Source organism: Mercenaria mercenaria, chromosome 14 (genome assembly GCF_021730395.1).
Source record: "Mercenaria mercenaria strain notata chromosome 14, MADL_Memer_1, whole genome shotgun sequence".
NCBI lineage: Eukaryota > Metazoa > Mollusca > Bivalvia > Venerida > Veneridae > Mercenaria > Mercenaria mercenaria.
Window position 1 is genome coordinate 47,361,202 of NC_069374.1, and position 144,179 is coordinate 47,505,380.

The window sequence follows — 144,179 nt, forward strand, 5'->3', positions numbered from 1 at the left end:
TTTCATATATATATATATCTTAACTTATATATGTTAAAATGCAATTTCTTTGTAAACTTTCAAGAAGAATTCATGCATCGTTTGAACTGAAAAGGAAAGAACTAAACTTATATGAATGTGAATGTAAAAAAATAATGTGAAAATTGCAGGTTATGTCTTATAGAACAGTATCATATTGGTTCAAAAGCAGTATCTAGGGTAAACGTTTTTGAAGATATTACATGTATACTTATATGTTACGTTTTTGTTTCTGGTATGTAGAGAAGTTAATATTCTTATAAAAACTAAAGAAGTTTTTCAGATATTACCAGAGAATAGGGAGATACAGAGACTTTTATAAGAGCATGATCAAATTGTTAGTCAAATCATACATGTAGTAGACTGGTACTTCATCTTGCAAACTTAGAGAAACATTATTATAAATACATGTACATGATTATATAGATTACCCCAATGGGGTGTTATTTTATTAAATTTACCAAATAATAACATTTTGTTGTGAAATATCAGATCTACTACTTCAATCTTGGTTATAAGTGGTATATTTCCACTATAATCGTGTTGCCAACTTGAGGATATACATCTGACTGACATCCATGGAAAAATGTCAAACAAAAAGTGTCAACAGAAGCTGGGTTTCTGACCATAAAAAGATGGTATTTTTATGCCCCCGAAGGGAGGCATATAGTTTTTTAACCGTCTGTCAGTCTGTCGGTCTGTCCGCAATTTTTGTGTCCGGTCCGTATCTTTGTCACTGATGGATTTTCAAATAACTTGGCATGAATGTGTACCACAGTAAGACGTGTCACGCGCAAGACCCAGGTCCGTAGCTCAAAGGTAAGGTCACACTTGGACTTTAAAGGATAGTGCATTGATGGGTGTGTCCGGTCCATATCTTTGTCATTGATGAATGGATTTTCAAATAACTTGGCATGAATGTGTACCACAGTAAGACGATGTGTCGCACGCAAGAAACAGGTCCGTATCTCAAAGGTCAAGGTCACACTTAGACGTTAAAGGATAGTGCATTGATGGGCGTGTCTGATCTACATCGGTCATCCATGGATGGATTTTCAAATAACTTGGCATGAATGTGTACCACAGTAAGACGACGTGTCGTGCGCAAGACCAAGGTTCATAGCTCAAAGGTCAAGGTCACACTTAGACTTTAAAGGATAGTGCATTGATGGGCGTGTCCGGTCCATATCTTTGTCATCCATGGATGGATTTTCAAATAACTTGGCATGAATGTGTACCACGGTAAGACGACGTGTCGCGCGCAAGACACAGGTCCATAGCTCAAAGGTCAAGGTCACACTTAAGACGTTAAAGGTCATTTTTCATGATAGTGCATTGATGGACGTGTCCGCTCCATATCTTTGTCATTCATGCATGGATTTTAAAATAACTAGGCATGAATGTGTGGCACAGTAACACGACGTGTTGTGCACAAGACCCAGCTCCATAGGTCAAAGGTCCTAAACTTTAACATCGGCCATAACTATTCATTCAAAGTGCCATCGGGGGCATGTGTCATCCTATGGAGACAGCTCTTGTTAGAAAGTGGAAGAAGCACTCCATTGTCAGTGCATCATTGATATTTCGACAACCCCATATGGCTATGCTCTGTCTAGGCAGTTTAGAGGAATAACTGAAGTTCAGCAAACAACAGCTGTCTTTTGACATGTTGAATAAACAGCTGTGACTAGTTTTGCATTCAGAGTATATATAAGAAATCCACAAGTGGTCCATCAGTCATCCACAAGATGGAACGTATTCAGAGCACCTCTATTGCCTGTTCTGATGGCACAGGTAGGGCACCTCTGCAGCAATGGTAAAGGTTACAAATTTAAATTACTCCAGTCTTGTTATTATCATCAAGCTGGTTTGCCAAAGGTCAGTGGTTCTGTCGAGGTGCCAGCCTGTGTTTGAATTAATGCCTTGAAGAGTACCTGTGGTCCTCTACAAAAACCTGGAAAGTCACCATAAGCGTGACCTGCAATGTAGCATTGCATCCTAAAAACACAAGAAAAGCCTTAAATAACATGACTTGGAACAGAATACCTCTATTATATTACCTTTCTGTGGCATCAGTGTTACAGAGATTCAGACTGGTACTTATTTCTTTGCAAGTAACTGAAAAATTCTTGAACTGAGCACAAGATGGGTGTAGTATTCTGTCAAATAGTAGATTAAATCAAAATTTCAGGTTTGATCAATGAAGCAGAATTTGATTATATACCAATCTTTTGTAATTTGTTTCAATAAGATTATATTCAGTGGTCATCTTCCTGTGCTTGTCATATGATTGAAAATTACTTGTTAAAACTTAAAAAGATCTCTGCAATATACTAAATTTAGAAAATATTTTAGGGGGCCTCCATGACCGAGTGGTTAAGGTCGCTGACTTCAAATCACTTGCCCCTCATCGATGTAGGTTCAAGCCTCACTCGGAGCGTTCAATTCTTCATGTGAGGAAGCCATCCAGCTGGCTTACGGAAGGTCGGTGGTTCTACCCAGGTGCCCGCTCGTGATGAAATAATGCACGGAGGGGCACCTGGGGTCTTCCTCCACCATCAAAGCTGGGAAGTCACCATATGACCTAAAATGTGTTGGTGCGACGTTAAACCCAACCAAAAAAAATATATATATATATATACCCAACCAAAAAAAAATAAAAAATTTTCTATCGGAAAATGTCATTAAGCTGATAAAAATAGCAAGTCGGCTGTAAACTGGCTTTTTAGAATATTGCTAACAGTAAAAATAAGTGTTAATATTAAAGTAAACAAGAGTGTCAAACTGTCATAAAATACCCTCTTTACAGCAAATTACATTCGACTATATCCCAATCATGGTACAGACTAGTTGTCAATTTTCTGAATTTCGAATTATTTTTGTTTCAATATGCCAATAAATGTTCTCACTAGGTTTCTGCAATTTTCAGTAATTCAGGGGCCATAACTGACTTGGACTATCCAGTTGGTTACTGAACTTGTTTGAGATATTATACTATTTAACATTTTGGCCAAGTTTGTTGAAAACTGAAGCGGACACTGTCAATATCAGCAATTTTGAGAAATTCAAGGGCCTTAACTCTAGAGATATTTATTCAAATGATCGACCCAGGTTTTATAGAGATGCAAACTCTTTATATACAAGATGTAACACCTCCACGAGTAAAAAACTACAATTCTCTCACTATCACAGGCCTACCATTATTCCTTGGTTAAACCTCTGGCAGTGTCATTTCGAAGATATTTTTAGTTTATTTATATCTGATTCACCAGTTTAAGGTGACAGCCAGTCATCAACATTTCATGACAGATCTTCATGAAACCAATCAAAAATCATCCATAAAAAGCATCATTGCTTCCCTTTCAATGTCAATGCCAAATTATGACATGTACAAGTTTAAACTTTATTTCTACAGTGAATATGTTAATATTTAATGGAAGTAGTACAACTTTTAATATTAAAGGCAATCATTTTGAATTGTCTTTGTTAATTGTCAGCAAGTGTTTTGCTTAGATGTTACTTTAATTTTAATTTCAGCGGGCCGAATATATAGGAATCCATTGATTGGCTGAAACCTCTCAATGTAGCGATAATTATGAGTGTGAACATTCACCAAATATACCAACTAAATAAATAAAGAGGTTTGTCTCCGGAGTATGTCAAACTTCAGATAGATGGGAATGAAAGCAAGAAAGCTCTGCAGATTCTTCTCTACATATATTTATTATAAAGTCCATACTGCAATATTTACATACAATATAACATTGTCATGCTATATATCTAATCACCTATTTACACTTTGCATAGTAAAAATACATTCTAGCATGTTACAACGAACAATAAATAGGCTATGGTATACAGCAATATAAAATTTAAGTATCATAAAATCAAGAAAAACATATTTTCCACTTAAGACTGAGATTTTAGAACAGAACAATGTTATAACAGAAATATTTAACAACCATAAGGCATTTAACCATAACTTTGCAGTCAAATTAAATTATACTGACTCGCTCACTTACTGACAAAGAAGTTAACTTTTATAACAAATTATATATGTAAACTAAGAAAAAAAATACTATTCACTTTATTTTAAGTTAAATGCACAAAATTATTTTCAAGATTTCAATAATACTTAAACTTTAAACTGCAGCACTGATATGTTTTAAATCACTAACAATTAAATGGACGGAAAATGATTTCATGATAAAATAAATCTTTGCATTTTCGTAATTTTTCGGGGGTTTTAGGGAAAATAAAAACCAAAAAAGGGAAAAAAAATTATGACACAAAAAATGGAAAAAAAAATTTTAAAAATTTAACATCTCTTTAACATCAAAATATTAGGTATGCAAAAAAAACTACAATTGGATACACCCCAAAAACCCAAGTGTTAACCCCTATTTTTCCCTCTTACATTTCTTTTCCTTTCAAGAAAGAAGAATGAAAGGTTTTTAAAAAGGTGACATAGTATAAAACCCAAAACCCTTTTAACCAATTTCAGCCCAAAAAATTTGTGGGGTTCTACTTTCATACACTCCCCAAAAGGGAATGGGAAACAGGCAAGAAAAGTTAGAAACTCTTGTATTAAGTAGGGGAATCTTTTTTTACAAAAATTTGTAATAAAAATTTACAGTCCCAAATAAAAGGCTTAAAGTCTTCCATGGTCCCAAAGTTTCCCCTTTTTTAAACAAACGTTGGGGGAACAATTTTTTAAAACTTTATTTGGGCAATCCGTTTTAACTATTTTCCTAAAAAAGTTTTTCGAGAGAAGGATAAAACGTGAAAACCCTTCCCGTCAATCCAGGCAGTGAAATAAAAACCCCAAATATATACCAGTACCAGTCACACGGCCATATCTAAAACAGGTAAAAGGGCGAGGGGGCCCAAAAGGAAACCAGGTGTCCCAGGGGTTTAGGAGTCTTGTCAAGGATTTTTTTTCAGTACTTGATATTTATTTTTGGTGTAGATTTATATCAGGGGCCCAAAGCTCATCGAAAGCAACTTTTTTGATTCTGTAACTTCCCTTTAAAAGAAAATTTTCCTGTAATCAATTAAAAAGTAAAATTTTTTGATATCCTGTCTGAAAATTTTGTTTTTTTTCCCAAGATTTTTTTTACATTACAACAGTAGGATAGTCATATTCCTTATAGATCTGTTACAAAAATTTCATTGTGAAATATTTTTTGTTAATAGATAAAACCCCCGAAAAAATTTTCATTGCCCTACAAATATGAAACCCCTTTTGGCAGTATTTTAAAGCAGACATATATCCCCTTTTTTTTTGGGAAATTATAAAAATTCCCTTTAATACAGGGGTTTTGGCCCCAAATTTAAAACGTTATTAATCAATGCTATAATGTAGTATGCCCCAAAACCCAAACCCACTAGGGCCCAAGTGAAAATTTTGGTAAATCCCGGGGCTGCGTTACAGAAGCCAAAAATATACCAGAAACGTTCACATGGCCACTCTCTCCAGAGATAGTATGACAGCGCCACTGACGCTCCACAGTGGGCAGAAATAGCTAAAATATTCGTCAAGGATCATCAATATCTCAAAGGGTTTAAAATTTTTCAAAAACCCAACAGGAATTTAACGAACTAGACCAAAAAAAAAAATTTGGGTAAAGGCTAAGGGAATTTAAAAATTTAAAGTTTACAAAAATATCTGTCAAAGCAAAACCCATATTGTATATTCATTAAAAATTCAAGGGTGATTCGGGAGTTTTTTCTCACTGTAATAGAATCCCGACAAAAAAATAAAATCCACTTCACTTAACCTTCAAAATGTGGACTCTAAAAATGCTTTATCCCCAAAAAACTATTTAACCCCCCCCAAAACCCCAAAAAAATTTTATGGCCCCCAAAATTATTGATTTCACAGAGGGTTTATTTGGATTAACAAAATTTAAATGTTGTGTTGTTTTATTTGTTTAAAAAAACAACAAAAACACAAAATAACAAAAAGAAAAACAACATTATTCCCACCAACAGCATTAAATTTTCTATAATTAATTTAAGATTAGATTTTTATACTTTTCTGCACTTTACATTCTAACTATTGTAACTGGTCAATCTCAATGCTTTTACCAGCAGGTCTTGTTATTCAATTTAGTATACTGAAAAAAAAGCACCAAAAATTACAGTTTCAATTTTTATTTTCTACCAGAAGAAGCTAAAATTATTGTGACTTAAGACAAAAGAATTCCTTGGCAGAAGTATGAAAACTAAAATTTGTTATTTTTTATAAAACAGTCCTACAGTTACTCTGTTATTTCAGCAACCTCAAGTCATCGTGGCCGAGTCGTCAAGATTTTTGACATAAAATTTTCCCACCCCTCATTTGCCCGGGGTTACAAAAACAATCTTTACTGCAGAAAGCTTACATGTGATTAGCAAAAAAATCTCAACTCTACCCTGTAAGCTTACTCAGACCTGATAGAACGCCCTGAGGGACACCTTGGTCTTCGTAAAAAATTAAAGCTGAAAAAAGTGGCCCGGAATCCAAAAATGGCAGTAAAACTTTAAAAAAAACCCCAAAAAACTAAAAATGAATTTTTTTTCATTTTCCGGACGGATTATCCCCTTTTTTTCTGCGGTGTGGAAAAAAAATTGCCCTTTCACCCCCCTTTTAGATGGGGTAAGATAAATAATGTTTCTGTTTAATTTAAAATTAATGCGTAAATTTTCCCACCCCTACGTAACAAAAAAGAGCTTAAAAGAAAAGCAAATTTTTTTAATTTATTTATTTTTTTCGGGTTTAAGGGGGAAAAGCATTTTAAAAAGAATCTATTTTCTAGTTTAAGGTGTGCAAGAAATATTGGCCCCTCAGGTAAATGGTTTTTTTGGTAACCCCGAGAGCCCTTTTTACGCCCGAAAAATTACCAAATTGGGGCAACATGGCTCCCTTAAAACCCCTTTAACCAAATGAAAAAATCTTAAAGTCTACGATAAAAGGGGTACACAGAAGGCACTGGAATGAGTAAACTGGTGAGCCCCTTCCAAAAAAGCCTATTAATTCTATGGCCCAAAAAAATCCCAGGGGCAACTGCGTCCCAAAGATCATCCCAAAAATATAAAAAAAATATTTTGAATTTTAAAACATTTTAGTTGAAAACTACTAGAAATTTATTTTTTAAATGCACATTTTTCCCCTCAAAAAATTTGGAAAAAAGTATAAAAAAAAAAAAAAAAAGAGCTGTCCGTAAGTCAGCCCCCGCCCCAACTATTCGAAAAAAATTGTCCCAAAAAAGAGGAAAAATTACCCCAAATGTAAAAATCCAAAAAAAAATTTTAAAATTCAAAAGGGGACATAATTTGACCAAAAATGCATATCAGAGTTATGGGCTTGCTGCTACCCACTAGTTTTAAAACCCCCGAGACAATGTGAATTTTCAATTCAATATCTGCTTTAGTTTTGGAGAAGTAAACTCGCATGTAAAACTTTAACCAGAATTTTTCTAAGTCCAAAAGGGGGCATAATTTGCCCAAAATGAAGGTCGAGTTATGTTGCTTGCTGCTATCAACTAGTTTTATAACCCCGAAGACACATGTGAAGTTTCAATTCAATACCTGTTTTGTTTGGGGATAGTAACTTGCATGTAAAACCTTAACCAGAATTTTCTAAGTCCAAAAGGGGCATAATTTACCCAAAATACATGTCAGAGTTATGGGACTTGCCCCAGTGGGGTTGGTTACGACCTAGAAAAGAAAAATAAGTTCCAAATCTATATGCCTTTTAGTAATAGCTGTATGTACTTGCACCAAAACTTCAACCAGGATTTTCTAAGTCAAAGGGGCATAATTTACCCAAAATACATGTTAGAGTTATGGGACTTGACCCAGTGAGGTTGGTTATTGACCTAGAAAAAGAAAAAAAAGTTACAAATCTATATGCCATTTAGTAATACTGTATGTACTTGCACGCAAAACTTTAACCAAATTTTTCTAAGTCCAAAGGGGGCATATTTGGCCAAAATGAAGGTCAGAGTTATGGTACTTGCTGCTATCAACTAGTTTTATAACCCCGAAGACACATGTGAATTTAAATTTCCCATCCCTGTTTTAGTTTTGGAGATAGTAACTTGCATGTAAAACCTTAACCAGAATTTTATAAGTCCAAAGGGGGCAAAATTAACCCAAAATACATGTCAGAGTTTTTGGGACTGACCCAGTGAGGTTGGTTTTGACCAAGAAAAAGAAAAAAATTACAAAGCTATATGCTTTTTAGTAATAGCTGTATGTACTTGCATGCAAAATTTTAAAACCAAATTTTCTAAGCCCAAAAGGGGGCATAATTTGGCCAAAATGAAGGTCAGAGTTATGGTACTTGCTGCTATCAACTGTTTTATAACCCCGAGACCATGTGAAGTTTCAATCAAATATCTGCATTAGTTTTGGAGATAGTAATTGCATGAAAAAACTTTAACCAAAATTTTCTAAGTGCAAAAGGGGGCAAAAATTTGCTCAAAATACATGTCAGAGTTATGGAACTTGACCCAGTGAGGTTGGAATTGACCTAGAAAAGAATAAATAAGTTTCAAAGCTATATGCCTTTAAAGGATAGCTGTATGTACTTGCATGCAAAAACTTAACCAAGGTGTGACGCCGACGCCGACGCCAGGGTGAGTAGAATAGCTAGACTATTCTTCGAATAGTCGAGCTAAAAAATAAATTGTTTATTTTCTAAGTTCAGTTTAACAGATTCTGGTCAAAGTTTTTATTTGAAGAAGATGGCACTTTTGCGCATAAAAATTTAGATCTCATTTAGACTTCGACTAAAAGATTTTCAAGAAAGCTGATAAAACACAAGAAAAAAAGACTATCAGTATATTGTGTGTTTCACAAATTCAATACTTTTGATTAAAAATCACACAAAATAGGCAAAAATTTGATGTCAGAATAACTTCCAAAATGTACATAATTATCCTTGCTGTTGCGTTCAAATTGTAATAATACGTCTCTGACTGTGATATTCTCTTGAAGAAAAGGATTGTCTGTCAGATGTATACACATTATAATATCACTTGGGCTGGGCCCTTGCGGTATTATTCCTTGGCATCTAAACACAAAACCATGTCTTTACTTAACAACAAATCATTTTCAGATTCATGAAAAAATACTCACTGCAGGTCTTTTTTATCATAGTCTGCCTGTGTATAAGTGCTGGGTAAACACGACTCAATATTGGGTCTCTGAAAGAGAAAAAGAGAGTTTAAACCCTTAGCCTGCTGGCGGCAAGTGATTCTGCCTTTGCGACCAGTGCAGACCAAGATCAGCCTGCACATCCGTGCAGTCTGATCATGGTCTGCACTGTTCGCTATTCAGTCAGTAAATGTTTAGTAAACACCCCTTCAAATGATAAATGGTACTGCCCAAATTGGAAGATGGACCAGTCCATAATAGAAATTTAGCATGGTAAGGGTTAAGGAACCTTTTGTTTACAGAAGCCTATAGCTTCAACCTAAACACTGAAACAAGTCATGAATTTCAGTAAAAAGATATGCACATGTCAAATCAGGAATGTCTGCTTGACACCACCCTCACACAGGAAAACTGACAGTCAAACTCAAGAGAGATTACAGTTAATATCTCACTCTCAAATGGACTTCGGCCCCATGAGACAGCTCTGCTGGTCTAATCCCTTCTTGAAACTATCGTATAATTAAAAGTCACCAGTCCTGTGAAAAACAACATTTTCCGCCAGCTACATTTGTGTCACACATGTATATTACACAACAATCAGTTACACTGATTTACCATGTAAACATGTTTGGCAGTCCTCAGTATTATAATTACTGAACCAATCATAATTTATAATAGTGCCGCAAGGAAAAAAGTCAAATTTTTTTTTTGAAAAGCAGTGAAATTATGGTTTTGGTTGGGAGATAGGAGGCAAGGTGAACTAGAATGTGTCTCTAGGACACAGGGTGTGCCCCCCACTGGTACATTTGTCACAAATAAGGGGAAATAATTCAAATGTTTGCAGTCTTAATGGGCTATAGCCTCAACAAACATTTTATGAAAAAGATTCATTATTCTAGGCCATATACAGTTATAAGAGCTATAAGCATCACAAACAAATAAGAGCTATAAGCATCACAAACAAAAAAATCCACTATTTTGGCTATTCAAGGGCCATAACTTTGTAATAAATGCCAAGATTCTAAGGAAGAATGCAAGGACACATCATGATAAAGACCCAAGCAAGGTTTCATAAATTTACATCAAATACTTTTTGAGCTAGGCACATAATTAGGTGAAAATGTGCACTTTTTTTACTATTTCAGGGGCCATAACTTAAGCAAGAGGGCCATGATTTGCCCATGAAGGCCCTGTATTGCTCACCTGACCTACTGACCTCATCATCAAGATCAACATGCTGACCAAGTTTCATTAAGATATGGTCATAAATGTGGCCTCAAGTGTTGAATAGCTTTTCTTTTGATTGACCCGGTGACCTAGTTTTTAACCCGACATGACCCATATTCGAACTTGACCTAAAGATCATCAAGATTAACATTCTGACTAAGTTTCATGAAGATACAGCCATAAATGTGGCCTCTAGAGTGTTAACAAGCTTTTCCTTGATTTGACCTATTGTCCTAGTTTTTGACCCCACCTGAACCGGATTTGAACTTGACCTGTGTAGATCATTAAGATTAACATTCTGACTAAGTTTCATTCAGATATGGTCATAAATGTGGCCTCTACAGTGTAAACTAGCTTTTCCTTTGATTTGACCTGGTGGTCTAGTTTTTAATCCTACAAGACCCAGATTCAAACTGGACCTTGAGGACAACAGATTAACATTCTGACAGTTTCATGAAGATACAGTCAAAAATGTGGCCTCTACAGTGTTAACAAGCTTTTTCTTTGATTTGACCTCGTGACCTAGTTTTTGACCACAAAAGACCCCATATATGAGTAACATTCTGACCAAGTTTTATTAAGATTGGGCCCAAATTGTGACCCCAGATAACCCAATATCAAACTCGTCCAAGATTTTGTTGAGGGTAACATTCTGCCCAAGTTTCATTAAGACTGGGCCAAAAATGTGACCTCTAGAGTGTTAACAAGCTTTTTCTTTGATCTGACCTGGTGACCTAGTTTTTGATCCCAGATGACCCAATACAATGTATCAAACTCGTCCAAGATTTTATTAAGGGTAACATTCTGACCAAGTTCCATTAAGATAGGGCCAAAAATGTGACCTCTAGAGTGTTAACAAGCTTTTCCTTTGATCTGACCTGGTGACCTAGTTTTTGACCCCAGATGACCCGATATCAAGCTTGTCCAAGATTTTATTGAGGGTAAAATTCTGACCAAGTTTCATTAAGATTGGGCCAAAATTGTAACCTCTAGAGTGTTAACAGTCAAATTGTTGATGACAGACGACTGACAGACGGCGACAGACACAGGGCAATCACAAAAGCTCACCTTGGAGCACTTTGTGCTCAGGTGAGCTAAAAATAGAGGTGTGCAAGTTTATATCATGATAAAGACTTATGAAAGTTTTCAATCATTTATATTAAATACTTTTTGAACTAGGGGTATCACAACTTCAAGGTGAAAATGTGAATTTTTGACTATTTCAGGGGCCATAACTCTGAAAATAGGGGGCAGACCAAAATGAACAAGAGGGTCAAGATGACCCTGGATCGCTCACCTGAGTAATATGAGCTACATGTTTCAAAATTAATGTCAAACTGATAATAAAATATTAAGAAAGTCCGTTGGTCACATATATAGTCAATGAAATTCAGTTTTACGACTGGTGTGCAAAACTGTGTAAGTCATCAAAATTTCAAGGCTGTATCTTAAACAAGAGGGCCAAGAGGGCCAAGATGGCCCTAGGTTGCTCACCTGAGAAACACACCATAACACAACATATTAAACAGAGTAAACATGTTTGACCTAGTGATTTCAGGGAAAAAAAAAATTTCGGGACCAATTATCATTAAAACTGGAGCAAAAATCATGAGTATAAGTAAGTATTTCTTTGTTTTGACCTAGTGACCTAGTTTTTGACCCCAGATGACCCATATTCGAACTTGACTAGATTTCTCAAGGCTATCATTCTGATCAAATTTCATGAAGATCAATTGAAAAATACGCCTCTATCGCATACACAAGGTTTTCTTTGATTTGCCCTAGTGACCTAGTTTTTGACCCCAGACTACCCATTTTCGAACTTGACCTAGATTTCATCAAGGAACCATTCGACCAGATTTTATGAAAATCCAGTGTAAAATGCGCCCCTATTGCATACACAAGGTTTTTCCTTGATTTGACCTAGTGCCCTATTTTTTTAAACCCAGATGACCCTATTCAAACTTGACCTAGATTTCATAAGGCTATCATTCTACCAAAATTTCATGAATCAATTGAAAATACAGCCTCTATTGCATAAAGAAGAGTTTTTTTTCTCTTGATTTAAACCTAGTGACCTAGTTTTTGACCCAAGATGACCCATAATCAAACTAACGTAGATTTCACAAGGCAATCATTCTGACTTTAATTTCAGGAAGATCAATTGAAAAATATAACCTCTATCGATACACAAGGTTTTTTCTTGATTTGACTTAGAGACCTCATTTTTGATCCCAGATGACCCATATTCAAATCTGACTTAGATTTCATCAATGCAATCATTCTGACCAAATTTCATGAAGATCAATTGAAAAATACAGCCTCTATCGCATACAAAAGGTTTTTCTTTGATTTGACCTAGTGACCTACTTTTTGACCCAAGATAACCTATTTTCAAATTCGGCCTAGATTTCATTAAGGTTGTCATTATGACTTAATTACAGGAAGATCAATTGAAAAATACAGCCTCTATCACATATAAAAGCTTTTCCTTGGATTTTTGACCTAGTGACCTAGTTTTTGATCCCAGATGACCCATATTCAAACTTGACCTAGATTTCATCAAGGCAATCAATCTGACCAAAATTCATGAAGATTAATTAACAAGAGGACCATGATGGTCCTGAATCGCTCACCTCTTCCCACATGATCCAGTTTTGAGTATGACGTCGTTTTTCTATTATTTGACATAGTGACCTAGTTTTTGAGCTCATGTGACCCAGTTTTGAACTTGACCTAGATATTATCAAGATAAAAATTCTGACCAATTTTCATGAAGATCCATTGAAAAAATGGTCTGAGAGGTCACAAGTTTTTCTATTATTTGACCTATTGCCCCTAGTTTTTTAAGGGCACGTGACCCAGTTCAAACTTGACCTAGATATCATCAAGGTGAAAAATTCTGCCCAAATTTTCATGAAGATCCATTCAAGGGTATGGCCTCTAAGAAGTCACAAGGTTTTTCTATTTCAAGACTACTGACCTAGTTTTTGACGCAGTTGACCCAGTTTCAAACTTGACCTAGATATCATCAAGATAAACTTCAGACCAACTTTCATACAGATCCCATGAAAAATATGGCCTCTAGAGAGGTCAACAACGTTTTTTCATTATTTGACCTACTGACCTACTTTTGATGGCACGTGACCACTTTCAAACTTGACCTAAATATCATCAAGATGAACATTCTGACCAATTTTTATGGGATCCATTCACAGTATGGCCTCTAGAGAGGTCACAAGGTTTTTCTATTTTTCGACCTCCCTGACCTAGGTTTTTGACCGCACATGACCCTGTTTCGAACTCGCCTAGATATCATCAAGATGAACATTCAGACCAATCTCATAAAGATCCTTGAAAAATATGGCCTTTAGAGAGGTCACAAGGTTTTTCTATTATTTGGACCTACTGACCTAGTTTTTGTTTGGCACGTGCCCCCACTTTCGAACTTGACCTAGACATCATCAAGATGAACATTCAGACCAACTTTATACAGATCCCTGGAAAATATGGCCTTAGAGAGGTACAAGTTTTTTCTATTTTTGACCTACTGACCTAGTTTTGATGGCACGTGACCACTTTCGAACTTGATTTAGATATCATCAAGGTGAACATTCTGACCAATTTTCATGAAGATTTCATGAAAATATGGCCTCTAAGAGGTCACAAGGTTTTTCTATTTTAGACCTACTGACCTAGTTTTTGACCGAACGTGACCCAGTTTCGAACTTGACCTAGATATCATCAAGATGAACATTCAGACCAACTTTCATACAAAATCCATGAAAAATATGGCCTTTAGAGAGGTCAAAAGGGTTTTTTCTATTATTTGACCACTGACCTAGTTTTTGACGGCACGTGACCCGTTTCGAAACTTGACCTAGATATCATCAAGGTGAACGTTCTGATTAATTTTCATGAAGATTTTGTGAAATATATGGCCTCTAGAAAGGTCACAAGGTTTTCTATTTTTAGACCTCTGACCATTTTTGAAGGCACGTGACCCACTTTCGAACCTGACCTAGATATCATAAAGGTGAACATTCTGACCAATTTTCATGAAGATCTCATGAAATATATGGCCTCTAGAGAGGTCACAAGGTTTTTCTATTTTTAGACCTACTGACCTAGTTTTTGATCGCACGTGACCCAGTTTCGAACTTGACCTAGATATCATCAAGATGAACATTCAGACCACTTTCATAAAAAAATCCCATGAAAAATATGGCCTCTAGAGAGGTCACAAGGTTTTTCTATTATTTGCCCTACTTACTAGTTTTTGAAGGCACGTGACCCAGTTTCGAACTTGACCTAGATATCATCAAGGTGAACATTTGCCCAAAACTTCCATAAAGATCCCATGAAAAATGTGACCTCTGATTTGGTCACAAGCAAAAAGTTTACGGACGCACGGACGGAAACGACGGAGGGCCGCGTGATCACAAAGCTCACTTGTCATTTTTGTGACAGGTGAGCTAAAAAATACAGCCTCTATCCCCATATACAAAGGTTTTTTTCTTTGATTTCACCTAGTGACCTATTTTTTTGACCCCAGATGACCCATTTTCAAACTGGGCCCTAGATTTCATAAAGGTAATCATTCTGACCAAAATTCTGAAGATTAATTGAAAAATACGCCTCTATCGCATACACAAGGTTTTTCTTTGATTGACCTAGTGACCTAGTTTTTGACCTCAGATGACCATTTTCGAACTTGGCCTAGATTTTATCAAGGTAATCATTCTGACCAAATTTCATGAAGATCCTTGAAAAATAAAAGCCTCTATCGCATACACAAGCTAAATGTTGACAGACGACAGACAGACGCCGGACATCGAGCGATCACAAAAACTCACCTGAGCTTCAGGTGAGCTAAAAACAAGAAAGTAGGTCAGCAGGTCAAGGTCACAGTCAAGTGACATCATATTACTTTGGGTCATCAGATAATTTATAATAAATAGTCTTGAAAATAGGACCAGATGAATGATTGTTTAAGTATTTTTCCTATATAACTCACATAATAACTAAGTGACCCCAGGGCGGGGCCTCTTTTAACCCAAGGGGCATAATTTGAACAATTTTGGTAGAGGACTACTAGACAATGCATCATACTAAATATCAAAAGCCTAGGTCGTATGGTTTCAGACAAGAAGATTTTTAAAGCTTTTTTCCTATATAAGTCTATAATTATGAAACTTGTGACCCCCAGGGCAGGGTCTCTTTTCATCCAAGGAGTACAATTTGAACAATTTTGGTTGAGGACCATAAGACAATGCTACAAACCAAATATCAAAGGTCTAAGTGTTGTGGTTTCAAACAGATTTTTAAACCTTTTTTCCTATATAAGTCTATATTAACCATGTGACCCCAGGGGCAGAGCCATATTTGACCCTAGGGAAATAATTTGAACAATCTTAGTAGAGGACCACTAGGTGATGCTACATACCAAATATCAAAGCCCTAGGCCATGTGGTTTTGTACAAGAAGATTTTCAAAGTTTTCCCTATATAAGTTTATATAAACCATGTGACACCCGGGGCAGGGCCATATTTGACCCTAGGGGGATAATTTGAACAATTTTGGTAGAGGACCGCTACATGATGCTACAAACCAGATATCAAAGCCTTAGGCCCTGTGGTTTTGGACAAGAAGATTTTTAAAGTTTTTCCTTTTGGTTGCCATGACAACCAGAGTTCTGCATGTTGTTGGATTTAACGTCGCACTGACACATGATAGGTCATATGGTGACTTTCCAGCTTTAATGGTGGAGGAAGACCCCAGGTGCCCCTCCGTGTATTATTTCATCACGAACGGGCACCTGGGTAGAACCACCGGCCTTCCGTAAGCCAGCTGGATGGCTTCTTCACATGAAGAATTCAACGCCCCGAGTGAGGCTCAAACCCACATCGATGAGAGGCAAGTGATAGAGTTCTGCATGGAATTCAATTCTTTGAACAATTTTGAAAGGGGGCCACCCAAGGATCATTCCTGTGGAATTTGGTGTAATTCTGCCCAGTGGTTTTCAAGAAGAAGATTTTTTAAAGAAATTGTTGACGGACGACGGACGACGCACGACGGACTACGCACAACGGACGATGGACATCAAGCGGTCACAATAGCTCACTTTGTCACTTCGTGACAGGACTGGTGAGCTAAAAATAAGAGGTGCACAAGTTCACATCATGATTAAGGCTCATGCAAGGTTTCATGAATCTATACCAAACACTTTTTGAGCTAGGCGTGTCACAAGATGAAAATGTGCATTTTTTACTATTTCAGGGGCCATAACTCTGAAAATGGGGGGCGGAGCCAGACGAAAAATAAGAGGTGCTCAAGTTCGATCATGATAAAGACTCAAGCAAGGTTTCACTAATTTATATTATTAATTTATATCAAATACTTTTTGAGCTAGGCGCATCACAAGGAGAAATATGCATTTTTGACTTTTTCAGGGGCCCTAACTCAGAAAATAGGGGACGGAGCCAGACGAAAAATAGGAGGTGTGCAAGTTCACATCATAAAGACTCATGAAGGTTTCATCAATTTATATCAAATACTTTTTGAGCTAGGCACGTCACAAGGTGAAAATGTGCATTTTTGACTATTTCAGAGGCCATAACTCAGAAAATAGGGGACGGAGCCAGACGAAAAATAGGAGGTGTGCAAGTTCACATCATGATAAAGACTCATGAAGGTTTCATCAATTTATATCAAATACTTTTTGAGCCAGGTGCGTCACAAGGTGAAAATGTGCATTTTTTACTATTTCAGGGACCGTAACTCTGAAAATAGAGGGCGGAGCCAGATGAAATATAGTAGGTGCGCAAGTTCACATCATGATTTAGACTCATGCAAGGTTTCATGAATCTATATGAAATACTTTTTGAGCTAGGTGTGTCACAAGGTGAAAATAGGTTCAGGTTTTATCAATTTATATCAAATACATTTTGAGCTAGGTGCATCACAAACTTCGGACGGATGGACAAGACCAAATCTATATGCCCCCCCTTTACTCATGTGGGGCATAAAAAACTCCTGTCCAGGAGATCACCTACAGCTGTAAGAAATCAGTGAGTGAATTACTTGCATACTGTCATTAATGTATATTGAAACTAATTAAAATTCCAAATCAGCCCTGTCCTTAGTATTTCCAGTATTAGGTTTTGACACATCTACAGTTCAGAAAATGTGAAAAACTCAGTTTCCATAAAAATGACATTTGGGACCATTTTGTCATGGCTTGTCACATTTATCACATTTACCAAATTTTGGAGTATTTTCCAGGCCATTGTGGTAATTACCAATGGGAATACATTTGTACCCTTCGGGCTTCGCCTGGGCAATACTGGGCCTGTGTTTATAACTGTTTAAATTCTGAAACTTAAACTTTAGAATTTGCTCTGTCATTATTACATAGAGTTTTATAATTATTTATTTAGTAAATTTTACTGCAGACAGCTCTTCAAAAATTCATATGACATAGATATACATTAAAGTTTTGGCTCCATGAAAATTTGCCATTTTTAAGTATAACGTTCAGATCGGTTTATATAATGATGAATACTAGTAGTCCTAGCCAACCATGATTTTATGGACAGCATTTATGGCAATAGTGTCTAAAGGTCAGTGATGAGTACCATTACATCAAAATCCCTCCATGCATGAAAAAGAAATGCTCCAGACAAAGTCATTCTTAAATTTAACCTTTGACCTCTGAGTATGTCCTTGACCTTAGACTTAGGGACCTGGTTCTTGCGCATGACAATCCGTCTCAGGGTGGTGAACATTTGTGCAAAGTCTTTTATCAGAATGCTTGCTTGTCGTTTAGAAAACTATAGGAACATGCAAAAGGACACCTGATCCCTTGATTTCACCAGTTTAAATTTCTCTTGGACAAGAAACGAAAAAATTCTTACAAATGGACACAGTTGTGCAGAGGTGCACATTTTGGGCCATATATCCTTCGATCATCTGTTTTGACGCTCACGAGTTTTGACGCCCTTATTTATTTTGCTGTCAAATAGGTATAAGTGACCTTTTATGATACCAAATTACACATGTTTGCAAAGCAGGCATTATTTTACCTTGCTCAAATAAAACATTAATGCATTCAACAGATTTACAGTAAGATTATATTATTTCTTCATACTTTGGTGTATTTTTATGTCTTTTTAATAATGCAAAAATCTCCAATCCTTTAAAAGCCTAATTCTTACAGGCACAACTGGTCAGGAATTCAGATCTTGGTTTTCTCTTTCCCTCAGCTATTTTTCAAAGTCACAAGACAGTTCTTTGACTGAAATTTTGAATAAATTTTAGATTTTTCACTCTTTTATAGGCTATACACCTTGTATCATTTGAAAGCATTAAATTAATTTAATTGAATATGGTTTTGCTGCTCTTTGTCAAATCTTGTTGTAAATAAAGAAGGTCATGTTTCTAATAGGTTTTCACAGAAAGTACCAAAGTTTAGAGCTGTTAGAAAGGGTTATATATTTTGGGGTCCTCACTGTTTTTATAATGAATGACTGCTATTAACAATACATAAAGTGAATAAAAAAGATCACATTTTACAAAGAAATAGCAAAAAGGTCTCTTAAAAAGATTAATATTAATTTGTTTATTGTCATTTTAAGTTTCAGGTCTCAACTGCATTCAAATAGAATTATACCAGCCAATTATGATTTTGGCCATATAGGCTCCAGAAAAGTGAAGTTTTGGTTAAGAGTGCCAGCCAATCAAAAGGCGTCATTTCTCATGAACCTTAAAAATATGGATGCCTTGATGGTCGGTCAGCAATAATACAAATATTGACACCTTTTTGCCCACAAAATTCACAAAACAGGAATAAAGGGAGACAAGCCATAGTTTATAACGACACTATTTATTTGTATAATTTATCTATATTACTAATGAAATATATGTCAGAGTGCTTAAGGGCGTCAAAACTAATGACTCTAGAATCCCGGCACAACCAGTTTTCAACCGCTTAACAAGTTTTCTGTGCAGTTTTGTACAAATGCAAGTCCAAATCTTTGGTTTATTATCTAACACTTTCTATCAGCATAAGTGCTATAAAAGTATACCATTTAAGTTTCAAGTTTCTAACTGATCGAATCCCTGGCAGGATGATTTTGAAAGTCATCAGTAGGAAGTCATGCTGAAAATTTACAACCTAAATTCAACTACAGGTGGTATTTTCCTTCCAGCAAAGAAACAGCACTAAACTTTTACTGTAGTTTATTACAACATGGCAAACAATAATACACCCAAAAATTTAAGTTGGCAACAAACACTAAAACCAACATGGCAGATCAATATACTGTAGGTACACTTGCCTAAATGGCACCTAAATTACAGGGGTAGGGGAAAAATAAATGGCAGCCCAAAAAATTATGCATTATTAAAGAAATATATCATGTGCTAATTACTCAAGAGAACCAGGGTGTCACATCTGCTAGATTGACAGCTGTCACATATGACAATGTATTATATAACTGCTAAGCTTTTGACACTCAAGTATTTCAAATTGCTTAGAAAATGAAAAAAAAATGTTGCAAGGACAGGCATCATGATTGAATTGTCAAAATAATTTAATAATAATATGGCGCTTCACAATTCTGGCAGTAAGCATGTTAGTGTTATTTCTAGAGTGACGCAGCGGACGCCCCGCCCTGCCCTTTTTTACTGCCGCCACGCTGCCCTTAAAATGTGCCCTCTTGCCTTTGATCTTCTGCTAAATCCCGCCAATTTCCCTTTTGACATACCTCGACGATTTTTTGATCAGCAAATTACGTCATGGCGAGTGCACACAGGTAATGAGAATCAGTGAAGTGTTAAAACTAATTGATAAAGAGCATGGATCCTGTGTAATGTCAAAAAAGCGTTCGTAAGCGGCAAGGTGATTACCGAGCACGTGAAAAGTGCCCTAGATTTTTTGTGCAAAATTTAAATTAGACCGTTGTTTAGTATAATAACAAGTATAATATCAATGCACATTGATTCTACTGTAATTTCAACTAGAAAATGCACAAATTTTAATGAATATCGAAAGTAAAAGAAAGTTTAGAATGTCCGTTCACGAATCTTATTACTCCCGATGTCGTATGCAATTTTTCCATATTTCCTTCAAAAAAGCTGACTGTCGGTGTATTTTTTATGATGAGAAACATCAAAATTTGAGGAACTGTCTTTGGTTTACCCTAGTGGGTCATGTAAACTGAGTAAAAGCTACTTTCAGACAACATTCCGAAAGTGTACTAGTATCCGGATAGTATATTTTGGATATGCGTTTTCGTAAACTTTAACCTGACTGTAATAGCACTTTTCTGTTAATGAAATATTGATGAAAGACCTGATCAATACAACATGACTTTTGATAATTATTAGTTTACAATGTGACCTGAAACAGACCTTTTACTATGTTGTTTACAACATGATCTTGGTTTCAAGATTAAGCTTATATTAAGGCCCTCCACTATTTCATATGAACAAGTTGACATTCTTGGTGCCATTTTTAAGAGAAAGGCTAGAATGGTTTAACCTAAACTATAAAGTAAATAAAATGTCTTTGTAAACTATGTTACTGTTTTGGGGAAGATTTACCACTTTATTCTGTGACATTTCTTTTAAATGTGCAATAAACATAAATGGAATACATATTAACTACAGACATCTAGAAATTCAACTGCTGCTATGGTAACTTCATGTCTAAAAGAGCATCCTGACCCTTTCGGACAGCACCCTGCCCCTTTTAGGCAGCACCCTGCCCTTTTTGAACTCTACAAATAACACAATGTGTTAAGCAATAAACATTTAGTGCAAAAGATATATAAATACTGATATTGGCTCAAGCAAGAATAGGTAGTAGAGAAGGAAATATGCAGGTTTTTTAGTAATAAGAAAAACCTCATGAAAACATAGTATCCTGGATGTACCAATTACCGGTGTATTAATGATTGATATTCCACAATACATGACATTTGATTCATATGCTTACTAAAATTAAACTCACTTTCAAGAAAAAGGTATTTTCTTTTCATTAAAAGTTAATTTTATTCACCTGGGAACAGAATTATCGTCAATAATAGGTCATGTTTTGACCTACAATGGTCGCCATCTTGGATGTTTACAGTTACCTATTACCGGTGGAATTGTGGGAAATAATGCTACTGCATTAAACTTCCATCCAGAAACACAAAAATAACAAATAAACTCAGCTTAAAGTTCTGGCTACTGGATTATTTAATCTGCTGTGGAGAAGAACAGTATATTATAACATATAACATGAATAAAATAAATGAATAATATCACAAACAGCACTTTGTCCCTTTTTTGTCAAAATCACAGATAAACCAGAATTATCACATTCAGTGGTGATTTAAAGAACTCATCATGACTCCTTAAAAACTTCACAGCACAGCAGTATTTCAGGTGTGTCCAATCAGGGTTTTTTCTAGCTAATTTGGGAACATAGCCTATACCCCCAAAATTGGGAATTTTGACGCGTAAATGTTCCAAATTGGGAAATATTTAGTCCCATATGATATAATAAGGATGTGTTTAAGCACTTTCTCATACACTTGTTTCACATTGTACAATCTCTTTAACATACTGCCATTACAAAATTGTCCATAATTTGGTCAATATTTGTGCAATTTTGATGAATTTTTTTTCAGAATGTAGATTGGGAATTTTTGCACTCATTTTGGGAAAAATACATACTTTTTGGCACTGGGAATATAGCCGAATAACGGCTATAAAAACGGCCGAAAAAAAACCCTGCCAATGACCACACTTATCACACTTTAGCTTGTAACTGTAATGAAATAAACAAAAAAACTTACCACATGCATAACATGCACACAATATTGAATGAAATTTGATTTCTCAGTTCTTAACAATGAAAAGTCGGAAGTTTAGTCCAGTAGTATCGTTCATCAAAAAGGGCGCCAAAAAGCGCATGTGTGAGGCAGTGCTTGATGACGTCATTTACAAGAGGAAACTCCTTCTGTCACTTATTTTCTGGGGAATTATTCATAATTCATCGAGTGTTATTGAAGTTTATCAGTAAAGTACACTGGAAAAACATATTTTCTATCAAATCATATAGAATAACAGGGCCTCCTCTGGGTTTTTCATACTTGTCGCCAACCTTTTCGCCAATTTGAAAAAGTTGGAGCCACTTTAGAGCCATTTTTGAGCCAAAGTTCTGAGCCACTTTTATTTCTCTTAGTTGGCTGTCATAGTGTGCATAGAGAAATAAAATATTGTAAATAATTTCATTAGGAATAATAACAAGTTTTGAAGGTGCATTAGTTTATTGTAGAAGTAATTTTTATTTTTATAGCTCTTTGGTCAGAATTACCAATTTTTCAGGACTCATTTATTTTCGGAAAGGAAAATTCAGATTTTTTTCTATTCTAAAAGGTCGAGTTGAATACTTGTCGAATGATTTTTAAGAAGCCATGGTAGCAAGTGATATCTTCCAGCTTCTGAACATTTCAAAGAAATTAACCAGGTCCAGGATACAAATTGAGGTCGATGTGTTTTTGTTTTCGGATCCATCGTTAAAATCTTTTATGAAAACTGAGGAATTACTAAATTATCTTGCAAAAACTAACAAATTAAATGTGTCTTTCGTACTTATTTAAAATTCGTCAGTCATACAACTGCATGCCACAAACATGTCAATCTTTTTTTTTTTGTAAAAAATCACAACACATAAAGTACACCGTAATCGGCGTTAATTTTGGTGAATTCTCGGCAGAGGTCAAACATACAAGCTGGCAGATGTTTTGATTACTGGTTAATCATCAATTCACACATTATTACGCAATTATCTTCTCAAAGTGTCAACCAACTTCAATAGTCGAATTGTCAACACTGCCTAGACTGGTTATCGATTTTATTCACTACCGGCGTCTAGGTAAACATGTGTATCGGGAACCAATTATTGGGCCGCTTATATCACTACGGAAAAAACAAATGCCGAGGAAAAAAAAACTATGCGCCACTTATTTTCGCCAGTTCGCAAAATTTAGCGCCAAATTCTTAAAATTATCGCAAATGGCGACATTGGTGATCGACAGCGGAGGCCCTGAATAAATAAATAACTTACCCTTAGGAAGGACATATTTCATGGAAGATACACTTGATGAATAGTCGTGTAATTTTGTAAACAAAGGATTCCGGAAGTGCTCTTCAGGAAGTAAATATTCGAGATTTTCGGATTGCACCGGTAATAGGTAACCACCGGTAATAAGTGATGTGGGGATACTGCTACATAAATGGAATTTATATAATTTTCTAAGTACCCAAACTGAATGTGAATAGGTTCCTAACATGTTGTTTCCGCTGTAAATAGTGAGACAATCACAACTGATAAATTTGGCTTGTAAAGAGTTTTATCATACAAAGTCCTGGGCGGTGGAAAATAGTTTGTGTTTGAAAATAGGTTGTGTGGGGTAATATGAAATTATGCATTCGACAATCAGTCAGGGGTGTAACTGTTTCAAGTTATCACTTTTTATAACCCATTTGAGTTATTGCGTTTACTTTCATAACTTGTTTCAGTTATCGTCAAATATTACAAAGCCCTCTTGTGTCAATTCCTTATTGTGAATGTGACTAATGCAATCATTTCCTGAATCCTTCGTCTTTTATCTTTCCAGCTATGCAGTTTTTTCTTTTACGCAAGGCTGATAAAGTCTTACGCAAATGGTTTTAAAGCTATAAAACTCTTAACATCCCATTATGCTCATCAGGCCATGATCAGACTAAAAGAGAATTTGATTAACCACAGTTTGCTACTAATTACACTTTAAAGGTCACTTTGTGAGAACAGCAAAAAGGCTTTTTTTTAATAACTTACCTGGGTTATCTATATTTTATAACTAATACAGGTTATAAAATACTTGAAAAAGTAACTGAAATAGGTTACATAACTTAAAACAGTTACACCCCTGACTGACAATTGGAAATTTTCTTGGCAGTATTTGTAACGTGATTAAGTATCAACTTTTACCTACCCGTGACCAAAAAATTACTAAAACAAGCACAAGGTGTGAGACAATGGTCAGGAACCGGGCTGGCACTATTCCTGTAACCTTCATTTTGACGAATATGACAAAGCTTCCTTGCCGACCACCACTTTTCTTCACTGCTGTTACTTTTATCCTTAAAATGGAAAAGACAATATGCTTATTCACTAGAAGAGATATAAACTGAAAATTTCCGTAAGACTTTTTTCAAATGGAAGCGCAAATCAGCCACATTATTAGCCAGAAGCAGTTCAAAGTTGTGCCCGATCTTGTTTGGCGGCCATTGCATTTCTACTCTCGTGCCTGGCGAGATTTCCGGTATATTCAACCAATTTACCCAAATCCTAAACATATGTAAAAATGAAACCTTAAACATAGACTCTTCCGAGCGTTTATACTGACTGTTATAACTCAAGAATACGTCCGTGTCCAGGATTTTTTTTTGCTGGGGGGTGATAATTATTTCGTTATTATGAGATAAAAAAAATCACTTATTTTTCGTATTTATATAAAGGCATGTTTAAGAAAGTAAAAATATAGAAATATAAAAATAGGCAGTGGCTAGGATTACGATATGGCTTATTTTCGTAAAAAGAAATATCTTATTTTTGCACTTTAGGCCTACCGATAATTATGTTAACTGACATAACTTATTTAAATGCTTTTGACGGTCAAATAAAGGATGTATTGCGGTAAAAATAATTACTTAAAAGCAATTTAATGCACATGCATTTATAGTGATTGAAGCATTATGCAGACAATCAGTAAACGTTCTGTGTACTTTAAGACCAATCAAACTGCGAACATAATTATACTGAATTGCAATCAATCAGCAAAAATAATTGTCCCTCATCATTATTCATTCTAATTCAACTATGATCTTACAAAATAGCTTCTTTAATTTGTCATGACGGTATATTACGGTATATATAATATTTTTAGGACGTCCTGGACTGGGCCGTCTTGGTCTAAGCCGTTTTGGATTCGGGCCGTCCTGACCCGCATTCGGGCCAACTTGGGGTGGGTTCGGGGGTATCGGGAGAGGTAGAGGAGAATCCCTCCCGATGTCGAAATTTTTTTTTTTCAATATGGCACATGAAAAGATGCATTTTCCTGCTACCTGAAACATCTTTAGTTTAACCATATTTTATTGCTCATATATACATGCAAACTGATACATAGAATTACAAAAATACAAAAGCAAATGGGTTGGGCAACAAGTTCTAACAACATTACATTAAGCCCTTCCCAGTGAAACATCTTTAAGGATGCTTGAATGTTTTTATATATAATGAAAAGTCTATTTTTTAATCATTTCATCAAGCCTTTTCAATGTATGTATGATTGTACAGTCACAGTGTATGGACTTCATTTTTCTGTATGATACCCAGGTCTCACAGTATTGGCTCTGATACTACCAGTCCAATGTATAACCAGCTACCAGTAATAAAGAAGCTAGTGGTTTGAAAATCAACTTTATTTATCATAATGAAACAATAAACTATATGATTGTCTTTATAGTTCTCACTCAGTTTTATTAACTTGATTGTCAGCAATAATTATACTACATTTTAATCAAATGAATAAAATTTCATTCATTCTACCCTTTACTTTCAATCATAATATAAAAAACTTCCCCACCTCAGAAAGGGGAGATTGTCTGAATTGTGACTTTCGACGAAAACCTGCTGAGTGCGACCCTGAAGGAAGGACTTGACCCAAGAAGTGAAATGTGGGTTGACACATAGTCTTTGTAACTTGTGGACTAGTTTGTGATGATCTACCTTATTAAAAGCTTTGCTGAAGTCCATGACTATGATACCTGGGATGTAATGTATCTCAGATATCATAGTCATGGACTTCAGCAAAGTTAGATGCTAGTAATTTTACCCACTGGATATGGAAAATCATTAACTTATGACGTTTTGCAGAAGAATTCAATTAGTTATTCTTAATTACAATGCTATTTTCAATACTAGATACCTCCGTAGAAAGAGAATGATTTATAGAGAGTTACTAGTAGATAATAGATTTCTATACGTATTCTACAACATGTATAATATAGCTTATAGTTGTGTATAATAATATAAATAATTGTTAAAACATTCATAGCTGTAGGTTTAACATGTTATGTTAGTTAATTGAACGGACCTTTCAGGATTAATAAGACAATTTTCTTTTATGCATTAAATACCAATGTTTAAATCGAGCTACATTTCTCTTTGGGAAAGCCTGGCTATTTTCAGATGAGCATTTGTGCTGTGGATTATGGTATTCGTACAGAAATCTTTACGTTTGTAATTGGTTTGTTACTGACTCTGTATTCTTTAAAACAAATCAGTGTAATAGACTAACCTTAAACATTCCCCTTAACATTGTCTGATCTGTCAACATTTTGTCTGATCTGGTTAGCGGCAATTACCTATAACTGGTCGTAAGTTTCACCGTATTTTTGCAACCTTTCCGATAAGATAAGATTTTACACACTAGCTTTTTTTCAGACAAAAACAAAGTAATGACAAGAATAAAACGGACTCGTGTATGGTTAAATATAAATTTGAGAAATGATGTCTTCTTCCAAGAGATAAACAAATTAATCTAAAGATAGCCAATATGCATGTATATTTCACTTTAAAAAGGTGATTCTTTCTACCCGGCTACCATGATTCTCTGGAATTCTTTGCCGGCTGACATTGCTCAGGCACCTTCCTTGGACCAGTTTAGGCAAGGGGTAACCAAACTGGGCCAGGACTTCTGAGTGATCAGGCTGCTTTTAATCCTCTTACTGTACATTTCGCCTTTTTATTAGCACTATCAGCTTTGTCTCAAATTCTCACAAATTCTTTATGTATTACTTTATTTCTCCTGTACATTCCTGCTTTTAAACTCTTATGCACTGACGCGCACCTGCATAAAATACTCGCAAGGGTGTCATGCAGTATTTATAGATAGATAGAAGTACTCTGTTACGGGTCTAATACCATAACAAAGCTGTATATAATTATCACTTCTCTGTTAAAATTGATTGTTGCGAGTATCCCCTGAGATGTAGATTAGTTATGCTTTTGTAATGCGCATTAGTTGAAGTATCTTACTGAGCATGGCAGTTGTGGATGTGCAAAAAATTACATACATTTCCTTTGTCATGCAGTGGTAATTCAATAAAATACAGACTCATATTAATCAAATAGATTGAAATGTGCACCAATAAACTTGGGAATTTGAATAAATGTTATCCAAAGCACTGGAGAATTGATAATATAAATGTCACTTCTTTCAGACCGTTTTAACATTCTAATAAATCAATGGTTTCAGGTATAATTTGACAAAAACTATATACATACCATAGAAAATGCAGATAATAAAATCAACTTAATAAACAAAGTAACTAAATAAACAAAGTATCTTGTTTGTTTGTTTTGGGTTTTACGCCGTTTTTCAACATTATTTCAGTCATGTAACGGCGGGCAGTTAACCTAACCAGTGTTCCTGGATTGTGTACCAGTACAAACCTGTTCTCCGCAAGTAACTGCCAACTTGCCCCACATGAATCAGAGGTTGAGGACTAATGATATCAGACACAATATTGTTTATCAAATAGTCACGGAGAACATACGCCCGCCCGAGGATCGAACTCACGATCCCGCGATCCATAGACCAACGCTCTTAACTACTGAGCTAAGCAGGCGGGTACTCACAAAGTATCTTGACCTGTTTTATTTGGAAAAATATAATAGCCCCAACCGCTAGCTTAATTGCTTTGAGTTGCTTTGATATTCTTTCACCTCCTCGATATTTGCATTATCGAATGCAACATACTAACCTGATCTATCAAAAGATGATGGATTTCCTGGCATCTGGCGAAACTGCATAGAAAGTTTACAGACACTATAATATATATATAATGTGGTGAGATGATTGCAAAGAATTTTTGGCACGACCCTAAATGTTTTTATGCTCTTAGAGAAAAGTTTTTTCAACTTTTTAACAAAAAGTTGCAAAACTGCACTTTTTATGCTTTTAACATGGTCAGTGATTTTAGAAATCAACTTACTGATGCTCTAAAGGCATAACCCCCTTATTTGTATTCATTTTTTTAATACAAAAATAATTTCCGAAAAGTCTCCCTTAATAAAAAAAATCCAAAAAAGTATTCTAACCCCAATTTTTTTAGTATGTTACCGGAAACAAAGATTTTTTTTAAGCTTAAACAATATAATCAATGCATGAATCGCTAGTTGTCATTAACAGCGCGAATGTCATCTGGCATGGGAGTGTCAGCATTGGTAAAATCACCGGAAACATCAGTCCGGTGTGCAAGAGAAAATGGGTCCTGCTGCAGCCATTGGAAATATGTCAATTTTATATAGACTAAGAAGAGCAGCTATTTATTGTAACATACACTCCGAAGGAGATTTGTTATAGTCTATATTGTCGGTATATATTGTGAATTTGGGTGAATAACAATCCCGCTTCCTGTTGCACATGCGCACTTGTGCGGCCACGTATTTTGGTCCAGCACGAAAAAATATCGTTAATATATCAAAAAGAACATGGTAAGTACTTGTCTTAGGAATTGATTTTCAATGTATCTCTTTACAAATTATTCATTTGAATTTAAATATCAATATGTCATTTTCCACAGACTTACGCTGAACCGTAGAAGAATGTGTTGGGCCAAGGCTTTATTTTGCATCTAGTCTTGAAATGACATGTAAATTTGTATACATGCTATTTCATTTGTTTCTCCACCAGCAGTAAAACTGGCTATCACGCGAGGTAGACAAAGATGTGTTGCATTTTGGTGAGAATCTTGTCCACGACGCCAATGTTTAATTTTGGGGAGAAAATCATCAACCCAGTGCAGGACTCGAACCTATGACCCCCTGCTTGCAAGTCAGGCGCTCTACCAACGTGGGTTTCTGTTATACCAGAGATTTCAAGTTACTATAGATGTATGGAAGTGAAAAAAATCCCAACTGGTCTAACTGGGCTTTGGGCAAAATAATTGGACAGTCAGAAATTTTACAGGAAGTGGCTATTCTTACGGTCCAGTAGGAATAGCCTCGCAGGCTATTCTTACGGCTCTCCCGTACAGCTCTCCCGTAAGAATAGACATAAGCACTCCGGTGTCTATTCCTACGGCTCTTCCATACAAATTATAAAAAGTCTGCAGGTGGTAGTTATTCCTATGGCAGTACTGAATTCATTTGACTGATACATTTTCACCCAACTTCTTTACTTTTCTTGTTAACAATTTTAATACATCTTATTTATCGCAAGTGTAAAATACTTATTTAAATGAAATTTTGTCTTCTGAATAAATCGGACGGGAAGATTTACTGTAAATCTTACACTAACAGCAATATTTCATAATTCAAAGTGAGGCTCAAACCCATAGCTGCAAGGTGCGAGTGATTTGAAATAAGCAATCTTAACAACTCTGCAGCTGAGGCCCCTCATTTAATAGCAACAAAACTATGTATATTCATCGTTTGAAAACACCAATATTTCACTATCTTGCTTTAATAACAGTTTGATGTTCGTTCAAAGCAAGCTGATGTTCAGTATCTAACTCTAAGATATAAAAATATTCCAATTTCTATCTGTTACTAGCTGTGTTTTTGAATTTCAGCCTTTGAGGTTAGATATCAAGCGGAAGTTGTCTGCACGATCTGATCGTGTGAAGACAGTTGATCTTCATCCAACAGAGCCATGGATGCTTGCTAGTTTATATAATGGAAATGTCCATATTTGGAATTTTGAGTCACAGGTACACTTGCACTATGATTTGACAGAGAGTTTAACTCTCAGTCTGTGGGCTGTCATGATTGCTTGCTGTGGAAGTCCAAACAAATGCTGTTGACTTGATTTAGAACTTAGGTGACCAATTTGAGAAGTTTTATAAACAAGACTAATATGGTATTATATTTTAACTACTTGCATTATTTTGTTTGGTAATGTTTTAGTTGGTTAGTATAAAATTTGAAGGTGAATAGCAATTTGTTGCAAGTCAACAGTTTTGTTTGCATTTTCGATGACATAATCATGCAAAACACTTGTCTGTCATATATGACAAATTATCCCAGTATCTCTAACATCTAAGCTTTGTTTATTTCCAGCCACTTAAATTAAACACGACCCGCCTGCTCACTACTCGGTCTGACCGCGTAAAAAGCAATGACATGCATCCAGAATACCCTTGGATGCTTGTCAGCATTTTTAGCGGCCAGGTCCAAATTTGGGACTACACTAGACAGGTTTGATTTTCTATCCTCTTTTACAGGCTTTCAACTTACCCAACCTTGTGTAGATCAACAGAAATCCTCTCCCAATTCCTGTAGTGCTGTGTTTTCATCTCTTCTGTAATTGTAATGTTGCAGTGCCTTCTGTATCAGAAATTAAATACCTCTGGACAGTATTTTTCATATATACTCCTGTATATCTAAATTGATGCTCGAGAAACTTTAGCATTGTTTGCCTATCTCCTCTCTAGTTTACAAAAAGTTTTGTTTCAACTCGGTAAGGACAGACTGATCATAAGTGTTTGTACCAAATGTAATGCTGGAATAAGGTATACTGTGAAATCATTTATATTTGCTGGCATGAAATTTCGCACAAACGTGAAAAAGGACTGTTTCGCGTTGGCTTTATTTCGTGCATAAATTAATTAATTTTCAATTATAGAAATGAAGAAATAAAATCAAAAAATAATAATAGCGCGGTTTTTAATTCGCGCATCTGTCCTACTGCGAAATACACAAAAATTCATCCTACACGAATAAAATGATTTCACAGTAATTACCGTTCTAACTTCTTGTCTGAAATATTAAATAAGTAAATATGACTTTACACTCTTTGTAAATGAAATAGTTTCTTTAACATTCTATACTTTCAAATTTGTAATAAATACTGACTTGTAGAGTAAGTTGAAAGCCTGCTTTAAGGTGCTGTAAATATATTTTATCTGTTGGCTTCTCAGTTGAAACGTCTTATATTTGTGGGTTTTTAGTATTCCATGAAACATGAAAAAAAATCCTTATTGATGCAACAAACATACTGATGAGTACAGTTTCGCTTTTCATGCAGAGTGGTTGGTAAAACACAGACCTGTGCCCGGCATGTACTGTATTACTCCTAATACCCTCAGGGATAGTATTTTGCAAATTGGGGGAGTAAATTGCCCTGTCTAAATTTCAACGATTTCAACCTTTTGCAAATAAATTTCATTTATTGTTACCAAAATAATGCTAAAAATCACTTATTTTGGTGGAGGATAGTCGTTTATTTGGGGGAATACAGTAATAATGATTTAAGTTTAACTCTGTATCATTTTGTAAAGCCAGCAGATTAAATGATTTGACAGTCCATGAAAAGTATAATTTCCTTTCCAGTTTTAAAAAACACCGGGACAGGGTCATAATTTTAAGTTATCCTAAACTGCATGTCCTGTATGTATTCGTTTTTTGAAAAGCTGTGTACTGCATGATTTTTGTGTACATTTTAATAGTATGCTAATAATTATGCATGCAAAGTGAGTAAATGTTTTAAATAATGTTGGAGATGGGATTAATTATATATGTGTATTTGCATCAGTATTAAAGGTGATAGCCAGGTCAGATTGTAAATTGTAGTCATCCAGGTTTTACCTTGGTGTATGCATTCTGTCACTTTTCCCCTTTCCAACACCGTAACTTACTTGTCTTGCTAGAGTACATGTAATGTTCACTAGAGCTTGAGGAAAATTTTCAGTGTAATAATTCTTAAATTTGATGTTTAAGAATGAGGTCATTCAGCATTTTATATATTTGGTGCTTCTTCAATTAAAATAAGAGAAAATAGGACATTTTCTGAATCAGATATACAAGATTTTACATAAGAAAATCAGTTATTAAAAGCAAAGCTTGCTTTATTCGTCTAAAACTCAACAAAGTTGGTAAAGGTTGCAGAATAAATTCCAGATGGCAAGCTGAAAAGAGTTAATCTGTCTGGTGTATACCACATTATATTTCACTGTTAACATTTCAGAAGTAAGTAAAGGAGAATAAAATATGTTTGCACTGAATAAAATATGTTTGCACTATCTCTTGTTCACTGCATGTAGGTCAACATGACTTCAACATTAGCATACTTGATCCATTATTTAAAAAGAATGCATTTAAGCACTGTTTTGGAACCTCAGTACAGTTATTGTAAGTTTTGTAGGTCTCCTTTAACTTTAAGAAATTAAAGAAAACTGAACTTTCAGGTGAAGGGTTATGATTTAATTGCTTATGGAAAGGTCAGAGGCAATTGAAATGCACAGCTAAATTTAACACTTACATGTATATTACATGACCTGATTATCACAATTTTTTTAAATTTACACTTTAACCAGATGTTACTTTTAAACAATGATTTTTATCTCGTTAATTTTTTAAATACAATTGTAGTTTCACTGAGTCAAGGTATTCTTTAATGTATTAAATGGCATATTGATCTTCAGCTATATAATATACATTTTATTATTAACATAGCACATGCCTTTTTATATGAATATATATAGACTGAGAGAGATAAATGTCTTTACAGATCACGAAAGTGCTTTACTTTCCTGTTATACTTAACTTAAATTCCTGACAAAGATTATTTTCAAATTCAAAGAAAAATTGCGTAAGATCTGAAGGTTACAGTGATATTAAATATCTTCATAGTACAGTTTTTTTTTGTTGGAAAATACATTCAAATGTGACATTCAAATTATAATTGGTAAAGTATACTTCACTGCAGTATTTTCCCTCTTTTGACATGTTTGAGTAATTTATTTTTAGCAATTGATAAAGTCGTTTGAAGTATGTGACTTACCAGTGAGGACAGCACGGTTTGTGCCGAGGAAGAATTGGGTCATTACTGGTTCGGTAAGTTAACCATTCTATTTTCTTTCTTAGGTTTCTGAGATTTTCATGAAACTGTAGACTTCCACACCCTTTTAAATTAACACCCAAATGGTTAAAGGCGTTCGCTGCATTTGCAATTGAATAAATGCTTAGTGAAATGCAACAACATACTATCTTTTAAATTTTTTTATATAGCTGTTAGATTGTATGGTAAAGCTTTGTAAGTAATTTTATTTATAAGAGAAATAATTCCTAGTGGACATACATACTCTTTTGCCCAGGCCCAATCCATCTGTTATTGGTGGAGTAGCCTTCACACTGATTTCATTTGAAAAAAAACGTTAATTATATGACAAGACCATTGACCAGTTTGAATGTTTATTTATTCCCATGTAACAGGATGACATGCATGTTCGAGTTTACAACTACAACACTCTGGAACGAGTGCACCAGTTTGAGGCTCACAGCGATTATATTAGATCTATAGCAGTACATCCTACACAGCCATTCTTCCTCACCAGTAGTGGTAAGTTACCGCAGACACAAACAGATTGATAACTAAATAATTATTGTGGGATTTTAAAACAGATTGAAAAGGGAAATGTATCAAAGTCTCTTTAATTAGATTTACCTGTATCTGTTCAAACTAAACACTTTGGAAATTAATATCACTTAAAGTAATGTTTATGATAGAAAAAAATGCTTTACATTTACCCATGTATCCATGATGGAGAAACCTCTGGTCACATTTCCTGTATCATGGCATTGGTTCAAAATGTTTATTTCTTGAGTAAAGATATGAATAAATGTAAATTCATCTATATAAATCTGTTCCCAGTATGTTTAGCAAAAATTTTAAGGCCTTATGTTAGAGTTAGACATTGTTACTGTGTATAACATGTCTTGATTTTCATTATGTTCATCATAGAATCTCTATTTATAATAGAGGAGGTGACTTGAATCACATCACTTCTCTCTTTGTGGTCCATGTGTTATGGAACAAAGTCTGTTTTGTGGCCCATATGTTTTGGGACAATGTCTGTTTTGTGGCCCATGTGTTTTGGGACAACATCTGTTTTGTGGCCCATTTGTTTTGGGACAACATCTGTTTTGTGGCCCATGTGTTTTGGGACAACTTCTGTTTTGTGGCCCATGTGTTTTGGTTTTGTGGCCCTTGTGTTTTGGGACAACTTCTGTTTTGTGGCCCATGTGTTTTGGGACAACATCTGTTTTGTGGCCCATTTGTTTTGGGACAACATCTGTTTTGTGGTCCATGTGTTTTGGGACAACTTCTGTATGAATAGAACTGAAATCCTTGTGTTACCCTTGCATGATTGTAAGAGGCAATTGATCGAGTCAGAACACTTGCTTTTATTGTGTCTGTGTTTCTGGCAGATTATATGTATAAAAGTCTTTATGATACTCTTGTCACTGTGACTCTGAACCCATTTAAACCAAAATACAGTGTATTTGATTAGCTAGCAGACTGACAGCTTGAGGCAAGTGTCTGCTGTTTAGTTGACTGCTTAGACAGATTCAGCTGCGTAAAGTTCTATATCATACATTTGTATAACCCGTTTCAGACGACATGTTGATCAAGTTGTGGGACTGGGATAAGAAATGGACGTGCACACAGGTGTTTGAGGGACATACACATTACGTGATGCAGATTGTCATCAACCCTAAAGACAACAACACATTTGCCAGTGCCTCCCTCGACAGAACTGTCAAGGTCAGTAACATTGTTTATATACCCTACTCTAGGAGGCATATAGAAAATTAGTTAACAATATTACTGTAAAGATTTTGATTAATGGAAAATGCTGATCAGACAGTTCAAAATTTTAATGACGGTGTCCTTTTGATTCTAGACAAAGCTGAAATAAATGTGATTAAGAACCCTAACATTTTGCAAGATATTTGGATTCTCTGAAAATTATAATAATGCTGAAAAATGACTCAGATCACTATAGAATACTTTTAATTGAATATAAGTTAAAAATGTTTATCTTCTTCATTTAGGTATGGCAGCTTGGGTCACCAAATCCAAACTTCACTCTAGAAGGTCATGAGAAGGGAGTTAACTGTGTAGATTACTACACAGGGGGAGATAAACCATACTTGATATCTGGTGCCGATGACAGACTTGTCAAGATTTGGGATTATCAGGTAAATTCTATTGAACGAAAAAAAAAATTGATCTTAGGCTTACAAGAATTGTATTTCTTCTGTGTATATTACTCGGAATTATTTGCTGTTCACCTATCTTTATCTGTAGATGGTTCAGAAAACTTCTGAAAGGATATTGCGAGCTTATTTTGTACAAAAGGAGCAATCAGAATATTAGTAAAATAAATCTACTTTAAAAGGTGATCTGAATATTGACATTTGCTTTTTACCATGACTACCAGAATTTTACTGTATTTCATTACATATGTCCATAAGAACTGAATAGTGTTGTTTGTTACAACAAGTAAACAAAGATCAAGAACGAATAAATCAGCTTGCTTGGTTACTGTATGGCCATTCGGGTAATGTAACGCACATTCCAACAACAAAACTCCGCTAAACTAAAAACTTCTCCAAACAAAACTTTTACCCTGTTCCAGAATTTTCCTAGTTTAGAGGGGTTTTGCAGTATTGCTAAATGCTCACTATTAAGTGTTATGATAAAAAGAGTGAAATGAAGTTCAGAAGTTCAGTATGCAGAACAGGATGTTTGAATGCCACTGTAACATTTGTGTCTGGAGCGATTTTAAGTGCAGCTGTTATGTCACATGCATTTTAGCACAGTTGTTTCAAATAAATATAAAAAACTGTGAAAGCTGGGGTATAGAATTAATTCAGTTTCTGTTAGTAGTTCAAGCATAAGCTTAGGTAAAATTTCAAAAAGTAAATTTGAAAAAAGAAAGTGTTGTTATAAATGTATATTTTTTCTCCAGAACAAAACCTGTGTTCAGACATTGGAGGGACATGCACAGAATATCTCAGCTGTAGCTTTCCATCCCGAGTTACCTATCATACTGACTGGATCAGAAGATAGTAAGTTCCCTAGAAGTGATATCCGTTTAAATGTTCATGTTAGCTAAGAGATTGTTGGCAGTTTGTACTCCAGTTGTTAAATCTTTTGCCAGCTGGTGGCAAGTGAGTTTGCCTTTGCGAACAGTGCAGACCAAGATCAGTGCAGGCTTATCTTGGTCAGCACTGTTTGGTGTTCAGTCAGTGAATTTTCAGTGAACAGCCCTTCAAATTATAAATGGTACTACCAAGATTGAATGATAGACCAGTCCATTTTAGAAATTTAGCAGGCTAAAGATTAATGATAACATGCAGAATTACAGTATCGGCTTTCCTCATTGTCCTTAAAAAGTTTGCAATCTGAGGCAAATAGTGCCCTTAAAAAGTTTGCAATCTGAGGCAAAGAGTGCCCTTAAAAAGTTTGCAGTCTGAGGCAAATTACTCTTGGCTTTTACAATTCTTAAAGCAATGCAATTAAATGCGGCTTTTCAAGTAATTGTTTTTCCTTACAGAATTTTAGATATAAGACTGTAACTAGGTTTTATGGTATCTACATGGAGGATGATCTTTCATGTCTCTTTGCGATCTGGGTTAGAAATCCCTTGAGAAAAGTTGAATTCTTCCATGTTTGGAAGTCATCCAGTTGGCTTACAGAAGCCGGAGTCATAATAAATTCATTATCATTGCCGAGGTTTTGTTTGGGCCAAAAAAAAAATGCTTTAAATAAGCAGAAATTATACGTGGTATGGTGAAAAAAATGAAATTTAAAACAGGTATTTTAGCAAGAATTTTTAATGTTTACTTTCGTTTTCCGTATTTGTCACTCGTTTTCGCGACCGCCATTTTCAGACATTTTTATCATTTCTTAAGATTTTTCTAGTACAATCTAAATAAAAAGACAATAAAAAGTCTGCATTTAAGAAAAATATGATCACTCTTAGTTCTAATTTAGAAGAATTTGCCAAGAATAAAGTAAAACACCAAACCCACGCATTTCTAGGCAATGTGCAAAATAAGACAACAAAAATATGAATTTGCTGAAGAAAATCTGTAATGACTAATGTACTTGTTTTAGATAATGTCTATGAGAGTTGCATTAATAAAAGTATAGCTTGACCCCTGAAAAGCTGATCTTGAATCTTGACTCTTGAAAATCTGACTTTGACTCTTGAAAATCTGATTTTGACTCTTGAAAATTTAGGCTGAAGAGTCAATGACTCTTGAGTTTCAGAACCTACCGAAAGCCCTGCCGTGTGACATAAATTGAGTGAGTCACTCGGTGAGATTTAAAATGTTATATAACAGTAGGCTTCCTGGAAAGTGAATAAAAGAACGGCTGATGTTTTGGTTAGGTTGCTAGATGGTTGAAGTTGATACATACTTGCTGTGTAATTTAGATAGAAACATCAGTAAAAAGATTTTGTTATTTTATTTAACAGGTACAGTGAGAATATGGCATGCTAACACATACAGACTGGAGTCTACACTGAACTATGGTCTAGAAAGAGTGTGGACCATAGCTTGTCAGAGAGGTTCAAATAATGTTGCCCTGGGTTACGATGAAGGCAGCATTATAATCAAGGTATGTTAGGATGAATAATACAATTAGACCTCCATGTTACTTGAGTTTGAAAAAGTATGAAACCCTGAATGTGGATCATTGATTGAAAGATCTGTGATTTTAAAAGTGATATTAAAAGTGATGAATAAACATGTACATGTAACAATGCATGTTCATTAATCAGAAGGCATTGTGGTGCATATTCGTCAACATTGAAAGTCCAGAACTTAGGCTTTTGAAATGCCTGAATTTGTTTTTGCTTGATTATTGTTCTGTTTGCTTACATTATAATGAAACTTTACATGAATGTAAATTGGGCAGTTACTGACATCTCAATGAAATTTTTTATCAATATAGGCATGATTATCCTTTAGCCAGCTGGCGGCAAGTTATTCTACCTTTGTGACCAGTGCAGACCATAATCAGTCTGCACATTCTTTCAGGCTGATCATGGTCTGCACTGTCAGTAAACTTTCAGTTTTCAGTGAAAACCCCTTCGAATAATAAAAAGTATTGCTCAAATTGAATGATGGACCAATCCATTTTAGAGATTTAGCAGGCTAAGAGTTAATACATAGTAATGGCAGATTTGATATTTTCGATTCTTAAGTCAAAGTCTGAGGTTTCCCACTTTGATGAGTATGGGCCCAAATGTTTATAGTTGTTGTAACGGGTACTTTCAGCTTGGAAGAGAGGAACCAGCAATGTCAATGGACTCTAGTGGTAAAATTATCTGGGCAAAGCACTCTGAGGTACAGCAAGCCAACATTAAGGCAATGGGCGACCAGGAGATCAAGGATGGAGAGAGGCTGTCACTTGCTGTCAAGGATATGGGAGCATGTGAAATATATCCACAAAGTATACAACATAATCCTAATGGAAGGTATGTTTAAGCTGAATGGGTACAGTCTATAAAGAATATCCAAAAATGCTTGCAGTCTCTCTGTTCGGTTTACAGATCAAATTCCGAAGTGTCACAAAGTATATATAATGGCATTGTGAAAATCTTTTAGTGAAAGGGAGGTAATTTTTGTAGCCTGTGTCTCCCATTAAGCCATAGCTGCTAATTTTGTCTAAACAGTTTTAGTTAGAAATTCAGTTTTATTTCATATTTTCTGATGTGTTTTGCCAGGTTTGTATGTGTGTGTGGAGATGGGGAGTACATCATCTATACAGCTATGGCCCTGAGAAACAAAAGTTTTGGATCAGCACAAGAATTTGTCTGGAGTAATGACTCATCTGTGTATGCCATCAGGGAGGGAAGTAGCATGGTGAAAATCTTCAAAAATTTCAAAGAACAAAAATCTTTTAAGCCAGATTTTGGCTGTGAAGGTAAGAAAGTTAGGCTATTGTAGTTTGAATATTTGATTTATAATTGCACTTTGCCCTATTCTATGACAGTTTACTGTTGTATCTTTATAATTAAAAATAAGCATTGATTTTATAGATATATTTGGGGGCGTCCGTGGCCAAGTGGTTAAGGTCGCTGACTTCAAATCACTTGCCTCTCATCGATGTGGGTTTGAGCCTCACTCGGGGCGTTTAATTCTTCATGTGAGGATGCCATCCAGCTGGCTTACGGAAGATCGGTGGTTCTACCCAGGTGCCTGCTCGTGATGAAATAATGCACGGAGGGGCGCCTGGGGTCTTCCTCCACCATTAAAGCTGGAAAGTTGCCATATGACCTATCATGTGTCAGTGCGACGTTAAATCCAACAAATAAATAATAAATTTATAGATATGTTTAACACAAATTCATATTTAAAATTATGAACAATTTGCATTACTTCAAAGTATCTCTGTATACATAGAATTAACATAACTACATATATAATTATGTAACAAGTGCTTGATACGAAAATGGTAATTGAATGAAAAAGGAAATAATATGTGATAAAAAAGTATTCGATATATGTTTTGACAGGTATCTATGGTGGGAACATGTTAGGTGTTAGATCTGTCAGCGGGCTGGCGTTCTATGACTGGGACACCACAGATCTGGTTAGAAGGATTGAAATTACACCCAAAAATGTAAGTTTCATTCAGTTGATCTAAATCTTAACATACTTTCAGCTTTTTTGATAGAAAAGTTTAAAACAGCTTCCTTTTGCTGGTTAAAAACTTTCCTGTATGGAAGTCTTAAGGATTGAGCCGGGTCCCAATGTAGGTAAAATAAGTAGAGATAGAGCAGTTGGTATTTCAGTGCTTTTCAGTTTTGCTTGGCATGTAAGGACTTAAAAAGGGGAAAATTGTGTTCTGATGACAAAATTTTACTGCTTTAATATGTAAAGCACCTAGGCAAAAAAAAAAAAACAACCAACAAAAAAGCGCATTGACATGTGTTTTAAATGGTATATATAATGTACATACTTTTGAGTTTTTACTGGAATGTGTTAAAAAGAACATTTCTTGCAAGAAATTTTTGTAAAATAAAAAGTATAAAAAGGTGAATTTGGCCAATTTTCCTCCAAAAAGGCCTTAAAACATCGTCTTTAAATGTCTCACTTGCCTTTCTGTGCTGAGGGTGGAAACCCTGTTCGGGCTTGTATAATTCTTGCATATGAGGAAGGCATCCAACTGGCTTCCAGGAGGTCAGTGTTTCCACTTGGTATACATCCATGCCTGCAATAATGTTGAATGGGAGGAGGGGAACTTCGACCATGAAAAGCGAAAAAATTGCTACATATGATCTGTAATTGTGTAGGTGTGGCACTTAACCTAACAGAAAAAAATGTTTGAAAATATTAAGAACTTTTTTCTCTGATTTATATGTACATGTTTTATTAATTTTATCATTTCTTATATCAATATTTGAATGATTTTTAGCTCACCAGAGCACAAAGTGCTCAGGGTGAGCTATTGTGATCGCTCACCGTCCGGCGTCCGTCCGTCCGTCCGTCCGTCCACACTTTCCTTTAAACAACATCTCCTCCTAAACCAACAGGCCAATTTTGATGAAACTTCACAGGGATGTTCCTTGGATGGTCTTCTCTAAAAATTGTTCAAAGAATTGAATTCCATGCAGAGCTCTGGTTGCCATGGCAACCGAAAGGAAAAACTTTAAAAATCTTCTTCTCAAAAACCAGAAGCCCTAGAGCTTAGATATTTGGTGTGAAGCATTGCCTAGTGGACCTCTACCAAGTTTGTTCAAATCATGACCCTGGGGTCAGAATTGACCCCGCCCCAGGGGTCACTTGATTTTACATAGAAAAATCTTAAAAAATCTTCTTCTCGAAAACCAGAAGCCCTAGACCTTAGATATTTGACATGTAGCATTGCCTAATGGACCTCTACTAAAGTTGTTCAAATCATGACCCCGGGATCAAAATTTACCCCGCCCCAGGGGTCACTTGATTTTACATATGAAAATCTTCAAAAAATTTCTAAAAATAAAGCAGAAGGCCTAGGTCTTAGATATATCACATGTATGCCTAGTGGACCTCTACAAAATTTGTTCAAATCAGACCCCCGGGGTCAAAATTGACCCCGCCCTAGGGGTCGCTTGATTTTACATATGAAAATCTTCAAAAATTTTCTTAAAATAAACCAGAAGGCCTAGAGCTTAGATATTTCATATGTAGCATTGCCTAGTGGACCTCTACAACATTTATTCAAATCATGACCCCAGGGTCAAAATTGACCCCGCCCCAGGGGTCACTTGATTTTACATAGGAAAATCTTCAAAAAATTTCTAAAAATAAACCAGAAGGCCTAGGTCTTAGATATTTGACGTGTAGCATTGCCTAGTAGACCTCTACAAAATTTCTTCAAATCATGACCCCCGGGGTCAAATTGGCCCCGCCACATGGGGTTACTTGATTGTACATAGAAAAATCTTCAATATTTTCTAAAAATAAACCAGAAAGCCTAGAGCTTAGATATTCAACATGTAGCATTGCCTAGTGGACCTCTACAAAATTTGTTCAATCTTGACCCCCCAGGGTCAAATTGACCCAGCCCCAGGGGTTACTTTATTGTACATAGGGAAATCTTCATAAATTTGCTTAAAATAAACCAGAAGGCCTAGATCTTAGATATTCGATATGTAACATTGCCTAGTCGACTTCTACAAACTTTGTTCAAATAATGACCCCCGGGTTAAAATTGGCCCCGCCCCAGGGGTTACTTGATTGTACATCGGAAAGTTTTCCAAAAAAATTCTAAAAATCATCAGTTTGACATTTGAAACATATTACTCTGGTGAGCGATCCAGGGTCATCATGACCCTCTTGTTTATCATAAGCTAGTTTTTTGAAGCCATTGTTATGTTCCATTGCACAGATATTTTGGAGTGAGAATGGGGAGTTGATGTGTATATCTACAGATGACTCATTCTTTATACTCAAATATAAACAAGAAGCTGTAGAGAGGGCAAGTGAAAATAGAGAACTCATCACTGAAGATGGTATTGAAGAGGCTTTTGATGTGAGTAGAGAGTTTTGTCCATATTTCTGACAACAGATTCATGAAAGTTACCGTTACTGAGTGGTTTTCATTGATTGAAATTGCTTGTAAAATGGGGTCAAGGAAAAATATTTTGTGGAGCCTCCGTGGCCGAGTGGTTAAGGTCGCAAACTTCAAATCACTTGCTGCTCATCGATGTGGGTTCGAGCCTCACTCGGGGCGTTGAATTCTTCATGTGAGGAAGCCATCCAGCTGGCTTATGGAAGGTTGGTGGTTCTACCCAGGTGCCCGCTCGTGATGAAATAATGCACGGAGGGGCACCTGGGGTCTTCCTCCACCATTAAAGCTGGAAAATGGCCATATGACCTAAAATTGTGTCGGTGCGACATTAAACCCAACAAAATAAATAAATATTTTGTAATAACACTGAGAAACATTCCTCTGTCATTTAACATGTTTTGAATTTTGCTTTCTGTCTGTTCAAGGCAGCATAACCGTTCTACTGCTGTATTGTGTACATGTTTGTAAATGTAAGTAGCCAGCCATTAATTGACATGCACTCTTTCAAACATGCTCCTCTCATTCTTATCCATAAAATGATTTAGACAGTTGGTTAAAAATTTGCAGACACTAAATAGGAAAAAAAGTGTAAAAAAATGGTAGTTGCATAATGGCAGATTTAATTAGTTCCTGGTTTTGTTTGTTTTGCTATGTAAAGCTTTTTTCCTTACTTTGGTTGTAATTTGTTAGCTGACATGATAGGTCTGTGCTTGACATTTAGGTTGCAGTTTCATAATGAAGTAGTAGCATTAATGAATTTTTCACGGAAACTTAGGTCATGCACCACCACTAAAACAATAATTGAGCCGTGCCATGGGAAAACCAACATAGTGGCTTTGCGACCAGCATGGATCCAGACCAGCCTGCGCATGCACGCAGTCTGGTCAGGATCCATGCTGTTCGCTAACGGTTTCTCTAATTGCTATAGGCTTTGAAAGCGAACAGCATGGATCCTGTGCAGATGTGCAGGCTGGTCTGGATCCATGCTTGTCGCAAAGCCACTATGTTGGTTTTCTCATGGCACGGCTCATATAGAGCTCTGTTGTTAAGCTGATTGTAGTACAGTTGTTTGACTGGAAATATTTTATTGCATCAAACATGACCATTCTCTTTTTACAAGATTTTTATTCAGCACTGGTAATTTTTGGTACAAAAATATAAGTTGCAGATGTTTGAAATGGATCCCTGTGTATTTTGTGGCCAATTTTATATAGATTATTTTGTGTTTTCATGCCTATTGCAAGGCAACCTTATGTTTTTTGCAAATACCACAAAATGTTGAGATTTAAGTACATTTATTTATGGTTATCAGATAAGAAAATTGTTGCCTTCTTTACTTAACTAATTGTTGGTTTCATTCAGGTTGTGGGAGAAATTGAGGAGGTTGTAAAGACGGGGACCTGGGTTGGAGACTGTTTTATATATACAAATTCTGTAAACAGACTTAATTACTACGTTGGTGGAGAAATTGTTACTATAGCTCATTTAGATAGGTAAGTAATATAATCGTGTAAGTTTGCATTAAGTGTTTTACAAATTACTGTTAACTGAAATTTTCTGCACCAGAGACTGCTTGAAAAAAAGTCAATATTTCTGCGCTATTAAAGCTAGAAAAGCCCTCTATTAACTTAATAATATTGGTTTTCCCTAAGAGTCATCAGTTGTAGATACATTTTTAAGGACATAAACTTGCCTCGTTCTTACCAGTAAAGGGTTTGATATATGGCATGCGGTTGTTAGCATCTTCATTTAATCAAAGGCACATGCATAATTTTACTTGTGTTTAAATCTTGCCCTCTGTAAGCTTTGCTCAATCTTGATACTGAGTTCTGTGAAAGTTAACAGAAATTTAATTGGAAAACCTGTTGCTAACAGAGGACTTTGTTTGATGTGTTCAGAACAAATACTGTAAAAATCATTTAATTTCGTGGTTTTGGTCAAAACAGCAATTTCCGGGGATATAAATTCATGGATTTCAACTTTTGAACATACATGTAAAATAAATGAAAATTTTATTTGTTTGTTGGGTTTAAATTTGGCTTATTGACTCGACCACGAAAGTTTGTCCCCCCACAGATATTAATGATTTCAAAGTAATCTGCTTTTTCTTTTCTCTGTGGATAATTGGCTTTTCTGTTTGAAATATGTAAAATTTTAACCATATAAAGTTTATATGTGATCTTCATTTCAGAGTAATGTATATATTAGGATATATACCCAAGGATAACAGACTATACCTGGGTGATAAGGAACTGAATGTGATAAGTTACTCACTACTCCTGTCTGTCCTCGAGTACCAGACAGCCGTGATGAGACAGGACTTCGAGACGGCGGACAAGGTGTTACCTACAGTACCTAGAGAACATAGGACCAGAGTGGCTCACTTCCTGGAGAAACAGGTAAAACTTATTTTATTTGAATTTTTAGGTTTTGAATTTTGAGCTGTAGATATGTAAATGATATAGTTGAATATGCAATACTGTGAAATCATTAATATTTGTGGGGGACTAATTTTCATGGTTGAGTCAATCCACGAAATTTAATCCCAACGAGCAAGTGAACTTCCCATTCATTTTATGTTCAAAGGTTGAAATCCACGAATTCATATCCCCACGAAATTGCCGTTTTGATCAAAACCACAAAATTTCATGCCCACGAAATTTAATGATTTTACAGTACTTTAAAATCATATAGTATTTTGAGGAGGTGAAAAGTTTACTAAATATTTAGAATTAGAGTATCATGTAGTAGGTGTTTCGTGATACATGGCCAATGTGTGAACATGTAAGGCTAAAAATAACAAAAATAGCACCTGTAATTTGAAGGCAGTGGAATTCTAGTAGTTCATCACATGTAACTGCAGAATCTTCCGTCAGGAAGGATTAATTTATTTTCATGAAGGCTTATCAGCGATACAGAAATATTCTCGTATATTGGATGCAAGTTTGTAAAGATGTTTATAAATGTTTTGTGTTTGTAAACAGTGAAGCTTTAGTTTGTGACTGAAAAGTCCAAAATATCAGGAACTCAAAAAACAATTTCTTAAATGGCTGTGGTGCTGGTTTGAGCCCAGCTTTGGTGGTTGGCATGAGAGGTCACTGAAAGCATCAGCTGGCATGTCGGAGGCCGATGGTTCTATCGAGGTGCTAAAGATAATTGCTGATGGATCTTCCTCCACCATTAATTTATGTTAAAAGCTGGAAAATCAGCATATGACCCAGACCTAAAGAAGAAAAAAATTTATATTAACCCTTAGCCTGCTGCAGGCGAATTTAACAGCCTTTGCAAACAGCTTGGAACCAGATCGGCATCTGATCAGGTTCCAAGCTGTTTGCTACTCTGACAATATTTCTTCCAATTTTGGAGCAAATTGAATGAACTTCACAATTTTAGCAGACGACATTTCCAGCAGACGACAATTTATCTAGCATGCTAAAGGTTAAATGGAAGTTTCTTGTATTTCAGGGTTTTAAATCTCAAGCTTTAGCTGTGACATGTGATCAGGAACACAAGTTCGAGCTTTCTGTGCAATTAGGGGACCTTAAAACAGCATACCAGATAGCCAAAGAAATTGAGGTTAGTAGTTTTATCCTATATGAAAAATTCTTTTCTGTGGAATGAATTAATTGTGTCTAGTCTTTCAACAGGGTAGAATTTGAATGGTCACTTCTTGTTAGTTGAGTATGGAGGGAAAAGGCTAACATTGAGTTGTAAATTTTCTTTAAAAATTTAACATGGCAACTTTCATGATGTAGCAATTTGCCCAAGGCATTGTCAGATAATTTTGTTCTTTCTCTTGAAACCAGGTAATATGCACAACCATACTGATTGTTTTCTTTTGAGAAATGGGAGTTTGGGCTGAGAGGGGGGGTGGGGGGAGGTTGCTGCTAAAATTTTTAACTTCTGCAAAAGAAAATAGAAAATCCTCCCTGATGTATGTTGTACAGACATTACGAAAGTTTGTAAATGTGATTCTGGTACTCTGTATCCAGGGTGAACAAAAATGGAAGCAGTTAGCTGAGCTAGCCATACAGAAGTGCGAGTTTGGATTGGCGTTAGAATGTCTGCACCAGGCTCAGGATTTCGGAGGTCTGTTGTTGTTGGCATCCTCAGCTGGAAACGCAGAAATGTTGGGAAAACTTGGAGAGTCGGCAGAGAAAGGGGGACAAAATAACGTTGCATTCCTGTCATACTTCGTGCTTGGACAGTAAGATTTTTAAGCTTACATAGTTAAATATTTGAAAATGCAGGATCATCTTTCATCGTTTTTATATGCCTGTTAAAAGAAATAAGACATACTGTTAATTGTTTATAATCTGTGTTTGATGCTGTTCTATCAATATGAATCAAACGACAAGTTTTAGTTGTTCAAGTTGTAAGTTCACTCAGATTTTGTTTAAGGCTTGTTTGTAATAATTTGGATGTAAGTTTATATATCGGTAGCCATAGTATTAGTAGCCCATACGGTAAAATCGCTTTCCATAGGATGTGACAACAAAGAAGTGTCAAATTATTGTAAATTCTTTAAAGTAAACCTGACTCTTATTTTATTTCAATGTGTAGGTTGGAGAAGGCTCTAGAGGTGTTAGTGAACACAGGTAGACTGCCAGAAGCAGCTTTCTTTGCCAGAACTTACTTACCTAGTCATGTATCAAGGTAGGAAATGGAGTTACAGACTGGTTACTTACTGAAAATTGTTACTTCTTATCAGGGACCTCTGTGACCAAGTGGTTAAGTCACTGACTTATTCATTTGTCTTTCAACTGTGGGTTTGAAAACATGTTTGAGATGCAAAATTGTTGATACGAGGAAGTCATCCATGTGGCTTACAGAAGGTTGATGGTACTACCGAGCTGCCTTGCCATGTCAGAAACAATGCTTAGAGAGGATTTTATTCTACCGTCAGAAGCTGGAAAGTTGCCATTTGACATAAATTGAGCCAGGCCATGGGAAAATCAACATAGTGGATTTGCGACCAGCACGGATCCAGACCAGCCTGCGCATCCACGCAGTCTGGTCAGAATGCATGCTGTTCGCTTTCAAAGCCTATTGCAGTTAGAGAAATTGTTAGCGAACAGCATGGATCCTGACCAGACTGCGCAGATGCCACTATGTTGGTTTTCCCATGGCACGGCTCATTTGTGTTGGTGTGACATTGAATGCAACCAAAAATAAGTTCAAAATTGTATTTGTTTAGGTTTTGTTATTGGCAGAAACTGTTCAAATTATTAGTCTAAGCTTGAAAATGTTGCCTTGATTATGTCAGTTAACAGTCATAAAAAACTTTCAAATAAGAAGAGGCAGTTGAATAATTTATTTAAACATTATATTTAAAAAAAAAGACTGCTTTATCAAAGTGCTTAAAATTCCAGGGTACAAGTTCAGTATTGATATCTATACTGGGGTTGGATTTAAGGCTAATCTGTATCCATTTGTAGTGTGTAAAAATAAAAAGCTTTTAAGATGTCATCATGCTTATTCCCATGTTAAATGCTGAAGTTGTTTTTGAGGAAAAAAAAAATTGAATTTCGTTTGCAGAATTGTTCAATTATGGAGAGAATCTTTACACAGTGTGAAAGCAGCCAATTCATTAGCAGACCCAGCTGAATATGAAAATCTGTTTCCTGGCATGGCTGATACTGTGAAGTGTGAACAATTCCTCAAACCTCAGAGAATGAGACGGTACCCAGCACGAACATACCCACAAGTTCCTGTAAGTATTGACTCGAGTAGATTCTTTAGGTATGGTGGCTAACAGCAACTTTGCATGGTTAAGTTCAATATTATAACATTGTTTATCCCTTATCATCACACAGTTGATTCCGCCTTTGTGACCAGTGAAGATCATGATCAGCCGGCACATCCATGCAGTTTGATCATGATCTGCACTGTTTGCCATTCTGTCAGTATCGTTATGGTAAGCACCCCTTTTAACAGTTAATGGTAATGTCCAAATTGAAAAAAGGACAAGTTCATTATAGAAATTCAGCAGTGTAAGAGTTAATCTCAAATATTTTCATACTGGATGCTTTGTGGTATATTTATACCTTTTAGTCTCTCATGTTCAGGTTGGAAGATAACATTCTTTTGTTTGTTATGAAATAAATAATATTGGGATACAGATGTGGGAGGGGAGGCTACTATCCATTGATTTTATGGTTGAGTCGTAGGGCAAAATTATAATGCTTGTGAACAGATGAAGTTGACATGTTGTTTATTTTCATATGTTGAAATCCACAATATAGAATATGAAATGATTAAACAGTATTTTTATGCCTGCTTATTCATCTTGGTTGCTGAGTCGTCCAAGTATTTTTACATTATTGTCCATACTAACTTAAGACAATAGTGAAAGTAGTTTTCTTGCTGTTTGTGAAAATCATTATTTTTACCAAACACTTCAGACAAATTCTGACCGAGTGCCGCTAGAAGAGATGGCAGCAGCTGAGGAAAGGGGAGCATTCAGTTACCAACCACCACGACCTGAGGGAGAGGAAGATGAGTTTGTTGAAGCACCACAATCACAGTCCAAATCACAGGTCAGTTGTCAAAGGATTCTTACAAACTGTAATGTAGATCAGGATGAAATTTCGAGTTTATCACACAGTCGTTAATATCATTATCTTAAAAAGGAGTTATGTTTCAAGTTCAGTATTAATGCCACTTTGGAACCTGCTCACAGGCAATGTTTTATATATTACTAAATTTGGGCCACAAATCTGCTAGAACTGAAAATAACCTACCTGGACTTGAAAATAAAAAGGGGTGTGATTCTTCCACTTTTCTGCTAATTTCCTCTTTTTGAACAGAACAGTTTGAAAACAGAAAAAGTTGTTTGATTTGGAAAGATAAGTGCAAAAAATGTAATATTGTCAAAATGTTATAGGTGGTATCCTCTTATTTCCCAGTTTTTGGCCAATAGGCAGTTGCATCCCTAATAAGCAACTACCGATCAATTTAATATTTTTTTAGCTCACCTGTCACAAAGTGACAAGGTGAGCTTTTGTGATCGCGCGGTGTCCGTCGTCCGTCCGTGCGTGCGTGCGTCCGTAAACTTTTGCTTGTGACCACTCTAGAGGTCACATTTTTCATGGGATCTTTATGAAAGTTGGTCAGAATGTTCATCTTGATGATATCTAGGTCAAGTTCGAAACTGGGCCAAGTGCCATCAAAAACTAGGTCAGTAGGTCTAAAAATAGAAAAACCTTGTGACCTCTCTAGAGGCCATATATTTCACAAGATCTTCATAAAAATTGGTCAGAATGTTCACCTTGATGATATCTAGATCAAGTTCGAAACTGGGTCACGTGCCATCAAAAACTAGGTCAGTAGGTCTAAAAATAGAAAAACCGTGTGACCTCTCTAGAGGCCATATATTTCAAAAGATCTTCATGAAAATTGGTCAGAACATTCACCTTGATGATATCTAGGTCAAGTTCGAAACTGGGTCACATGCCTTCAAAAACTAGGTCAGTAGGTCAAATAATAGAAAAACTTTGTGACCTCTCTAAAGGCCATATTTGTTATGGGATCTGTATGAAAATTGGTCTGAATGTTCATCTTGATGATATCTAGGTCAAGTTCGAAACTGGGTCGCGTGCAGTCAAAAACTAGGTCAGTAGGTCTAAAAATAGAAAAACCTTGTGACCTCTCTAGAGGCCATATATTTCATGAGATCTTCATGAAAATTGGTCAGAATGTTCATCTTGATGATATCTAGGTCAAGATCGAAAGTGTGTCACATGCTTTCAAAAACTAGGTCAGTAGGTCAAATAATAGAAAAACCTTGTGACCTCTCTAGAGGCTATATTTTTCATGGGATCTGTATGAAAGTTGGTCTGAATGTTCATCTTGATGATATCTAGGTCAAGTTCGAAAGTGGGTCACGTGCCATCAAAAACTAGGTCAGTAGGTCAAATAATAGAAAAACCTTGTGACCTCTCTAAAGGCCATATTTTTTATGGGATCTGTATGAAAATTGGTCTGAATGTTCATCTTGATGATATCTAGGTCAAATCCGAAACAGTATCATGTGCAGTCAAAAACTAGGTCAGTAGGTCTAAAAATAGAAAAACCTTGTGACCTCTCTAGAGGCCATACTTGTGAATGGATCTCCATAAAAATTGGTCAGAATGTTCCCCTTGATGATATCTAGGTAAAATTTGAAACTGGGTCACGTGCCGTAAAAAACTAGGTCAGTAGGTCAAACAATAAAAAAACCTTGTGACCTCTCTAGAGGCCACACTTTTCATGGGATCTGTATGAAATTTGGTCTGAATGTTCATCTTGATGATATCTAGGTCAATTTTGAAACTGGGTCAACTGCGGTCAAAAACTAGGTCAGTAGGTCTAAAATTAGAAAAATCTTTTGACCTCTCTAGAGGCCATATTTTTCAATGGATCTTCATGAAAATTGATCTGAATGTTCACCTTGATGATATCTAGGTCAGTTTCGAAACTGGGTCACGTACGATCAAAAACTAGGCCAGTAGGTATAAAAATAGAAAAACCTTATGACCTCTCTAGAGGCCATAATTTTCATGAGATCTTCATGAAAATTAGTTAGAATGTTAACCTTGATGATATCTAGGGAAAATTCAAAACAGGGTCACGTACCTTCGAAAACTAGGTCAATAGGTCAAATAATAGAAAAACCTTGTGACCTCTCTAGAGACCATATTTTTCAATGGATCTTCATGAAAATTGGTCAGAATTTTTATCTTGATAATATCTAGGTCAAGTTCAAAACTGGGTCACAAGAGCTCAAAAACTAGGTGACTATGTCAAATAATAGAAAAAACGACTTCATACTCAAAACTGGGTCATGTGGGAAGAGGTGAGCGATTCAGGACCATCATCGTCCTCTTGTTGCAATTTCTGCTCCAACTCATAATGCAACCCATGTGCCCATAATGAGCAAAGAAAACAACTGTAAATTGCCAAAAAGCACAAGAAAATACATGATTATGAGGAATTTGCTAGTTGTTTTTATAGGTCCTCTACCAGTCAGGGGTGTAACTATTTTAAGTTACGTAACGTATTTCAGTTTCTTTTTAGCTCACCTGTCACATAGTGACAAGGTGAGCTTTTGTGATCACCCTTCGTCTGTCGTCAGTCCGTCCGTGCGTGCGTCCGTCAACAATTTCTTGTCTGCACGATAGTGGTTTCATTTATGATTTTATTAGTCCCCTACGCGTTGAAAACCAGTTTCGGGGACTATAGGAATGCACTTTTCCGTCATTCCGTCCGTCCGTCCGCAATTTCATGTCCGGTCCATAACTCTGTCATCCATGAAGGGATTTTAATATTACTTGGCACAAATGTTCCCCATGATGAGACGACGTGTCGTGCGCAAAACCCGGACCCCTAGCCCAAAGGTCAAGGTCACAATTGAAAGTTAAAGGCCAACAGGGCTTTTTTCCTGTCCGGTCCACAACTCTCCCATCCTTGAAGGGATTTTAGTATTACTTGGCACAAATGTTCCCCATGATGAGATGATGTGTCATGCGCAAATCCCAGACCCCTTGCTCAAAGATCAAGGTCACAATTGGAGGTCAAAGGTCAACAGGGCTTTTTTCCTGTCCGGTCCATAACTCTCCCATCCATGAAGAGATTTTAATATTACTTGGCACAAATGTTCCCCATGAGGAGACGACGTGTCATGCGCAAAACCGGGACCCCTAGTTTAAAGGTCAAGGTCACAATTGGAGGTCAAAGGTCAACAAGGCTTTTTTCCTGTCCGGTCCATAACTCTCCCATCTATGAAGGGATTTTAATATGACTTGGCACAAATGTACCTCATAATAAGACGATGTGTCATGCACAACTTTCAGACCCCTAGCTCAAAGGTCAAGGTCACACTTAGCAGTCAAATGTTAACATAGCATGAACAGGGTCTGTTTCGTGTCCGGTCCATAACTCTGACATTCATTAAGGGATTTTAATATCACTTAGCACAAGTGTTCCCCATGATGAGACGACGTGTCATGCGCAAATCCCGGACCCCTAGCTCAAAGGTCAAGGTCACAATTGGGGGTCAAAAGTCAACAGAGTTTTTTTCCTGTCCCGTCCATAACCCTGCAATCCATGAAGGGATTTTAATATTACTTGGCACAAATGTTCCCCATGATGAGACAACATGTCGTGCGCAAAGCCCAAGCCCGTGTTCACAAAGCATTTTTCGATCTCAGCTGAGTTTGAGTTTGAAATTTTATTAACAGTTTTACTAAAACTTCAAGACTTAATTCCAATTGAAACCGACCATCAGTACTGAAAAGTCATCTGAAAATAGTTATTAACTTAAAATTAAGTTTTAAACATGCTATTTAGATATAAATGACAAATAAAGTTTCATTATCAAACTCAGCTGAGACTGAAAATGTTTTGTGAACACGGGGCCTGACCCTTAGCTAAAAGGTCAAGGTCACAATTGGAGGTCAAAGGTCAATAAGGTTTTTTCCCTGTCCGATCTAGAACTCTGTCATCCATCAAGGGATTACAATATTACTTGGCATAAATGTTTCCCATGATGAGACGACGTGTCATGCGCAACACCCAGTACCCTAGCTTAAAGGTCAAGGTCACACTTTGAGATCAAAGGTCAAGAGGATTTTTTTCCTGTCCGGTCTATAACTTTGTCATGCAAAGCAGGATTTAGATATCAGTTGGCACAAATATTCCCCTGGATGAGACAACATGTCATGCGCAAGAACCAGGTCCCTAGGTCTAAGGTCAAGGTCATATTTAGAGGTCAAAGGTCAAATTCAAGAATGACTTTGTACGGAACATTTCTTCTTCATGCATGGAGGGATTTTGATGTAACTTGGACCAAATGTTCACCACCATGAGGCACCCTTGTTTTTAGAATTACGTCCCTTTGTTTTTACTATAAATAGATTTTATTGTAACTTTTTTATTACTGGCGGTAGAGAAAAATTGAGACCACTTTTCTGTGGTACAGCATGCATGTTACATCCAATTTTTAGGTGTATTTTGACCTATCTCTACCTGGTAAAGAGTTTCTTGTGGACTTATATTATATAGATTTTTTTTTTTTTTTTTTTTTTTTTTTTTTTATTTGTTAAAGATTAATTTCCCTTTGTTGTTACTATAAATAACTTACATGATAACATTTTTATAATCAGCCAAAAAAATTCAATATGAAAACAACTGTGGGTTTTTATATATGCACATTTTAATCCAAGTGTGTTGTTATAACATATTGTATATGTAGTACAATATTGTTTATACATCATTGACAGATATCAGTTCATTATGTTATACTGCAGTAGAGAAAATTAGGTGCCTTCCAGTAGGGGACTTTGTATTGCATGGCAATACTTCATTCACTTGTTTTAACGAAACTTGCACATAACTTGTATCACCATAAGATCTCGGTTCCTTTCTTGAACTGGCCAGATCCCATTATGGGTTCCAGAGTTATGGCCCCTGAAAGGGCCAAAATTAGATAGCAGCTTTATTTATAATTTGATTTTTACCAAACTGGCACACAACTTGTATCACCATAAGATCTTGGTTCCTTTCTTGAACTGGCCAGATTCCAATATGGGTTCCAGAGTTATGGCCCCTGAAAGGGCCAGAATTAGCTATTTTGACCTTGTCTGCACAATAGCAGCTTCATTTATGATTTTATTTTAACCAAACTTGCACACAACTTGTGTCACCATAAGATCTTGGATCCTTTCTTCAACTGGCGAAATTCTTTTATAGGTTCCAGAGTTATGGCCCCTGAAAGGGCCAGAATTAGCTATTTTGACCTTGTCTGCACAATAGCAGCTTCATTTATGATTTGAATTTAATCAGACTTGCACAAAACTTGTGTCACCATAAGATCTCGGTGCCTTTTTTAAACCGGCAAGATCCCTTAATGGGTTCCAGAGTTATGGTCCCTGAAAGGGCCAAAATTAGCTATTTTGACCTTGTCTGCACAATAGCAGCTTCATTTATGATTTGATTTTAACCAAACTTGCACACAACTTGTATTACCACAAGATCTTGGTTCCTTTCTTGAACTGGCCAGATTCAATCATGGGTTCCAGAGTTATGGCCCCTTAAAGGTCCAGAATTGGCTATTTTGGCTTTTGCAGCCATACAGATACTTCATTTATGGTTTTATTTGATGCAAACTTCCAAAATATCTTCAACAACAATAAATCTTGGATTCCATGACAAATCAGATCCAATCGTAGGTTCCAGAGTTATTTTATATCTGATTACCTCCCCTGATAGTAATGAAAATGGATTTATATCAGTAAGTACTTATAGGACTTATTTGAAATTTCATTATTGTCATTAGTTGGACTGAGCCAATCAGGGTAGATAACTATGGACTGATTTTATGTCCAATTACCTCCCTTTATTTCAAATTAAAATGGGTATATCTCCGTAACTAATGAAGATACTGATCTGAAATTTCATTTATGTCAACAGATTTATTTGACAGATCCTTCTTTTGTTCACTTACAATAATTTTTTTTTAATTACTTCCCTTTTACGTTACTATAAATAGCTTATTTTTAGTAACTTTTTTATTATTGGCTGTAGGGAAAAACCGAGACCACTTTTCTGTGGTACAACATGGATGGTACCTCCAATTTTTAGGTGTATTTTGACATATCTGTACCTTGTAAGAATTTTTTTTTCTTTTTGGTTAAATTTCTTCCCTTTGCTGTTCCTGTCCTTTGGACTTAGATATTTTTTCTGAGGACCTTCTTGTCCTCAAGTGCAATGATAACAGGTGAGCGATATAGGGCCATCATGGCCCTCTTGTTATTAGTTTTAAAATATAGTTAACTTTAGTAAGTTATTCAAAAAAAGTCTTTCAGCTGTTCTCACAAAGTGACTTTTAAAGTGAAAACATTTGCGTAAAACTTTGTCAGCCTTGCGTAAAAAATATAACTGCATAGCTGGAAAGATGAAAGATCAAGAATTCAGGAAATAATTGCATTCGTCTCATTTATAATAAAGAATTGACACACGAGGGCTTTGTAATATTTTATGATAACTGAAACAAGTTATGAAAGTTTCAGATGGGTTATAAACTGTGATAACTTACAGTTACACCCCTGACTGTCTGCTGTTTCTTTAAAACTGTTAGGAATTGTTAGATCAGCAGTTGCCATGCAGGTTGTAAGTTTCAGCATCTGCAGTTGATAAATGTGGAAGAAGTGTGCATATTGGTAAAAAACTTAGACTTCTTTTGCGTTTGCTTTGATTAAATTAACTGATGTTTTTGTGTAAAGTAGAGCATTATTTAGTGAGGCACCAGTAAAGGTATTATACTCTGACAAATTACAGTTAAGAGGTTGGTTAACATATTTCAGTCATTAGGTCAAATGTATTTAACATTGTTGAAACTGTAGGATAAAGATTTAGACTGGGACAGTGAACCAGAAACTGAGACAACTCCTGCAGAACCAAAACCCAGTGAACCAGTCCAACCAGAACCAACAGAACAGGTACACCAAGCTTGTGGTGATCGGAGATTCGCACCTTGATATTTTGAATGCTACACCCTAGTATTAAATGCTAACCCTAGATATTTCTGTTTTTAATTTTCAGTGATATGCTTCAGTAGCTTTTAGTTTAACTGATGAAAATGTTTGTACATTGATTTTGAAAATTGGAGTTCTTTAATGTGCTAGCATTGTATGCATTTTGCTTACATAATACTAGTTTATCTTGAGAAAGGGTTTTATTTAAAATCTTCCCTGTATTATGTTGCTCTTAGTTGTAACCTGTACTTGCAGGCAACAGCCAATCAGCTAATTTCACAAATTGATTTTTGGTTCTAATAAACAGCCACCTGCCTGAAACATCTAGATTGTGTGGTGTCCCAGGACTGGCAGCGTAATACATGGTTAACTATATTAGCTGACATGCAATAAATCATGTGAATATAAAAGCCCCATTCAGTATTATTTGGAAGTACTTTGTTACTGTGCAAACATCAAATCTTATAGAACTTTACAAATAGTTCTGGAAGTAAAGTTTGTGATCAAGTATGAGGTTCTAATGCAATGAACAGAATAGTTTTAACTTGAAGAAAGTTGTATTTTACTGTGGGTAAGATGATTTATTAAATATGGAAAAGTATGTTCTCTGTTGATATCTAGATCAGTGTACAACCATCGGTAGATGCTTATGTTTTACTTTGCTCTGTCATGTAACATTTCATCATAGTTTTGCTTTGTAGTAATTTTTTTTTTGCAGAGCTTTTTTATCTGTTTACATAGCTGCGCCACGAGAAAACCAACATAGTGGCATTGTGACCAGCATGGATCCAGACCAGCCTGCACATCTGCAGTCTGGTCAGGATCCATGCTGTTAGCTGTTGGTTTCTCTAATTGCAATAGGCTTTGAAAGAGAGCATCATGGATCCTGACCAGACTGTGAATGTGCAGGCTGATCCAGATCCATGCTGGTTGCATAAGTACTATGTTGGTTTTCTCATGGCATGGCTCATATAATGATACATAGCCATTATTTTTGTGTAGCTGAGATTTTAGTTTTGCTTTAGATATGTTTTAACCTTTAGGTAGCTGACCAAAAGTTAATCTACCTTTCAGACATGCAGGCTTATCTTGGTCTGCACTGTTCACTTAGTAAATTTTCGGTTAACACCCCTTCAAATAATTTATGATACTGCCCAAACTGAATGATGGGCCAGTCCATTTTAGAAATTTAGCATGATAAAGGTTAAGCCTTGGCTATAAATTTCTATTTTAGTAGGTATTTTCTTTCTATGTAATATCAAAAAAGTCCTTAACTCAGTTCCATCAATTTTAGCTTGTCTCACTGCCTGTTATAGATTTAATACTGGCATCAGTTAGTTTTGCTTAATACTAATAACGATTTAAAAAGTTTAATATTAAGTCGAAATTACAGAGAAAAAAAGTCAGATTTCGAAAGAAAATATAATGTTGCCTGAAAAAATCTTACATGACGACCTTAGGTTCGTAAATATTCATTTAATTTGATACCAACAAGTCTGTAGTTGTGTAGTAAATTGTATGACCTTTAGAATAGATAATATCTTTTTAAACATATGCGATTCTTTCCTAATTTGTTGAACAGGTATGGCCTTACTATAGGATAGTTTTAGACTGTTTTTCAATAACAACTTTAACATTGTATAATAAACATATATATAAAGGTCACTGTGGCAGAGTGACTGACTTCTTCTTACTTATCCCTACCTCAGTGGGTTTGAGCTCTGTTCATGGCATCAAGATAGATGAGAAGCCACCTAGCTCACTTGTAAAAGATTTGTGGTCTTACCTAGGCACATGTCTCTGCTTATGATAATGCCTGGAGGCACTAGGGGTATTTTTCTATTAAAAACTGTAAAGTTATATAATGACCTGCATAGTGTCACTTTGACTTAAGATCGGTAGAATAGACAAAAAATATGGCATATGTAAAGCATGTGTGGCATAGTAAGTGGGCCTCATCCTTCTTCAGTTGATGTCATACTTAGTTTTAAGAATGTGAAAAGTTATTAAAACTTAACTTTCGTAAAATGAATTTTGTTACAACTATACTAGGCTGAGAATGATGCATCAGAACATGGGTGGGGAACAGATTCGGACATTGAGGATTATGACGAAACTGATCCAAATGTTGATCAGTCAGCTGATCAGTCACATGATCAGTCAGGTGACATCACTAGTGAGAACATGGAAAATGTTCCACATGATAGTGATACTGATATACTCTCAGAAGAGGTATATAATTTCTTGTAACCATTTTTGTGGGACACTGGTGATTCTTTCTCCTGGTTTTTAGTCCATTTTTTGGTCATATTTGTGGGATGGTTTGTTAAGATGGAAGTTTGATATAGAATCAGGGGGTGGGGATGAATGAATTAATTGCAAAACTTCTGAAGGTTGAGAAAAAGTTGGTTTATATAGGGTGCAAAATATAGGAGTCAAGCTTGCATCTCTGATTAAATGTTGTTTTTTTTCTACAGGTATTTATGCTCTACTTTTAGAGTTGGTAAAGTTGTAAGAGAAAGACGTTGCAAGTCAATTTTTAACCTCATTGACCAGATTGTGTTTAGTTAGGCTACATTTCTAGAATTTAAATTTGACGTTGTATTATTAACAGACTTTTGTTCTGATTTCAAGTGTTAGACTGCCAGAATTTTCATAAATAATTCTATTGAAAAAGTTAATTTCAGGCATTAGAGGGTTTATGTATTTTCAGGCTTTTGTTGTTTGTTTTTTTTGTTTTTTTTTTAGCTCACCTGAGCAATGCTCAGGTGAGTTTTTCTGATCGCTCGATGTCCGGCGTCTGTCGTCTGTCGTCTGTCAACATTTAGCTTGTGTATGCGATAGAGGCTGTATTTTTCAATTAATCTTCATGAATATTGGTCAGAATGATAACCTTGATGAAATCTAGGCCGAGTTCGAAAATGGGTCATCTCGGATCAAAAACTAGGTCACTAGGTCAAATCAAAGAAAAACCTTGTGTATGCGATAGAGGCTGTATTTTTCAATTAATCTTCATGAATATTGGTCAGAATGATAACCTTGATGAAATCTAGGCCGAGTTCGAAAATGGGTCATCTCGGATCAAAAACTAGGTCACTAGGTCAAATCAAAGAAAAACCTTGTGTATGCGATAGAGACTGTATTTTTCATTTAATCTTCATGAATATTGGTCAGAATGATAACTTTGATGAAATCTAGGCCGAGTTCGAAAATGGGTCATCTGGGGTCAAAAACTAGGTCACTAGGTCAAATCAAAGAAAAACCTTGTGTATGCGATAGAGGTGGTATTTTTCAATTAATCTTCATGAATATTGGTCAGAATGATAACCTTGATGAAATCTAAGCCGAGTTCGAAAATGGGTCATCTGGGGTCAAAAACTAGGTCACTAGGTCAAATCAAAGAAAAACCTTGTGTATGCGATAGAGGCTGTATTTTTCAATTCTTCTTCATGAATATTGGTCAGAATGATAACCTTGATTAAATCTAGGCTGAGTTCGAAAATGGGTCATCTCGGTCAAAAACTAGGTCACTAGGTCAAATCAAAGAAAAACCTTGTGTATGCGATAGAGGCTGTATTTTTCAATTGATCTTCATGAATTTTGGTCAGAATGATTGCCTTGATGAAATCTAGGCCGAGTTCGAAAATGGGTCATCTCAGGTCAAAAACTAGGTCACTAGGTCAAATCAAAGAAAAACCTTGTGTATGCGATAGAGGAGGTATTTTTCAACTGATCTTCATGAATTTTGGTCAGAATGATTACCTTGATGAAATCTAGGCCGAGTTCGAAAATGGGTCATCTGGGATCAAAAACTAGGTCACTAGGTCATATCACGTAAAAACCTTGTGTATGCGATAGAGGCTGTATTTTTCAATTGATCTTCATGAATTTTGGTCAGAATGATTGCCTTGATGAAATTTAGACCAAGTTCGAAAATGGGTCATCTGGGGTCAAAAACTAGGTCACTAGGTCAAATCAAAGAAAAACCTTGTGTATGCAATAGAGGCTGTATTTTTCAACTGATCTTCATGAAATTTAGCCAGAATGATTACCTTGATAAAATCTAGGCTGATTTCGAAAATGGGTCATCTGGGGTCAAAAACTAGGTCACTAGGTCAAATCGAAGAAAAACATTGTGTATGCAATAGAGGATGTATTTTTCAATTGATCTTCATGAAATTTGGTCAGAGTGATTGCCTTGATGAAAACTAGGTTGGTTTTGAATATGGGTTATCTAAAGTTAAAAAATAGGTCACTAGGTCAAATTAAAGAAAAATCTTGTGTATGCGATAGAGACTGTTTTTTTCAGTTGATATTTATGAAATTTGGTCAGGTTGATTGCCTTAATGAAATCTAGGTCGAATTTGAATATGGGTCATCTGAGGTCAAAAACTAGGTCACTTGGTCAAATCAAAGAAAAAACTTCTGTATGTGATAGAGGCTGTATTTTTCAGTTGATCTTCATGAATTTTGGTCAGAATGATTGCCTTGATAAAATCTAGGTCGAGTTTGAACATGGGTCATCTAGGGTCAAAAACTAGGTCATATCTAAGAAAATGCTTGTTTTATCGCAAGAGACCAATTTTTTGGTCCAATCTTAATGAAAATTGGTCAGAATATTTGTTTCCATGAAATCACTAGGTCAAACATGTTTTACACTGTAATGGAGTATTTCTTAGGTGAGCGACCTAGGGCCATCTTGGCCCTCTTGTTTGTTTTTTTGACAGAAGCCAAGGCCTGTTTTAAAGATCAGTAAGAGAGTTGAAATGTTATAAGTCTTCAAAAGAAATGAATATATATGCTTAAAATATACAGAGGGTTGTAAACTATTTTGGATTTATGCATGTTTTTTGGGGGTTTTTCTTATTGGTTTTGTAAGTAGTTGGATTTTTAAGTAACGATTTGTTGTATGGATATAAATACATGTATGTCATAAAGGCTGTCTTGAATATAATTTTTTAAACATATAAATGGAATATGATTTTAATGATAATTTACATCAGTTATATTCATGTTTTGTTTGTCTTCAGTTATTTAAATGTTTTCTAAGCTATGGCATTAACGTTTGAAGATTATAAATAATTTTACTATTTCTTTGTGGGCAAATGATATAACAGAATATCATTCTTCATCAATTTTACTTACAAATTGGATAACCCATAATGCATAAGTAATTTCAGCTGACTGGTTCCAGTGAACAAGCTGCAGAGATAGATTCTCAGTATTTTGATCACTGCAGATAGGTTCCAGACTAAAAATTCTCCCAAGTTTATTATCTCACAATGCAAATTTTATTTTCAGGCCCCAGTGAAAGAAGAAAAAGCTCCAGAACAGCCACATTTAGGTGCCAAGGAGATTGCAGACTTGGAGAAGGAGTTGGAACTTGACCTAGAAAATCTCGATGTTGGTGATACAGCGGTAAGATCAGTTGTTATTGATCCAAGTTTTTAAGTAATATATCATCTACTGGGTCATTAGATTCATCAACTGTCTTGAGATTGAAATACAGACATACTTAAAATGTGCCAAAAATAGTTATTTCGCTGTTATAGCAAAAATGAGTCAATTCTGCTGAAACTTTGCAGAACATTTTGTCATTGTAGTCACTTTATTCATGCCAAGTTTTGCTGAAATATACACATTCCTTAAAGAAATAGAGCTTACTGAATTGTATGTCTAAATTTCAGTTTCAGGTCTTAGATGAAGAGAGACCCATATCTGTAGATACCTGTAATTCATCTAAACAGAAAGCTTCTATGTTCTTCCATATTTTCATTTACAGGTGTAACATCTACTTGCTTGCTTGCTAGGGACTTCATTAAGTTACAGCACAATAAATTTTATGCTTTTTACTGTTCAATCAAAGTTTGTTAATCATAAATGTAACATTGATTTATTAACATTTGTTTCTGGATAATATCACTGAACTGTTGTAATGTTTTTAGGAATCAGGGGAGACTAATCAGGTATAACAGGAAGTTAATTAGCATGGTTTTATCATGATATAATATACTCAATAGTTTTAGTTTTAACTTAACAATTTAGTTGGTATGTTGCCTGCATAAGTAAGGGTACTTTGGAATTTTAGTGTCACTTTTTTGTCAACTTTGTCACCACAAAAGATTTACATGTAAATGTGTTCTGGTTAGACTTTGGAGCAAATGTGTTCTGGTTAGACTTTGGAGCAAAGGTGTTCAAACTTAAACAAGTCTTAGCTGTTATAAAAAATTTCAAATAGACTCCATAACTCTGGCTTGCTTTCTCAACATTAATATTTAAGATGAAAAATACTAAGTTATGCTCCCTTTGCCAGACGCTTTGAAACTCTAAATTAGTATTCTATCTCCTAAAATGACCAGGTTCCTTAACACAGATTTACATTTTAAAGAATTGTCCCTTTGCAAGTTGAATAGAAATCCAGGAAAACTAGACAGCTTCTGAAGATGGCACATCTGTCTATTAGATTACTTTCAAACTTTGCAGGCAGCAGGTTTTCATTAGAAATATTTTGCCATTGAAAGTTGGTCATAGCTTTTCGATGGGAAGGTTGTTAGATTGTCAGTTAAAAAAATATTGAAACCTGAGAAAACCTCTTTCTTATCATTTACCTTATTTGTACTTAATTAAAATAAACTACTTATGCCTAGTAATTCTAAAAATTTGCAGTTTCTTTGTAAAAATGAAACTTACAGATTCAGATATATAGGGAAAAGACTCCATTATTTCAAAACATTTGTCTTTATTAGTGAAATATGCAATGCAATATACTTGAAACTGCTCACGAAATTTCACATTCGAACTGCTATGACCATTCTCTTAATTACTTGTATTTACGTAGTAATTCTTTAAATATTTTCTTAACATGAGGGTCATGCTGTCAACTGTCAAACCAGGCTTACGGATATTAGAAAGTTTGTAAGAACTTTTTCACTGGTTTGAAGGTGCGGATGGAAATATCTGGCTTGAAGGTAATAGTTTTGGCGGTAGGTACGGAGACATAGCCTAGTTACTGCGAAACAATTACCTGTGAGCCAGTTGTTTCCATCTGTATCTTCAGGTAGTGGTAGATTCTTTTTCTTGCATACTTTATTCTTTAATTCATAGAAGAAATGAAATGTAATATTTTTTTCTTTTAAGAACTATATATTATAGTTGCTTATGAATTTACGCATTAATTAATAAAATTACAGCATGCGAGATGTGTCATCTTACATACAAGATTGTAAGAAGATTTTTTCTAAGCAGCAACAAGAGCTGTGGAAAGTCCAGTCTGGCATGCAAGAATCAAAATATATATGAGCCGTGCCATGAGGAAACCAACATAGTGGGTGTGCGACCAGCATGGATCCAGACCAGCCTGCGCATCCGCGCAGTCTGGTCAGGATCAATGCTGTTCGCATTTAAAGCCTATTGCAATTAGAGAAACCTTTAGCGAACAGCATAGATCCTGCTGGTCGCAAACCCACTATGTTGGTTTTCTCATGGCGCGGCTCATATGTAGATTAAAGGTTTAAAAAATATACAGCTAAGCTACCTTTGATGTAGTGAAAATCTTTAGAATTACAATGCCTGTAAGGCTGGTTTGCTAAATGTAATGGTTCACATATTGATAACAATATCTTTATAAGCACATTGTAAAAATTGGTGTGGGGCACATTAATTTATCATTTTACTGAACATTTCATATTAGTGTTATGGTATATGTTACTGCACCCTTTAAAAATTGTTAACCCATGCATGATGGAACTTACCTGGTTATTAATGAGCACATATAAAGTAGGTTTACATAATTGTTGACATGGTTGCTTACAGGTAGCAACATTGATAATGCGGCTCAATATGATTTCGATAGTTGTTGGTACCCTGTTGATATGGGTTTATTCTTGACTCCGCCTTTAATAAATGTGATGGCTGATGTATTCCACCCCTCCTTTTTAAGTTTCATTAACATTGTTTCCTTTAATATTTTACCTAATGGCTATAATTTATAAGAACGACTTCAGAACATATTGCTTGTATAATAAAAGATAATATAAGAACTTAAGAAGTGGACATTCCAGCAGACTGTAAGGCTTAGCTCTGTGTTTGAATTTGTGACAAGATGCAAATAACTTTCCGGTGTACCAGCCATGAAGGCATCACAAACTTGTCCAAAAATAAATTTTATCATAGGTAGGAATTGAAAGTAAGATTAATAGTGAATAAAGGGAAGAATGCTACAAATATCAGGGTTAATTATTTGTGTCTTTTGTGATAGCCTAATAATAATTTCCTTGAAGTTTTGTTTGAAATAGATTTTCTGAGTGTAGTACATAGAATAGTAAAAAAAAAAAAAGCTTTATAATGGGGTTTTCATTAACAGTCAGATATATAGGTGTTTAAATTGCTGATCAGCTCAGTCAAGATCACATGGTACATTAATGCAGAAACTTGCTTTCGTATGTCATCAAGTTGCAATTGTAAGTTCAAGCACTGAAGATATTGCAAGTTGAAACCTTAGTCAGACATGGCATTTTGTAATGATTTTTTATGGGACAAATAGATTTATATCTTATCATAATGTAAAGAGTATACATCAATACTTCTGAAACATTTTCATTGCAATGAAACTTTTTATGGCATTAGAATATTTCATGGTATTGCAGGCAAACATGTTTCAGTTACATGTACTTTATAAAGGGATATTGACATTTTACAGTTTCTGTATTGAGTATAAGTACAAACAGTTTCTTTACAACCCTCGTCTCATCTTAATCTCATGATATGTGTTGCCATACATCACAGTTCAAGTGTTTGGCACAACTAATGGTAGTGTTGCCATCATCACAGTCTTTGACATAACTAATGGTACTGTATCTGATCATGGGGCCTCCTTGGCGGAGTGGTTAAGGTATCTGGCTTTGAACCAGTTTCTCCTCAAAGATTCGGGTTTGAGCCTCACTTGTGGTGTTGAATTCTTAACCCTTAGTCTGCTAAATTTCTGAAATGGACTGGTCCATCATTCAATTTGGGCCATACCATTTATTATTTGAAGGGGTGTTCACTGAAAATTTACTGACTGAATAGCGAATCTGTGCAGTCTGATCTTGGTCTGCACTGGTCGCAAAGGCAGAATCACTTGCCGCCAGCAGGCTAAAGTTTAATGTAAAGAAGCCATCCAGCTGATTTACGGAAGAAATAATGTCAAAGGCTTACCCGGGGTCTTCCCCCACCATCAAAGCTGGAAAGTCCCCATGTGATCTACATTAGTGTTAGTGTGACGTTAAATCTGTATCTGATCATCGTCCTCTGTAGAAGTTTTTTGTTGATTACCGATAATGTTTTATCTTCTCTATTTCAGGATTTAGAATTAGATGAGAACTTACTGGAAGACTGATGTTGATGGAAATGTGATAGTTTAATTTATTCTAATGGAATACAGTAACTGCAGAACCAACTCGGAGCAGTCTGCTCTGAAACAGCAAGACTTTCTGTGCATGTTTTTAAGTAGGAAAATTACTTCAGTCGACTGGGATCTACTGTTGTGATGTAGGGACTCTTTGTTAACATGCACTACTGTAAAATACAACCATTGTTAATAGGTAAATCTTTACATAAAAGAAATGAATAAAACAAGTGGTTTGCCAGGTTAGGTGATTTTGCACATGACAAGGAGAGAAAGAGCTGTATGACTTTGGATGTGCCTGTAGATGAGTTAGTACTAATTTATGAACTGCAAAATGATACATTTATCGTACTCCGTTATTATCATACTGCGTTTACATACACAAAGTGTATTTATTGAAATTGTAGATTGTTGAGAAAATGTTTGTGATAATGTATTTGACAATTGAGGGATACCAATTTATTGTTTATTTATGTCTTCATTGTATATTAAAGTGCTTCATCTAGAATACATTACAGTTATATTTGTTTTATTAAAAGATGGTGTAAATAATCATTAAAAAAAGTCTGTTTTACTACTAGTATGAGATTTCTATTGTATAAACTTGAAAATTTTTAGGTAGTGGACGTAAAGGCATGGGTTATTTCCATGTAAATGCATTTTCTTTTAGGGCAGTTCTGATATTCTCCATCTCTTAAAGAGTTTAAGGTTGCAGATAAAGAGACAGTCGTTATTTCCATTTGAATGCATATGCTCTGTATACAATTTGACTGGGCCCTTATCAACGATTGTCTTTCCGAGTCCACAACCTTAAGATAAAACAACAGTAAGAAAGTATTTTGAATTTTTTTTTAAGAATCTTGATGAAGATACCCAGGGGAGAAATAGTCAGGAATGGGTTTATACTAAAAACAATTGTGTATTTATCATTTCTGTTTCAAAATAAAACTTTCTGAAACATTGTCCTGGTTTACAAAAGTTTTTAATAGAAAGTTTGTAATCTGAATTGTTAATACATTCTGTATGGTTTTACTTATTATTGACTTTTTGACTTTGTACATGGTAATGTTTGTAAAAGATGCTCTATAGCATCAGAATACATGCAAATGAATAAATTATTATAATATGAAAATTGTTTTGTCTTGTCTTAATGAAGAAGTTACGTTTATGATATAGTTTTGGTTAATTTAGTTAACACTGGCGAAAGTTTGATACAGAGTGTATTAAAAACTTCCTGGAATAGATAAACACTAGAAGCCTGGATATGTGTATAAGTTTTATACCCCTGCTGAACGGTCACTTCTCCAAAGCATTACTTCATACAATGGATATTGAGAAAAAGTGCATGTACAAGAACAACAGCAAATTTTTTTTGTTATCTCCCATTATTGACTGAAAATGTGTGCCATGCACATGTTATCTGGGCTCTAGTGAAGCAAGTTTTTTTCAAAAGTAGTATGCATCCATCGAAGAGTTCTACCAAGGCAGGTGCGTGCAACATCAGTGATGGGCCAACTTTCGAGTAATGTTTAGAACTAGTCTGAGTTATTGACCAAATAAAGAATGCTTACATTCATTAGTCAGATGTGGTACGAAGACCTTTTACACAGTCGCAGTTATTGTAAGTGGAGTGTTTGCAAAGTAATTCAGAGGACAATTTGGTAGACTAACCTTTTTTCCATGAAATGGTGATACGGGCCCTGAACTATGGAATGCCGGTCACGACATGCTAGTTGCTACTTGCGAATAGGGTAACCTTTATATGTACACCGTCTGTGTGCATTTGTCAGGACGCGTGGTAATTAGCAAGTAGCAACTGGCATGGCCCTACCCGCATTCCCTAAAAAACAAAGTCCCATATCTGTGCAGATTTTTTTTTTCTGAAAGAACCTAACATGCAACATTCACAACTAGGGTTACTACTGATGTCTTGTGGTAAGTTTCATTAAATTGTGTGCATGGGTTCAGGAGATTAGGCGCGCACAAGATTGCCTATGCAGACTGTATATAGTATAGTAACAAAAAAAATCCCGTGACTGCATTTTTTTTTCTTTCCTAACATGCACCAAGCACAACTACTGTTGTTACTGATCACTTGTGTGAAGTTTCATTAAATTGTGTCAATGGGATGAGGAGAGTTGGTGCGCACAAGATTGTGTCTGCGGACAGACAGACGGACGGACAGACAGATAACCTGAAACCAGTGTACCCCCTCCCCCAACAACGAATATGTTCTCGTCTCTCATTATCACTGTACGATAGAGTGCAATTAGCATATACTTTAACTAAGTGAGATAAAGCTACTGTTACATGAAAGTACATTGCATGGCAAGTAGCAACTAGCAAATTGCATGGAGCAACTGCCAAGCGGCAACTAGCAATTTGAAACGGTGTACATGTAAAATTATGCCTGTCGTAGGCAAATGGCAATTAGCAAATAGCAAGTGGCAAGTAGCATGTCGTGACCGGCATTCCATACTGAACAGTTCCTCACACCTTGCAACAATCCAGACGTCATCCGAGTCTAACAAAGCCTGCCGATTAGGTCAATATGGAGAGAATGGATCTACACATCACGGGGTCGTATGGTTAAGGTATTAGTTTTAAACATAATGTTGTGATTTATGTGCATACAAATGTTTGAAGTTAAAATTTTAGGAGACCAGTGGTTGTTATCACCTGCCCTTTCCGATGCGGGTTCGAGCCTCACTCCAGCGTTGAATTGTTCATGTGGAGAAGCTATCCAGTTGACTTACGGAGGGTCGGTGGTTTTACCCAGGTGCCCGCCCGTGATGAAATAATGCGCGACAAGGTACGTGATGCCTTCCTACACCACCAAAGCTGGAAAGTCGCCATGTGTCCTTTAATTGTGTCGGTTCGACGTTAAACCTTACATACATGTCTTTTTTTTCTAAAATAAGATACCGTCAATAGAATCTGTTTCAAACTACGTCAAAGTATGTAAGTTGCGTTTTGGAGCGATTTAACACTATATTTAATATCCGCATGTACCGTGATGGGTACGTTAAGTTCATACCTAAACCCTAAATATACAAATACATCTCAAAAGGCAATTGATAAAATAAAGCTACTTCGTAAAGATCTGAAATATTTTTAATAGTTTGCTGTCGCGGACCACATATACATGATACATTAGAAGCGTGCAGATTGTTTTTATGGTAAAGCGCGTTGTGCGAAATAAGTTCCTTTTTTAACAAATTGACAGTCGATTCGCTCGAAAATACGTTCTTTTAGTTTAAGCTCTTCCAATAATGCAGCATGCTATACGGGCCCCGGCGTTGCCGGACGCAGTGCTGCCAGGATTCCCTCCGCGTCCCAGGTCGTCCTCACCCTCGTGAAGCTGAAATAAACGGAGACAAGAATATATTGAAAGGCCCCATCCTGCATTTTTTTTTTTTTTGTTAAAAACGAAATACTTCATACATTTAAAATTGTTCTATCGTATTTAGTTTAACATGAAACCAACAATAACAAACAAAGATATAATTTCTATCGACAAGACCTAAACTGATGATGAAATGATATTTGACTAGACGACTTGGGCATTTTATATGTCTGACAGGAATAAATCGCTAAAAACTGTTGAGATATAATTTGTGAAAAAGTTTATAAATTACCACAATTCCTCGACCGATGATAGACAAGTCGCCATATAGGGATACAGGATAAGGGGCTATGAAATTAATTGTCACATTTCCCCACCGTTCTACAATAACGTTGCCGAGGTCTCCTACATGTCGGCGGCTGTAACAAAACAGTATATCCAGCTGACAAATTGTTTAAATTATTCCGCCTCTTCCCCGAATCTCGAATATTTCAAAATAACAAATGGAATTACATTGTACTTTACAAATTAAAGAAATGTTTCTTGTACGATTGTAAAAATGCTACAATTTCATAAGCTGTGATGAATACTATATCCACAATTTAGAGACTTTCCCTAAGCCCTCTTTACACAGGGGAAACAATCTGTTTATACAGTGAAATAGTTGAGTGAACACCGTTTGTTAATCTTAATCCTGTCCATGTTGTATCAGTGCATTTGAAAAGTAACCTATCTATGTTAATTGTTAAATGCTATGCATGATTAGACTTTGTGATACGTCTAACAGTCCTGTATTTGATTTCTTTGATTTTCTCATATTTCTAGATATTTCCCCCATTCTTTGACGCATATAATGAGTAGTAAAGATTATTTTCTTTTTCAACATATTTTACCTTGTGAAATTCTGTGAATTTTGACTTTTTCACAAAAAAAAAAAAAAACACAAAAAAACGTCTGTTTGTTGACAAATTTCACCACAGAAAATGTCACACATTCCCCAGGGCATTAACTTATTTGATCTTTACACAGTTCTCTATTCAGATTGCTAATCCTTTTAGCAATTATGCATGCTTTTTTTCCAGCCTAGAGGTAAAAAGTGCATAGCTTACGTGAGGAACTAGGACTTAGCGGAGTTGTCTCAATTTTTTCCAAATATTTTACCCGGGATAATTTCTTTTTCAGCTCAAATAACTTTTTCTCTTCAGAAAAAGATTTTTTATACCGGTATTTTTCTCAGTCTACATACTTTGATGCAGTTAACTACACACATATCGTACATATAGATACTGGCTACTTGAAGTTTGTATTTTTAGTTCCAATGCGAATACAATTCGGTATGTGAATAAAAAATATTTTCGCTGTGTCATGTAAATCAAATCATGTGCACGTCTGCTAGGGGTCTATATATCTATTTATACTGCAGCACTCCTCTCTGCGAGTATTATGTGCAGCTGCGCGCCTGTACAAGAAGTTAAAAGTAGATTGGATAGGAGGATAAAAGTAATACACGGTGTGTATTGCAGATAGTGTTAACAAGAAGGATTTACAGATAAAAGCAGTTTAAAAACAGGTCTATCATGTTAAGCATTGTGTACAAGTTTGGTCACACCCTGCTAAAACTGATTCAGGGTGGGGGCTTGCACAAGTTGTACTGGAAGGGCATTCCAAAGTACTATTGTGGCTGGGAAGAAAGAGTACTTATAGTAATTACAGGAAGTGAGGATCTGGGTATAGGAGTGGGGATGCATATGTCTAGTTAGACGGGATGGGGGGCGGGGGCTGACATAGGGAGAGGGGGGTGGGGAGTGGCACAGCAACCAAACCATTCACTATCTTGTAGAACATAAGGAGGCGTGAATCAGATCTCCTATCTTCAAGGGTACGCCATCTCAGCTGACATAGCATGTTTGTGACACTGTTGTAAGGAAAGTAGTCGTGATTTACCCATCGCGCTGCCCTCCGCTGAATCATTTCGATCTGGTGGATGTTTTGTTGGGTGTAAGGGTTCCAAACACAGCTAGCATATTCTAGCTGTGGCCTGACTAGTGATTTATAAGCTACTTCTCGAACTTTTGGGTTCTTGCATGGGATGTTTCGTTTAATGAAGTTTAGTGTTCGGGTAGCTTTGGACGTGACTAAATTGATGTGTTTATTCCAATTTAGATCTGAGGATATAGTGACCCCAAGGTACTTTGCATCAGGAACTGTTTCCAAGACTTGGCCATGGAGTGTGTACTTTGATTTAAAAGGGTTTTTTGACCTTGTTATGTTCATAACAGTGCATTTTGAGGGGTTGAACTCCACGTCCCACTTACTTTCCCATATCTGTAACCTATTTAGGTCTTGCTGGAGGATGGTTTCTTGGGCAGGACTGTTTACAGTTAAGTAGACAGCAGTGTCATCGGCGAATAACCGAACCTGTGAAATCAGATTTTCAGGCAGGTCATTAATGTAAAGTAAGAATAGAAGGGGGCCTAGGACGGAGCCCTGTGGGACTCCGGACGTTACTGGAACTTCTTCTGATGTTTCACCATTCACAAGGACAGACTGGCGCCTGCCAATCAAAAAAGACTTGACCCATTGCAACGTTGTGCCCTGAACGCCATGTTGATGAAGTTTATACAGAAGTTTTAGATGGTTAACCTTATCAAATGCTTTAGAGAAGTCCAGAAGGATCAGGTCCGTCTGGTGGCCTTGAATTAAGTTTCGGGATAGATCTTCTACAAGTTCGAGTAACTGCGTTTCGCATGACCTTTTCTCTCTGAACTCATGCTGTAGGTCATAGAGGACATTGTTAACCTGGAAGTGCTTGGTAATATTAGAGGCTATGATGTGTTCCAGTAACTTACAGAGGATGCAAGTTAGGGATATAGGCCGGTAATTTGCAGGATTGCTTTTGTCACCCGATAGACAATACAGAAATTAAAATCTATAGTATTCTTCCTGAAAAACGAAAGAATGTAAATAAGGGTCTGAAAATATTTTCATGAGTTGTATAAGTTTATTTATTTATTTATTTATTTATTTATTTATTTTTTATTATTTTTTTTTTTTGCTTTTTAAATTACGGGTTTCATTCAGTGGTTTCATTCAGTCTAGTATATCTTTACATACATGTAGCTTCACAGTTATTTACAGTCAAATTTTCTATTAGCTTCACTTTCTTAAGGGGGCGCATATTGCTACATTCACAGTTCATACAGCAATGCGGAAGGGGTGCATATTCAAGAAATCCATGGTGGGAAAATAAAAAACATATTCCTAAACTGATATAATACTGATGGACACCTGTAATATTCAGTATTTTGTGGATAAGGATGTGGTACTATGAATGTAATAGGAAAACAGAGGTGTTTGTGAAAGTACATTCAACACAAAATATTAAGCTTTTGTATTAGGAAAAAACAGGTTTTTTACAATAACAGTGTTCCAAATAATGTTGAAGGGATGAGATTTTCTTTCTAACACACCATGTTTGCTTAAACATGTAAAAATTTAACGCCACGTCAGTTCATCTCGGGATGGACGCCATATTTCTCATTGATAAAAAATGTAAACAAAAAAATCAGTGTGGGATTAGCATTGCAAGGGCATAACATGACATTCTACACAATGAATACCTTAGAACAGATATCTAAGATGCTACACAGGTCAGGCGGGTTAAATGCATAATGTCGATCACTTGAAATTCATCTTGAAAAGGTGGTTAATTTTAGTTGTTTACATGGTTTTTAATTTTCCCACGACTTCTCGGCGATTCACTGCAAATGTATTACTGCGCCGGACGAAAGGTAACTCTAATAAACAACGGGAGACAACTTAGGTGTCAGCACGTGTACGATTTTTAAAAAAAACATGTCGATGATTATAATTTCTTATCAAATAATGAATCCTATTCAGATATTCGTCTTTAATATTAGAAAATTATTAATTTCTGTGGACATTTGTCAAAAAATATTACCTACAGTGGACTACTTTGCGCATCAAACTGGTTTCCGCTTCAGTTGTGAGGCACTTCCGTTATACTTTTGACAACAATAACAAAACACAAAATGAATCAATAAAGTCACTTATAAACCGACTGCTACTTAAATCAGTGTAAGTAAAGTTGTTGTTACAACATTATACATGTTCGTTACGTTATGAGATAAAGTTTATCTTGAACTGCATAATCCATTAACTACGTTTACATGATATTGCATTTACAACTTATTTGACCCCATTTTTTTACGTGAATGACAGCATTCTCGTGCAACTCGTGCAAACAGAGTTATGAAAAGTATGGTGGAGAATTCAAGGACAAATTATAAATGACATTAAAATGAGGATAACTGTATATTCGTCCAGTTTTGATCATTGACATTCCTGCTGTGTATTAGTAACTTTTGTGAACAAGATTAGAATGTTGCTTTTGCACATATACACATTGATTGGACCTCTCAACCAAATTTCATACCTTATTTTAGGGATTTTTAAGACAGTACATTTTCAAAAGTTGTTGAATGTGTTTTGATATTTAAGTGCATTGCAGTTCATGAATACCAAGTTAAAAATTAATAATGGCAACATTTCTAGGCCTTTATTGTAAGCCACTAGACTTCTGTAATGATAAATGTTTAATGTATTAAGGGAATATACTCTTTTAGTTTTGTAATGTGGCATTCCTTGACCACCGTATCTTTTCTTATGCACTACTTTGTAAACAAACTAAATAATGTGTTTTAGCTCACATATGCCAAATGAAAAGCAAGACAGTGAACTTATTTCACATTCTTTCTTTAAATTAGAATCTGTAGGACATTGATAAATGTTTGGACAAAGTGAAGCACTATTATTTTCGCACCAAAAAGTCTTAATTGTTGACTTTGAATGTACACAAGAAGTCTTATGTAATTCAACAATAACTTTCTTGTTTCAGTTTTTCTCATTTTTATTTTAGTGAGCAATCCTTTGTGTACTTATAACAGTTGAAACAGTATTCATTTCATTTACCAAAACCTTGTACTTTTTTGCAGGTAAATTTTATAATACCCCACCCACTTTTTTCTAATTTCAAAGTATGCGTCCCCTTAAATATTTTCATACCTCTCGTCGTCCGCAGGACCACCGTGCACTGTGCTCAAAGGATTATAGTGTGACCCCATTGATCGACATCCATCACTTAAGTCCCCTTTCACGTGAACGTGAAAACCGAGTCTACGAATATTTTCACTTTGATTGAAACCGGTGATCTCCCCTTGTACCCGAAGATAAGGCAGTCTTAGGGTGTTGAAACATGCCTGAAAAATAGTGCATACATGATGTACAATATACGTTAGCTTATTTATCCATGACTTTTTCAAGATACAGGCAATCTGACATGTATTTTTGTTTTTTCAGACCGAATTTTTCTTTCTATTATTAGCACAGTTCTTGGAAATAAATGTTTTCAAATGGTTGATCTCAAATATTTATTATTTATTTTGTAAATACGCAGGCTTATGTTTGCTGCCAAATGTTATACAATACTTCGCTGGCGAGTTCAAATTGCTTGAATCCGGTATATACCAGAGTGTAATATATCACAGGTACACCAGACTAGTCACATCCATACATGAAAGACGCGAGCGATAACGACGAGCTGGCGGTTATAATAATAATAATAAATACTAGTAATAGTAAACAAGATACCACTGTTTGTGTGAATCTCACTGTACCAGTGATCGGATTATCAGGTACCGTCGGGTCTGGCCGTATGTTGCAAATAGCTTCGACTGAAAAAAAAATCATTTTCTTAAAAATTGTTGTTTACATGTGTCGGTATTGGCATCACATAAACGTATGATTTTTTGAAACTTTTTTGACAATGTGATCCAAACCGTGACTATTTTACAAGAACCAAAAAATATTTTACACATTTCTAAATCATTCTTCTGTCTAACTTTATCTTTTTTAAGAACTTATTTATATGAGTATTATGCAAAGAATTTCCAAAATTTGACGATAATAATATTGAACTTTAAGTATACATTAGACTTGGTGTTAGAATGAAAACATTACGTATCGGGACAAATATTTAACTATCCTGTCTCTAATAGGACAGACAGATAGACAGACAGAACAACAACAGTGAGACACGTTATTTTTCGTATAAGGTTTTACACCAGACATCACATGATCAATTTATATAACAGAATTACATTATTATTCTCAATGGGAGGCAAAACAATTATTTTGGTACAAACTGGTCCACATATTCTGAACGGAAAATAGAAGAAATAGAGAAAAAAGAGAAATCAATGCAAGGAAGGATTGATTGAGAAGCGGGAACATAAAGAAACATACAATACCTATGTTTAAAAGACCATGAAAATTAATTACTCACAAAATTCGTTTTGGCGCTAGAGATTCCAATAGGTGTCTTGACTGTTTTTCTTAAAACACCTATGACATTCCGGACAGATTTTCCTTAATGACTGTGTTCCACCAATTATTTTTATTCCAAAAGGTATTACAGAAAATAAATAAATAAATAAATGATTAAATAAAAAAAGAAATAACCTCTCCTTCCAGTGCACCATTGAGCATCTATATAATATTCTCGAAAAACGCTTGACAAAATTCCCAACTTGATGCATAAAATTTTGAGTCCACTCATTTTTGACAAACAGCTGCAAGCACGTTTAAAACTTACGAACCGTTATCGGCAATATAAAAGTAAAATGAACATTCTTTCGGCCGAGAAATAAATTCCGACCTTTTCTGCAGTAGAAAACAATGATCATTCTTTACATAACATTGCTTTATTTCCAGGAAGTAGACTTATTTAAAGGCATGCCCCCTAAGACTTACTTGGCGGTGTTTAGTTACGCTACTGAAGGGTAATCAAGTACAGCTGTAGCTAGCAGAAAAGTTTCGTTAGAAATGAAATGTTATGTCACTGCTCATTTTAAGAAGCTTACAATACGTCCTAAAAAGATTTGACGCAAATAGAGGATATTTTATATTTTTATTTAAGAAATGATAAATCTGTTCCTTTATTTTATCAGTTAATAAAATAATTATGGACAGGAGTTTTGATGCGTAATAATTAAATCATGACTCTAGCCCCGCCCCCCCCCCCCCCCCCCCCCCCCCCCCCCCACACACACACGCCCCATTCCTACGGGCTTGTGGCCACGAGATAAATTAAAATAAAAATAAAAAATCCGATGCCCACTCCATGCTTCCGTACATAAGTCAATATGACTTTTTATCATAATCATGTTGTTTTAAATGTTGTTTTCAACCGTTTGGTCCTGAAATAATTCGTATGTAGAATCTCATTTGCCACAATCGTAGGGGGTGAAATGTAACAGCCAACCATATTTTATCGTAGATTCATGTATAGGCGATTTCGCTACATGTTTATATTATGGTGGCTGGTTTCTGCCATTTCGTTTTTTCATGTTGGCTGGGCGAAAACACGAAAACTCGACAAAAACCTGATTTGTCGAGTTTTCGTGCTGTCGTGTTGGCGGGACGAAAACACGACAAACTTTACGCGAAAACTCGACATTTAAAGGGCGCCGACAAATCTGTCATGTTTTCGTTTTGGCGGGTATAATATTGTCGTGTCAGCACCCTTTACTTGTCGTGTTTTCGTGTTTTTGCCCCGTCGACACGAAAACAAATTAGGTATTTGTCGTGTTTTCGCCCCGCCGACACGACGACACGAAAACACGGCAAATACATTATTTGTCGAGTTTTCGTGTTGTGTTTTCGCCCCGCCGACACGAAAACACGAAAACTCGACAAATTAGGCATTTGTCGAGTTTACGTAATGTCGTGTTTTCGCTCTGCCGAAACGACAAAAACGAAAACACGAAAAATTCTTTTCAGACATCTCATAAAATGTAGAGTTATTCTGAAGCCAGTGGCAAAGGATTTTAGAAGCATTCTTAGTTCTATTCGAACGAATCGCCAATTCAAAATTTATCAGCTGCTTTAGGAGATTTGAGATTATAAAACAGTACAATAACATGTCAGATGTCAGTTATCGTTTTAAGGTAGTAAGTAGTCCAAATATAAGTAGTACTATTATAAATAGTACTAATATAAATAGTACTAATCTCGACAGCAACGTGCTTACTTTTACCCTACCGCGTTTCAGTAATTATCACTTTGCATTCAATTGAAATCGGCATGTTCCTATCGCTTGCTAGGTAAAAATGGCGGCGTAAGAATTTAATGTCTCAAAAAGAGAAATTGAAAAAAGCAAAAAGTAGTAAATTCGGCGGGTTGTATTTAATGAACTGTAGTTTTCTTAATTAAAAGTTAACACCCTCTTTTCTTTTTTGTTTTTCTAAAGTAGCGATCTAGTTCTTTATGGAATATAAGTCTCTTGTTATCCGGATAATACGAAATGATTTGATAATTCCAAAATGCTAAAAAATGACAGATGAACGCTTCTGAAAATTTCAGGTTTTTCGGTAAGTTGCTGTGGCTTGATAAGAGGTTTTAACCACCAGATGTTGCAAAAAGAACGAATGGTGATTTGTTTCTATGGAACTCAAACTATTTTACTTTATTTTCGTGAATACAATACACAGTATGTTAAATAGTTTACAAATTCCATGTGAGTTATGTCAAAACCATTTACTATGGATCCTTGTGTGAAAAATGGATAATAGCCAAAAATGACCATGGATAATGCCCTACATGTGTTGTCTTTGAAAGTGTATAATAGCCGTCATTGACTTCTTTCATTTACATACCATTACAAATTGACCAGTTTTGTGTGTGTGGACATGTTTTAGTGAATGAGTTTGTAACAACATGATGATATGAACTTATTAACGATTTTTGGCTCGACTATTCAAAGAATAGTAGAGCTATTGGACTCACCCATGCGCCGGCGTTGGCGTCCCAACTTTTGGTTAAGGTTTTGTATGTAAGCTCGTATCTCAGTAACCACTTGTGGGAATAAATTGAAACTTCACACACTTATTCACTGTGATAAACTGACCTACACTGCACAGGTTCCATAAATCTAGTTTGCATTTTTACAAAATCATGTCTCTTTTTCGACTTAGAAATTCTTGGTTACGGTTTTGTATGTAAACTGGTATCTCAGTTCTCACTAATGGGAATGGATTGAAACTCCACACACTTGTTCACCGTCATGATTTGACATGCACTGTTCAGGTCTTATAACTCTATTTTGCATTTTTTTTTTCAAAATTATGCCCCTTTTTAACTTAGCAGCTTTTTGTTTTAAGTTTTTGTATGTAAGCTGGTATTTCAGTATCCACTAATGGGAAAGGATTGAAACTTCACACACTCAGTCATGGGTATCAGTCATGAGCTGATAAGCACTGTGAAGTTTCAATAACCCTTTTTCCCATTTTAACAAAATTATGCCCCTTTTCCGACTTTGTATTCACTCAGTTGACAAGGCTGTTGAATAGTCGAGCGTTGCTGTTCTCCGACAGCTCTTGTTATACTGGTAACAGGCACAGCAACCTAATAAGTAGGGCATATGAAACCCATCACAGATTAAGAGTTTTTGCCTCATATGTTATCGGAAAGAAATTTTAACACTCTCTTTCCATGAATGTAATTCTTACAATTACAGAGATAGTCCGATGATGATTTTGAATAAAGACCCGATTAAGAATGCCGAAAAGATATGGCCATATATTGGCGCTTGTTTCAGTGCTGGTGTGTGTGTGTGTGTGTGGGGGGGGGGGGGGGGGGGGGGGTACCCGGCAGTCAACCTATAGAGATCTTTGGCTCCTTTAGAAATGGCTTTTGGAGTTTGGCTGGAGGTTATCTTCAACCTACCAAGATCTACGAGACGTATAATACCGTTTTCAAAAATGCCCAGGATTTTCAACACCACAAAACATACCACATATTTTGAACAGCAGTCAAAATACCATGGTTAGTATAGCCCAAGGAACAAAGCAAAAAAAATGATCTCAATTACAATTCATAACACCAACTTAATGTATTGAACTTATAGAAGAAGAGGGAAGGGGATATTGAACAAATATTAAGTTAATGAACGTAGATCTTATCCTATACACTGGGACCAACTCTTTATATTTCAGTATAGAAATGCATGTGAGTCTTGTATTGCAGATGAAATTTTGGTTGGGGGACGACTTTGTATGGAAAAGTTAACAAGTGTACTAAATTATTAAGTACAATATCAAACTATTATCAGTTAAGGGATTAAGGGAATGTACTTCTATGAATTCACAGCAGTATTCAACATATTCCAGCAAGCAAAACTGACCTGTTAAAGTGCCATTGTTTTCACACTCTTAAAATGCTAACAGACCTCTAGCATACTTATAATTTCTAAATATGGGTGTACCCCCTCCCCCTGTGGAATCTCAGCACATTTAGATTCAGGTGTTAAAATTTACCTGTTCTGGCTTGTTTAATTTTTTACCAAAATCTAGCAGAAAAGATACAGGCGTGTAAACTTTAGAACCTTCTGACAGCGGACTTGAGTTTTAAAACAGAATTTTACAAAGAAATAGATATTTACCCTTTTGATAAAATGTTTCAGGAACATCTGGTATTGACCATGTGTATAAAACATTACCTTGGGCATGCTACAGCCATTAGTTACCACATTTTGTGAGTATACTTCTTCAATATACAACAATCGGTACCTTTAGAACAGCATATGCAAAATTTCAAACTTCATTAATGGCTATTATCCTCATAGCATTTTGGGCTTTATCTTCGAAATTTCTATGAACACTTGGGTCAGTATCCATCGACTACTACATATGCTTATATATTTGTCAATGTAGGTTATTTGATCTAAAATAAAAACTTTTGAACATGTTCATATCATTGTTTATATAATAACTGAATAATACAAAATAATATTCATTACCGAAAGTCCATTAAATGAGGTTGACAACGCTTTGAATCGCCAAATTCATTCTCAAAAGCAAAATGTACACATCGTTTTGGGCTCTCCACACTGAACAATATGTCCCATATTCAAATTGTCCAGTGCAAATGGTACAGCTTCTAAACTATGTTGAATCAGTTATAATACTTAAAACAGTCAGAATGAGTAATAAGAAAATATTGACAAAAACAATGTCCATACCAAGTTTGTAGTATTTTGGAATTATCACATCATTCTGTATTATCCGGATAACAAGGGTGTATACTACCACTTTAGATTCCCTACAGTTTGTTAACTTAAGCGCCGGGTTATAGTGTTGAGTACAGCCAGTCTACCTAGCCCTCTGACCCGTGACATTCCGTGCAAAGCATAGTTGTAAATACATGTACACTACTGATAGCTAATGCCCCTTAATATAAATAAAAAAATATTATGTTATTATTAAGTTACTAAGCATATATCTATTTCGTGAAATTAACAAAAACATTTGATAATTTTAATTATTTTATTTACTAATAATTCACTTACAACCTTACATCATGTTTCAGCAAGTAACTTTTTATCTACACTACAGTAAGTTCTTTTACTTTTATGCTCCGATTAAAATCGCACTGTCCGTCCGTCTGTCCGTTCGACCGGAATTAACTTTGCAAATTCTTGTCCAGGTTTTAACTATGCCATCCATGAAGGGATTTTAAAATACCTTGGCAGAAATATTAACCTTAATGGGACAACGTTTCATGCGTATGACCCAGACCCCTAGCTCCAAGGTCAAGGTCACACTTAAAAGTCAAATGTTAATAGGGTCTGTTTCGTGTCCAGTCCGTAACTTTGCCATTCATCAAGGGATTTTGAAATTACATAGCATAAATGTTTATCATAATGAGATGACGAGTCATGCGCAAGACCCAGACCCCTAGGTCCAAGGTCAAGGCCACACTTGGAGGTGAAATGTTAACAGGGTTTGTTTTGTGGCCGGTCCATAACTCTGCCATCCATTAAGGGACTTTGAAATATTTCGGCATAAATCATACCCATAATCAAACAATATGTGTCATGCCAAGACCGAGATCCCTAGCTCTAAGGTCAAGGTCATACTTAGATGTCTAAGGTTAATAGGATCATTTTTGTGTCCGTATATAACTATGTCATACATGAAGGGATTTGAAACAACTTGGCATAAATGTTTACCATAATAAGACAATGTATCACGTGAAGACCCGGACCCCTAGCTCCAAGACCAATGTCACACTTAGAAGTCACGTCAAAGGTTTATAGGATCTGTTTCGTGTCCGGTTCGTAACTCTGCCATTCATCAAGGAATATCGAAATTACTTGGCATTAACATCCTGGTAACGAGAAAACGTGGCATGCACAAGATCCAGATCCCTAGCTCTAAGGTAAAGGTCACATTTAGAGATTAAAGGTTAACATGTCTGTTTCTTGTTTTTTTCTATAACTCTTCCGCCGATCCAAAAAAGATTTTAAAATTACTTGGCATAGACGTTCCCTATTAAGATGACGTGTCAGACGCAAGATCAAGACCCCTAGCTTCAAGGTCAAGGTCACACTTAGAAGTCAAAGGTTAACATTGTATGTTTCCTGTTCTGTCAATAAATCTGCCATTCATCAAGGGATGTTAAAATTTATTGTCACAATTGTTCCATATAATGAGTTGTTGTGTCATGCTCAAGACCCAGGCCCTTTAGCTTCAAGGTCAAGGTTACCTTTGGATAATTTCTTTATATGGTCATAAAATGATTCCTACCTAAACTATTCTGGCATATTTTGCGCAAATAAGTGTAGCATTCTTGAGCACACTTCGGAGGCGTTTGTCACTGATAGTGACAGCTTTTGTTTGAGGTTCAATTTCAAATACTTAGTAAGTTTTGAGAACTACATACTTGTATTTTTCCTATAAAATGTTGATAAGGTCACTTGTGGATGTTTATCAAGTTACATTAAAGATGCACCACAAAATAACTATTCTTTTAAATTTCTATGATTGTAATTACATGTATACATTCTTTATATGGATAGATAGATATGTGAGAAATAACAAGTATCTAGTTACAAATTGACACTGACATATATAAGAGCAAAACAATTTGTTTAATGTCTAAATGTATTATCAAATTAATTTAGAAGTATGCACAGTACTTCATATATTAGGTGAGTTTAGACCACACTTTGTTTCTACAGTGTAAGATAATTATTATTCTATGTAAGTAAGTAAGTTGTTTATTAACGTGACTTGTGCAGTGTAATATAAATAATACAGTATTTTATACAGTAAGTAAGGCACCCGGCCTCTTGGGCCTATAAGTCACCCATGTGGATAAATCATGTCATTATACCATGTTTAGATGCAACACATTAATCATAATCATATATACATTTTATTTACAGGATATCAAAAAAAGTTATGAGTTTGTATAAATTGTGTTTCTACGTTTTACAAATGCTTGTACTAGATATTTGGCTAATAGTCTAACATGGTTATTCACTATAAAAGGCAGTTTTTCGGATTCTCCTAAGTTTATATATACAGTGTCCCTGAGCGCATGATCAAATACCCCTTTTCTTATATCTTCGTATAAGCTACAGTCTAGTAAAACGTGTTTTTCATTTTCCACTGATTGAGATGTACATAATGTACAAAGTCTGTTTTCGGTGACTCGCCGACAAATCTTCCGGTTTCAACACGTAATGGTAATATTCCTGACCAAAACTGAGCCACGAGTGACCGTTCGTTCTTTTTCAGTTTCATACTTAAATAGTCTTCACACTTGAAATCCATTTTAAACAATCTGTAGGTCCTTAATTTTGATACAGTCTGTATGTCCCTCTTCCAAATATTTACGTAGTAATTGTTTATTTTTGAGGGTATCGATGTCAGGTCCACTACTGTTTTATTTGTAAAAGAATCAGGTATATCTAATTTTAACATAATGCTCTTAATATCACTGGACCAATTGTTTGTACATTTTGTGTAATCCATGCTAAACACTTTAGCGGTAAGCCTAGTATCATCCATTGTGACAAGACGGTTCCAAAATCTTAGCATAGCAATCCAGCGTCTGTAGTAACTTGGGATCCATCCCGTATCTCCTATCATAGCTAAAATAGGTGTAAATCTGTGCACGCCAAGGAAATATCTCATTGCACGATGCTGGACGTTATCTATTGCTTGATATTGTTTGTTTCCCCAGACTGAGGCACAGTAGTCTAGGATTGGAATAACGCATGACTGATATAGTTTTTCAAACGATTTAAATCGAAATTCCTTCAGGTTGTGTATTTTGTCTATGATACCCCCTAGTGCTCTACTGGCCCCTTTAGCTAGTATGTCGCTATTGTTTGAGAAGTCATTTTTCTCATGGAAGAGTACCCCTAAGTATTTATATCGATCAGTTGTTTCGAGAATATTGTCTCCAATTTTAAAAGAGAAGTCTGTACATTGGGTTCTTCCTCTTCTAAAGTGCATGCACTTCGACTTGTTAGTGTTTATGAGCACGCGCCAACGTTTACACCATTCATGTATAGTATCTAACATACGTTGTAGGTTTTCTTCCGAGTCCGCCATAAGAACTATGTCGTCTGCGTACATTAAAAGCGACACTTTACACTCGCCCATCAGGATACCAATGTCAAGGTCATTTATTTCCTTGACGAGGTCGTTTGCGAAGATAGAAAATAGTGTCGGCGAAAGATTACAGCCCTGTTTTACGCCCGTCAAGCAATCGAACCAGCTTGTGCATTTCTGATTTATCCTCACACATGAAACCGAGCTTGCGTAAATATTCTTGATCGAGTCATACACTTTTCTGTCTATTCCATTTAATAGCAGTTTATAAAGCAGCATATCCCGATCAATATAATCAAAGAAACGTTTCAAGTCTATGTTTATAAAACTCTACTGAGAAGAGAATGACTGAATTAGTTTGCAGACGAAGCTGTGAAAACACATTAATTCAAGGAGTACTGTCCATCTGTAATCTTCTGGAGTAGCTGTATTATACCAGTATTATCAAAATGATTTGCACCAAGTTCATGTGGGAGGAAAAAATAGGCCACTAGGTCGTGGTGGGTCTTTAACACTTCAAGTAATTTCTTGAATTCCGATTGTTAAATATAAATACTAAAGCCTGCTTATTAACGGTTAATGCGAATGTGATATAGATTGTCATAGTGCAGTACTGCATAATCAGTACTATGGTAAATATAGAATGGTAGTAGTGGACTGGGAATTCATGACATGTAGAACCATCGGCCTTTCTTAAGCCAGCAGGAAGATTTCTATTCCCCGAGTGAGGCTCGAACCCATATCAATGAGGTGCAAGTAATTTGAAGTTAGCGACCTTGACCACTCGGCCACGGAGGCCCCTACCCACTGTATCAGACAGTACAAGCAAACTAATGGACACAGGCCATTTCCTCATTATTAAATTGTAAGGGAAAAGCCCATATCCCCCAGTCGCCAATTTCACTTACATTTTATCCAAGTGGCTCCGATTAATTAGGTCATCTCTGAATGGTAGCAGGAGCTCATTCCCCGTAAAATATGGAAAGTCAAACATGACTTAAAGTGTGACCCGACAATACAAACACGTCTCTTAACTAAAGACAATTCACCAAATAAAGCTAAAAACTAAATCAAAGATTTAAAAAGTTTTAATTATTTGTTGTTTTTTTCGTGACTATATATATATACATGCACGCATAAGTAATAAAGATCAGTATAATGGCACCTTTACTTACACCTCAACAACTGTTGATAAATGTGACATTTTGATACTATCGAAAGTGTATAATATTCAACATAAAATACGAAGTTTCTTAAAAATAAGCTGACAAAAACATATGAAGCAGTTTTTCAAGGGTAAATCAAATACATATCAATTGTTTTTGTTGTCACAATACATATCATACTGTGTCTAAATTATGTTTTATTTTCCACAGAATAAAGTGTAGTTGCAAAGGGTTGTCAAATTATAGATATCTGTGCTTGTAAGTACAAGTACATTTGTAGTTGTCTAAGGGAAGAGTTGTATGCCTTTGAAATAAATATACTGAAACTTCAGTTATTGACAGAAACATAACTTTCTTAAATTTCAGATTTGTAAAATCATATTTTTGTAGGATTTAAAAATAGATTTCTATACTTTTTATGATATATACATAAGAAGCATACACATAGCCTTTTTTTCTCAACAGAAGCGCGCGTTGTGCAAACTGAATAAATATATCAAATGTCTTTAACAAATAGACAGCAGATTTGCTTCAGTTCAAACTCTTTCAATAATACAGCATGCTATACGGGCCCCAGCGTTGCCAGACGCAATGCTGCCAGGATTTCCTCCGCGTCCAAGGTCGTCTTCGCCCTCATGGAGCTGAAATTAACAAAGACAAAAGGTAGACAGAGTTGACATAACGAAAAGAACCATATGAGCCGCGCCATGAGAAAACCAACATAGTGGTATCCGCGCAGTCTGGTCAGGATCGATCCATGCTGTTCGCTAACGGTTTTTCTAATTGCTTTGAAAGCCGCGGAACAGCATGGATCCTGACCAGACTGCGCGGAAGCGGTCAAAGCTGGTCGCTTTTAAAGCCACTATGTTGGTTTTCTCGTAGCGTGGCTCATATTGCTGTTTCCATTGCAAGCCTTATAGTTTCTTACAGACATTACAGAATTCTTTTTCTTCAATAAAACAAAAATCGAATAGAACAGAATAAAATATAATATTTGGCAAGACCTTAACTTCGAAAGGTGTTGGAACAGACAATTAAGGTGTGTTTTTTTCAAGTTGTTAAAAGTGTTGAATGTCAGAGGAAAATTAAAGAAATAATTTGTAAAAAGTTTATTAATTACCACAATTCCTCGGCCGATTATAGACATATCGCCATATAAGGATACTGGATAAGGGGCTATGAAATCAATAGTCACATTTCCCCAACGGTCTGCGATGACATTGCCGAGGTCTCCTACATGCCGGCGGCTGAAACGGGACAATATATCCAACTTATTGTAGAACCTTATTTCTATTTCCTATTTCCCTTTCTCAGCGTTGAATATTTCAATATAGAAAATGAAGTTACATTAACTAACCAATTAAAATGCTTCTTATAAGTACTATCATGAAAACGTCCCGATTACGTAAACAATACATATTTTAGTGAATACAACTTGAGAGTGATATATATTCAATTTTTCTTTCATTTTCACAAAATGTTATATTTTTCATACCTTTGTACGTCTGCAGGACGGCCGTGAACTGTGTTCAAAGGATTATAGTGCGACCCCATGGACCGACACCCATCGCGTAGGTCCCCATTTGCGTGTACGTGAAAACCGTGCTTTTGGATACTTTCACTTTGCGGTAAACCGGTGATCTCCCCTTGGACCCTTACAAGATGTAATCTGTGTGCATGGTAGCATGTCTGAAAAGTATAGTACATATGCTACACAAACATGTTCGTTACTAGTGTACCCTTGCCTTGACCTTTCTGTAAAAAGATGGCAGTCTGAAATGTACATTTTTTCAATGCGAATGTTTCGATCTATAAATAGCAGAATTCTAGGAAATGAACATGTTTCGAAATGGTTGGCCTCAAATATTTTGTTTTGTAACACGTAAGCACGTGTGACTAGTTTATTTTTTAAAGGGACTGCTTCCAATATTATATGTATACACGAATAAACGCACGCTCAGGAATTTACTACTGTGTTGATGAAAATTTGATAGTAATAATAATGACAAAATGTAAATAATAATAACTAAAAAAAGATAAACATATATAATAGTAAACAAGATACCATTGTTTGCGTGAATCTCACTGTGCCGGTGATCGGGCTATTTGGTCCAGTCGGGTCGGGCCGAAGGTTGCAAACGGCTTCAACTGCAATATAGCATTTTTATAACCTTTTAAAATAGACATCGATGCTTGTACTATCAGCATCAAATAAACATGTGTATAGACAACATTTTCATTCAGTCCGTGATTGTTTCATTTGCATTTGCAAAATATTGTTTAGTTATTTGAGCCGCACCATGAGAAAACCAACATAGTGCATTTGCAACATTGATCCAGACCAGCCTGCGCATCCGCGCAGTCTGGTCAGGATCCAAGCTATTCGCCAAGGGTTTCTCTGACTGCAATATGCTTTGGTCGCAAACGCACTATGTTGGTTTTCTCATGGTGCGGCTCATTTATACTTTGCATGGCAGCGTTTTCTTGTAATTCGTGTATTTTTGGCAAGAACCAAGTATATTTAACACATTCTTAACGTTTAACCTGTTGTCGGCAAGTAATTTTGTCTTTGCGACAAGTGCAGACCAAGATTATCAGCACGGACGTCTGCACTGTTCGCTATTCATTCAGTAAAGTTTCATTGAACATCATCAAATAATGAACGGCACTGCCCAAATTGAATGATAGACTAGTTTATTTTAGATATTTTGAAGGATTAATGTTAAATACATCCCCAGTAGCGATATGAATCAAAAAGTCAAGACTGAATATTTTATTTACTTAAACCATATCTAAAAGGTTTATGCTAATTTCCTGGACATTACGGTATTAAAATGAAATTATTGCTTATCAGGGTCCTGCTTAAAGTTCATGATACTACTCGCTGTGTCCTTAATACATTTTTAAATAAACATACTGACGCAAAAAATTCCAAAGGGACTGGGGCAGTTAACCTCATAATAATTTAAACTCTATACGAAAAACGCAACCAAGAAAAATGATAGCAGACTCGACTTGATTGCGCCTGTTCATGAGATGTAATAAAATGTGCAACACCCCTCATGCCCCCCCCCCCCCCACCCACCTCCTCCCCCACCAAGAAGCACCAGCGGAAGCGGACTTCTATCATAGTTAAATTTAATGTATCCCGTATTTTCTAACTTAAGCGATTATTTTTTTAAGCAGTCATCTTTCATAGTGACTCGCCTTATTCTAACACCTATAAATTTCTGTAGAGATTTTCTATAATTATTTTATTACAAATAAAAAACTAACCTCTCCTTCCAGTGCACCCTTGTGCATCTATATAACACGCTTGAAAAACGCACGACAAAATCAAAATCCCCAATTTGATGCATAAACTTTTGAATTCACTCATGTTGACAAAGATCTGCAAACACGTTTGAGATTTATAAAGCTGACAGTAACTTATAAGCAAATTGAACATTCTTTCGGTCGATAAATAAATTCCGACCTTTTTGAGTAGGAAATATTGATCATTCTTTACATAACATTGCCGTATTTCCAAGAAATAGACTTATTTTAAGGCATGACCCCAAAAATCTTACTTGGCAATGCTAAGTTACGCTTACAACGGGACCAAGTAGTTTTTTTAAATGTAATCATAATATTATTTTAAAGGTCACCGCCCATTTTAAGGTTCCGAACTATGACATATAATTTGCAATACTGTAGAACTATATCTAACATTTGTTGTTTTGACCAAAAACGGCCATTTCGTGGAGATATGAGTTCGTGGATTTCAAATGATATAGAACAAAAAAATGAATGAAAGTTTTCTTGTTCGTTGTGATTTAATTTCGTGGGTTGATTCATCCACGAAATCCATGAAAATAAGCCCCCACCCCCCATGCATGGATATTAATGATTTCACATTATATCCTAAGAAAAACTTACTATGTACGACTTACTGACTCGTATAGGACTTAAGCCCTCTACAGACGGTAAGTTTTTGTTGTACAACACCAATTAAATTCAAGATGTACAGCCAAATATTACCGTGTGTACGATGCTATTCCTTGATTTCGTAAATCTTAAGTCTTGACTTACAGATTAGGACATGTTCTATTTCGTAAGTTTTGCCTTACGTACCACCCACGTTGACAAGCAACAAATTGGTAAATAATTAGTTGATAAGAGGCAAGTGAATGAAATTCCAGAAACAATTGGCGAAAAAATAAACACAAATCTGAATATAAAATGGCTTCTAATCCATAATGGAAAAAGGATGACACTGAAAAGTTAAATGATTTGAGCCGCGCCATGAGAAAACCAACATAGTGCGTTTCCGACCAGCATCCGTGCAGTCTGGTCCATGCTGTTCGCTAACGGTTTCTCTAATTGCAATAGACTTTGAAAGCAAACATCATTGATCCTGACCAGACTGCGCGGATGCACAGGCTGGTCTGCATCCATGCTGGTCGCAAAGCCACTATGTTGGTTTTCTCATGGCGTGGCTCATTTGTGTCATGCGTAATCAAATTCCTGGGACATAAAAAGGTGAATATTATTTTTTATAATATTAATAGTTACATTCTTTTCAGTACCTGATGCACTATGTTTACTAGGTAAATCTCTGTGATTTTTATGGGAATGGAATACTGTCTGTATGTGAAAAATGTACAATTTCAAAATTGTACATCTTTGAGATAATTAGTGTTGTACAACAAAAACCTACCGTCTGTAGAGGGCTTAACTGACTCCTACGCTTGGTGTAATATCTCATATGTAGGTCTAATTAACTAGTTACTATTAACTCCTACGTACAGCTTAAGCCCTCTACAGACGGTAGGTTTTTGTTGTACAACACTAATTATCTCAAAGATGTACAATTTTGAAATTGTACATTTTTCACATACAGACAGTATTCCATTCCCATAAAAATCACAGAGATTTACCTAGTAAACATAGTGCATCAGGTACTGAAAAGAATGTAACTATTAATATTATAAAAAATAATATTCACCTTTTTATGTCCCAGGAATTTGATTACGCATGACACAAATGAGCCACGCCATGAGAAAACCAACATAGTGGCTTTGCGACTAGCATGGATGCAGACCAGCCTGTGCATCCGCACAGTCTGGCCTGTGCATCCGCGCAGTCTGGTCAGGATCAATGATGTTTGCTTTTAAAGTCTATTGCAATTAGAGAAACCGTTAGCGAACAGCATGGACCAGACTGCATGGATGCTGGTCGGAAACGCACTGTGTTGGTTTTCTCATGGCGCGGCTCAAATCATTTAACTTTTCAGTGTCATCCTTTTTCCATTATGGATTAGAAGCCATTTTATATTCAGATTTGTGTTTATTTTTTCGCCAATTGTTTCTGGAATTTCATTCACTTGCCTCTTATCAACTAATTATTTACCAATTTGTTGCTTGTCAACCTGGGTGGTACGTAAGGCAAAACTTACGAAATAGAACATGTCCTAATCTGTAAGTCAAGACTTAAGATTTACGAAATCAAGGAATAGCATCGTACACACGGTAATATTTGGCTGTACATCTTGAATTTAATTGGTGTTGTACAACAAAAACTTACCGTCTGTAGAGGGCTTTACTAACTGCTATATACGAGTACCTAGCTCCTATGAACGAGTTACTAACTCCTACGTAAAACTTATTAAGTACTACATACGATTTACTAATTCCTACGTACGACTTTCTAACTCCTACATATGAATAATAACCTCTTAGATACGACTTACTGACTCAAACATACGACTTTTATATTCTTACCTCCGACTATTTCTTGTTTCTTACTTTTCAAACAATCGCTAACAAAGTTTCTGGACACAGTCCCAACGGTGTATGGCGAACCCTGGACAGATCACAACAGATGATCACTATTATGACCCTAAAATTGCTTAAAATTCGGTTATAAAAGCAGGTCTCGAAACAAAAAGCCATATCGTAACTAAACATGGTCCTTATCCCAACATTTCTTTCAGTAGTTCTGTATCATTATCTATGTAAAATGATTCCAGACAAATCCCGCCAAGATCAAACGCTTTTATGCTTGGTATTAGTCACTCACAGTCACTCACAAAGCTCCACTGAAAACTGTCCTTGGCTTTTGAAGGAGAAGCACAGGCATACTTAAATGGACAAAAAGAGTCAGGTATCACTCATATAAAACTTTTGTTGGTGCACAGAGTATAAAAATATTTACTACACTGAAAAGGAATGTAATACAACAGAAGGACCCAAAGCAGTACTACTTGTTCATTGCTCTTCTTTACACTTGCTGCAGTTTCGGCATGTGTGCAATTTTCTGGCTTTGCTTATGCTTTGCAGATTTACCTCAGAACAGTTACTAGGATATTCTTACCCATATATAAACTGTATTGCAAACATATTTTTCTCTTCATGTGAGGAAGCCATCCAGCTCGGTGGTTCTACCCAGGTGCCCGCTCGTGATGAAATAATGCACGGAGGGGCACCTGGGGTCTTCCTCCACCATTAAAGCTGGAAAGTCGCCATATGACCTATCATGTGTCGGTGCGACGTTAAATACAACCAAAAAAAAAAAAAAAAAAAACATTTTTCTAAGTCAAGATATTCCACAAATCTTCCCATAGAAAACATTAAATATTCTTAACATGAAATCCTACGGAAAAGGTACACTAAAACACATAATTATACGTACTTGTAGGTCTCTGTTTATAAATAAATAAAAGTAATCAGCAAACACTAATATTTGTGATGTATCTGGTGTAAATGGCGGAATATCTTCAAAGAAAATAATGTAATTAAGCGTAAAAAAAAAACACACCAGGCTGATTCGGAACATATAAGGACTTCATCATCTAACGTCACCTTATTCTGTTTCGTTACATATTCCCAGTATACTGATGATACTGCAGGCATGATAAAGCAATAAACATCAATGATTATCATAGAAATGTTTATCACTGCCATATCTTGTAGTTTCTAAGTCGTGTAATGCAGCAAACAAGATAAACAGAATAGTATAGTTGACAGAGCGTTTTAAAGGTACATTTGTATCTTATCTAATGTGATTCCACCTTTTTCTGTATCAATGTTTTTCATTGATTTTTCTTAAAAGATCTACCAGTATTTTCATATCATACATGTTTCTAAAAAGGTAGGTGAGTAGAAATAGACTCCTTTTAATGTGGTGTAAGATTGCGTAGAACCTTCGATCTTTAAGTCGAATTCTTATTTACAAGCCATGCCTACTATATTAATTAAGTACATCAGGACTAGAATCTTATCTTTCATCTCTTCTTCAAGTTATCATGCTTTTCTTCAGGTCTCAACAAAACCTGAAACATAAAAGTTATTTTCTTCCGTATTCTTTGTGAATCGTTTATCATTTAAAAGACTTTTCCGTTCAATTGTTTGAGACTTTATAAAAAATAAATCTTTAGTCCTCCACCTCTGATTCATGTGGGGAAGTTGGCAGTTATTTGCGGAGAACAGGTTTGTAATGGTACAGAATCCAGGAACACTGTTTAGGTTAACTGCCCGCCGTTACTTGACTGAAATACTGTTGAAAAACGGCGTTAAACCCAAAACAAACAAACAAAATCTACAGTTTTAGACCTTTACCGACCTAAATTATCTAAAATCGCCAATAAAAGGAATTGTTAAAGTACGGTGCAAGATTGTGTATATGTATAAACAAGGAAACAAACCAGTGCAGTATTATTGCTTCTCAATTGTGGCCAATAAATAACTAGAATACTGATAGATCATATCTCAATCAGATATGCTATTATGTATTGTCATGTGTTTGTTATAACTGACGTAATGTCATACTCCTTGTATATCTTCCGCGTTTGATGCAGAACACCTGTTTAAACATAAAGAATAATACAGCTATTAAAAAAAAACTCGAACCTAACTTTTAGTTAATATTGTATTCTTAAATCAAACTTTAGATGATGCAGTTTCATAAATAGTGAACACATTATAGTTGCTTTTACTTTGATGCGATCATCGTCCATTTCTTTATTTTGATTACTTTCACCGCGATCTAATGTAGGGGGCGTCCGGGTAAATTCGGACATCGGCATAATTCGTACAGTTTTAAAGTCAAGTCTATAATTATATGTTCTCACATACGATAAGGCTAATTTATGTCTCTTTTGATGAAATTGATATGTCTCCGTAAAAATACAATCAAGTCATCAGACATTTTAATATCTGATATAGCGTGACAACTGAGTAATGACGTAGTACTCATTCTTTCTGCCAACAACAAAGATATCTTTGAAGACGGGAATTTTTCGAAGAGTATTCAATTCATGTATCTGGCATAATATCATAATATTGCTCTTAACTTTGTATTCAAAATGGAAGATAAATATGTTAAAAACACAATAATATCTTTTGTTTTCCCCAAAACTCAAAGGATTGTCTAAAATAAGGCAAACAAATGTAAGTGTCCGAGTTAAAACACCTGTTTTCTTATAGTAGGAAAAGTTCGAACATGCAATTTTAAGGGCCAGTGCAGACTCCCTGTACTATGTTGCTTTCGATTTTGACCAAAACAGTAACAGTCAAACCTGTGTTAAAGACCACCTCTGAACAGAAACCACCTGGCTCTAAAGACCGCATATTTTGTTTCCTATTTTAACATTTTCAGTGTATTTTAACGTGTGAACATTGGCCACCTCCTAATAAAGACTCTCCCGAGGGTGGTCTTTATATAGACAGGTTTGACTGCATATGAATAATGATGAATATCTATATTTTTCAGATATTTGAATTATAAATACTTTTTAAAAACAATCTTAGTGTCCGAATTATTCCTAAAATGTGTCCGAATTTTCCTACCTCGTCCGAGTTATGCCGACTGAGGGCAGGGCCAATGAAATCGATTGTGTGACAACATTTTCAGATAACAAACCTAAATATGATTGGATATCGCATCTGTAGATATTCATTTTCCTTACTACTTGGGTAAGTTAAGCAGCGAATCAAAATTAACTTCACAACAACCTGTCAAACTCTAACTGTTAAAAATCGTCCGAATTTACCCGGACGCCCCCTACAATAGTAGTAATACGCATATAGGATTTACATGAATATTGATCTGCGCATTTTTATATTTAACAATCTAGTTTGTGCACACCAAATAATTCGTTATAAGAACATATCGCACTGTGACTCCACGGTTTTAATTCCATTAGAATAACTTTGATATAAACAGGCGTCACTGTGAATGAGACTTTTTCTTTTCTTCTCATTTTCTCATTCCTTCTATATTTTTCTTTTGGCGGTCCCAGAAAATGGTCAAACAGAGTTACATGAATACAATTGAGAGAATACTACACAAAGATGCTGCAGACAAAGCTTAGTGAAGGTCAATAAAATGGTACATGAGAAGTAGTCAGTTTTAAGATTTTTCCGCTCCAAACAGAAGCCAAGCATAATCATCCGAATAGACTTAAGAGACCATACAAGGAGACTGCAGACCATGGTTGGTGATAAATCCATTGAGTGATTCCTGAGAAGATGCCTACAGGTTTTGCTATATTAGCTCTGACGGATAGCGGAACCATTTCAACAATTTGAACAGACTTGAGAGATGTTTCTGACAGGATTGTATAGAACGGCAATATTAAATATTGCTCATTTAGAAGTGTTCATGATAATTATAGATGTATGTACTCCTCAGTGAATAGTTTGTAAAATTACCACTAAGTAGTGTTCAAAGTGAGCGTTTACAGTGAACAATGCTTAATTAGTGCTCATGGCACTGTCAGTACTAATCACTACCAGTAAAATGTTCATTACTTACCATGTAGTGCTCACGGCGCTATGAGTATTCTGCTTGAATTAGCAGAGGTACGTGTTTCATGTATATTTCTACTTTCATCGATCTTGATTCAATTCTGATCGAATTATGTTCAAACATGTTTGAATATAAAAATTCGTTGACTCAAGTACTGCACTTGTTTGAAACTGTAGTTGAAAGTACGATTTTAAAATTGATGCTGAAGTCTGTGTAGCCTTGTAATTTAAGTATTCCATTTTAAATAATCGCAGACATTCTTTCATGTATGCAGTCATATTTAATTTCTGCATACCATAACCAGATAAGTTTCGCGAAAATGTATCGAATTACACGAAACACAAAAAAGTTATCGCAAAAACATAAAAACATATCTATTCGTGAAAACTCGATTCATTTTCGAGAAACTTATCTGGTTGTCGTACGCAGAAATATGCCATCATATTCGTTATATTTCCATTTTCGTCAATCTTGGTTTAATTCTAAGCAACGTATGGTAATAATTTATTCAAAAATACAGGAGTCTGTGATACGAGAATTAACGACCCTACTGAATGTAATTAAGTGTACAATAATACTGACTAAATTTTAGTGTTAGGTTTTATACATTTTCAATAGCGTACATTAAATGCGTGCTTCACACTCAATGCGGGAGAATTAATGCTGAACAAAAATGCCCTTATTCGAAGCTGCAGTTAAATAAGACATTATATGTATCTTTTTTTTATTGCTTTCGGGTCTACGACGTTTATTATAAAAAATAAGTTATGTAATGGCAGACAGTTAGCCTAACCCTAACCAGTGTTCTTGGATTCTGCCCCAGTTAAAACATGCTCTTCGCGAGTACTTGCTAAAATCTCAACAAGAATCATCGGTGATGGACGAATGATTTCAGACACAATGTCAGACACGGAGAACATTGTATTACGCCTTGCCAAGGACTCGAATTCGCGCTCTGTCTATTAAGCCGAGCGGACGGGCTATGATTTGAAACGGATGTTGAATGCTTTGTTAGAATGTTTGTTCAGAAATCGCGAATAAATAACATTTACACAAACAAAAGGGTTCTAGCACGCCATTACTGCTCTAAAGTTTTAGCGCAACGTTACAACTTTATTGTTTTGTAGCACGGCACGTTTACTCACTAAACATGGCACGTCCACTCACAGTACCTTTCTTGCACGACATTACTGCTTTAAACAGTTTAGCCTGGCATTAATATTCTAAAGTTTAGTAGCACGTCATTTCCACTTACAAAACGTTTACATTACTACTTTAAATGGTTCAGCCTGGCGTAACTACTCTGAAATGTAGTAGCAGCACGGCATTTCCACGAACAAAACATTTCTAACACCACATTACTAATTAAAACGGTTTAGACTAATATAACTAAACTAAATTGTTGTAGTAACACAGATACGGTTCCAATAACGTATACTGCGCTTATCTTTGACTAGAATATTTTATCATTAGATAAATTCAAATTCACGTGTGAAGAAAAATACCACTTCAAACTTTACGATCCATTTTATCATTGTTTTCTAAAACAAAGTGTTTTAGAATCAGTAACTGCACATAAAGGAATGTATCGTCATATTCATGATACTGGACCTTATTGAATTAAATCGTATACAAAACATACCTTTCTAAGTAATAATCGTATGTGTGAGCAAGTGACAGATGAAGTTGCTATTGGAAGAAATAACGAAGACAATAGATGGTTAGTATATTTTCTCCAGAGAACGTTACAACGCTAAACTGTTATGTTAGCACAAATTTATATCTCCGATATTGCAAGAAATTTATATAATATATTGCGCAAAATGCATGTATAATAACAGTTCACACGTTTTTTGATGAGTTTTCTTTCAAGAGATAGATGTGTGTTTGCTAATGTCATGATGTTTCATAAAATATGAATTGTCCGTTTGTTTTATTGTTATCTCTGATCAAGATATTTGGGATAGGAGACACAAACGCAAGTAAAGGATATTACATTCTCATATATCGAAGTAATGTTGAACAGCGTATTGTGACACATTATGATATTGGCTTCAAACTTTGGGTTTGCGATCTTGCAGAAAAAGAGCACACGGCACAAGTAATTTCTCTTCCTTCCACGTACGGCGGGCATTTGAGTGCGCCACACTCACCTTGTACTAAACGGAAAATCTTCCCGATTTGATCTCCCGTTCCAGCATCACTTTTCTCGGGATCACTGTCCATACAGATGTACTCCGATGACGCAACGTCCAAATGGTACCCCGCCATTAGATATCCGCTATACTGTAAAGAGTAGTCTCCGTGACAACTTTTCTGTCCAGGTATCATCAATACGTTACCATGGCGGACACGACACACTACACACGGTATATCGTGATAATTCAGGTTTGTCCAGCTACTTAAACTACCCGTCGTAAAATATTCTGCTCCATAAATTCTAGTGCCTCCCAAAAAAACCATCAATATATTCATTCCATTCGGGATCGTTTGAAAGGCAAAGGGTATTTGCAGCTGCTCCCGTGTGTGTAGAAAGTCCTCCGGCGGTACTACCTTCGTATACAAGAATAGCTCCATCTGGACATATGGTTCGTCCCCAGCGTATGTATGTTGAGCCATCAGAGGTTCTCAGTTGATTGTTTAATTCGTCTATTCTTCTACGAGCGTCTAAAGAAAAATAATTGTTTTAGGATTTTTCACACACAGTTTACACTGATATCTAAAAATTATATTTTCATTCTAAGTCTAACTTAACATTTACTGCGTTTTATATGTCTTTATATGTGTCATACTTTACTATATACCATGTTGTTTAAAGACGTGAAATATCGATTGTAAGAATTATTAGAAAGTAGATCTTTTTTAATTGAAATAGTTTGTGCCCTGAAATCTTGAAGAAAACTTACATAACATAATATATTGTTCTTTTTTTATAAAATTCGTTTAGTTTGAAACTTAGATCAACAAATGTATCTAATTATTCAAAACTACCGTATCTACAAATAAATACTGTTGACATATCTTGAAGTTCTCCTCTTAGACTGGCACTGATATTTTCCTGTTGTTCCATTTTCTGTCCAAGTAAAATCAATTTTTCGAGAACATTGTACTCGTACTCGAACTTGTTGTAGCACTGTTGTTGTTGTTCCTCAGCAGACACACACATTAAAACAACAATAACACCAATAATTACTGGTATCATAGCCGCTTGAAAGTTTAACACCGCTATATTCAAGCTGTTTTCTTTTCGTTGTCCAGTCGGGTAATGAAACAAGAAAGTTAAAGTGAATAGTATAATTAGCAGAACGTTTTAAAGGTATCCTATCTAATGTTTGATCCGATCTTTCTGTATCAATTTTCAGAATAGTTTTTATACCGGTTCCATTCATATCATACATTCTCTTAAATAACTACGTGGGAGGTAAGAATCCTTCAGTTACGTTTTATCTCATAAACCGATTTTGAAATGGTGTTTTCGACTAAATATTTCAGACAGTTCGGTTGCAGAAATGTTTTAGAATTTCAATTTTGGCTTTTGTTTTTGATGTTTTAAAAACAATGAGGATATATCAGTAAATATTTAAAAATTTGATTGCATTTTTAAAGATAAAAGAATTAGCAGCTAAATTGAAACAGTGGGAAAATGCATTTTGGCCATGAAAGGGTCATGTTTTCAAGCTAATAAACATCAAATACACAAAAAAACATTCCCTTAACCATTATCATTCTGGACACAACTGATTATGCCTTTGCGATAAGTGTAGATCATGATCAGTCTGCACATCCATGCAGTTTGGTCATGATCAGCACTGCTCACCGTTTAGTCAGTATTTTTTTGTTTTGGTAAGCATCCCTTTGAACAACTAATAGTGACTGTTCAAAATTAAAAGAGGGACAAGTTCATTATAGAAATTCAATAGAGCAAGGAACAATATATAACTTCAATCTTGACTTAAATACTCTTGCAAAATAAAAATGATTTGATAGAGCAGACTGCACTTAGTGTACATAATTCACAAAACTTTATATGGTAATATGTTCCTCCAGCTAATGAAATGAAAAAAATGCAATGCCTTAACCGGAAATCATTACAGTCCATCGGCTTGCCCAGAAATATGCGTTTCTATCAATTTAAAGGTAGATTTTGGAATAAAAACCATACTGCCTATATTTGTACTGATGTGTTAAGACGTTGCGTTTTGGACAATTTATGTGGGCGCTTATTATGCACAAGGAAAAGATGTATTTTTCCAAACAATCCGAAGTCAGATGCTCTGTGCACGTGCCGGAAGACCACATTTTTTAATTCGATAGTATTTCTCATTCGGTATATATCGCATATGACCGTGGAGGGATCGATCCCGATTCCCTATAAATAATAGTGCTGAATTTTAGATTACGATAATGTTGTAAAAAGTATTTTGTAATTTTTGTCAATAAGTGATAAAAAGCCCCCCATAAAATTTTGTTCTTTGCAGTTTCATTACATTGCGAATAAGCATTTTAGCTGTATCTCAAAATGGTTTGTTTTTATTCAGTTTAACGTCATACCGACACAATCAAAAGTCATATTGTGACTTTTCAGCACCCTTCTGGAATTATTATATGACGGGCGGATACCTGGGAACCAGCCTTCCGTAAGCAAGTTTGATGGCTACCTCACACGAAGAATTATACGCTCTAAGCAAGGTTCGAATCCACATCGATGAGGGAGAAATAACTACAAGTCAGCTACCTTAACCACCCTGCTATTGAGGCTTCTCGAGGCAATTCCTGATTTACAAACCATTAAATACTGTTTACTAGGACCAGAACCTTTCAATTCATCTATGTATTCGTTGTTTTAGGTCGTAACAATCTCTAAGGTACAGACGGTACTTTATCTTCCGTGTTTTTGTGCATTGATTTAGTTCTTTTATCTTTATTTCTTCCTTCTACATTTCAAGTTGAGATTTTATTATAATACACGACGGTAGTTTATTCGTGTACATTATTAGGTGCTAAATGCAAAATAAAAACTTCTAAATAGAACATATACATGTATGTAATATTGTGTAGTCTTCTGCTAGGCAGTCCAAATACATATCCGATTTTTCACCAGAGGTATATGCGACACAAGAAATAAGTCTTAGGTGTTTTCCCTATTGTCTGATCATAATGCTTGTACAAAAAGAAAGGTATTTTGAAAGATGTTTCAATGAAAAAAAAAATGTATTAAACGTTAGTACCATGTACATTTTTCTCATGACAATGTATAGTATGTAAATAATTATAGCAAACCGAACATAATGACCTAGTGAAAGCTTCGACGTACGAAACCTGAATTGACGTCGACGTCTAAAAGGGAAGTAGACAAGGGGAGAAACGAGTACGTACATTGTTGGGGGCAGTGCATTTGGCGATGGTAACTGATATAGTAAAATATCCTATGGATTTGACTGCTTCTTTATGCTTCAAGTAGTGTTTTTTTATGAAAGAAACAAGATGTAGATACCAGATGTCAGTCAGCGCATAAAAACATATACGTACGTGGGGAAGCATTAAAAAAAAAGTCGGATATTCGCCTTGTTTGCATAAAAGAGCTATAAAATTAATTTGCATACTTCTTTGTTTGCACACGATTTTTCTCCCGTTTCTGCATGGGGGGTTCCAGTGGATAATATAGTTTTTGTGCAAGAATTTTCGAAAAAAAAAACGCTTTGACAAACGTATGTTTACAGTCAAACTAAATATGCTTAATGCGTTTTCACTATAGCGAAAACAGGTCTAAATTAAAAGAATATAGCCAGAATTTGTGGACAGTTGAATTAGTTCCATCAGGTTTTGGTAAATTAACATATCTAAATGAGCTTTTATGATCTACAGAGTAGTGTCATATTTGAAGAGGAAAGGGGCAAAAGTCAAGACAATTATTTCTAAACATCTCACCCGAGCCCAAAAGTCTCGATAAATCGCATTGCCATTAAAGTTATTCAGCTAAAGAAAAAGTTGCAAAAAATAGGTTTTGCGCGACAGCACTGTCACACGAAATGTCAAAAGCCCGGTTAAATCGTTTAGAGATTCCTCCAGCACAGGAACTTCCGATTCAAAATTTGGCATTTTTTACATCGAGATATTTCACTCTCTCAATCCTTATATCATACTATCGTACGTTTATCCCCTTGAATTTATGCATGTCGCAATTTGTTTGCACAAAAAAAGACAATAGAAAATCCAAAAAAAAAAAACAACAACGGACCACCATTCAAATAATATGCAATAAAACAGAGCAGCGGGAGAACAAAAATGACAGTCATCTTTGTCTCAAGTAAGAAAAAGGTTACATTGAAGATAACATTCTTAACATGATATCGATGACGGTATTTATGGTTACAATTAAATCTGTCACTTTATATTGAAGTACCTTTTAGTGTGAGGTGCAGTGTGTAGGTAGATGCATTTATCAAAAACAGGTCAAAATGTGGATGCATTAAATTAAACACTGGTGGAGATTTAAACAAGAGGACCATGATGAATCGCTCACCTGTTCCCACATGACCCAGTTTTGAGTATGACGTCGTTTTTTCTATAATTTGACATAGTGACCTAGCTTTTGAGCTCATGTGACCCAGTTTTGAACTTGATCTAGATATCGTCAAGATAAAAATTCTAATCAATTTTCATGAAGATCCATTGAAAAATATGGCCTTTAGAGAGTTCACAAAGTTTTTCTATTATTAGTTTTTGACGGCACGTGACCCAGTTTCGAACTTGATCTATATATCATCAAGATGAACGTTCTGACCATTGATCCATTGAAAAATATGGCCACTAGAGAGGTCAAAAGAGCTTTCTTATTTTAGACCTACTGACCTAGTTTTTAACCGCAGTTGACTCAGTTTCAAACTTGAACTAGATATCATCAAGGTGAACGTTCTGACCAATTTTCATGAAGGTCTTGTGAAATATATAGCCTCTAGAGAAGTCACAAGGTTTTTCTATTTTTTTGACCTACTGACCTAGTTTTTGACGGCACGTGACCCAGTTTCGAACTTGATCTATATATCATCAAGGTGAACGTTCTGACCATTGATCCATTGAAAAATATGGCCTCTAGAGAGGTCAAAAAGGTTTTCTTATTTTAGACCTACTGACCTAGTTTTTAACCGCAGTTGACCAAGTTTCAAACTTGAACTAGATATCATCAAGGTGAACGTTCTGACCAATTTTCATGAAGGTCTTGTGAAATATATAGCCTCTAAAGAAGTCACAAGGTTTTTCTATTTTTTGACCTACTGACCTAGTTTTTGATGGCACCTGACCCAGTTTCAAACTTGACATAGATATCATCAAGGTGAACATTCTGACCAATTTTCATGAAGATCCATTTAAGGGTATGGCCTCTAGAGAGGTCACAATGTTTTTCTATTTTAAGACCTACTGACCTAGTTTTTAATTGCAGTTGACCCAGTTTCTAACTTGACCTATATATCATCAAGATAAACATTCAGACAAACTTTCATATAGGTCCCATAAAAAATATGACCTCTAGAGAGGTCACAAGGCTTTTTCATTATTTAACCTACTGACCTACTTTTTGCTGACACGTGACCCACTTTCAAACTCAATCTAGATATCATCAAGATTAACATTCTGACCAATTTTTTGAAGATCAATTCACAAGTATGGCCTCTAGAGAGGTCACAAGGTTAAAATATATCATAAAATGCCATAAATAAACAATAAAATCTAGAATGATACAGTGTTTCAGTGACACAAATATTTTGAAATAACCACATATCTAATGTTACTATTGATTTAAAGTTGATGTGCCTAATTTACAAAAAGCGGGGTGTATTGTGTATAGCAGTTCAACGAACTTGTATATTTTAACGTTCCGGGCCTTTGAAAATTCATGTGGCTTTAAGGGGACGCATATTGCTACATTCACAGTTCATACAGCAATGCGGAAGGGGTGCATATTCAAGAAATCGATGGTGGGAAAATAAAAAACATATTCCTAAACTGATATAATACTGATGGACACCTGTAATATTCAGTATTTTGTGGATAAGGATGTGGTACTATGAATGTAATAGGAAAACAGAGGTGTTTGTGAAAGTACATTCAACACAAAATATTAAGCTTTTGTATAAGGAAAAAACAGGTTTTTTACAATAACAGTGTTCCAAATAATGTTGAAGGGATGAGATTTTCTTTCTATCACACCAGGTTTGCTTAAACATGTAAAAATTTAACGCCACGTCAGTTCATCTCGGGATGGACGCCATATTTCTCATTGATAAAAAATGTAAACAAAAAAATCAGAGTGGGATTAGCATTGCAAGGGCATAACATGACATTCTACACAATGAATACCTTAGAACAGATATCTAAGATGCTACACAGGTCAGGCGGGTTAAATGCATAATGTCGATCACTTGAAATTCATCTTGAAAAGGTGGTTAATTTTAGTTTGTTTACATGGTTTTTAATTTTGCCACGACTTCTCGGCGATTCACTGCAAATGTATTACTGCGCCGGACGAAAGGTAACTCTAATAAACAACGGGAGACAACTTAGGTGTCAGCACGTGTACGATTTTTAAAAAAAACATGTCGATGATTATAATTTCTTATCAAATAATGAATCCTATCCAGATATTCGTCTTTAATATTAGAAAATTATTAATTTCTGTGGACATTTGTCAAAAAATATTACATACAGTGGACTACTTTGCGCATCAAACTGGTTTCCGCTTCAGTTGTGAGGCACTTCCGTTATACTTTTGACAACAATAACAAAACACAAAATGAATCAATAAAGTCACTTATAAACCGACTGCTACTTAAATCAGTGCAAGTAAAGTTGTTGTTACAACATTATACATGTTCGTTACGTTATGAGATAAAGTTTATCTTGAACTGCATAATCCATTAACTACGTTTACATGATATTGCATTTACAACTTATTTGACCCCATTTTTTTACGTGAATGACAGCATTCTCGTGCAACTCGTGCAAACAGAGTTATGAAAAGTATGGTGGAGAATTCAAGGACAAATTATAAATGACATTAAAATGAGGATAACTGTATATTCGTCCAGTTTTGATCATTGACATTCCTGCTGTGTATTAGTAACTTTTGTGAACAAGATTAGAATGTTGCTTTTGCACATATACACATTGATTGGACCTCTCAACCAAATTTCATACCTTATTTTAGGGATTTTTAAGACAGTACATTTTCAAACGTTTGTTGAATGTGTTTTGATATTTAAGTGCATTGCAATTCATGAATACCAAGTTAAAAATTGATAATGGCAACATTTCTAGGCCTTTATTGTAAGCCACTAGACTTCTGTAATGATAAATGTTTAATGTATTAAGGGGAATATACTCTTTTAGTTTTGTAATATGGCATTCCTTGACCACCGTATCTTTTCTTATGCACTACTTTGTAAACAAACTAAATAATGTGTTTTAGCTCACATATGCCAAATGAAAAGCAAGACAGTGAACTTATTTCACATTCTTTCTTTAAATTAGAATCTGTAGGACATTGATAAATGTTTGGACAAAGTGAAGCACTATTATTTTCGCACCAAAAAGTCTTAATTGTTTACTTTGAATGTACACAAGAAGTCTTATGTAATTCAACAATAACTTTCTTGTTTCAGTTTTTCTCATTTTTATTTTAGTGAGCAATCCTTTGTGTACTTATAACAGTTGAAACAGTATTCATTTCATTTACCAAAACCTTGTACTTTTTTGCAGGTAAATTTTATAATACCCCACCCACTTTTTTCTAATTTCAAAGTATGCGTCCCCTTAATTAATTTTGTCATATATTATTGAATCATTGTACCCAAAAAATTCGATGAAAACTACTGCTAAATTCATATTAAACATTTTAAAATCTTAGTTAATATCATTAATGAATACAGATAATGGCCAAGTGTCGTGCAAGAGCGATCAAGCTAGTACTAGTAGACCTTTATAACGGACACGGACAATGTATTCGTACTATGTTCTATGGTCAAAGTCTGGGGAATTTCTCCAAACACAAAAATTGAAACACGTAACCACAGAGATTTGTTTTATTTTTAAGATATTTAAAGGTGTTCGCCAAATTATCAAGGCACAACATTATGGTGGCTGATTTCTGCCATTTCGCGTTTTCGCCCCGCGACCCCGCCGAGCGAAAACACGAGAATTAACACGGTAAAATGGCGGGGGCGCGGGGCGAAAACTCGCTATTTAGCGTGGGCGCGGAGCGAAAACTCGCTGTTTAGCGGGGTCGCGGGGCGAGATTTAGTAACTGGTATGTCGGGGGCGCGAGACGAAAATACGATAATTAGCGCTGCTTAAACGTCATTTCAGTTACTAAATCTCGCCCCGCGTACCCGCTAATTATCGTGTTTTCGCTTCGCGCCCCCGCTAAATAGCGAGTTTTCGCCTGGCGCCCCCGCCATTTTATCTTGTTAATTTTCGTGTTTTCGCTCGGCGGGGTCGCGGGTCGAAAACTGGCTATTTAGCAGGGGCGCGAAGCGAAAACACGATAATTAGCGGGGTCGAGTGGCGGGATTTTGAAACTGGAATGTCGGGAGCGCGGTGCGAAAACTCGGCGTTTAAGCAGCGCTAATTATCGTGTTTTCGCCACGCGCCCCCGACATACCAGTTACTAAATCTCGCCCCGCGACCCCGCTAAACAGCGAGTTTTCGCTCCGCGCCCACGCTAAATAGCGAGTTTTCGCCCCGCGCCCCCGCCATTTTACCTTGTTAATTCTCGTGTTTTCGCTCGGCGGGGTCGCGGGGCGAAAACGCGAAATGGCAGAAATCAGCCACCATACAACATATCTTTATATTTCTTTGCAATGTTATCCTCTGCTGCGAATAAATTTTGTCTCCAAGGAGAACACAGGCGAAGACTTAAAAAAATCCGAGTCTGCAATTTTCACAGTTTGCCTTGTTTTCGGTGCTTCCGAGGGATCTACTTTCCAGATTTAATTTATATATATGTATACATCTTATAATAAAAAATGTTCAGTTTAATACCTGTAATTTTATTTACTTTTTTAATTTTGTAAATTTATAAGAATCATTTTGCCATTCTATCAGCAAACAACGCAACTAAAACAAATTTCATCGTAGTGACAGAAAATACATTCTGAACTAAATTCATTGGACGGTAGCCGTTTCTTTGAATGGGTAAAACAATTCTGACCTCAACTCAAATAGCCCATGGATAATTCTCTTCACTCAAATAAGATAGTTTATGGCAGAACATATCTATTAATTTAGATACAGGACTTTGAACCAAGCAGCTGTAATGCAATCACAAGCGGTTTTTAATAACCATGCTATTTCCTAAGTTTGGTGACAATATATCATTCCAAACTTTAGTTACTGACCGAAAACCTTTGTTTTTATTTTCAGTAACAAACAAGTTGAAATTAGCTGCAGCTACCCCATATATGGAAAGCTAGCTACCTGTAATCAATGTTTTGTCGTAACATCTCTTTGTTATTTACAGCGATTGAGCTCAGTCAATGTAAGCGAATAAGGATGTCTATATTGAACTCACGCCGACGTCGGTGTCGGTGTTGCTCTTTGCTCTTGGGTCAAAGTTAGCCACCTTCTAAATTTCCCTATAATCATTAAGCCTCATATTTTGTAATAGCGTTGGTTAAATGTTTAGGTGAACCTCCTCAATGCCTTTTTACTACAGTCTTTATAATAAAAAAAATCATTTCTTCAGGATTGATCTTGTCAAAGGGTAAATATCTCATAAATTATGCTCCAACTCTTTATGCATGTACAAGCGGCAATGGCTTCTTCTCAACAGTGTAAATAGACAAGTAAGAACAAACAGTGAACCACATTATTTATTTTGTTAAAATGTAAGCTTTTCAAATAAATAGGTAATGTTATACAAACCGAAACGGAATATATTGCATAACTTTCGTTTTGAACAGGACCTAAATCGCTACTCTCAAAAGCGCTAACGTTAAATAGTAAACCTCTGAAAATCGATCTTCATAAATGTAAGTTACAGTCATTTATGATTAGAACTATATACGTTTAATTGAAATAAGGTTCCAAATTGTTACAGAAAGTAGTCTCTTTTTTTTACTACTAAGAGCCTCCTCGGAAGTATCATTTATTAGCAATTTCCTCCACTACCTTGTTAGCCATCAAAAGTATATAGATCCGGTGTTAACAGGCCGTGTTATGGATGATATTGTTTCTAAATATCCTTTTACCTCAGTCCCACTGACTCTTACACCCCGACTACCAAAACATTAGACAACAAATAAATGAGTTTTATGCTCTTCTTATATTTTAGTATTCTCCCAAACACACGCAGACCCTTTAACCTCCCTAATAACAAATAAATGAGTTTTATGCTCTTCTTATATTTTAGTATTCTCCCAAACACACGCAGACCCTTTAACCTCCCTAATACACTCCTACACCAACCGACAGTTATTCTTGTATTTTCTATTCATATTCCTTTCTTTTTCAATTTCTTGTGTATATTTTAATTATTTTAAAACACCCCACCCTTTTCCAAACAATTACAAATACAACAAAAGATCTGTGTTTTTCTGTAAGCATATACAGCAGGCAGCTTTGCAGGGTTAAACTTTACCTCTACACAATTTGAAAGCAAATAAAAGCAAATGCGCTATACTTATGATTATACACATTCTCAATACACACTTAGTACAAGTTACCACAAGTCAAATGGTTAATCGCGGCCAGAAATTTGTACAAACCGGACAGAAGTTGCGAAATTGTCATTTTTGCAGGAAAGGAGCGTTTACCATAATGTCCAGTACTGGACAGGTATAGTGACCATGCACGGACACAGCCAATTTTCTCAGAGGGTCCGATCCCCTGCCCCTCCCCCCCCACCCCCCACCCTGGAAATTTTTTAATTTAGCACTTCCTTTTTTGCATTCTGGGACAGTTTTATGGACTAACCTGTTAAATTTGGGAAAATGATAAAATCAAGCTTTCTTGAAGGTAAAATTCTTAGTTTCTTTTAGATAAATAATATGAATTATGTCGGGGTCGTATGTAGCAGCAGCCGCATATACTTTACATGCAGTCCTAATGTTGCCTTTTTTCAAAAAACATTTTCTTTCCTTCTTGTCTTCTTTCCTTTTTTAAAGATTTTCCAAAGTTTCACCCCCACCCCTCGGCTGGAGGTAAACTTGTGTTTGCTTAAATTTCAACAGAGCACAATTGTCTGAACAGTGTACAAACTCATTACTGCTTTCTCAGGCAAGGGTGGAAAAAAAGTGGCAGACAATGGAAGCAGTAATATTTTTATTAAAAAAAAATAAACAATGAGACAAACATTTCCAACATCTTTGGACGGTTCAAAAATCCCATGTTAAACATACGATAAAGCCCGAAACGCGTGAAAATGTTCCGAATGTAAATCGGGTGAAGTAAGCGCTCTATGTATAGAGTTAGATTATGCGTCTAGATTGATTAAACTGGGCGAGTCTACTTACTTATTACTTGAGGATGAAAAAAAACGTGTTTTTTTAAATGTTGCTCTTAAACAAGGGTGGCGGTTGAACTACTAAACGTACAACAACAGTTAATTCACAACAAATCGTACGGTATGTTTTATAATCAGTAGAAGCTAGTCGTATTTACGCTTATGAGACCTGTTTCACCCACAAGTAAAGAATTCACAGGTCCATCATGAAATATTTTCCCCAGCGCGCATATACTTGTCCTATTCAATATGATCGCGTCGGCCGCGATCAATGATTCCTAAAACATGATTGAGAACCCCCCCCCCCCCCCCCACCCCATCTGACTGAAGTACAGAGTACGTTTACATTTATATTTCCTTGTACGTGTCCGTGATAAAGGTCTAGTAGATCTAGTAGACCTTAATCACGGTAACGGACGAGGAAATGTAAACGTACATGTACTCTGTACTTCAGTCAAATTTGAGGGGTCATCTCAACATTGGGTCATCTCAACACTGTAAATTAGATCTACTTGTTCAATTTGAACGATATTTAAGGATATATTAAGGGCTTTGTGCAAAAAGAAATTAGAATCTAGATCTACTAGTATTTCTTAGATCTATCTTCATTTTTTCTCCCTATCAAAATGTGCAGATTAAAGTTAGGAATGCTGTAAATTTCTCTCAATGGACTATGGTTTTCTGTAATTAAATAATAAGATGGATAAATAATGTTGATACATCTAGAAACAAGTATTTTAAGGTAGTTCTGCACGTTTAGATCGAAATTTTTTCTACAATGTAGAATTTGATTAAACTCTGAATTTTCAAAACTTCAGAATATACCTAGAAAATTCAGCAAATAAAAAAGATAGGGTCGTGTGCTTGATTTTTTGCTAGACTGATTTGAAAAATATGGACCTCACGCAATATTTCATAATTGGAGTCTATGGGAAAATCATAACTTTCATAACATATTCGCGAATAGAAATTTTTCTACAATGTAGATTTTGATGAAACTTCTCACAGTTGTAAATAAAGATATGGCCTATAATATGGTGAAATAAAATGTATAGGTCCGTGTGCTTATTTTTGAGATATTTGACCAAGATTAAAATGAACCGGACATTTCACGCTAATTTTAAGACATTTTTTGAATTTTTTAACGTGTCATATATTTAAATATATCATATTTTGACTTTAGTAATATAGCAACAGTGCCATTGTAATAAATTTACTCACAGGTTTCGATTAAATCAATAAATTATTTTCCTTGCCGTACGCCGAATCCAGGCTTTATTCTACGTTTTCCGGATAAATGACGTTACGCCATCACTTCCGGTTTATCAAACGTGCAGAACTACCTTAACGTCATGGTGGAAATAACATTAGATCTATTAGCGTTTCTAATTGTGACGTCAATGATGACGTCATTTATATGTGAAATACTGTAGGCCTATAACGCTAAAAAAACGTCTTTTTGCTAAAAGAAGATAATAATAATGATAAAAAAGAAAACAATAACAGATTAACATTAATTAGAAAATATATGCGTGGGTCGCTACAGTCATGTGTCATGCATTAGCAAATCTAATGAAACATACACTCTATGGAAGTTTTATAAACTACACTGCATGTTTAAAATCTCAAACTTTTAAAATGCTTCCAAGCAATCAACTTTTCATTCGATTTAGAATCTATCATTGATTTCAATGAAACGGTAGAAATTTCAAATTCTATACATGTACATTCTTTCAGCTTAATACAGATTTACATAATTTTGATAAATATTCATTTGAGTGAATTATTAATCTTAATACTTGAATTTTTCGGATGTTGGCGAAATAAATAGATGATCTTACATAAGTGAGTTCTTTTACCGTATTTATTCAACTAGTTAATTAATATAACAAAACGCGAGGCTCGTGACGAGCATTTTATCTTTACATAAATAAGGCAAGTGTTTCTTCCTCGTTCTTATAATCAGGAAGGTCTAATACGTATCAGTTGTTCCAGTTATAATTAACAAAATATTATTAGAAATCATAACGTTTTAGCAAACTAGTCCAAAGTTTTCATAAATTTCAGCGTGTGTTTGTGGCTCTAATCCGTTTAGTTTAGGAAAACAATACTATATGTGTTCTATGGACAATTCACTTTTTATAAAATCTTGTGACGTTATTACTGACAGTCTTAGTTATAAAATGGTACAAATATCTCAATTTTGATTTAATCCTCCTTCTTGCATTTCAATAAGCCTTTTTTATATAATTACACATTAAAATACACTTAAATGAAACTACGTTTATCCAAGTAAAGTTGCATGTCGTACAAGAATTCAGAAAAAGTTCCGAAATAGTTGGTTATAACTACATTGGGGTAAGTTAGTTCTGGTCAACAACTTTTCAGACTGGCAAATTTCCAAGATAAATAGTATATAGCAAATGTATTTGGAGACCTAGCTTGGGATAGTGTTTGGGGCGCTAGATTCAATGTCAAGATCAATATTGCTGAAAACATTTTTTTAATGTGTTTTCTCAATGAATAATTAGAGTGAAACCTTGCCTACAGGTAGTTTCAAGAAAAACCAAGACTCGAATTGTGTTTGCAGCCAGAAGGTTCAGTCTAAATGTGCTATACTTGAAAGACTCCAGTGTGTGCAGCGATCTTAGGCGCTGGTCCAGAGTGCATTTCACATTTAGGAATTTTGAAGATTTGTGGTTAAAATCTCGATCGGAACTTTACTTTGTTTTAGCAGTATTGATGGCATTAGGGTAAATACTGCCAATGTCAAAATATAATACTAAAATTAGAAGAAAAATAATTCAGTAATTGGATCGTCGAGCAAAAGAGATGGTTTCTAGTTTATAGCTGAAGTACACGAATTGTCGCCAAACTCTGTAGATAGCAAGCTTCTGTAGAAGCTAGTGGGACCGCCTAAGTCAAAGTCAAGGTCGCCAATATTTAGAATAAAACAGGACAGAAGTTTATTCAGTCAAGAAGGTTATTCAATTAAGTTGACTTAAATACAGTATGATATAATCATAGTGTGATATTAACACTGAAATAGTATTATTTAAAAGAGAAAAAATATCAGTGCAATAACTCGCTATAAGAGTGAAATATCACCACGAAGCTTACTAGGGTAGAAAGGCTTAGACTGTATTTGGGGCCGATCGAGGTTTTTAATAGAAATAGACGAAAAACAGTATTCGGCCAACAACTTAAGCTTGGATGGACATAATTATTATCCACTAAACATGGTATATAACATGCTTATATAAAAACCCAATTTGTGATTTTATTTGCGACGCTGTTTTTATTGAAATTGATTAGTTTCGAATTTTATGTTTTGAGAAATCCTCCGGATTTTTACCAAAGTACAGAGTACGTTTACATTTACATTTACATCTCCGTGTCCGTTGTAAAGGTCTATTGAAGCATACACTTTACAGGGTAAAGGTATGTAGGACTCTACCTATAAATAAAGTATATGAAAAATAGCTGTATTCTTCAAAATATTCGGGGTTCCTCGAGTTGCACTTTTTGCGTCCAGACAAAGTCACGATCGCTGCCAGTAAGCATGAGAATTAAATGTAATGTTTAGTATAAATGTGAAAAACAATATATATTGGCACTGAAATATAGCAAGAGAAAGAACCAATTGCCGATAATTTTTCAACATTTTCACTTAGGGGCCTGAGTGAGTGTAAAGACCTCCTTCATCACCTACCCTACACCCGCAGCATCGGTTCTTGGTTCGAAGCTATCCTGCTAATTTCTGACGTACAGTTAAAAATCATCCAAGTACGCCCCTGAGTCTGAGTGATTTGTTGTGTTATCTTAGTTTAGTCCGGTCATGTTTTCTCTTATTTGTTACTTTAATATTATTACTTATACTTCTAGAACAATTATATACTGAACAGCAAAAGAAACTATCCAGTTTTATAACTGGGGTATTTTTTAATAAAAAACTTTAATTCATAAATCACTTGTGTTTTTCATATCACATTACACTTAAAAAACTTCACATGTAAAATTTAAAGAAATCAATCAACCGTGAAGTCAGTAGTCCTGCAATAGCTATTTTGCACGAAATTCACGCGGGTGTAATTAACAATGTTCTTTGTGAAATTTTATTGTTTATTGGAAATATTGATAATTGACTAACCGGAAAACAGCAAAAAGTTAAAAAATATTGTTGGTTGCACCGCACGACTAAATTAAGTTTAGCGCGAGCGCCCAATTCAATTTCAATGCAACTAACGCGCAGAAGATATAGCCTTCCAAACGGCTATTGTAGGACTATTGACTTCACGGTCGATAGATTTTTAAAAACCTATCACGTGAAGATCTTTAAGTGTAATTTTGGTACGAAGAAACAATTCAAATTTGAAAAATCTATTTTTTATTTCAAAATATACCAGTTATACATCTGGATAGTTTCTTTTGCTGTTCAGCATGTCATTTTAAGGTTCTTTTAAGATATGTGGTTGTGTCTATTCAAATCTAATTTCATATAAGAGGGATCCAAACCCCCTAGACATGATTTAAAATATTGAAGTAAAAGTTAAAATCTTGACAAATATTGCTAGTGAAATCTATTGCATTGCGAAATTTATCCAAAGCAGTTGTTCTTACATACAGGACATTTTTTCAAAATATCTGCATACTTAATTTGTCCACTGTACAAAACATTTTTGGATGCGGGTTTATCCCGCTGCCAAAGTTAAATGTATTTCTGACAGTCATGTAGTATCTTTATTTGATTCCAAATCACATCCAAAGGAATTTGTTCATGTGCTACACAAAGTAGTCCCATTCATGAACAACGCGGATGAATTATCAATGACCAAGCAGTTCTTATTCATCCTATATCCATTCACACTGGCCATTTAGATTATATAAGATATGTCAATGATTAGGTATTCCAGCCCATGGTTACATCACTGACTTCCAGCTGTTCATGTAAGGTCAGGCAGAGTTTATCTTAGATATGAGGCACATTAGTATTTGTTTCTTCTACATGTATATTTATAGATTGGCATTTAAAATGTAAATAACTATAGCAAAACCCGCAACCACCATACATCTCAAGGCTTTGATTTACTATGTTAAACAATTGCATACTAGAATAAAAACTGGCTGCGGAGACCGATTGTAGAAATACAGGGGTGTGTGTTACCACGGCAACGGCTGATAAGTTCGAAAATTCAGATTTTAATAAATGATTTTAAATTAAGATGACTGAATATTTTTTCGATGAAACTTGACATACGGTATAATTATATCAGTACCTGTAAAATCGATTTAATAAAATGGGGATGTAAAAACTTTAGTGCGCATGTGCAAAATTACATACGTAAGCATACAGTTGGCAAAATCGCAAGCCAAACTGAGAGAAAAGAATGTGATATTCATTATTTCCCATATCATTCGTCTTTCCGTTCACATTTGATAACGACAAACAAACAAGAGGGTCATGATGACCCTGGATCGCTCACCTGAGTAATATGAGCTACATGTTTCAAATGTCAAACTGATGATTTTTAGAAATTGTTTGGAAGATTTTCCGATGTACAATCAAGTAACCCCTGGGGCGGGGCCAATTTTACCCCGGGGTTCATGATTTGAACAAAGTTAGTAGAAGTCTACTAGGCAATGTTTCAAACATCTAAGATCTCGGCCTTCTGGTTTATTTTTAGCAAATTTATGAAGATTTCCTTATGTACAATCAAGTAACCCCTGGGGCTGGGTCAATTTGACCCTGGGGGTGGGGGGGGGGGTCAAGATTTGAAGAAATTTTGTAGAGGTCCACTTGGCAATGCTACATGTCAAATATCTAAACTCTATGCCTTCTGGTTTCCTATAGAAGTCTATGTAAAATCAAGTGACCCCTACAGCCGGGTCAATTTGACCCCGGGGGTCATGATTTGAATAAATTTTGTAGAAGTCTACTAGGCAATGCTACATGTCAAATATCTAAGATCTAGGCCTTCTGGTATATTTTTAGAAAATTTTTGAAAATTTGCCTATATAAAATCAAGTGACCCCTGGGGTGGGGTCAATTTTGACCTCTGGGGTCATGATTTGAACAATTTTGTAGAGGTCTACAAGGCAATGCTACATGTCAAATATCTAAGCTCTAGGCTTTCTGGTTTATTTTTAGAAAATTTCTAAGGTTTTTTCTATGTACAATCAAGTAACCCAATGGGGCGGGGTCAATTTGACCTCGGGGGTCATGATTTGAATTTTTTTATAGAAGTCTACTAGGCAATGCTACATATCAAATATCTAAGACCTAGGCCTTCTGGTTTATTTTTAGAACGTTTTTGAAGATTTTCCTATATAAAATTCAAGTGACCTCTGGGGCGGGGTCAATTTTGACCCCGGGGGTCATGATTTGAAATTTTTGTAGAGGTCCACTAGGCAATGCTACATGTCAAATATCTAAGCTCAAGGCCTTCTGGTTTATTTTTTTATTTTTTTTTTTGAAGATTTTCCTATAGAAGTCTATGTAAAATCAAGTGACCCCTACAGCGGGTCAGTTTGACCCTGCGATCATGATTTGAACAACTTTAGTAGAGGTCCACTAGGCAATGCTACATGTCAAATATCTAAGCTCTAGGGCTTCTGGTTTTTGAGAAGAAGATTTTTTAAGATTTTTCTATGAAAAATTAAGTGACCCCTGGGGCAGGGTCAATTTTGACCCTGGGGTCACGATTTGAACAACTGGTAGAGGTCTACTAGGCAATGCTACACACCAAATAGCTAAGCTCTAAAGATTCTGGTTTTTGAGAAGAAGATTTTTAAATTTTTCCTTTCGGTTGCCATGGCAACCAGAGTTCTGCATGGAATTCAATTCTTTGAATAATTTTTATAGAGCTTTAACCGAGGAACATTCTTATGAAGTTTGGATGAAATTTGCCTAGCGGTTTAGGAGGAGATGTTGTTTAAAGGAAAGTGTGGACGGACGACGGACGGACAGACGGACGCCGTACGGTGAGCGATCACAATAGCTCACCCCGAGCACTTTGTGCTCAGGTGAGCTAAAAATTAACCGACCACTTGATGCATGCTTCATATGTATTAACCATTTGTGTTTTGTATTTTGAAAAATGATGCAAAATTATCTTTTGCAGGCCTAGATCACTGTTCTGAGTTTTTCATTAAAACTGTAAAGTAGTCCGTAAATCACACAAACGTTTACAGCCTGACATTAGTTCTTTAAACGTTTCTAGCCTGGCATTTCTTCTAACATCGTTTACGGCCTGAAATTACTTTTCTAAAAGTTTCTAGCCCGGCATTTCTTCTAACACACGTTTACAGCCTGGCTTTACGTCTTTTAACTTTTCTAGCCCGGTATTTCTTCTAAAAACGGCATTACTTCTTTAAACTACTCTTGTCCGGCATTTCTTCTAACAACGTTTACGGCCTGACTTTACATTTCTAAAAAAAATCTAGCCCGGCATTTTTTTCTAACACACGTTTACAGCTTTCATAGACTGGCATTTAAACAGCATTTCATCTTTAAACGTTACTACCCCGGAACTTCTTCTGACAAACGTTTACAGGCTGACGTTACTTCTTTAAACGTTTCTGTCCCGGCATTTTTTCTAACACACGTTTACAGCCAGGCATTACTTCTTTAAACGTTTCTATCTCGGCATTTCTTCTGACAAACGTTTACAGTCTGGCATTACTTCTTTAAATGTTTATATTCCGGCATTTCTTCTGACAAACGTTTTCAGCTTCTTTCAACGTCTACAGCCCGGCATTTCTTCTGACAAACTTTTACAACCTAACATTCCTGTTATAAACGTTTCTATCCCAGGATTTTTAACAAACGTTTAAAGCCTACATTACTTTTTGAACGTTTCTAGCCCGGCATTTCTTCTAACAAACGTTTACAGACTGACATAATTTCTTTAAACGTTTCTAGCCCGGGATTTCTTCTAACGATCGTTTACAGCCTGGCAATGCTTCTTTAAACGTTTCTAGCCCGGGATATCTTCTAACAAACGTTTACAGTCTGTCATTACTTCTTTAAACGTTTATAGCCCTGAATTTCTTCTTACAAAACGTTTTTGACCTGACATTTTCAGTCCGCTTACGGTATAACTACTAAACATGTCTCTAGCAATGACTATCACTTTTAAAGGACTTCGGACACTTTCTGTATGAATTTGCCTACTCCAAGAGTGAAAAATAAACCACTAAGAAATAAGTATTTAATTACATATACCATCAAAATACATATTTGAGATTATTTCTTAAAGTCAAATTTTTCGATATTTTTTCATAAAATGGTAATTTTTGCTCTAAATAGAATTACGTACCCTGTTATATACATATAAAAGCTATTTTGATTTAAAGAACATTGTTCCCCCCCGTGCATCAAAACCATATTTGACCAGCATATGTAGATATTAATTATACACATTTTCTGTGACTATTGTGTTGATGCAAGGGGTGGAACAGTACTTTTAAACAAAAAATATAACTACAGGGTGTTCCCAAATGTAAAGTAACCAATACTTTTTATATTCATTTGAATAAGTTGATAGTCACATATTTTTACATCTGTTTGTAACTAAAATACTATACAAATGTTTGAATGGGCACATATAGGCATGTTATACATGTAGAGTAGTGAGAGAAGCAAATACTGTTAATTCATTATTATTCATTGGGTTAAATTTTCATCCGCATATCCTGTTTGTTTGTTGTAGTAGATTGGCAAATGTGTGCTGTAAAATACTAGCAACACACCAGGTAATCTTCTGCATGCCCTCCTCGCGACGCGCACACCAGGATGTAATTTGTTTTCCATTTTGTTTTTATTATTATTTTTTTTTTTTTGTATTTTTTATATATTTTTCATTTCTTTATTTCTTCATCTTTTTCTGTGCATTTTTATTTATTTATTTTAGACACATACTACATGTGACACGCATTCATCACTTCATGTTCTTCTTTCAGTAAAAACTGAATTGAAGATTTTCTTTGCGGCGTGGACTAGGCCTAAACACAACAAAAAAGGGGCAATGTGTGCACAGCATTTTATCTGATCCTGACTATAGTCTATCCAACAGAAATAAAGCTTGGCATTGATATGCCTGTGATGCATAGGTCAAGAACAGAAGCTTCTTGGCAGGTCATATCAGTGACGGTTTCACATTCAGTGTGATGCCACGAAAGTGATGTGTCAAGTCGCTTTCCATGCAGATGGCATTATACAAATATGGCTAGACGCGAACACGAACTAAACGGTCCAGCCGAGTTTAAGGTGGAACTTTTAAGCAGCGACCTGCTTCAACTTTTCGAATATGTTTTGCCCACAACTTCAGCCCTGAATAGACAACATTATCTATAGATGGGTTGTTGTCAGACTTATCCGGATTTAACTTTTTCCGATCCAGCTTCATTAGGCAAGCCTCAGATAGAACTGTCATTTCGGATACATTTTTATTACATGTTTAAGCGAAATGAGCCGTGCTATGAGAAAACCAACATAGTGGCTTTGCGACCAGCATGGATCCAGACCAGCCTGAGCATCTGCGTAGTCTGGTCAGGAGCCATGCTGTTTGCTTTCAAAGTCTATTGGAATAAGACAAACCGTTAGCGAACAGCATTGATCCTGACTAGACTGCGCAGATGTGCAGGCTGGTCAGGATCGATCAATGCTGGAGGCAATTGCACTATGTTGGTTTTCTCATGGCGCGGCTCAAATATTATGTGTGCCACTGGTACTTTATCCTAAACAAAATCCCACCCTACGGCCTTGATAAGATTACTGACTTTTCTTATTATTAATGTTATACACCACACAAATAGCTGCCATCACTTATAACAGAGCTATACAGACATGTACATGTACTTAAATAACTACCTGAACCACTGTAATAAAACTGACCGGTCACTTATACATGTATACCTATTCACACAATGTAATGCGTCAATAACTTTACATTATGAACAGTGTATAGATAAATCAAGTACAGTTTGTTTGGAAAAATATCGTTCCCTTTTTTATTTATTTATAGGATTTTAATCTTAAAATGTTATTTTTTCCTTAAATAAACAGATTTTGTCACTTTTTTCGACTGGAATTAAAACATTTAAAACTTCCGTAAAGTGATGACATTATATTTTCACGGAAATTTAACCATTTTATTTTTTCAAGAAAATATACCCTGGCCCAGATAAAATAAGAAAAACATCTTGATAGGAACAGATACAAATCAGTTTCTGCTGTAATAAATTAACTAATACATTGGTTTATCACTGACTCGAAACGCTTTGGGTATTGTTTAAATACTCAAGGAGAAATTTGCATTTGAAATGTAGGCTAGAAGCATATGATAGTGTCCGAAGTCCTTTGACACACTTGCCTAGCTTAGAAGTTAGGATATAATATTCAATTTTGTTACAAACAATGTCCGGGTACTAAATAAAACAGCGTTACAATAATGAACAAAAATCCAACCTCATATATCTCATGCACAGTTTTGGTGTATACAAAGTGCATAAATTTCGGTTGATTCAACATCTCAAAGCACACCAAATGAGAGTTCATCTTATATACGTGTAAAGGAAAACATCACTTCATTTTATTCCGAATCACATCCAAAGGATGTTCATGTGCTACACAAAATAGTCCCATTCATGAACAGTGCGGATGAATCATCAATGAACAAGCGGTCCTTATTCAAGCTTGTATCCATTCACACTGACCATTTAGATTATATAAGATCTATCAATGATACGGTATTCCAGCCCATGGTTAGCCCGCCCGCTTAGCTCAGTAGGTAAGAGCGTTGGTCTACGGATCTCGGGGTCGCGAGTTCGATCCTCGGGCTGGGCGTATGTTCTCCATGACTATTTGATAGACGACATTGTGTCTGATATCATTAGTCCTCCATCTCTGATTCATGTGGTGAAGTTGGCAGTTACTTGCAGAGAACAGGTTTGTACTGGTACAGAATCCAGGATCACTGGTTAGGTTAACTGCCCGCCGTTACATGACTGAAATACTGTTGAAAACGGCGTTAAACCCAAATCAAACAAACAAACCATCACAAGCTGGTTATTTGTTTCTCATTCATGTATATTAATAGACTGGCATTTAAACAGAAAATAAACCTTCAGACATTTCAAAGCATTGATTATCATTGTTTTTGAGTCTGCCTAATGTCTTAGAATCGGTTACTGGTGCACTGTAAATACAGATCATTTATCGGCATATTCATGATATTGCACCTTATAATTATGAAATTCATTTGTGTGAAAAATCCACGTTTCGCAGCAATAATTATAATTACATAAGTAAGCAAGAGACAGATGAAGTAGCAATGAAGACAACAAGTACTGCTTTGTACATTTTCTCAAGGGAACGTTATAACGCTAAACTCTCATAAATGTTAGCACAAATTTGAATATCTTTTAAAAGAATAAATTATACAGTATATGGCGCAAAATATATGTATTATAACAGTTCACTGCTTTCTTGATGTGTGTTTCCTCATGGTATGATGTTCCATAAAATATTAACTGACTGATTGTTCTAATGTTAGCTTTAATGCAGATATTTGGATAGGAGACACAAATTCAAGTCCAGGATATTCTATTCTCTACATCGAAAGGCTGTCAAACAAAATACTGTGACGCACTATGATATTGGTTGTAAACTTTGGGTTTGCGATCTTGCAGAAAAAGAGCACACGGCACAAGTAATTTCTCTTCCTTCCACGTACGGCGGACATTTAAGTGCACCACACTCGCCTTGCACTAAACGGAAATTCTTCCCGATTTGATCTCCTGTTCCAGCATCACTTTTCTCAGGGTCACTGTCCATACAGATGTACTCCGATGACGCAGCATCGGGATAATTTCCTGCCATAAGATATCCACTATACTGTAAAGAGTAGTCTCCGTGACAACTTTTCTGTCCAGGTATCATCAATACGTTACCATGGCGGACACGACACACGGCACACGGTATATTGTGATTATTCAGGCGGGCCCAGCTTCTTAAACTGCCCGTCGTATAATATTCTGCTCCATAAATTCTAGTTCCTCCCGAAAAACCATCAATATATTCATTCCATTCGGGATCGTTTGAAAGGCACAGGGTATTGGCAGCAGCTCCCGTTTCTGTTTAAAGTCCTCCGGCGGCACTACCTTCGTATACCAGAACAGCACCATCTGGGCATGTTGTTCGTCCCCAGCGTATGTATGATGAGCCATCAGCGGTTCTCAGTTGATTGTTTAATTCGTCTATTCTTCTACGAGCATCTAAACAAAAAAAAGTGTTTAAGATTTTTTCACACACAGTTTACACTGATATCTATAAATATAATTTCATTCTAAGACTAACTTAACATTTACTACGGTTTAAGTGTCTTTATATGTGTCATATTTTATTATATACCGTTGGAATCTTGGAGAAAAATTACATAACATAATCATGTTGTTTTATATATATAAAATTCATTTAGTTTGAAAATGTATCTAATTGTTCAAAACTACTGTATCTACAAATGAAATACAAGCAAAACACAATCCCCATTTTTTGCATTTCATAAAATATGACGGCATTCAATTGAACGAAGTAGAGGCAAAGTATGAAATAAGAAATAAATACTGTTGACGTACCTTGAAGTTCTCCTCTTAGATCGGCACAGTTATTTTCCTGTCGTTCCATTTTCTGTCCCAGTAAAATCAATTTTTCGAGAACATTGTACTCGTACTCGAACTTGTTGTAGCATGCATTGTTGTTGTTGTTCCTCAGCAGACACACACATTAAAACAACAATAACACCAATAATTACTGGTATCATAGCCGCTTGAAAGTTTAACACCGCTATATTCAAGCTGTTTTCGTTTCGTTTTCCAGTCGGGTAATGAAGCAAGAAAGTTAAAGAGAATGGTATAGTTAGCAGAACGTTTTAAAGGTATCCTATCTAATGTTTGATATCTTAATCCGTAATGCTAGTTTCGCATATGTCGCGAAATTCTGAATTCGATAACATTCGTGATAAAATGTGCCTTTCTTTGGTACATATCAACATCACTACAGGCAGTTGTACAAGTAGTACACAACAAGCGAAAAAAAAAAGAAAAAAAAAACCCTCCCCCCACACCCCCACAAAAAAACCCCAAAAAACATCGTGTTATTGTTAACGTTTAACGTTTCAATAATATGTCAGACATATATATTAAATCAACCATGCTATTATGTACTCTCTACGTATCTACGTATTATTAATTAAGTTATGTCATGCTCCTTTCGATGATGTATAATTATCCGTCCGCATTCGTTGCAGAAAAAAGAAAACTGTTTAAAAAAAAGAAAAGAAAACAAAAGCAATAACATACCGCCATCGGACAAAACTACCGAACAGGACAGCTTTTAGTTAAAAAAAAGTTTTTTCTAAATCGGCCATTTCTTTAGTCTTACCATTTTCACCAAGAAGAACGCATTTAAGATGCATAACTAAAATTTTCAAAAAATAGATAGACGTTAAATAATGTCTAGGATTTTAGAAATAGATTGATAAGTCTTTCATTTAATCAAATATGATTTTACAACTGTGAAATTTATGAAAGTTTTATTGATATCAATAACTGAATAATAAAATCAGTAAATATCAGAAGTTTTGGTTGCATTTTCGAAGAATAACAACTCTTGCATTCTTGCCTTAGGCAATTTAGCAACACATTTAGGATATATTTATGTGTATTTGATTTACATTTGAAAAGGAGCAGCTTCAGATGTTTTTGTTGTAAAGATTAATTTTAACAGGCCGCTAAAAATGAAACATTACTCCGTTTTATCACATATCAGAGTAAAGTTTATGTATGTGTCTACGATGTGAAACACCTTTCCGTGAATGTTAATAGTAAGTAGGTGGCAGTCCCGCTCGTGTATATTCTTCAAGTTTCAAAGTCAGTTTAGCCGAAAAAAAAATAACAATAAAAGATAAACTGAGGACTATTTGAATCAGCCATTATACCATCTTTTTTTTTTTCACGCCAGTTTCCTATTTAGTGTCTGTTTGCTTTATAATGTAACGTTTATCATAGATACCTCCACCATTTTGTTATCAAATTTAACAGTGTATCGATGTTAAGATAGAACAGTGTACTTTTTGTGTGCGCTATAGAACCGTGTAAGGTCATGCATATTAAATGCAAGTAGTCCGACAAGATACAATACAAAAGTTAAAATACGGATTTATTTTCTGATTGTTCGTATTTACTTGTATAGGTATATAATAAAATGAATTACTCCTCTCTTGACCTTTAATAATTTGATCCCTTCTTTTGAAAAGCAATTGTATAATAAAATCCGGTCGCCTCCGGATCATTAATTCTCAAGTTAATGTCCAGAAACTATTTGCATTCTCCAGGTCAATGCGACCTTGACATTTGACCCTTTAAGCAATAGGGGTTAGCTCAAGCTGATGACAAGGAATCATCCCATGAGTTTGAAGGCAGTTGACCTATTTTTTCTTCAGTTATTGATCTGAAACACATTTCAAGTACTGACTAAAGCAATTATGTAATAACTTTTGGCAGCTTTAGGCATAATAATGCAGTAATGGAGGAAAAAAAAATCTGGATCACAGACACAATTATAGGTCATATGGCGACTTTCCAGCTTTGATGGTGGAGGAAGACTAAAGGTGCCTCTATGTGCATTATTTTACCACGAGCGGGCACCTGGGTAGGACCACCGACCTTCCGCAAGCCTGCTGAATGGCTTCCACACATGAAGAATTCAACGTCCCAAGTGAGGCTCGAACCCACATCGATGAGGGGCAGGTAATTTGTAGGTCAGCGACCTTTACCACTCGGCCGCGGAGCAGTAACTCATTCAACATGGAAATACTGGCGCATCTGCAAAACTACCGTTGGTACTACACCTTTCTTCACAAACGTTTTTTTTTTTTTTTGTATTCAGACAAACCTCTCACAAGACAAGTAGATAGCCAGTCAGCCAGCCAGACACACAGAGCGGGGCAGTGCAAAATCTATATATCTCCTCACATAGAGATAAAGATTAGATACTAGACTGATCAACAATTTGTAAGAAAATTTCAATTGTTGTAATATTTTTCTTTCAATTAATGTAGTAGTGACAAATGCCAGTCTATTTTAGATTTTCTCAAAGAACTGCTTGTAATTTCATTGGACATAGGATATAGATTGGCTATGTTCATAATGAAATAAAAACATGAAAACATATCAGTCTTCTCAAAGAACTGCTTGTAATTTCATTAGTCAGTGATATTGGACATAGGAAATAGACTGGCTATTATTATAATTAAAAGAAAATGAAAACGTATCACAGTCTAGGAGCTAGTCTTGGGGAGAAATTGTAATACCCAGAACAATATAATGCAACAACAAAGCACATGTTTTACTGAATTTTATTTCATAAACATTATATAGATGAATATCAATATTGTCTCATGATTACTGAACTGAAGTGTATTTGAGCCGCGCCATGAGAAAACCAACATAGTGGGTTTGCGACCAGCATCCGCGCAGTCTGGTCAGAATCCATGCTGTTCGCTAACAGTTTCTCCAATTCCAATAGGCTTTAAAAGTGAACAGCATGGATCCTGACCAGACTGTGCGGATGCGCAGGATGGTCTGGATCTATGCTGGTCGCAAACCCACTATGTTGGTTTTCTCATGGCGCAGCTCATTTAAATTTATTTTTCAATATGAAAAACACATATAATATTTAAATAAAATTATCTCCTGAATACTGGCTATTTCAAAGGTTTGCAGTAAAATTTACAAAAGCGAAATAAATATCACAAAGGAAAAATATCTTAAGTGATTACGGTATTAAACAGAGGTGTCAAGAGCACAGGAGTTTAAATAAAGGTACATTACAACATCCATGTCTTCCCTTTCTCCAGAAATACTACAGCAATCTTTAAGTGCTGAAATGTGATTTTCACATCAATCAGTTTGGAAGATGGGCATTCAATTGTTAAAAAAAAAGATAATTTTGTTAAATGTATTAATAATACAAGAGGAACATGATGGTCCTGAATTGCTCACCTGTCCCCACATGACCCAGTTTTGAACTGAGTATGACGTCGTTTTTTTCTATTATTTGATATAGTGACCTAGTTTTTGAGCTCATGTGATCCAGTTTTGAACCTGACCTAGATATCATTAAGATAAAAATTCTGACCAATTTTCATGAAGATCCATTGAAAAATATGGCCTCTAGAGAGGTTTTTATTATTTGACCTACTGACCTAGTTACTGAAGGCACATGACCCTGTTTCGAATTTGACCTAGATATCATCAAGGTGAACATTTTGACCAATTTTCATGAAGATCCATTCAAAAGTATGGCCTCTAGAGAGGTCACAAGGTTTTTCTATTTTTAGACCTACTGACCTAGTTTTTGACCACAGTTGACCCAGTTTCAAACAAGACCTAGATATCATCAAGATGAACATTCAGACCAACTTTCATACAGATCCCATGAAAAATATGGCCTCTAGAGAGGTCACAAGGTTTTTTTATTATTTGACCTACTGACCTAGTTATTGAAGGCACCTGACCCAGTTTCGAACAAGACCTAGATATCATCAAGGTGAACATTCTGACCAATTTTCATGAAGATCCATTCGAAAGCCTAGGCCTATAGAGAGGTCACAAGGTTTTTCTATTTTTAGACCTACTGACCTACTTTTTGACCACAGTATACATAGTTTTGAACTTGACCTAGATATCATCAAGATAAACATTCAGACCAACTTTCATACAGATCCCGTGAAAAATATGGCCTCTAGAGAGGTCACAAGGTTTTTTTATTATTTGACCTACTGACCTAGTTATTGAAGGCACGTGACCCAGTTTCGAACTTGACCTACATATCATCAAAATAAACATTCAGACCAACTTTCATACAGATCCCACAAAAAATATGGCTTCTAGAGAGGTCACAAGGTTTTTTTACTATTTGACCTACTGACCTAGTTATTGATGGCACGTGACCCTCTTTCGAACCTGACCTAGATATCATCAAGGTAAACATTCAGACCACTTTCATACAGATCCATTCACAAGTATGGCCTCTAGAGAGGTCACAAAGTTTTTCTATTATTTGACCTACTGACCTAGTTTTTGACGGCACGCGACCCAGTTTCGAACTTGACCTAGACATCATCAAGGTGAACATTCTCACCAATTTTCATGAAGATCTTTGAAAAATATGGCCTCTAGAGAGGTCACAAGGTTTTTCTATTTTTAGATCTACTGACCTAGTTTTTGACCGCACGTGACCCAGTTTCGAACTTGACCTAGATATCATCAAGATGAACACTCTGACCAATTTTCATAAAGACCCCATGAAAAATGTGACCTCTAGAGTGGTCACAAGCAAAAGTTTACGCACGCATGGACGACGGACGCTGCGCGATCACAAAAGCTCACCTTGTCACTTTGTGACAGGTGAGCTAAAAAAGTGTACTAGTAACTTGACTTACTACAGAACTTATCCATTATAAAATAGTTTAAAAATAAGATATATTTGGGTGGTCAATATAATAAGTACATGTATTATATAAAGCTAATATTTGATGACAATCTTAAGCGGTTAGATTTTTTTTCGAACAAAATAGCAGCAAGAATGAAGATTTTGTTGTAAGAATTACATTCCAAAAGTAAGGACCAAAAAAAAATGCGATGGAGTTAGGATGGAGAATATTTTGAGCAAGCTCTAGAATATACATCTTGTATTTCTGTTCTTTTTTTTATGAAATCTGAATTTAACAACACTGAAAAGTACAGCATCAATTAGCCTGTTTGTAAAAAACAGGCATCGTCTTTTAACGAAAACATACCAAATGACAATGTAAGGAGTTCTTCCTATATGTATGTCAGATATTCATGATGCTAAGTATTTTTGTGTATGTAATTCATGGAACCAAGATAATGTCAAGTAATAGGTTTGTATACAATTAACTGATCATTTGTTAATGTCAAGTACATTTTTGTATAGATTTATGCCTCATATGTTAATGTATGTTCACTTGTTTAATAACATTTTAATGTCAATTATATTTTTATATGTAACTGAGGTCTAATGCTGTAACGACAGGTACACAATGTATAAGTAATTCATGTCAAGTTACACATCTGTATGTAATTTATATCTCAAATGACAATGTCAAGTACCCTGTCTATATGTCATTTATGTCTCACTTGACAATGTCAGGTACCCTGTCTGTATGTAATTCATGTCTCACTTGACAATGTCAAGTAGCCTGTCTGTATGCAATTCATGTCTCACATGACAATGTAATGTAATCTGCCTGTATTAAATTCATGTCTCACATGACAATGTCAAGTAACTTGCCTGTGTGTAATTCATGAATCAAATAAAAATGTCATGTAGCCTTTTGTTTATTATGTTATTCTCGGATCATATAATGGCAGGTAATCAGCTGCGTGTACAATGTACCTTAATTATTCATGATTTATGTCAGGTAACATTTTTGTATGCAATTTATTCATCATGTAATAAAGTCTTGTAACCTCTTGTTGTTTATATGGAATCCATTAATCATGAAGTTTAGTCAAACTGTCCATATGTAATACACCTTACATGATTATGTCAGGAAACATGACTGGTTTATATAATTTATGGTTTACACAATGTCAGGTAATATGACTGTATGTTTAAAATTCATAGGTCACTTGATATTGTCAGGTAATATAACTATGACTGAATGTATATAATCCATGCGTCATATGATAATGTCAGGTAACATGATTGTAAAAACTATGTATATAATTTAAATGTTACATGATGTCTGGTAACATGACTAAATGTATATAATTCATAGGTCACTGGATATTGCCAAGTATCATAGCTATGGCTGTGAGTCAGATGGTAATGTCAGCCAACTTGAATATACATGTTTATACACGAGTTAAATGATAATGTCAGGTAATATGACTACGTGTATATTTTATGGGTAACATGATAATGTCAGGTAACCTGTCTGAGGTAATGTCCAGTAAACAGTTTGTGAAGTGCAATAACCATCTATTTATAAGTTATTCATAGCTCAGATCACAGTTTCCAGCAATTAAATGTTTGTAATTCATATTTCACATCATGACAAGGCCAGTGTAAAAACAATATATTCATGTACATGATGTCCAAAGTTAATGTAAGTGCATCTGGTACATTATAATGTAAAAAGTCCTTCTTGTATGCAAATCATATAAAACCACATTGTGTCAGATCTTAGTTTGCATAAATCATGTAGAACTGAATTTATGTCAGAAGTTATTGTATGTAAATGAGGTAACACCATATTATGTCAGGAAACCCTGAAATACATGTAGGTAAATCATGTTACACCATATTATGTCAGAAACCCCTTGTAGTTCATGTATGTAACTCATGTGATACCATGTTAGAAACTGCTGAACTTCTTGTATGTAAAGCATGTACTTGAAGTACTGTATTTATGTCAGAAACCTTTGAAACATGTACGTGAATCATGCTGTGCCATATAATAATGCCACAAGACCTATATTTCAGGTAAGCAAGTAAGAGCACTCAAGGGTAGTAAGTCAATATGTAATATGTGCATTATGGAAAGCCTGGGTTATCTCCAGTTGTAAAGGTTTATAGGAAAAATGAGGCGAAACTACAACCTTTCATTTTGGAGTTCGAGGTCATAAACTGAGATTGGAGACCCAGTCTAAAAAAACTCCTATCTGATTAGCTAAATTTAAGAACATTTTTTAAACTGACCAATGGCAAGGCTTCTTTCTTAGACTGGTTTCCAAAACTCAGTTTTAAAACCTCAGCATCCAGGCAGGATATTAGTACATTATGAAAACATATGAAAGAAAATTGATTTGTACATAAATATTGCACTTTACAATGAGTATAACAGTAGTGTGATATGAGCATTTTCCTCTTGTAGAACTGATCGAGTCAAGAAAATAATTCAGCTGTGCCATGGGAAAACCAACATAGTGGGTTTGCGACCAGCATGGATCCAGTCCAGCCTGCGCATCCACAACAGTTTCTCCAATTCCAATAGACTTTAAAAACGAACAGCAAGGAGCCTGACCAGACTGCGCGGATGCGCAGGATGGTCTGGATCCCTGCTGGTCGCAAACCCACTATGTTGGTTTTCTCATGGCACGGCTCATATGAATATTATGTTATAGCTATGAAAAATTTATGCTGCTGCATGACCTGCTTTGAATGACCTTGTAAGCCCAGTTTGCCTTTCAGGTTAATGGCCTCATAATTCAATAGGGCAATAAAATAACCAGATATAGTAGTGAGGCCATTTAAAACTTTGAATTAAGGTAAGAAGCATTCAAGCACATATGCATTATTTAAGTTATAACCGAACCCAACCCCTTTTTAACCCTTATCACGCTAAACAGATTGATTCTGCCTTTGCGACTAGTGCAGGTTATGAGCTGGATGTGCAGGGTGATCATGATCTGCACTGTTCGCCATTCAGTCAGCATATTTTTGGTAAGCACCCCTTTTAACAGTTAATGGTACTGTCCAAATTGAAAGATTGACAATTTCATTAAAGAAATCTAGCAGGGTAAGGGTTAAGCTTTTTGATGTTCTTGAAAACAACACGCAGTTAACATGTTTAAATTTCACTGAACCTCTGTGTAAACTGACTTAATATTTTTGCAATTCAAAAATAATACCATAATGCAATAATGCACAATAAAGCATGTATGCTGAAGTTAAACATCCCAAATAACAAGATCACTCTAAATCCATCTTAAATACCATACCTAACAATTAAACTTAAGTTTAAGTTTAACCTAAATATCCCATATAATCAAAATTATACTTTAGTTAAACTTAAATATACCATAATATACTACTCAACTTTTGCTAAGCACCAAAGGTTTCATACTATATTATAAACATGGTTTACAAGATTTCTTTACAGTTCTTTCACCAAACGGTTAAACAAGGTTTTGAGATTATCCCCGGTACAAGAACTAAGCTGTTGTATCGGTCAGGCATAATACCCGTATATACCCGTAATGCAAGTATTCTTGAAAATATACTCCTCAAAAACTTTGGTGCTTAGCAAAAGTTGAGTAGTATACAGGCTTTTGCTTAAGCTTAACTTAAATCCCAAAAAATAAAAGAAGCTTACACTCGAGTTTAACTTAAATATCCCTCAGACAAGCTTAAGCTTACGTTAAATACACTAGGAACAAAATGTTTATTCTAAGTCTGGCACATAGACCTCAAAATAGCATTAACCTTTAGCCTGCTGGCGGCGAGTTATTCTGCCTTTGCGACCAGTGCAGACCAAGATTAGCCTGCACATCCGTGCAGGCTAATCATGGTCTGCACTGTTCGCTATTCAGTCGGTAAATTTTCAGTGAACACCCCTTCAAATACTAAATGGTACTGCCCAAACTGAATGATGGACCAGTCCATTTTAGGAATTTAGCAGGCTAAAGGTTAAAAACTAATAAGCAAGCTTACAAAGACAATATTTTCTGGCTGATTTGAAAAATCATAAAAATTCTGGACATCCCTATATGTAACAAGCTTTCAACTCCACTGTAAGACTCAAGCAAGTTCAAATACTTAAACGAGCACAGGACTTTTGTTAAAAAATCTCTAATTTCAAGCATGGACCAATAAAAAAAGTGTTGCACATTATTATCTTACCACATACAATTTAAGGCATATATCAGCAATTATAATTCTCAAGATATTGTATGCCTCAACCCTGGAACCATAATTGTACAATTGCTAAAATATTCTAAGAAATTCTTGTTAAACAATTCTAACTCAGATGAAAATTCTTATTTTAGTACCAGAAATTTACTCTCTGTGCATCCAATAGTATTTTGAAAATGTTGGATAAACTTCAGCATTATTTATAGCTTGCTTCCTCAGTAACTTGTTGGAAATGAGATTGACTCCCTTGAAAATGAGATTAACTCCCTTGACGATGAGATTCCTGTAGTCCCAAGATAAACTTCAATTGCACAAATCTGTAAGTAATTACAGAAACTTAACTCTGCCCTTGCTCTGCATGCAGTTTCTACCTCTCCCGAAATAGTGTGATTTAAAAATGCACTTGCCTTAAAGACAAATGCTTTCAATCAACATCAATTTTTTTTTTTAAACAGAATGATGTCTACTGACATATCCCATCTGGTCCTACCATGTCAACAATTATAGAACTTCAGATATAGAATTTTGTGAGCAAAGTATGCCGAAAATTTAGACTTGTCTTTTGTTTGTATGCCGAAAATTTAGACATGTCTCTTGTCTTATTAGTAGGGTATCAAACATGTTATGCTTAATTTTCTTTCCTTTTTTTGTTTTGCTTTTTGGTCATAGCGGAGTGACAGAAGAACAGGATGCACAGGCTGAACTCCAACCACACCCATCCTTTGGATCTGTCCTTAGTTACTTATGACAACATTTTCCAAAAACTGACATTACTCTGGAGGGGTGTAGCTTTAATGCCAAGGGTAAAAAAGGATCATATTCGGTAAATATTCTCTCTGAAGTAACCAGCTGAACAAGTCAAGCAATGATACTAAGACATGGTGCTCTTGTGAAAATGCTGGGTAGATAAACTCTGTGTTTCTGGCCAGTAAACTATATTCAAGCATATAACCAATGGCAAGTTAACTCTATTACTTGTATGTACAATGCCAGAGCTATTGCAAACTTATGTCACGTATGTATGAAGAAATGAGGTATCGAAAAATTTCATTCGCAAGAATCACTAAGAGTTCCGGCGACTTTTCACTTTCACTGACGTCTGTTTCCAACCAAATGTCTCTGAGAGTCCGCGAATAATTGCAACGATGATGAAAAGAGGTAACAAAAACGGCAGGATCAGTAACATCACTGGTTCACCTGAAATATATCAGAATAAAAAAAACTATTAATTTGGAATATATTTAGAAATAATTCTATTGCTTTTAATTTTTAGAAACTTTTGCTTTCCTATTCCCCCTACCACCCGATTTTTATGTTTACATTAAAAATCAAAGAATCTAACAATTGTATAAGTTTAAGCAACACCGTCCAAAAACGTTTTACTTGGCCAACTTACAGTCAACCTCGCAGTCCATACAACAAGCAATCAACAATCTATATATATAGCAAAACCAGCTAAAAGAACACCATTGAATTAACTACTCCTCCTTACTGTCACTGTCAGCATGGTCCAAAGAAAGCTTTTACAACATTATGCATAAATTTAGGGGGCAAGTGACAGTCAATTTGAAAATTGCACAAATTTGTGTTGATACCAGTGCTAAAAAATCATAAAATCTCAAATTTTGAGAAATGCCAAGGAAGTTTAGAACAGATGTATTGCATATTTTAACTTAGCAATTCATCAAGTAATACTTTCAGCCTGCCCATTCCACTCCCCCCTTGATGCATTCAGTAATTGCACAAGGAAAAGAAATTATTTGCTCACTGTAAACAAAAGTTCTACTGTTCTGGTTCAATGGGACATTGACCTTTGACCTATTGACCTCAAAACCAACAGGGGTCATCTCCTGGTAATGATCAACCTCTCTATCAAGTTTAGTGAGCCTAAACCCAAGCGTTCTCAAGGTATCATCTCAGAAGGGTTTAACTGTTCCGGGTCAATGTGAACTTGACCTTTAGCCTACAGATCTCAAAATCGATAGGGGTCATCTACAGGTCATGAATAACTCCCTATCAAGTTTCATGATCCTAGGTCCAAGCATTCTCAAGTTATTGTCTGGAAATAGTTTAAATGTTCCGGGTCACTGTAACCTTGACCTTTGACCAAATGACCTCAAAATCAATAGGTGTCATCTGCTGGTCATGACCAATCTCCCTATCAGTTTTCCTGATCCTAGGCCCAAGCGTTCTTGAGTTATTGCCCGGAAACAGTTTTACTGTTCCTGGTCACTGTGACCTTGAACTTTGACCTACTGACCTCAAAATCAATAGGGGTCATCTGCAGGTGATGACCAACCTTCCTATCAATGTTCATGATCCTAGGCCCAAGCGTTTTTGAGTTATCATCCGGAAACGGATTGGTCTACATACAGACCGACCGACCGACAGACAGACCGACCGACCGACATCTGCAAAATAATATACCCCTCCTTCTTCGAAGGGGGGCATAAAAAGTAAAACTGTTTCAGGACACTTAAATTTTGAGGGTGTACCATACTACCTACAAACAGCTGACCATACACATGTATAATTCAACGCGTGTGACCAGATGAAAAAAAGATGGTAAGAAAAGTTCATAATTATTAACCATTTACTTTTTCCACAAAGATGAGCTAAATCTAGATGGATGGACGACAGTTTCAATTTTGTATGACTTCCATTTCCTCAGGTAAGATTTTAGACGCTATTGTTTACGAGCTAGGAAAATCAATTCAAGCATTTATTTATTTTACACATTAATTACTCATCGACAGAAATCCTTAGTTCTGTAAGCATCATAAATAACCTGTTGAATATATTGCCTTACAATACATCTACCAACATCTATTTAAATAATGTATCCAGGCCTGGCCACCACCACTTAGCAATATGTTAGCTAGGATCTGTGAAAAATGGGATCTGATGTCCATCAGTAACATTATTTAGATTGTCAGACTGATAGTTGCATGCAATTTCTAAAATTGAGACAAATCTGATATTCAGATAGTATTATCTATAACATTTCTCCCTCTAAATATAATCATAAATGTCAGCGATTTAGTTTGTTGATCATGCTGGGTTTAATGCTATTTCTGCTAGTGGACCGTAGACCTACTTGTGTTTCTCATATTAATGTTTACTTGTTCTGCATGATTACACAACATATTAAACAACTTCAACACATTACATCAGATGTGGAGGGAAAGACATTGAAGAAGCCGTGGTCGATACGATTTCAGGTCGGACCGTATTCACGTTCTAAGCGCTTACAAGTGACTCAAGAAAAAGAAGAGTAAAGGCAATTTTAAAAATTATTCCTTCTTAATGAGCAACAAACTTATTTGATAGCACCACGGAGGCAAAACATCAAATGTCATAAATTATTCGCACACTGTCATTATCACTTCTATGGTTATCTACAATACATTATTTTAATAAAACATATTTTCCAAGATGCATACCTTGTTAATTAAATACTTACTAGGCTGCTCCTTTTGCTAATATCTTTGTCGGAAAGCAGTTTTATTGAAAATAAATCATTTAAAATTTTTGATGATTGACATACTCTCTCTTCCTTTATAAATGATGGTAAGACTCCCAGTCTATCTGACAATATCATAAACGAGTACCTAAAAAGTACAAAGGTTATTTTAATGGCAATATATGTTAAACTCTTTAATTGTGGTCTACATACAGGAATATTACCACACAGCTGGTTAGAAGGCACTATTATCCCTGTCTATAAGAAATCAAAGCACTGAGAGTACTGATGGGGCGGTGCATTTCAGCTGTTTTTGTAACATTCTTAGATGAAAGTCAAATATTGAGATAGGAACCTGTGGTTTGCGCAAGAGACTTCGTCTGACCGACGATGACACTCATGCCAAATATAAGATAGATTGCATGATAAAATGTGAAACACCACATTTTATCAATTATATTCAAAGAGTTTAATAAATTCAACGTGGATAGTCACAAATGTAAGATGAATTCTTTTTATCACATGTTAGCCTTTCTTGTCGAAACACCAAATATTCGACTTTCTTCTGCTATATAAACAAGTCAATTTGACCGACGTCGCCTATACTATAAATCACGTCAATGTCAAAGCTTTATTACAACAGTGTAGTATCGTTTTTATTTAATGGCTGTATTACACTCCTGCAACGCCATTTATGTAATAAATAGAGAATATTAGGTTACTGTCATATAAATTTAAATTTATTAAGCGAGTCAGAGAAAATATAAACAAGAGGGCCATGAAGGCCATGTATCGCTCCCCTGAGCTACTGACCTAAAGATTATCAAAATTAACATTCTGACCAAGTTTCATTAAGATATGGTCATAAATGTGGTCTCTAAAGTGTAAACTAGCTATTCCTTTGATTTGACCCGGTGACCCAGTTTCTGACCCGACATGACCCAAGTTCGAGCTTGACCTAAAGATCACCAAGATTAACATTCCGACCAAGTTTCATGAAGATACAGTCATAAATGTGGCCTCAATAAGCTTTTCCTTTGATTTGACCTAGTGACCGAGTTTTTTACCCCACCTCACCCAAATTTGCACTTGACATAAAGAATATCAAAATTAATATTCTGACTAAGTTTCATTAAGATATCTTCATAAATGTGGCCTCTTTAGTGTAAATTAGCTTTTCCTTTGATTTGACCTGGTGATCTAGTTTTTTTTTTATTCTAGATGACCTAGATACAAATTGGACCTTACGATCTTTAAGATCAACATTCTGACCAAGTTTCATGAAGATATAGTCATAGATGTGGCCTCTACAGTGTTAACAAGCTTTTCCTTTAATTTGAACTGGTGACCTAGTTTTGACCCAAGATAAGCTGATATCAAACTCGTCAAAGACTTTATTGAGGGTAACATACTGGCCAAGTTTCATTAAGATTGGGCCTAAATTGTGACCTCTGGAGTGTAAACAAGCTTTTCCTTTAATTTTAACTGGTGACCTAGATTTTGACCACAGATGACCCAATGTCAAACTTTTCTATGATTTTATTGAGGGTTCCATTCTGACCAAGTTTCATTAAGACTGGGCCAAACATTTGACCTCTAGAGTGTTTACAAGCTTTCCCTTTGATTTGACCTGGTGACCTAGTTTTAGAGCTAAGATGACCCAATCAAGAACTCATCAAAAGTTTTATTAAGGGTAACATTCTGACTAAGTTTCATTGAGACTTGCTCAAAAGTGTGAAAATTTCTGCATGATAACTGTTCAGATTGGGAAAAAATGCCATTTATCAGGGTTCGAATTTAGCCTGATTTTCTACTTGCATTTTTTCGCAAGTGGTATTTTTTTAACTTGCTAAATGAAAAACAACTTGCATTTTCCGCGACATGTTACTTTATTAGAACATTAACACAAACATCCACGTGACAAGTCCAGCCAATCGTATTTGCGCTATATAAATAGTAACTTATTAATAGATTACCAAAAAACCCACCGGATGCGGTAAACGTCATCAAAATTGGCGCAGGTACTTGTCAGCAGTTGAAAAGACATGGGCACGGGACATGTATCGAGTGTAAATGTCCTTTTACGACGAAAGATGAAAGAGTGCTCCGAAAGAAAGAACAGTGTAAGATCGAGACGACCGTTAGAAATGCACATTATTCAACCTAAAATTTTCCCTCGCAAAAAAATGATGGTGTCTGAAATCTCACCTTGCAGTTTGAAATTTGCACTCGCATTTCGCGAGTATGCGAGCTTAAATTCGAACCCTGTTTATGGAAAGAAGTTGTTAGTGTAAAATAACTTATGGTGTCCTAAAAGTTGAGGGCATCTACAGCACTATTTAAATCATACGACATTTAAAATGGTTATTCAGTTTCAAAAGATATTTGAATAACGAAACAAGAATATCGTTTTTCATTGTACACTAATAGAATGAGGTCCAATTGATTGGATACCAATTTGTAATAATGTGCTTTTGTAATATTATTAAACCGAATGCGACTGGAGCCGTACACCTGTTGACTTTCAAAGAACAACTACCTTTGACGATGTAATTTAATGCTCGTTCATGATCATCATCAAATACATTCGACTACCCAGGGGTGGCAAATTCAATTGTCCGTATTGCCCAGGTTGTCCCAAAGCTTGTACGGACGAGTCTAATTTGACTAGAATTTACTATATACATGTAACTACTATACGGACAAGTACAAAATAGCAACTGACAAAAAGGACAAACAAGTCAAAATCAGATTTTGCCACCCCTGCTACCTTGCATAAAAATCTGAAGATTAATACGTCAAACCGTTACAGTGTACGAAATTCAGATTTGAATCCACTAGCCTGTTCGGGCTACCAGATTGGAAATTTTCCAAGCCCGACACCAATTTCACTAGCCCGAACTTTAATACCTTAAAATGTCATAATTTTTGCACCATATAACATTTTGTTTTACAGACATCTCTATGCATGTTTGAAGTAATAAAAAAGACATACAGTACATGTCTGCCATGTTTTTGAAAAATTTTAACTCTAAATACTCCAGTCCAGATCAGCATCGTCAGAGTCCAAAAGCATCGGACATGACACTCCTTGCCAAAACAAAATCTAAACTGTTACGCCCAATTTTTTAGGATCCGCACTCGCAACTCGGACTGTTGACAATTTGCAAGATGTAATAACGAGTGCTGAATATACATTTACACACACGCTGATAGCATAATTTAAGCTCCGCCTATTGCAGGTACTTGTGAGATTTTCGCGAGAAGTATGAAAGCTAATCAAATTATTCGTTACGCTAGAGGTGATTCTATTCAGCCAATTAGCGCTGCGGTTACGTCTTTGACACTGTGTTTGATTGTCAACACGTGAGAGTGCAAAACCAACAATAATTCCATAAGCGTTTCTCAGTCTGGATGCAGTACTCGTTTAATTAGCATGATTTTTTAAACAAATTAGGAAAATTCGGTAGCCTGGTCGGGCATGTACCTGCGGCAAATCGGTAGCCTGAGCTGAAATTTGGTAGCCACGGGCTGTCAGACTACCGCGAATTTCGAACACTGCCATTATCTATCTATTTATACTGCATTACCCCTCTTTACGAGTATTATGTGCAGCTGCGCGCCTGTACAAGAAATTTAAAAGTAGAATTGACAGTAGAATACTAGAATACACAAACAGCTAAATTATTGAATAGAGCCTTTGAAATAAATCAAAAATATTATAAAATAAGAGTAGTCCAATGTACATGCTCATTTTACCTTCAACATTCATTATTTTATATTTCATTTTTAATCTGCATTGTAACGTCTAAAAGGACCCTAATATGTAGAATGTAGCATTGTAACGTCTAAAAGGGCCCTAATACGTAGAATGTAGCATTTTCTCAAACGTAAAATATACGATGTACGCAGATTTAAACAGTTAAGCCTACCGTTATTTATCATATTCTAGTAATATATCGTTTAAATTTACCTTTAAAAACCCTTATATTCAATGTATGCCAATTGTGTAGAGTTTTCAATACACATTCCGCCATTTTTCAAGCATATGCAGCAGGTTATAATAATAATATATTTAGATGCGACTTAGACGAAAAACAACGTGAACTATTTGCCAACAGTTGAACTGATTTAGAGCGAAAATATTTCGTCTAAAATTGATTCTTAAAATAAATTGTATTTACACAACATTCGGAATAGACCGGCAATGTTGCACACCATAACACAGATACACAGCGATACATACAATTGAAAGAAACAACTCTATATTCAGTGTCCGACAAATCCATTGCCCGGAGCCCGCGGGCTACCAGAAATTTTCGTCGGGCTACCAAAAAAATCCCGACGTAAGCCCGCCAGGGCAACCAGAAATTTAAAGCTTTAATAGCCCGGTCATTGTATTTTTTACAAAATCAACATCTGGTCATTTTATATTTCCTTGATTATAGCTTGCAATAAACAACAACTGACCATAAATCCCAACTTATATCCAATTTTGATTGTCTTGTTCGCTAATGAAATCCAAAAAAATACTGGAAAAACCAACTCGTTTCTATTTTTAGCAACATGACCGTCTGCACCTCGGCAAAAATTAAATACATGATTCTGCCAGAAAATTGTATGTTTTGTACGTAAAAACATCTCAAAACACATAAATACATTACCATTTATTGAATAAAGCAACGAAAACGTGTTGACAGATAGTTTTTACACCATTAAAATCAAATGTCACATATTTTCGCGATCCGATTTTTCCCCCCTCCAATGCACACAGTCACTCTACTGTTTGGAAAATGAAGTAGTTATTGGCGTGGAAACTTACTGAGTGTAAACAAAAGTTTGAACATGACATAGTAGTAGTTATTTTTTGCAAGGTCTGTCTAGAACCAGCAACTTGGAAATTTTTTTTTCTAAATTTCACCTCGGGATACTTAAGATTTTTTAATGCATCTGAATGCTTACCATAAAATTTGAAAATAAAGTTTTAAACTAATATGATTAATTTTGACAATTCACCATGTGAAAAAATTCCAAATTTGACCTGGGGCCCTTTTCCAAAAAAAAACCTACCGGTAGACTAATATGACAGGAATGTGTATGCGGAACTGGAAACAAACACACAGGTTTATTTTGATGTTTTTAAATTTTTTAACAAACAGTGTTTCAGACCCCTTTGATTCTCACATCTCAGTAAGTCGGTTTCGGATAGAGCAAGTTTATACTTTCGGGGTTTAAATTTTTCAGCAACTACAAAAAAATGCTGGGCTACCAGTAAGATTATAAATTTGTCGGACACTGATATTTAACATGAAAAGTAACTTTTATAATTTATTTTGTAATTATTCACATATGCAGTTGAAAAAAGGATTATTTTCGGTGTAAGTAGTGTTCTTTCACTTCGGACTGGGTTATGTTGTTCGTAATTTGAAGAATAAAGGCGACATGATGTGTGTTCACTTCTGGCTACATGTTATAAATGGCGATCCGATAAGACCGGACATAACAGATAGACGTCAAAATGTTAAAATGTTATGTCAGGTCTTATTGATAGGACTAAAAATATGAGCTGATAAACAAACGCTAACCTTGTTTAACTTTTTGCCCGACCTCTCTGTTCTGCTTAACATTCTTGAATAATTTTGATTTGCTGCCATGCAAAATTTTGTCCGAAGTTCAGTTGTTTACCGAATTACCCATCTTCACCAAGCAAACAAATGACGTGACTTATACACACGCCATTACGCCGCTTGACAGAACAAATAGGCAACCCGTATCCTCGATGATTTTATTCAATAACACTCCATTCCAGATGCAATATCTTCCTAATTTGAATTGCAGAAAGCTAAAATCCTGAACAAATGCTAACTAACATGGGAAACACTACTTTCTATAGTTTTGTCGGCCATAGTCCAGGCTTTGCACCACTAAAATTATGACTCTAATATACTGACTAAAGGTTAGGGTTAGGTCGACTATGGCCACAGTGGTTCGTTTGCCCTATGGAAAATAGCCTTACCCAACTAACATGAGTCACTTTCCGTTTCCTCAAGCGTTTCCGTTATAAAAACTTTTATGTAGTAATTGCAAATACGGTATGCATACTCTATACATTTGTACCATGGTCTCACGAACCTAATAAAAGTCCAGTTTATAATAATAATCGCGTAGATATGTTTTTTTGCAGTTATTGGAAAGAACGAGATGGCGTCGTTTTAAGAAAAAAATTAAAAAAGTAGTCCGCCAGGCTACAAGTCACTGACTTGTATATATTTTTAGACAATTCAGATTAAAACCAAGTGGGGTTTTCCCTCATGACCTCAGACTGTAAAAATAGTCTGGTTTACCTGCCCCTCCTTCACTGTCGTACTAAAATACATAGTACGACGGGAACCAGACAAGTCTAAAATAGCCGCAATATAGGTCATATTCATCCGCTTTGTTTTCGGTGCTCTTCTTTATGAGAGGATGTAGAAAGTGGATGCGCTTTGCCGTTTTGCACTAAGAAGTGACGGGCTTTCATTTTCCCGTCTTAATTCCATTGGAGGCGGAGCTTACGCACCGCCCCAAAAAGGAGATCCAAAAGACCCGGTTAATTACCGCCCCATCAATATTTTAAGCTGCCTAGGTAAACTTTTCACCTCAGTACTGAATACGAGATTGACACGGTTTTTGGAAGATAGCGGAATACTACTTGAAAACCAAGCAGGTTTTCGAAAAGGTTATTCGCGTAGTGATCATATTCTTATATTACATCTCTTAACAGATCTTTTTTAAAAAAAAAAAAAAAAAAAAAAAAAAAAGAAACAGAAGCTTTTCTGTGCCTTTGTTGATTTTTCTCAGGCCTTCGACAAGATATGGAGAGTAGGTCTTTGGCATAAACTTTTGCAAAATTTTATAAATGGGAAACTTTTTGAAGTTATTCACAATATGTATAAAATATTAAGTCTTGCATTTTACATAATGGTGAAACATCATCTTCATTCGTATCTGAACTCGGGGTTAGACAGGGTGAGAATTTATCGCCGGCACTTTTTACACTGTTCCTTAATGATCTTCAGTCGTATATGCAACAAAATGGTAACGTTGGCATAGAGCTCAAAGACTTACATGACTCGACTCTATGGCTTAAACTCCTTATTTTGCTATATGCGGACGATACCGTTATACTTTCCGATTCTCCGACGGATTTCCAAAACTGCTTAAGGTAACTTGACATGGACAACCAAGATGGCGTCACCAAATTGGGGTTGGTCACATTATTTACTCGTATAGACGATATGCTGCTACAAAGGTCTAAAGATGCATTTTAATCATTTAATACACACATAAACAGTTGTAAAAATGAATTTAATTTATAAAACTATAAAATCAAATGTTCTGAAACTCACCATGAAAACTAGTCAATTTTTGTGCACATTTTGCGGAAAAGTTATGTATCCAAACTTAAAATAATTTATATCCTCATATCTTTGAATAAGTCCTTCAGGTGCTCCACCTATTAACAAAAGAACTTATCCATTGAGTTTTATGCTATTTGCTCTGGAATTTCGTTGGTAAATTATAAATCTCTATATTTTACACCCTAAAAAGTTGAAACCTGCCTGCAGTATGAGGGTAATTAAAAAAATTCGAAGTACATGTAAGTTTACTTTGTCCTTATTTCTGAGACTTTACATCCTCACATATTTAGAGTTTTGAGTGCTGTGTTCATTTCTTAGTAATTCTACAGTGTTTGTATTTTAATTTTATAAAACGTTAACAATCTTTTCAATCTGTGTCCTAGTTCAAATGTGCTTGCTACTGTTTGAATAACCCTCAATTTCAAAACTTCACTGACTTGCATGGAAATCTCATGCAAAGCGTGGGTCTTAGGCCATACTAAATTAATGTATGTTTAATGTAATTGATAAGTACATTTTCTTGATTTTCTGTTGCCCCCCAAAAATGTAGAGCCAGTTTAGATGAGGATTTCTGCATTTGAACATGCAAGAGTCATAAAAAACAATGTAATATACCCAAAATCAGCTATGTTTGGGTTCACTTTCCGTTCATAGGACTGGGTGAGTTTTACGATAAACATATTTTTGGAATTGCATAGCCCCTTTTTACTGAATTTATTTGCAACAAAATATTGAAATTTATAATTTCCTTATGAAATTACATAGCAAATAGCATAAAGCTCAGTGGATAAGTTCTTTTGTTAATAGGTGGAGCACCTAAAGGACATATTCAAAGATATGAGGATATAAATCATTTTCAGTTTGGATACATAACTTTTCCGCAAAATGCGCACAAAAATTGACTAGTTTTCATGGTGAGTTTCAGAACATTTGATTTTATAATTTTATAAATTAAATGCATTTTTACAATTGTATATGTGTGTATTAAATGATTAAAATGCATCTTTAGACCTCTGTAGCAGAATATCGTCTATACGAGTAAATAATGTGACCAACCCCAATTTCGTGACGCCATCTTGGTTGTCCATGTCAAGTTACCTTAAATACATTCAAGGAATATTGTCAAACCTGGCTAAATATTAACATAAATAAAACAAAAATAATTATATTTGGTGCTAGAAACATAAATAATTATAACTTCAAATCAGGTACTCAAGATATTGAAATAACAAATAAATACCACTATCTTGGGGTGACCTTTACAAATAATGGATCTTTCTTAAACGCAAGAAAACATGTCGCTGAACAAGCAACAAAGGCTATGCATCTCCTATTAACAAAATCAAATAACCCTGATTTACCAATAGACCTAATGTTGAAACGTTTTGATCATACGGTTCTGCCGATACTAACATTTTGGATTTGAAAATCTAGACTTACTCGAAAAAGTTCACAACGATTTTCTTAGAAAATTAACAAAAGCAAGGAAAAGTACCCCAATGTATATGATTTACGGAGAATTGGGGAGATAACCTATTGCTATTACTGTACAAGGTCGCATGATTTCATATTGGAACCGTCTATTATTAGGAAAAGAACATAAACTGGCATACATCTTAAATCAAACAAATTATGAATCTAAATGGATTATGAAGATAAAAAGCAACTTAAACTCTGTGGGAAGACCAGACCTCTGGCTAAATCAACATAATATTACTGAAAAATATATGTACAGATCAGTCAAACAAACACTTGTAGACCAATTTAAACAATTATGGCACGCACAACTACAGCAATCAAATAATTTATAGCAGTTTTAAAGGAAGTCCGGAAATCGAAAGAATATTTTAAAATTACCTATGAGAGATTGTATTACACTGTTTAAATTCCGCACAGCAAACCATAGGCTCCCTATAGAAACGGGCAGATGGGATGGGACTGCTTTTCAGGATAGGAAATGTAATTTATGCGATAGAGAGGAGATAGGCATTACTTGCTTAGATGCGACTTTTTCCAAAATCAAAGAAATACTTATTTAAGAATTATTAATATTCCCGAAAGTACCGACTATGGTTTTAAAACCCTATTAACCTGAACTTCTGAAAGCATCCTGAAGAAAGTGTGCAGATTCATAACTATTTAATTTATAACTAAATCCTTCAATAGATAAATACCAGTGTCTCCCAGCTATGCCTATAGTCTTTTATTTCCTTAACATATTCTTTTATCTATTTTTTGCAAACATTAATAGCGCAGATAATGGAAACCATATTGTTGTTAATAGCATTTGCTATTGTTAAGTACAATGAGTACTTGCTATTGTTATGTGCAACGAGTACTTACTACTGTTATGTACAATGAGTACTTGCTATTGTTATGTACAATGTCTGCCTGAAATTATCATGTTAAATGCTGTTTCTTTCTCTTCTCATTTTGGATACATAATTATATTATTTCACTTTTTTATATTATACATGTCATCCACGCATTGCTTTTTCATATCTTGTAATATTGAGAGCATTGATGGTAAAAATACATTTTTTAAAAACACGCTGAAATGTTACAAAAAGCGTTTTATGATCGTCACCTACGCTCAATACATGGTAAAATGCTAAAATATATTGGCTAAACTTAACCCGGGGTGGAGGAGAATGGGGTGTGTGGAGGTCCGAACCCCAAGTGTCTGTGGTAACTTATAGATAATTTAAATACTCTAGCTTCTTTTCTATTTGTGTATATTTAACTCCTGAAATTTTAAGACTTTAAAAAAGACTTCTCTTTCTTTCTTTCTTTCTGTCTTTCTTTTTTTATATTGTTGTATGCAGTAAATATTGCCAATTAATGATAGTAATCCTGTGTAACAATCGGCTCTTTCTGTATCATCGGCAGCTAAACTTCGGACGGGTTCGTACGTTTCCATGCGCGTTAGTAACAGATAAAACCAGGTGTAATTGTAAAAAGTAGATATATTTTTTGTAAAGGAAGATGTAATTGTAACTATAAAGGAAGATGTAATTGTAACTATTAGATAAAGCGTTAGGAAATAATGAAGAATTTTTCACAAAAATCGCCGACTTTAAAACGTCTAGGGAAGCAAGAAGACGTTAAGATGATTTCAAAACAAAAACATATATAAAATACTTCATTATGATAATATATATTCGGAAATGATGAATAAAGTGGCTGCAGGGGAAAGAAAAAGCTATGTATCACAGGTTTTTGCTTATTTTGTTCAATAACTGTATGCCGTAAAAGGAGACCGATAGTGGTGATTTTTAATCGCCAAGGGAAGCATTTTTTTTTTAAATAAATATCTTTATATCTTTGTAAAGAGAAAAGAATGACGAACACTTTTATAGGATAATAAATAGTGTGCGTTCATTCTAATGAAAATAATATTTGTTAAAAAAAAAATCTTTATTTGTTTCTATTGGAAACTATCAACCAGATAAAAAAAATTGATACCGCGCAGCCAGGTGATTTCAAGGGGGATAATTTTACCTGTAAGACGGCAAAATTTACCTTATTATTGGTCATGACATATTGGTGTAAAGTTATTGCACCTTGTGTCATATGATGTAGGTGATGATGTGGAACAACTACTTCCACTCAGTTTGAATCAAATTTATCTCGTAACAACTGATATAAAGTGAAAAAACTTCAAAATTAACCTTACATTCTAAAGGGGGCATAATTCATGAAAAATTGGTGCAAGAGTTATGGCGCTGTGGCACATGATGTGGGTGATACGATGGAACAACCATTTTTAGTCTGAATCCAATCCATTTAGTAATATCTAAGATAGAGTGAAAGTATATTAAAATTTCAACTTAAAGTTCTAAGTAAAAAGAGGAATAATTTATGAAAAACTATTCTAACACGATCCGATTCATTTTCCTATTAAACAAAGAAGGGAGAAAGCAGTGAATTATCATACAACAAATCACTGTTCTGACGTCACAATTATTACGTCATGGCGTCAAGCGGCATAGCGGCGCGCTGGAAAAGAAACCGATTGAAAACGGGCAAATATTTAATGCATGTCATCAAGGATGTACTTT

General features: G+C 35.5%; 4 protein-coding genes and 1 long non-coding RNA gene across 11 annotated transcripts; 1 reads left to right on the forward strand and 4 right to left on the reverse strand.

Moving 5' to 3' along the window:
* Window positions 1–5,325: 5,325 nt before the first annotated feature.
* On the reverse strand, window positions 5,326–24,742 carry LOC123527442 (transmembrane protein 107-like). The gene is made up of 4 exons (XM_053522613.1): window positions 24,420–24,742; window positions 9,145–9,212; window positions 6,982–7,016; window positions 5,326–5,543 (listed from the first exon to the last, which is right to left on the reverse strand). The coding sequence occupies exons 1-4, from the start codon at window positions 24,501–24,503 to the stop codon at window positions 5,326–5,328; spliced, it is 405 nt and encodes a 134-aa protein (XP_053378588.1). The 5' UTR covers window positions 24,504–24,742.
* Window positions 24,743–28,867: 4,125 nt separating this feature from the next.
* On the forward strand, window positions 28,868–66,381 carry LOC123526833 (coatomer subunit beta'-like). Of its 7 annotated transcripts, none has more exons than XM_053523427.1 (24): window positions 28,868–28,987; window positions 30,067–30,204; window positions 33,242–33,328; window positions 33,707–33,833; window positions 34,891–35,039; window positions 35,330–35,476; window positions 36,250–36,349; window positions 37,765–37,907; window positions 38,570–38,769; window positions 39,019–39,218; window positions 39,811–39,917; window positions 42,168–42,311; window positions 43,713–43,843; window positions 44,542–44,749; window positions 45,816–45,926; window positions 46,343–46,557; window positions 46,914–47,006; window positions 47,889–48,063; window positions 48,755–48,889; window positions 55,733–55,828; window positions 57,917–58,096; window positions 61,166–61,282; window positions 61,810–61,830; window positions 65,205–66,381. In XM_053523427.1, exons 1-24 carry the CDS (start codon window positions 28,985–28,987, stop codon window positions 65,238–65,240), a joined length of 3,063 nt encoding a protein of 1,020 aa, XP_053379402.1. In that variant the 5' UTR covers window positions 28,868–28,984; the 3' UTR covers window positions 65,241–66,381. The 7 variants fall into 7 exon arrangements, with proteins under 7 accessions (XP_053379402.1, XP_053379404.1, XP_053379405.1 ...); XM_053523428.1 differs by lacking the exon at window positions 30,067–30,204 and adding an exon at window positions 30,554–30,691 and having other exon boundaries at window positions 28,926–28,987; XM_053523429.1 differs by lacking the exon at window positions 61,810–61,830.
* A 1,969-nt stretch (window positions 66,382–68,350) lies between these two features.
* LOC123528219 (superoxide dismutase [Cu-Zn]-like) lies at window positions 68,351–75,430 on the reverse strand. The gene is made up of 5 exons (XM_045307948.2): window positions 75,136–75,430; window positions 74,266–74,348; window positions 73,681–73,874; window positions 68,888–69,014; window positions 68,351–68,610 (listed from the first exon to the last, which is right to left on the reverse strand). Exons 1-5 carry the CDS (start codon window positions 75,230–75,232, stop codon window positions 68,506–68,508), a joined length of 606 nt encoding a protein of 201 aa, XP_045163883.2. The 5' UTR covers window positions 75,233–75,430; the 3' UTR covers window positions 68,351–68,505.
* Window positions 75,431–84,151: 8,721 nt separating this feature from the next.
* LOC123528218 (superoxide dismutase [Cu-Zn]-like) lies at window positions 84,152–87,673 on the reverse strand. Its single transcript, XM_045307947.2, has 5 exons — window positions 87,521–87,673; window positions 86,310–86,392; window positions 85,740–85,933; window positions 85,365–85,491; window positions 84,152–84,885 (listed from the first exon to the last, which is right to left on the reverse strand). Exons 1-5 carry the CDS (start codon window positions 87,621–87,623, stop codon window positions 84,781–84,783), a joined length of 612 nt encoding a protein of 203 aa, XP_045163882.2. The 5' UTR covers window positions 87,624–87,673; the 3' UTR covers window positions 84,152–84,780.
* A 30,923-nt stretch (window positions 87,674–118,596) lies between these two features.
* Window positions 118,597–121,074, reverse strand: LOC123528216 (uncharacterized). Its single transcript, XR_008367096.1, has 2 exons — window positions 120,168–121,074; window positions 118,597–119,807 (listed from the first exon to the last, which is right to left on the reverse strand). It is a non-coding gene; the product is annotated as an uncharacterized LOC123528216 (long non-coding RNA).
* Window positions 121,075–144,179: the final 23,105 nt, after the last annotated feature.

Coding starts and splice junctions, on each gene's coding strand:
- LOC123528219 (XM_045307948.2), bottom strand. CDS start 75,232: ATGAGTGGACTCAAAATTTTATGCATCAAGTTGGGAATTTTGTCAAGC. Junction 69,015..73,680: donor GGTCCTGCGGACGACGAGAG/GTATGAAAATAT, acceptor GTTTTGTTACAG/CCGCCGACATGTAGGAGACC. Junction 68,611..68,887: donor TCATCGGTCGAGGAATTGTG/GTAATTTATAAA, acceptor CGTTTATTTCAG/CTTCACGAGGGTGAGGACGA.
- LOC123528218 (XM_045307947.2), bottom strand. CDS start 87,623: ATGAGTGAATTCAAAAGTTTATGCATCAAATTGGGGATTTTGATTTTG. Junction 86,393..87,520: donor AGGGTGCACTGGAAGGAGAG/GTTAGTTTTTTA, acceptor GCTATATTGCAG/TTGAAGCCGTTTGCAACCTT. Junction 84,886..85,364: donor TAATCGGCCGAGGAATTGTG/GTAATTAATAAA, acceptor TGTTAATTTCAG/CTCCATGAGGGCGAAGACGA.
- LOC123527442 (XM_053522613.1), bottom strand. CDS start 24,503: ATGAAGGTTACAGGAATAGTGCCAGCCCGGTTCCTGACCATTGTCTCA. Junction 7,017..9,144: donor TATGATAAAAAAGACCTGCA/GTGAGTATTTTT, acceptor CTTTTTTGGAAG/GGGCTCACCAGTTTACTCAT. Junction 5,544..6,981: donor CTCATTCCAGTGCCTTCTGT/GTACCCCTTTTA, acceptor CGAATATTTTAG/CTATTTCTGCCCACTGTGGA.
- LOC123526833 (XM_053523427.1), top strand. Junction 30,205..33,241: donor TTTGGAATTTTGAGTCACAG/GTACACTTGCAC, acceptor ATTTATTTTTAG/CAATTGATAAAGTCGTTTGA. Junction 47,007..47,888: donor TTACCTAGTCATGTATCAAG/GTAGGAAATGGA, acceptor TTTCGTTTGCAG/AATTGTTCAATTATGGAGAG.